This window comes from Budorcas taxicolor, chromosome 15, assembly GCF_023091745.1.
Source record: "Budorcas taxicolor isolate Tak-1 chromosome 15, Takin1.1, whole genome shotgun sequence".
In the NCBI taxonomy this organism is placed as follows: Eukaryota; Metazoa; Chordata; class Mammalia; order Artiodactyla; family Bovidae; genus Budorcas; species Budorcas taxicolor.
In genome coordinates this window covers 45,699,373-45,823,967 of record NC_068924.1, presented here as the reverse complement: position 1 = coordinate 45,823,967, position 124,595 = coordinate 45,699,373, and the positions used below count along the sequence as shown (strand labels likewise).

The 124,595-nt window shown below is 48.2% G+C and overlaps 4 protein-coding genes across 4 annotated transcripts; 2 read left to right on the top strand and 2 right to left on the bottom strand.

Moving 5' to 3' along the window:
* Positions 1 to 4,444: 4,444 nt before the first annotated feature.
* TRIM3 (tripartite motif containing 3) lies at positions 4,445 to 30,892 on the bottom strand. The gene is made up of 12 exons (XM_052652104.1): positions 30,784 to 30,892; positions 20,997 to 21,162; positions 14,268 to 14,499; positions 13,889 to 14,040; positions 13,505 to 13,685; positions 12,490 to 13,222; positions 12,247 to 12,350; positions 6,960 to 7,127; positions 6,607 to 6,775; positions 6,284 to 6,354; positions 5,137 to 5,277; positions 4,445 to 5,013 (listed from the first exon to the last, which is right to left on the bottom strand). The coding sequence occupies exons 2-12, from the start codon at positions 21,125 to 21,127 to the stop codon at positions 4,861 to 4,863; spliced, it is 2,235 nt and encodes a 744-aa protein (XP_052508064.1). The 5' UTR covers positions 21,128 to 21,162; positions 30,784 to 30,892; the 3' UTR covers positions 4,445 to 4,860.
* A 2,250-nt stretch (positions 30,893 to 33,142) lies between these two features.
* On the bottom strand, positions 33,143 to 38,205 carry ARFIP2 (ADP ribosylation factor interacting protein 2). Its single transcript, XM_052652613.1, has 8 exons — positions 38,075 to 38,205; positions 37,135 to 37,275; positions 36,783 to 36,879; positions 35,699 to 35,817; positions 35,316 to 35,537; positions 34,633 to 34,790; positions 34,311 to 34,485; positions 33,143 to 33,864 (listed from the first exon to the last, which is right to left on the bottom strand). The coding sequence occupies exons 2-8, from the start codon at positions 37,231 to 37,233 to the stop codon at positions 33,709 to 33,711; spliced, it is 1,026 nt and encodes a 341-aa protein (XP_052508573.1). The 5' UTR covers positions 37,234 to 37,275; positions 38,075 to 38,205; the 3' UTR covers positions 33,143 to 33,708.
* Positions 38,206 to 38,324: 119 nt separating this feature from the next.
* TIMM10B (translocase of inner mitochondrial membrane 10B) lies at positions 38,325 to 40,723 on the top strand. The gene is made up of 3 exons (XM_052652861.1): positions 38,325 to 38,411; positions 38,606 to 38,701; positions 38,889 to 40,723. The coding sequence occupies exons 1-3, from the start codon at positions 38,373 to 38,375 to the stop codon at positions 39,099 to 39,101; spliced, it is 348 nt and encodes a 115-aa protein (XP_052508821.1). The 5' UTR covers positions 38,325 to 38,372; the 3' UTR covers positions 39,102 to 40,723.
* Positions 40,724 to 46,442: 5,719 nt separating this feature from the next.
* On the top strand, positions 46,443 to 115,296 carry DNHD1 (dynein heavy chain domain 1). The gene is given in 43 exon segments (XM_052652123.1): positions 46,443 to 46,473; positions 51,505 to 52,318; positions 58,578 to 58,751; positions 62,922 to 63,125; positions 63,206 to 63,316; positions 66,246 to 66,402; positions 74,012 to 74,266; positions 74,376 to 74,513; positions 74,659 to 74,710; positions 76,171 to 76,436; positions 76,527 to 76,770; positions 81,341 to 81,498; positions 81,985 to 82,117; positions 82,120 to 82,470; positions 84,415 to 84,542; positions 84,641 to 84,839; positions 85,208 to 85,302; positions 85,844 to 86,051; positions 87,830 to 87,955; positions 88,257 to 88,354; positions 88,458 to 91,353; positions 91,554 to 91,740; positions 91,914 to 92,106; positions 92,348 to 92,636; positions 96,518 to 98,114; positions 98,308 to 98,516; positions 98,716 to 98,920; positions 98,998 to 99,100; positions 102,910 to 103,059; positions 103,303 to 103,485; positions 103,617 to 104,048; positions 104,264 to 104,735; positions 109,596 to 109,868; positions 110,079 to 110,231; positions 110,409 to 110,587; positions 110,708 to 111,670; positions 111,857 to 112,043; positions 112,209 to 112,331; positions 112,420 to 112,621; positions 113,339 to 113,430; positions 113,592 to 113,741; positions 113,965 to 114,752; positions 114,946 to 115,296. Coding segments are annotated over 43 exon segments (14,319 nt in total).
* Positions 115,297 to 124,595: the final 9,299 nt, after the last annotated feature.

Below are 124,595 nucleotides of genomic sequence, written 5' to 3'. Positions count from 1 at the left end.
CCACCAGGGAAGCCTCTATACCTTAATTTAAAAACACTTTATTGCTAAAAATGCTAACCATCATCTTTTGCAATAGTAACATCATAGATTACTGGAACAAATATAATAAAACTGAAAAAGTTTGAAATATTTCAAGAATTACCAAAATGTGCCACAGCAACATGAACTGAGCAAATGCTGTTGGAAAAAATGTGCTAAAAGACTTGCTCAACCCAGCGTTGCAACAAACCTTCAATTTGTTACAAAAAAAAAAGTACTATCTGTGAAGTGCAATAAAGCAAAGTGCAATAAACTAGGTATGCCTGTAATAGACGTTGAATAAATATTTGTTGAATGAAAAACATTAATTTCAAGTATTGATAGTGGTACCAATGTTGCTAAATTTCTGACAGCTTTTCTCCTTCCCAGGTAAGGAGAATATCAGGATTGGGGGTGTTTTATTTTGGAGACATACTGTGATCTAGGGGTCATAGGTCTCCATGACACTGACCGTCTTGTGGTCTTGTTTCTTTCTCCGGTGTCCAGCCCTACACTCCCCTCCTCCTCTCAGCTCTGCCATCCCTAGTATCTGCTATCTTCAGCACTCACTGGGGTCCGCCTGTTTCTACCTGAGACGTAGCTGCAGGAGACAAATATGAACAGTCAGCTCTGGGCCAGGCTGAGGTTCCAGGATCCCTGTTCCCCAGTCCAGCCTGAAGGGCCCCTGATCCCTCTCAGATGCCCTTGACATCCCGTTAAATAACCTCAGCAAAAGCCTCAGATCCCTTGTCTACTCTGCAAAGGTTCCTCCTGACAAGAAGACAGAGATTTCTGGGACCCCTGGAATGTGTTACCAGGCCTCTGCCATCAGGTTTAGCGTCCTCTCCTGACTTACCATGAAAACATGTCACGTTAACACTGTTCCTCCCTTGAGGTTAGTGGACAAAGCTGGACTCCTCAGGCCCTTAGCAGCATGGGTAGCACCTCGACTCCCTCAGCAGATACCTGACACCCATTTCTCCCTCTGCAGGGTATCTCTGACTGGGCCCGCTTCCTCCTAGCTGCTGGGCACTGGGGGTTGCTACTCCCAGACTCCCCTTCTCCTTGTCTTCAGCCTCTAAAATATTATATAACCTTCCTGGGATTAGCCCCCCTTGAGCACCCAGTGACCTTTCATCACCAACCCCTCAACAACCACTTCTAGCTCCAGAACTGTGTCCACGTGTCCTACAGGTTTCACTGAGCCTGCCTGGGGAGTGCTCACACCGAGCAGGAACACCGGCCGGAAAAGCCACTATGAGGGTCTTCAGTAGTACCGGCAGGGCCCTGCATGGACCTTCTGGTCCAGGAGCAGCCTCTCCTGAGGCCTCTCAGGGCTCTCTGCTGGGACAGCACATACACTGGACGGTGGCTTCTCAGCTTGGCCTCTTCTTTCCCACACAGCTCTGGTCCCCATCACAGCACCCCTGGATCTACCTATCACAGAAGACTCATCTGTGGCACTTTCCCACTATTGTTTCCTAATTTGTTTGTCTACTCTAAGGTGTTTTAAATAGCATTATTGGAAGCCCTCCTCTTTGGTCCCGTCCAACCGCGACCCAATCGCCTCGGCGCCCCCGCCCCCCCGCCAACGGCTCAGGGATTAGGCCAACAGAGTCTTCTGCACAGCAGGCAGCTTGCATGAAAGTTCACCTCCTGAGCAGGGGCTGAGAGGCCGTTTGAGAACCCAGGTGGGGATATGTCGGCCATTTCTGCTTGTCCTGAGTTATTCCCAGCGCTGTGTCCTGGGCTGTGTCCAAACTTGGGCCTGAGCGCCCCCTGGAGGCCTCGGGGATCAGTGCATGCCCACCCTGCAACCAGAAGCCACAGCCCGAGATTTCCTCCCTAAAACCGGCTCCCCAGTTTTTCCCTTTCACTCCTCTCAGCCTCGCTGTGGGGCCTTAGTGCCACGTCCCCTCTCTCTGATAATCTCCGCTGCCCCGAGCAGGTGTAGGGACCTTGGTCCCTTGCTTGATTTCTTGGGGATTTCAAGCCCGGAATTATCCAACCATCCCCTTTACCATGTGGTCTTTCTTCCCAACCCTCCTGACCAGCAGCTCTCTGGCTTCCCCCTAAGGGAGTGTGCATTGGGCCTGCAAACATCTTCATGGACGGAGCTTCCTCTGGCATCTCAAGAGCTGCAGTTAAGCTGGACACTGCCCTGCTGTCCCTTGGACTGGCTGTGTGCAGCCCGCTCTGCCACTGAGTTCTCTCATCCCAGTTACTTCTCACTTCCATGAGTGCTGTGTGTGCTGAGCACTCCAGGCAGCAGAGATATTATCTCTTTTCCGGACTTAAAGAATTGGGATGCAGCTCCAGGTACCCAAAGTGCTCGCTGCCCTCAATCAACTCCTTCAAGATTGCCCCTGTCTATAATGGGCCTTCCTGCATAGTCCATTCTTACCTCCCTCTGAATGTGTGTCTGCATGTGTGCTCAGCCACATCCAACTTTTGCTACACAGTGGACTGTAGCCCACCAGGCTCCTCAGTCCATGGGATTTCTCAGGCAGGTATACTGGAGTGGGTTGCCATTTCCTCTTCCAGGGGATCTTTCCCACCAAGGGATCAAACCCAAGTCTCTTGCATTGGCTGGCAGGTTCTTTAGCACTGAGCCACCTCTGGTCCTTCCCTATGAATGATTATAATAATTTGCTTGTATTTATTGGGCACATGTATGTGCCTAGCATTGTGCTTAACACTTAATGTGATGATTTTATCAAATCGTACATAAATGAGACTTCCCTATGGTCCACAAGGTGTCCCTTTGATCTCTGAAAAGCCCCCTATTGTCTTCCAGAGGTGCATGAACAGGCCCTCCCACCCTTGACCCAGGAATTGTGCTCAGTTCAGTTCAGTTCTGTCACTTAGTCATATCTGACTCTTTGCGACCTCATGGACAGCAGCATGCCTGGCTTCCCTGTCCATCACCAGCTCCAGGAGATTGCTCAAACTCATCTCCATCAAGTCGGTGATGCCATTAAACCATATCCTCTGTCATCCCCTTCTCCTCCTGCCTTCCGTCTTTGCCAGTATCAGGGTCTTTTCCAATGAGTCAGTTCTCCGCATCAGGTGGCCAAAGTTTGGGAGCTTCAGCTTCATCATCAGTCCTTCCAATGAATATTCAGTACTGATTTCCTTTAGGATTGAATGATTTGATATCCTTGCAGTCCAAAGGACTCTCAAGAGTCTTCTCTAACACCACAGTGCAAAAACGTCAATTCTTCAGCACTCAGCTTTCTTTACGGTCCAACTCTCACATCCATACGTGACTACTGGAAAAACCATAGCTTTGACTAGATGGACCTTTGTTGGCAAAGTAATGTGTCTGTTTTTTAATACACTAGGTTTCTCATAGCTTCTTCCAAGGAGCAAGCATCTTTTAATTTCATGGCTGGAGCAGTCACCATCTGCAGTGATTTTGGAGCCCAAGAAAATAGTCTGTCACTGTTTTCCATTGTTTCCCCATCTATTTGCCATGAAGTGATGGGACCGGATGCCATGATCTTAGTTTTTTGAATGTTGAGTTTTAAGCCAGCTTCTTCACTCTCCTCTTTGACTTTCATCAAGCGGCTCTTTAGTTCCTCTTCGCTTTCTGCCGTGAGGGTGGTGCTCCACCAAGGTAGTCTTGAGCTTCCCCATGACATCTTATACTCAACCTTCCCAGATCCATCACTCCCCAAGTACTGTTGAGTGCATTCTCTGCCAGTTACCATGCTGGGTGCAAGGGGCCTAAGAATGAATGAGGTGCTACAACTTACCAGTTTGGGGTATGACAGCTCCAGATTCCGGACTGGGCTCTGCTCTTAGCAATAAAGAGTAGTTTCAGCCTTTTGTAGAGAGGGAGAAATCATAGACCATACCTCCCAAATCACTGAGGGCTGCTGGCAATTTATCTTTGGAATTGGCAGCCAAACCTTGACAAATAGAGGTCAGGAGGGGGTGCCAGGACCCTTGTTTCACTGTAGGGAAAGGGCAGCAGTCTTGGCTCAAGAGCAGGAGGATGAAGCAGAGCTCAAAGTCTTCGGGACTGAGTTTTCAAATGCCCCGACTTTCCCATAGCCTCAGCTCGTCCCAGGTCCCTAACCCAGGCCTGCGCCTCAAGGATTGCTGTCTTCTTTACAACTGTTCTCCCCACAGCTGCTGGCTGTGTTTGGGTAAGGGTCCTTTCTCAGCCCTAGAGCAGAGAACCAAAGACCTTCCTATTTCTGCAGGAGACGTGGGCCTGGGGACAGGCATTTAGAGCTAGCTGAGTTCCAGGGGCTCTGCCTCTCTGCTCTCTTCTCCTGAAGCTTCAAAACATCAGGGCACATTTGGAATCTGGGTCCCCTAACCCAGCTGCTTGCCCCTCTTCTCATCAAGAGCTGGTTGTACCCTCATCTCCCCTTCCAAGCCCCATCCCACAAGAAAGCAACAAAACCATCGTGGTGAACACATTTATTTAATATGGGGGGTGGGGTATTGCTGCCTCTGTCAGTGTGTATAGGGTGGTAGGGAGACAACCAGAGGGACTCTCGCCCTGAAGTAAGAGGCTGTTCTGGCCCCAGGCAGGGGGGTGGGGAGCAGACTGAGGAGATGGGGAGGTGCGTAAGGTGGGGAGGGGAGGGTGAAGCTCTGCACACATCCTTGGGACTATGGTCCAGGCCCACCCAGTCACCAAAGCAAGAACCGAATAAATAAAGTGCAACCGTGGGGGGTTGGGAGGGGGGAGGGAGGGCACCGGGCACACCCACGCCCACAGCCCACATTCAGTGCTGCCAGGTCTGGCCCACCTCCCGGCCAGACCATCTTGTCCAATCACCCCTATGTCCGTCCCTCCATGAGCCAGGCAGGGCCCCTGTGCAGCTACTGGAGGTAGCGATAGGCCTTAAAGCAGTGGTTGCCGGCGTCAGCCACCACCACGTGGCCATCCGAGGTCAGTGCCAGGCCCTGGGGGCCATACAGTGGCTCTGCAGATGTGTTGATATAGGACAGGAAGGAGCCAGAGCTGTCAAATACCTGGGGAGGGAGTGGAGATCAGGGGGAGAGGTGAGATCAGGCAGATGAGTGGCATTTGGGGAGGGGGGTGCGCGGGGCCCAGCGGGAAACCTCAGCCTCATGCCACCCCTGGGCCTTCCTCACCTGGATGCGGCTGTTGCCCCAGTCGGCCACGATGATGTTCCCATTGGAGTCCACGGCTACCCCCGTGGGAGCGTTGAACTGCCCGTTGCCCTCGCCATGGGAGCCAAACTTGAAGAGGAATTCCCCGTCGGCACTGTACACCTGGCGGAGGAGAGGTCTGGGGGCTGGGGACCCGGCCTCGGGCAGAAGGCAGGGCCTTGGAGGAGGATGGGGTGAAGCCCCAGGGCGGAGGACCCCCGCATCTGCAGCTGTAAACCAGTTTCTTCTCCCTGGACTTCACGTCCATGCATCCCACTGCCTACTGGACACCCCCGCTGATGTCCCTTGGGCAGCTCATCTTCCCCGGGAAGGCAGTTCATTCTCCTTCCCAGTGACTGGCAACACCCTGGTGGCCACAAGTCACTCTCAACCCCACCTTCTCCTCTGCTTGACCTCCAGTGAACTACCATAAGCCGCTGAGTCTGTGTCAAATCTGTACCCTATGCATACAGTGCCACTGCAATGGTGCTCAGCTGGATTACCGCAAAAGACTGATCTTCCTGCCGCTAGTCTCACCCCAGCCAGAATGCTCTAAGACGCACAAGACTGCATCACGTTCCTGCCTGCAATCCTTCAGTGACTCCCCATAACTCTTAGGAAGAGAGCAAGCCCCTTCAAGGGAGTGAGCAAGCCTCGTTTCTCACCTGGCACTACTCCCCCATCTTCAAACCTCATCTGAACTACCTGAACTACACAGGAAGAGTTTCCGCCTGCTTGGCTTCTCCTGTCTCCCTGTCTTCTGGTTAATTCCCAGTTGTGCTTCAGGTCATTTTCAGTCTCACCTAAATCAAGGGCTCCTGCGACGCCCTCACCTAGTCTGCCTGCATTCCCGCAGCACAGCATCTGCCACGTCAAATTACAATATCCTGGCACCTTTTTCTCAACCCCACTAGACCAAAATCAAGAAGACAGGGAACATATTTGCTTTAACATAGTGATAATTCCCAGCTTCGAGCACAGTTCCTGGGACAATGCAGCCATGTCACAAATGTTTATTGAGCAAAGCAATGATCTCGGGGGAGAAAGCAGGGAGGTGAGGGAGACAGGGGTCTTGTGGAGGAGGAAAGGATGCTGGGACAGTGGCCATGGAGGGAGGGGGGGCACTGACCTTCACTGAATGGTTATGGAAATCCGTCACTACAATCTCATTCTTGTTGTTCACAGCCACAAAATGGGGCCCTGAAAATACAAAGTGGGCTCTCTGGCAGTAAGCCGGGAGACTGAGCGGAGTGGGGAAGAACCTCTGTGATGACAAAGCTGGGCTGTGAGGAGATGGCGGGGTCTCTGGGATGGTGGAGCTAGGGCACAGTGCAGGGACGGGCTCCCCTAGGGCCACAATATAAGAGAAGGGGTCTTTAGAACTGGGGCATAGAGGGGAGTTCTCTGGGGCTGGGGTTTCAGGAACTAGGTCTCCAAATCCTCCTCCAATACCTGCAAAGTGGCGGTCAGTGGCCCCGCGGCCCCCAAAACGGCCCACCAGCTTGCCATTGGGCTGGAAGGTGAAGACGCAGCAGGACTTGTTGTCGACCACAATGATATGTCCGTTCCGGTCTACAGCCACTCCCTTGGGGCCCATGAGGCGGCCAGCTCCTATCTTGGTCTGGAGGAAGGGGTTACCCGTTAGGGGCTGCTTGGTGGGGAGAGCAGTCCCAGCCTGGCGCCAAAACAGAACCTTAGGCTGAGGATGGATCAGGCAGTCCAGGCCTTGACCACCAGGAGGCACTAGAGTGGCCACCGCGGCTGGCCACCGCGGCTGCAGAGTAGAGTGACAGTGGGCCTCTCACCTTGAACTTGCCCTCAGGGGAGAAGATGCTGACCCAACGGTTGTCATAGTCTGCCACGATAATGTCTCCGTTGGTGTCCACGGCCACACCCGTGGGGCGCTGCAGCTGCCCGGGCGAGCGCCCTCGGACCCCGAAGCGGAACTTGAACTGGCCTTCATTGGAGAAAACCTGGAGCAGAGGAGCGAGGGAGGGAGAGGGCAGGAGGGGAGAGACTGTGGGCACAGAGGGAAGGGAGTGGGACCCTGAGGGAGGAGACCCCCCCCATTCATTCATCACTCAACCAGCACTTCCTGACATCCTGCTGGGGGCACAGGGCAGAATCAGACATGGCAGACCGTAGGGGACATGCAGCAGGGGTGTGACTGGGATCGTGAGGATGTGAAAGGGGCGAGAGGTGGTCAGGAAAGGCTCCAAGAGCAGGGCAGTCTGAGTTAACAGCCTCATAAGGATGCCAAGAGATGAGCCAGCGCTGGCGAGTAAAGACAGAGGAGGAAGGTGTTTAAGAGTCAACAGTATGCAAAAGGCACAGAGTTCAATATGTACGCTACTTGAGTCCAGCATGGGCACTACTATTTGTCCAGTGTGGTTGGACTGCAATGGGCATTTCCGTAAAGGACAGAAGAAGGCTTTATTCTGGATATGATGAGGAGTCACTGAAAAGCTCTGGGCCTGAGAACGAAAAGATAAGATCTGACTCTGTGCTATAATATGAAACATATTTGGTCTCTGTCCCCAGTGCCTGGCACAGAGCTCTTCAAACCCTGAAAGAACTTCCTGATCAGTAGCAGTGTCTTTTGTCATTCACAAGGAGCCCCTTGTGAGTTTATGCTAATGAGGGACTTAGAGTGGGACCCCTGGATAGCTTCAGGATGAGGCTGCTCACCAGAAAGACCATCTGATTAAAGGGTCAGAACTTTCAGCTCTGCCCACCAACCTCTGGGAAGGAGAAGGGGTGGGGAGCACACATTAAGCTCTACAGATCCGCTTGAACAACAAGATTCGATGAGCTTCCGGGTTGGTGCCAGGAAGGTGTGTTCCCCAGTTCCTCAGGGACCAAAGCTCCTATACTAGGAGACCTCACCCTATGTATCTCTTTTCTGGCTGTTCACCTGTATCTTTTATAATACCCTTTACACTAATAAAGGATATGATAAACATAATTAAATGTTTCTCTCAATTCTGTGAGCTGCTGTAGCTAATTATTTGCACCCAAGGAGTGGGATGTAGGAACTTTCAATTTACAGCTGGTGGGTCAGAGTATAGGTGACAACCTGAACTCTCAATTAGCCTCTGAAGAGGGCCATCTTATGGGGTTGAGCCTTTAACCTGTGGGGTGTGATGCCACCTTCAGGTAGTATCAGAATTGAGTTAAATTCATAGGATCGCTGGTCAGTGTCCACTGAGAATTGGAGAATTGCTTAGTGGTGCTGGAAAAAAGCCCATGGGAGCTTTTTAAGAAAGAGCACACTAGGGATTTCCCTGACAGTCCAGTGGTTAAGGTGCTGCGCTTCCACTGCAGGGAGTGAGAGTTTGATCCTTGACTGAAGAACAAAGATCTCGCACACCACACGGTATGGCCAAAAAAAAAATTAAGGAGTAAAAAAAAAAAAAAAAAAAAAGAGCACTCTGGCTGCAGGGAGAAGTCAAGACTGGAAATTGCTGACTAGTCAGAGGTGCTGCAGTGATCCAGTGGAGAACTAATGCTGGCTTGGACCAGGGCACTTACTGGAGGGAAGTAGATGGACTCAAGAGACATAAGGAGGAAGACTCAACAGGACTTGGTAGCAGACAAGAAAGGGTTAGGTGAGGGTCAGGGGAAGGGACAAGGATTAGCCCCTCCAGGTGATGAGGCTGATAAAGTAATCTGGATAGAATAAACCTTTCAACCTCTCGCCCCTGCTTCTACCTCCCCCACCTTAGCAACATGGTCAGGTCTCCCCATCCTTAAAACACTACTTTAATGCTCCTCTTCTCTATAGCTAAGCCTTCCTGCTTATTCCTCACAGCCAAAACATCTCTCTCTGCCTAAGCCTTTGTTATAACTCTAGGGACACAAGGTAAATTAGAGCCAAGAGCAGCCTCGCAGAACTCAAGTTATAGGCCTTGGCCTTGCTCTTGATCCAGACTTCTTCCCTCTTTAGTGGACTGAGGTCCCCACGCCTGCGTCATCCCCATTTTTCAGGCCTGCTGGGATGCTTGAATTGGTCCCAACTATGGACATCACTTCTTCCTGAGATGGACCTTCCATCATGCCCTCCCTGTCTGATCAGAACAGCCTCTGGGTTCTGCCCTGGTCCCGTGCTTGGACATCACTTGCCAGCACAAGAAGATAGGCACTACAGGCCAAGAGGGACGAAAAGGTGCAACCAGATTGGCAGTGAAGCATCTGCGTCCTTCACTCCAAGCAGCTTTGTTTCTATCTCAACACTGAGGCTTTATGGCGGGGGCGGGGGGGGGGGGTCTTACTCTTCTCATCCTATCCTATCCCACCCCTTACAACTGGCCAACTCCAATTCATCTTCCAGCTCTCAGAATTCCCAGGTCACTTCTTCAGAGAAGCTTTTAATGATCAATTCTACTACCTGAATCAAAATATACATTTAAAGTTAGGTCTCCATAATACACACTTTTTAGCTCTTTTCATAACAACTGTCACTTTTGTAACTAAATCACTGCTAAGCAGCCTTGTTCCCTTCTAAGGATGTAAGCCCTAGATGGGGCATGGACTGTGTCTGGTTTGTTTGCTGCTGCACTGCACCACTGGTATAGCAACTGGTGCACAGCAGACATTCAACAAATGAATGAATCCATCAGCTCACTCCCAGACCAGAATTGGACACCTCTCCTCAGGTACTGCACAGTTATCTCAAACTCACCACACGTGAAAGTGTGAATTCATCAACTTATTCCCAGGCCCGTTCCTGAAAGGCAACACCACCTGCCCAGGGCACCAAGCGCAGCAATTCTTGATCCCTCCCTCTCCTTTGAGATCTGATGACTCATCAAAACCTGTCACATTTACTTACTTATCTCTAGACTCTACCAGTGCCCTAATTTGACCCTTAACATCTCTCTCTTATGCCACAGTAGCAGTAAGCAACTTTAGGACCTGAGTCTACTTGGGCGAGAGACTAAATAAAATAAAACAAGCAAACCAGTGATTCTAGTAAAGAATGAAAAGGGTCATGGCAAAAGGCTGAGGGAGCTCACAATGTGATTAACATTCTGCCTGAAAGAAATGAGGATGCTTTCACAAAAGAGCTGATAAAATTTCTGGACTCAATTAATTACACAAGGATGTAATATAACCAAATCAAACCCTTCATTCAAAAATCACAAAATGTTTTTTCTCTCCTGTCAGCTGATGCGGATTCAACACAAGGAGATTTGTCTTCGCCGCCACCATAGCCAGCTCCAAAGGAGGAAAAGTTCACGAGGACTCCAGTCCTCATGAACCGAGCGGGGAGTCGCTGTCCATCTGGAAGCCTGGCCCATACCAGACCTGAGGACTCCAGAGTGAAAGCAGCTGAAACCCAGCTTTAGAACTGAGAGCCAGGCTCCTAGCAGCTATGAGGTGGCTGTGTGGGTGCGGGCAGGGGCCAGGAGGATTGCTGCAGGGGAAGTAAGTATTTGGAGCAAGGAGGGGGCTGCACTAGGCCCTCCCTCTTATGTTCCCACCTGGAAACAATGGACAAGCACAGTCCCTTGTTGGGGAGACAAAGTGACATGTATGTCTACCACAGGAGAAGTTTCCCCAACCTCAACTTCTGTGCCAAAAATCACCCTTGGCATATGGAGGAGGAACCGAGTTGGAAGGTGGAGGGTACGACAGCAGGCCTCACCATCAGCCCTACCCATCCACCTTGCTCCACTCCATGCTATGCAGGATGGACCCAAATGCCTCCCTGTGCTGACCTGAGCCTCTCCTTTCCACTGTGCTTAGCAACAGGGTGGGAACAAAGGCAGGCTAGACAGGCTGGGGAACACACTCATGCAAGAGTCCGTGACTCCTTCAGTCTGCTAGGAGGAAAGCAAGGACCAGGTGGAGCTGAACCTAAGGTGACAGACCTTTGGGAGAGTCGTATCTGTGACAGGGGTACCCAGGCAGCGGGTCGGGAAGTTTAAACGTACAGGTGTGAAGTAAGGCTCAAGGACAAGTTTTGCTGTTTGACAAAATGTTTTCAGGAACCAAAAGTTTATAGTAGTTAGAAGCAATCCTGTGTAGTTATCAAAATCAAAATCCCACAGCTTCTGCTCCCAAACCATTTACAGCATGACCTCAGATACTTCACTCTTAATATAGTCTCCCTCCAGCCCCTCTCTCCAGCTCCCCAAACAGCCTCCTCCAGCACCTTCCCACCTCCTGGCTTTTGTTTACAGCCCCCACCTGGACAATGATCTTGTCAACAACAGCTAAGGTTAGAAGGTTCACTCAGTGTCGAGCACAGTACATTATGTCAGGCAGCCCTCTGAGGTATTCTTTTCCTAATTTTACACATGAGTTAACCAAAGCTCAGAGGGGTCACATGACTTGTCAGTAAGTGGCAGAACTAGGATTCAAGCCCAGGTGTCTGGTTTCAGACCTTTGAACTGCGCTGCAGCGTCTAGCACCCTGGTGATTGCCATAGGCTCTGCCCACTCCTAGGCTCACTACAAGGAATAGAGAGAGAAAACCACATTTCCTAGCTTTGTGGAGCCCAGAGTGCAGCAGAGACCACGTCCTCTTGAGTGGTGGATGCTCCACTCAGGTGTGTGAGGCACTAGGACCACCTATGAAATGCATTATGTCCTAGCCACTGGAAGGCACTGCTTTCACAAGCTACCCATGTTTGACCGTCTGTCTAGTTAACTGGACATTTGCAGAGACTAGCACAGACAACACACAGGCATGTTGGAAGATAGCAGGGGAGGTGCGGAGCCTGCATCCTGACAACACGGTGGTGAAAAGGGCAGGATGTAAGCCAGCCAAGTGGAGCCTCAGCTGGAGGCAGAGGGAAAGGAAGAATGAGCCAGATCTTTGGGGTCCAGGAGCTGGTCCAGCCTGACCATAGCCTGGGAGGTAGAGGCTGCCAGCTCAGTAAACCCTGGTGCCTAACTGTGAAGTTACTGGTTACCGTTGTGGCCAGTGAGCTTGGGGTGGCAAGTGGCCGGGTGAGGGGTGGTGCTATGATTCACTGTTCTTTAAGGAAAGGTACTCTGCAGGGTTTCACCTTTCCTTTCAGAGATACTCTGTTTCTGAGTAGGCTACAGCCTGAGAACCTCTATTTGGTGTTAGGGGAGAGCTTACCTGGATACATTGGTTGTTGCTGTCTGCTACCACAATGCGGCCGCTGCTGGCTGCGGACACACCCTGTAAATTGGTGAATTCACCCTTCTCCCTTCCACGACTCCCTGTGGGGAACAGATGGAATGGAAACAGACAAAAATTCACAGAGGTCATTTTGAGCCTCTGGCCCCACCCGTCCTACCCTCTGCCCACCCCGTCCCGCCCCTTCTGGCTCAGCCCTCGGCCCTGCTGGCCCCGCTGTACCAACTCGGAAGACTAGCTCATCCTCGATGGGGTTGTCCTTCCGTTTCCCGCCCGTGCTGTACATGGAGCTGGGCCTTCGCACAGCCTTCTGGCGCACGTGGCTGCCCGGGCCGCCGGGAGACTTGACGCGGCGCTTGACGTCGTCCGGGGAAGGTGGCAGGTCCCCAGGGCGCAGGGCACGCACGCGGAAGGGGCTACCGCGCACCGGCTGTCCGTAGAGCAGCACCGAGAGGAGCAGCTCGCCTTCCGTACGCGCTGTGTACACCAGCTCGTACGTGCCATTCTTGTGGTCCACCACGGGAACCGGCAGGCGCGTGCCATCCGGGCCTGTGATCTCCGCACGCAGCTCGGCGCTGCCTGTGCGCACCAGCCGCCCATCCTTGTCTTTGGTAGTGACGGTGAGCGAGGCGGGCTGGCCCACCAGCGCCTGGCGCAAGCCCTCGCCCGTGGCCACTGTCTCGTGTGCAGTGGCACTGGTAGTGAGCAGTGCGCCCAGATTGAGCACCGATCTCCGCAGCCCGTCGACCTCGAGGACTAGTTCCAGCTGTGCGTTCTCGTGGGGCCGCTCCGGGAAGGCCTGCGCCGCCAAAGCCGCCAGCCGCTCACGCATGTGCTTGCGCACCAGCAGCACCTCCGGGGCCGAGCCCAGGCGCAGTGCCTGCTCCGCGAAGCTGCAGCTACTGCCGATGTGTTCCTGACCCTGACGCAGTGTGTCTAGCTGGGTCTGCAACACCTGAGGAGGGGTTCCGGGAGGTTTGGGTGAGCAGACTGGTGTGGTGGGGGGAAGGTTAAGGAGGGGGTGTTTCTTGTGATTCCTGATGAACTTGTACTATGGCATGAAAGAAATACAAGAGGGTGAGTATGGACAAAGGACACAGATGCCCGCAGCACCTACTGACCACGTGAGGAGGTGGAAACCAGAGGCCAGGGGAAGGTGTGCATAGGTGTGGAAAGGCGGGGAAGGCAGCAGGCCGTCTCAGGACGGACCGCGGTGGGAAAGGGTGAGCAGACGCACCTTCTGCTTGGCCCCACAGATGGCCTCCAGGTCGCTGACCAGAGCCTGCTTGCGCTGCTGCAACGCTTGCTCCAGGTCCTCGAAGGCTGAGCTGATCTGGGCCAGGGCCTCTGCCTTGCGCTCCTGCAGCTGCTGGCTGATGCCCCCGACTAAGGCGATAGCTGCGGACAGCTGCGGCAATCTGGGGAGGGGAAACATCTCATACTGGGGCTGCTTGAGGGTACCCGCGCCAAGCCATTCCTTCTCCCTGGGGACCCTACCGCTGCCTTGGGCGAATTCCCCTCCCTGCCACCTCCCTGTATCTCCATGCCAGGGTCTCTCTTCTGGCCCTGTGAAAACACCACCCCAGATGGCCCCACCAGCCCGCCTCCGCCAGGCGCCTACCGGCCGCGCACCGCCTCGAGCTGGCGCTGCAGGGCTGCCTTGTGCTGCTCCACCACGTCGCGCAGCAGCACGGTGCCATGCTCCCGGTGCTCGCCGGCACGGCACTCCCCGCACATGGCCGTCTCACAGGCCTCACAGTAAAACTCCATCGTCTGGCGGCATAAGGACTCCAGTCAGGCATCCACTAGACACCAGACTTCTTTGTCCCCTCCCCTCCCCCACCTGCCCTCCTTGCCTCTCACCTTCCAGGTGCATCCCCTTACCTGGATCACTTTCCCCAGAGAAATACCCTCTCACCCACAGCCTCTCAGTCCCCTCCCCCGACCTCTCCTGCCCCTCCACCCCAAGTCCTGGCCTCACTGGGCCTGCTTGGGCCCACCTTGCCTTCATGGTTGGGGCAGGAGAGGGGGCGGCCAGCCACTGCGCTGAGGGGGTGGGGGTCCTCAGGGTCGTGGGCCCCATCAGGTGCCTGCTGCATGGCCTCCATGAGGCTGCTGATGAAGAAGTTGTTCTGCAACGCAGAGACGCCCTGCTCGGGGAGGATGGACGTCTGCCGGCACACCGGACAGGACAGTGTCAGGCTCTGGGCAGGGATGTAGTTCTGGAGGCATCTGGCCAGGGAGGAGGGGGCATCAGAGGAGGGGTGAGGTGGCGTCAGCACGCGCCTCCTCTCACCCGCCATGGGTGCCAGTCCCTCTCCTCTCAGGCGCGCTGTTACAGTCATTTGGAAACCGCTCTGGCTGGCACACGCATCCTGTCCTGCCAGCAGGGGTAAGAGGCCTCCTCTCTCACAGCTGAGCGGGAACACACCGCTGACGCCTCTCAGAAGAGCAGACGTATCCGCATTCCTCAGTGTGTACAAACACAGGTTCACCTTTCACAGGTGTTTACAAACCCTTCCCACAGCAAGTGTGCCACTGCCTGTCCCCACTGCCCTGCCACTAACTCATTAAACATTTATTGACTGCCTACTCTTGCCAAATTTGTGCCAAGCTCTGGGAATACAAAGACAAAGCACAGTGCCTACCTCTAAAATACTTCCAGTTTATAGAGGAAAAAAAGTAACAAAATTAGAGTTTGTAGAAGTAAACAGTGTGATGGTTAAAAGCATGGGTCCTGAGGTGAGGCTGCCTGGGTTCAATTCCCAGGTCTGTCACCTATTACGCTATGTGACCCCTGACAAGTTACTTAACTGTTTATGTACTAAGGATCCCTCCTTTGTAAGATGGAGATAGTACAGGCTTCACAAAGTACGGAGGATGAAATGTAAAGTGCTGACAACGCCTCACTCACAGAAAGTGCTATATATTGTAGACTATTAGTATTTGTTGTTGCCCGACTCTTTGTGTCCCCATTGACTGAAGCACACCAGGCTTCTCTGTCCTCCGTTATCTCCCAGAGGTTGCTCAAATTCATGTACAGGTATTAGTATTACGGATCATTAATATAAGGAACACAGGGACTTCCCTGGTGGTCCAGTGGTTAATCCCCGTCACTCTAGGGGGCCAGGGTTTAATCCCGAGTAAGGGAACTAAGACCTCATATACTGCAACTAAACAGGGGCACTACAGCTACTGAGCCTGCATGCTCTAAAGCCTGCATGCCACAACTGGAGAAGCCCATGTGCCAAAGAGCCAGCACAGTCAAAACAAATAAACATAAGGAGCACGGAAGATGTAGTAATAAGGACATTCACAGAAGGGGCATCTGGCCAAGGGTGGGTGGAGTGGGGAGCCAGGAAGGGCAGAAGAGGAGGTGACATAAGCAAAATCTTCAGGGACAAATAATTGTTTGACCAGAGAAAGCAAGGAGAGGAGGAAGGGGGGGTCCAGATACAGAAGGTGACCAGAAGCAGCACAGTATGACTAGGACATTATAAGCAGTTCGAGGTGGCTGGAGAGGACTCCAAGGCAAGGAATGGTAAGGGAAGTCTGGAGAGAGAGGCAGGGGCCAGCTCAGGGAGGGCTCCCGGGCCACACCAAGGAGCTTAGAAGTTATCCCAACAGCAGGAGGGCGTTGCAGGAGCATGGTAGAGCCAGGTTTACACTTTATCAAGCTCCTCTTCATTCTCTCTGTGTGGAAGGTGACTGTGAATCTGATGAGACAGCAGACAAGGGGTGGTAGCATCTTCCTCCTTAGCACCCAGCTACCATTTATTAGGCGCCATGTGCCAGGCACTGTACACTTGATGCTTGTTAACAGACTCAGAAAGGTTAAGTGCTCCAAGATAACAAAGCTAGTGAACACGAGATGCAGATCCAAGGTAATGCATGTGCTTATGCAAGATACTTTTGTAATAGTCTGGGCAAGAGGTGAGGAAGACCTGGATTTACGCACTAGCAATGTAGACCAAAGGACAACAGAGGATGAGATGGTTGGATGGCGTCATTGACTCAATGGACATGAGTTTGAGCAAGCTCCGGGAGATGGTAAGAGACAGAAAGCCTGGTATGCTGCAGTCCATGGGATTGCAAAGAGTCAGAGATGACTGAGCAACAGAACAATAACAATGTAGACCAAAATGAAACTAATTGGAGAAGTGTTTAAGAAGTGCAGCCAGTGGGAGGTGTTGTCCGATTAGATACCAGGAGTGAAAGATGAGCCTGGGTTGACTCCCAAGATCCTAGCTTAGACGACTAAGTGGATGGTGGTGCCATTCACCATGATGAGAAACACAGAAAGAGGACTAGTTTACAGGGAGGTTCAGCCTTGGCCTGGTTGAGTTTACAGTAACACTGGGACATCCAGGCAGAGGAGAAGCTGGGGAGAAGGCAGCTGGGGAGAAGACAGGTTAGAGAGGGAGGGAGGCCACCAACATTCAGATGGCTCCTGTAGCCATGGGAGAGGACGTGATCACCAAGTAGGGGATTACAGTGCCAAGAGCAGGACCCAGCAAATACTGAATGAGAAGAGCAAAGAGGAACGGGCAGAGAGACAGAAGGAGAGATGGTGTCAGGGCAGCCGAGTGGAGCAATTCCAGAAGCAGGGAATGAGTAGTCATCAGTGTCAAAAGCAGCTGAGTCAGGCAAGGCAAGGATGGGAAAATGTTGCCAACTGAAGAGTGAATGGGAGGTTGGAAGTTTGAGTAAAAAGGAGGTTGAGGGGTTGGATGGCAGCTGGGAAGGACAGAGGGACAAAGGAGAGTTCTTATCTGTAATGAGAGGCTTGAGCATGTTTATAAATTGACAAGCCAGCAGAGGAGGGAGGGAAGAGACTAGAAGACATGGGACAAGGTCTGGGGATGGGAAAGTGGCTCAGGTTGGCTTGAAGAGGAGGAGTGGATGGATAGAGGGAGGGGGAAATGGAGGTGGCTGAACTTGAGCACCGGGGGCCAAAATTAGGATGCCTAACTTGCCAGGCAAGGTTAGCGGCTGAGAGCAAATGAGTGGGCAAAGGCAGGTCCAGGAGGACAAGGAGGCTAGGATTCAGCGCTGAAGGGAGGAGGAGAGGTCTTACTAGAAACAGACTGATAGCAGCTGCGTTTGCATGCGTGCTAAGTCGCTTCCGTTGTGACCGACTGCTTGAGACTCTATGGACCATAGCCTGCTGGGCTCCTCTGTCCATAGAATTCTCCAGGCGAGAATACTGGAGTGAGTTGCAGTGCCCTCCTCCAGGGCATCTTCCCAACCCAGGGATTGAACTTGCATCTCTTAAGTCTCCTACATTGGCAGGCAGTCTCTACCACTAGAGCCACCGTGTTTGGAGACCACCAATTTGTGGAGGGAAGATCTGACTGGTGCAAAGTTTCCCATATCCTCAATCTCCCCTCTTAATGTTGTCTACATCTCCTGATCTGAATTAACTATCTTATTTATTTGACAAACACTATGTGCCAGGCACAGTTCTAAGTGCTTCACAAATATTAACTTATTGGTGACCTAGTTTCCCCCTCAGTCTTCTCGAGTTGAGGGTGGTTTTGGTCTCATACTCCACATTCCTCGGGGCCAGAAGGTGGGGTTGAATCCTCCCCACCCCTAACTGGAACACTGCTAAATTCTCCTTCTTCAGCTCCTTGGAAGCTCAGGCCTTCTGTCTACAACACCCCACCTTGCTGTTGTCTCCATGCTTCCCCATTGGCTGAGGTCTTCCTCCTGGCTCACTCTCTTCTTCTATTACTCCCTTCCCACCCTAACACACACTCCTGCCCTTATTCTCAATGACTCTGACATCCACAGAGTAACCCACCCACCATCAAGATTTCTTAGTTCCAGGGACTTCCCTGGTGGTCTACCGGTTATAACTTTGCATTCCCAATGCAGGGAGCATGAGTTCAATCCCTGGTCAGAGAACTAAGATCAAACATTTAGGCAAGATGTGAGGGAAAAAAAAAAAAAAAGATTTCTTAGTTCCTAAGCCTCTTTACCCCCTTACCCCCAGGATTTTTTCCTCTACTTAACCTCAGCTATCTACTCCCATGTTTCTAGTCCCACCTATGTCTCATCAACTCTGAAGTCTGCATTTCAACCATTCCATTTAGTTTCCCCTGTAGCTCTCTTCCAAGTTCACTGAATCTGGGGTTTACCCTGCAGAATACCTTTGAACTCATCAAGAACCCCATCCTATGTGTTGCTTATGCTTGGCTTATGAGGGCTTCCTAACTGGTTTCTGGTTTCCACTCTTGCTTCTGTAGAACCCACTCTTTCACAGCAGCCAGAATGAGCTTTGCAAAACCCAATTTATGTCACATTATTTCCCCGCTAAAGACAATCCTCCAGGGTTTCCCACTGCATTTAGAACAAACTTCAAACACTTTCCTAAAACCGCCAAGCTCCCCCATGAACTGTTCTGACTCTTTCCAACCTCACTTCACCCTACTTTCCTCCTTACTCATGCACGATGGCTTCTCCTCTGGTCTCTGAACATGCCCCAGTTACTCCTTCCTTAAGGCTTTTGCATGAAACAGTGCAAAGATGATCCCCATGCCTGGAACAATCTGCACATGCCTGTTTCCTTCTCATCCTCAGGTCTTAGATCAAACGTCACTTCCTTGGGAAAGCCTTCCCTGATGAATCTCTGTACACTAGCCCCTAGCCCAACCACCCTCACCTGCTCCCTATTTATTTTCTGGAAAACAGTCCAAACTGTGACTCTCTTGTTTATTTGCTCACCTACTGTCCATCACTTCTCACTAGAGCATAAGTCTTTGAGAGCAGGGACCAAGGGATAAGTGAATGAGTGGCAGCTGGGAGAGAAGGCTCTGCAGTCAAATCTGGATTCAGACCTTGACTATTTAACTTGCTGCAGAGCCTTGGAAATATTTCTTAATTACTTAATGACTCTGAACCCTAGTTTCCTCTTCTCTAAAAATGGGGATAATAAAGTATCTGTTGGAAGGATTAAGTAAATCAATACATGTAAATCACTTAGCCAGTCCCTGGCAAATAGTGAGCAATCAATACATGGTAGCTATTGTTATCATTTCTCAGGCACTGATTTTTTTCCAGGAGTGCTCAGTGATCTGGGTGTAGGAGAAGGTGTGGAGACATCTAATTACAGCTCAGATCCAGGATTGAGCTTCTGCCCCATGGGTTTGGAAGAGGACAAAGGTATATGGTCTGCATAGGATTCAGAATCGGTAGAAAAGACAGGGAGTTCAGGAAGGAGCGGGTGATTGGGAGAACAGGGAGCCGTCAAGGGCATTAGACATCTACATCCAGTCAAAGCTGGTATACTGAAAGTGGCATGATGGAGCCCAGAGTGGGATGCTGGAGCTTGTGGCCACAGAAGAAGTGGCATTATTTTGGGTGATGGCAAGATTCAGGGTGTCTTTGGGAGGGTGTCTGACTGAAGTGGTATGGAGGGCATCCCTGGAGAAACAGTCAAGAACTAAGGGGCATAGGTAGGTAGAGAAGTCAGCCAGGTTGATGTAAGAATAGACAGGAAGTCTGAGACTGTTTCCAGCTGATGAAGAGGAGATACAGCAGTAGAGCTGGAACCTGAAAGAGCAGGACAGGAAGGGAAGAGCGTCGCTAGGGCAGAGCCGGGTTCAGGGAAGGGGTTGGTGGGGTGGGGTGGAGGCAATGGTGACAAGACCCAGGGATCTGGTAACTCACTGCAGAGCAATAAGGGATGACTGGAGAGGGAATACTGTCAAAATACAGATGTGATCATGCATGAAACGCTTCAAAGGCTTCACGTGGCTCTCAGGCTAAGAACAAAATTCCCCAAGAGGTCCGCAAAGCCCCTCTTGGTCTGAGCTCCAGCTCTGTCCCAGGCCACTCACAACTGCACTCGCTATGCTCCAGCCTCGCCGGGCTTCCTCTAGAGCCTCTCATCCAATGCAGTTATTCATGCCACGTGGCCTCCTCGTGTTCTGCTTTCTGCCGGAAGGCTGTGACCACTCCCTTCACTCAGTTAACTCCCATCCAGCCTCTGGATCAGACCTCAGGGAAGCCTTCTCTGATGCTCTAAATTCTAACAGATCCCATCTCAGCACTTTATTTGCAGCACTCATTCAGGGTGCAATATTACATTTATCTGTATCAATATTACATTTATCTGCAATATTACATTTATATCTGTAGTCCGGCTGTATGATGATTTGATTACTATCTTCCTCCTTCACTATACTGTCAGCCCTTCAAGAGCAAGGATCATATCTGTTTTTGCTTATCACTGCTTGCCCAGCACCTGGGACAGGTCTGATTCGTAGTAAGTTGTTCGATAAATAAATATTTGTTGAGTGAATGAATAATAGAAGCCCAGAGGCTGGGAGGAGTTGCCTTTCACTCAGTGCCTCAGGACGACAATGAGGATGAGCAGGGAGGATAGACCTAGCTTTGAACACGCTCCCACTGGTCAGAAACTTCTGGTGCCAGAGCTGGTTGAGAGCCTCAGTTCTGTTTGATTTCTCTGGTGATGTCGAAGGCTGCCTCAGGGTTTGGGCAGGGGCACAGAAGGCCCTGTTCTGGGCAGGAGGCGCAGCCCAGTGTTAGGAAACCACTGGTCCTCTCACAGGCCCAAACCTTCATCTCCTGTAGGTCGGGGTTCATCTGCTCCCCTCCACGTGTGCACACATTTCCCTCACCTCTTACAGGTTTACACACGCCATTCCTTTCTCCAGAGGGCCGGCAAGGTCCTCATCCCTCCCCGCTACACACCCCCTCACCTTTCACAGAAGGTGTGCAGACAAGGCAGGACTTTGGGGCACCGGTACCGATCCAGGCAGATGCTGCACACCAGGAACTGCTTGTCCATCGGCTGGACCTCCGGGCCAGGGCTGTCTTCCCTTTTCGCCATGGTGCCCACGGGTGGCTCCTGCCACTCACACCAGCCTGTACCCAGAGAGATGGTCAGCACCAGGGAAGCCAGCACTCCCTTCCTCCAAGTGATCCCCACCACCCACAGTCCCTGAAAAGCACTAGCCCCTGCCAGGAATGGAGCAAGGTGAAGTCGGTGGACTGGGGGCCCTCTGAGCCTGCTGCTCTGGACAAAAGCACAGGCATCAGGTTTGACTGGACTTCAAACCCAGCTCAGCCTCTTCCCAGCTATGTGACCTTGGACAATTCATATATCCTCTTTGTGCTTCAGTTTCCATAATTTGCAGTTATGGGAATACTAATCCCTACCTGAAATGGTTGTTTTGAGGATTCCCACTTGTGTTTGTCAAGTGCAGTCAAGTGCACAGTACAGGGATGTCCACTTTCACTGACACACCCACCCTTTATCTCCTTTGCCTCCCCTAAACCCTCCCTCAGGAGGCTTTTCTGATAGAGTGTCTCTCCTCTGGTGACCTACAGCCCTTCTAGCAGTTCTCTGACCCACCTCCCAGCACAACTGCCCAGGGTCGCATTCTCCTCCACATCCAATCAGTATCCAGGTCTCATGGATTCTGCCTCCCAAATATCTTATCCCCTTTACTCCAAATGCACAGATACCACCCTCAATTCATGCTGCCACCAGTTCTCTCCAACGATACAGCAACAACCTAACTAGTGTCCTTGTCTCCTTGCCTGTTTGTCAATCCCCCTAGCAGCCAGAATGAAGCTTCTAAACACAGATTCCATCTAGCCACTAACTCCCTGTTTAAATTCTTTCAATGGCTCTCCATTGTCCAGAGGACAAAGTCCAAACTCCTTAAATTGGCCAACAAGGCTTAGCTTTGTCTGGCCCATACCTCCCTCTACAACCTCACATCTCATGATTCTGTGAGCAGTCACACTGGTTTCTTTTCAGTTCCTGGAAAACTCCTTGTTCTCTTTTGCTTCTGGGCAGTCACACATTCTGTTCCCTCTGCCTGAGATCCTTTTGTAACCCCTACTTTGTCTAACTAATTTCTCGCTTATCTTTCAGGTCTGCGCGTAAATGTCACTTCCTCCAGAAGGCCTTCCCTGATTTCCTGAGGTCTGGATGAGGTGCTCCACCTTTGCATCATTCTGCACCCTGTATTTCTTCCATCCTGGCCCTTATACACTACACTGTAATTTTCTTGTTGTTTCTTGGTTTCTTCCACTCTATGCAGAGTTCTTGAAGAGAGATATTATATTTTATTCATTTTTAATACTAGCACTTAGCACAGAGTCTGATATAAGGATTGGTTTGTATTTATTGAAGAAATTCAGTAATTCAATAACTATTAAGTGCCTACTTTGTACAGGCACTGGGGATAGAGTGATACACAGAACAGATATGGTCACTGTCCTTGTGGTGGAGAGGTGGTGACAGATATTTAAAAAGTAAATAAATGAATATATATATATATATAATTACAAATTTGGGGAAGGGAGTGCTGTACAGAAGAAAGGGTGCTATGAGAAAGTTATGAGGTTTCAGTTGGGTGATTGAGGAAGGCCTTTCCAAGCAGGTGACTTTTAAGCAGAGCTTTGAGGGGCTAGAAGGTAAATGGCAGGGTTCTGAAAGAGATGGGAATACCAGACCACCTAACCTGCCTCTTGAGAAATCTGTATGCAGATCAGGAAGCAACAGTTAGAACTGGACATGGAACAACAGACTGGTTCCAAATAGGAAAAGCAGTATGTCAAGGCTGTATATTGTCACCCTGCTTATTTAACTTATATGCAGAGTACATCATGAGAAACGCTGGACTGGAAGAAACACAAGCTGGAATCAAGATTGCCAGGAGAAATATCAATCACCTCAGATATGCAGATGACACCACCCTTATGGCAGAAAGTGAAGAGGAGCTAAAAAGCGTCTTGATGAAAGTGAAAGAGGAGAGTGAAAAAGTTGGCCTAAAGCTCAACATTCAGAAAACAAAGATCATGGCTTCTGGTCCCATCACTTCATGGGAAATAGATGGGGAAACAGTGGAAACAGTGTCAGACTTTATTTTTTTGGGCTCCAGAATCACTGCAGATGGTGACTGCAGCCATGAAATTAAAAGACGCTTACTCCTTGGAAGAAAAGTTATGACCAACCTAGATAGCATATTCAAAAGCAGAGACATTACTTTGCCGACTAAGGTCCGTCTAGTCAAGGCTATGGTTTTTCCTGTGGTCACGTATGGATGTGAGAGTTGGACTGTGAAGAAAGCTGAGCGCCAAAGAATTGATGCTTTTGAACTGTGGTGTTGGAGAAGACTCTTGAGAGTCCCTTGGACTGCAAGGAGATCCAACCAGTCCATTCTGAAGGAGATCAACCCTGGGATTTCTTTGGAAGGAATGATGCTAAAGCTGAAACTCCAGTACTCTGGCCACCTCATGAGAAGAGCTGACTCATTGGAAAAGACTCTGATGCTGGGAGGGATTGGGGGCAGGAGGAGAAGGGGACAACAGAGGATGAGATGGCTGGATGGCATCACTGACTTGATGGACGTGAGTCTGAGTGAACTCCGGGCGATGGTGATGGACAGTGAGGCCTGGCGTGCTGCGATTCATGGAGTCGCAAAGAGTCGGACACGACTGAGCAACTGAACTGAACTGAACTGAACTGAACTGAACTGAGGGTAGAGGCATTAGGGAGTGAGGGAGGGGATTTATTCCAGGCTGAAGGAACAACATGAAGGAAAGCTCTTAGGCAAAAAGGTCATTGAGAACCCGAAAGGACCACATGGTTAGAACAAAGGAATAAAAGACTGGAGGTACCTCTGGGAATGAGATGACAAAGGACCTTGATGTTAATAATCTGGGTTTTATCCCAAATTGGGAGGGAAATGATGCAATTTATAAAAATAAAAATAAATTAAAAAGCTATTCTGGTGGCTACAAGGATTGAAGAAGAGCCAGGTGGAAGCAGGAAGACCCCTTGGGAGGCTACCCCAGTTCTTTAGGTAGGCTGATGTTGGGTATTAGCAGTGTGTTAGTTGCTCAATCATGTCTGACTCTTTGTGACCCCATGAACTGTAGCTCTCCAGGCTCCTCCATCCATAGGATCTTCCAGGCAAGAATACTGGAGTGGGTTGCCATTTCCTTCTCTAGGGGATCTTCCTGACCCAGGGATCGAACCCAGGTCTCCCAGTTTGCAGGCAGACTTTTCACCATCTGAGCCACCAGCCTATAAGGAAAAAGGTGGACTGAGCTGAGAAATAACCGTAAAGGTTGAGTTAAAAGGATATCATGACTGACCAGATGTGGAGGGAAAAGGAATAAGGCAATAAGGACTCACAGGTTTCTCCCCTGAACAGATGGTGGACTGTGCCCAGAGACAGTGAAGCTGAGGAACTGATTTGGGCTGTTCCATTTTAGCCACGTTATGTCTGAGATGTGATAACTGAGGTAGAGTTGTCAAGTAAGGAACAGAATATAGGCGCTCAAGGGAGAGGTCTGGACTGGTTTTGGACTTGGAAGCACTGGCATATTAATGATACTTAAGGCAATGGTGGGGCTTCCCAGGTGGCTCAGTGGGCATAGAATCTGCCTGCAACTCAGGAAATGCCAGAGACTCAGGTTTGATCCCTGGGTTGGGAAGATCCCCTGGGGAAGGGCATGGCAACCCACTCCAGTGTTCTTTCCTGGAGAATCCCATGGAGAGAGGAGCCTGGTGGGCTACAGTCCACAGGGTCGCAGAGAGTCAGACGCGACTGAGCGACTGAGCATGCACGCACGCACGGCAATGATAATGGACGGGACCGTCTAGAGACAGAGAGTGAAGAGTGAAGGAGAACCCAGAGGGATGGGAGGAAGACCAAGAGTGTATGCTGCTGCTGCTGCTGCTGCTAAGTCACTTCAGTCAAGTCTGACTCTGTGCAGCCCCATAGACGGCAGCCCACCAGGCTCTTCCGTCCATGGGATTTTCCAGGCAAGAGTACTGGAGTGGGTTGCAAGAGTGTATGGGATCAAGGAAATCCAGCAAAGAGACTGACTCAAGAAAAGAAGGAGCAGTGAAAGAAGATAAAGACTGAGGATATCTTACAGATTTGGATGTGGTGGAACGGAAGGGGCAGAAGCCAAGTCAGAGTGATGGAAGAATGACTGGAGATGAAGAAAGTAACACAGTGGATGTAAACCATTTAAGAGAGAAACGTGGCCATGAAAGGAGGCAGAAAGATAATCAGACTACTTCAAAACAGGCAGAGACGAGGAGCAGGCCATCCCTCTCTGTGCCCAGCTCAATGTAGCATGGGCCTCTCAAAGACAATGAGTGAATGCAGAATGAAGGAATGCAATGGGCCAGTCCAGAGCCCTCTCCAGGTTTGTGGAGGGGCAGGAGAGAGGCTTGGCTGCATGTGTCTCAGTTTATGTGAGGGTGGGCATGGGCAGGGTGGAAGGCATCCCTGTGAGCATCCTCCCCTGATGTGGGCACTGGGATTCTGAGGTTCCTTCTTCAGAAATGATGGGTTCTGAATCTGGAGACTTAATACAAAGACAGCAACCCAGCAGGAAGAGGACAGATTGAGGGTTGGCGGAAGGAACAGGAGGCCAGGGCCAAGCTGATGCTTCTGTTTGGCAAAGGGGAGGGCTGGGAGGAAGAGTAGGAGTGGTCCACCCAGCCCCTCTCGGGCAGCTGGAAGTCAGGCTCCACCTCCCTCCAAGCCCAAGGGGCTCTCCCAGCCTGTCACACAGGGGCGGGGATTGGGCTCCATCCAGGCACTGTCAGCTCCTCCCTCCCTTCCCCTTCCTGCTTCAGTTCCCCACCCAGACGTGCTGGGCACGCAGCCGCTTAGGTCACACCCACTCCCCAGCCCCCCCATCCCCCGCCCTGGCCTAAATCACTAGGCTCCCTTCCTCTCCTGGGCTTCTGCTCCCACCACTCCCATCTCACTGCCCCCAAGGTCCTATAGGCCATGGTTTAAATGAACTGTTTATCACAGCAGACACTCGGAAGATCTTGAACTCAGAGCTGAGATTTCACCCTGCTTCCTCAGGCTGCCTACTGCCATCTCTGCATCCCTTATCCTTCCCATCTTTTAACTGAGGTTCTAAAGGTTTCCTCTTTCAGCATTCATTCAGCACCTCTGCTAGGTCTGGGGATACAAAGATAAATAGTCACAGCTTAGCCTTCATGGATTCCACAATCTAATAAATAAGAGTAGGTAGACATTCCTTTCTCCAGGGGATCTTCCCAACCCAGGGATGGAACCCAGGTCTCCAGCATTGCAGGTGGATTCTTTACCGTCTGAACCTCCAGGGAAACCCAATAAATAGATTACTGCAGTGCAATATGGTGGGGGCTATGATGGGGAAGGACAGATTGCTAAGAGTCACCTAACCTAGATCCTGGGCAGGGGAAGAGGGTACTAAAGGTTGGAGGTCAAGGGAATTCTCCAGAAGAAAAGGCCATTCAAGAGCTCCAGGATGGGTAAGAGTTACAGAGAGCATGCCTTTTGCAACAGGAGACTGAATCAAACACTGTGACAGGGGAGGGCTAAGAAATGAGATGGAGTGGTTAGCAGCAGTTAGATCACAATGTTTTCTTGGTCTTATTAAAGAATTTAGACTTTACCCTACACTGGTAGGGGGGTAAGCCTTTATCCAAAACCTTTTAGGGGCAGGGTGGGAAGGTGGAGAGGGTTTAAGTGCAGGGTGAGGGAGAGAATAGAGTAAATTTTTGACTGCAGTGTGGAAAAAAGATGAAGGGTGTCACAAGTAGAACATTAAGAGACTGCCATGATATTCTAGAGGAGACATGAGAGTGACCTTGGTTAGTAGAGCAGCAAAGGGGAGGGGACAGAAGTGGATTTCCTAGCAAGAAATCACAAAACTTGGTGACCAGTTATTAGATATGAAGAGTAGAGGGAGAATAAAGAATTAGAGATGATTCATAGTTTTCTAGCTTGAAAAATCTGAAAGACAAGCAGTTTGAATGGGAGGGTGACAGGCTCAGTGTTTAGTAAAAGGAATCTGAGGTGCCTACAGGACTTTCGAGTGGAGAGATCCAGCTGGCAATTGGAAAGATAAGCTGGAGCCTAGGAGAGAGGTCTGGTCTGGAGATAATGAATTTGGAGTCCTTGGTGTACACATGGTGCCTGAAGCCATCGAAGTGGATGACATCATCCAGAGAGGTATAAGATGAGAAAGGAGAGCCTGTGACTGTGCCCCTAGGAACTTCAACATTTAAGGAAGCAAAGCCTACAAACAAGCTGAAAAGATGTAGCCAAGGAGGCAGGAAAATCAGGAAAGATACCCTGAAAGCAAAGGGAGAAGACAGCTTCATGGATAAGAGAACAGTCTTCACTGTGAAATGCTGCAAAGAGTTCCCATGATCTAAAGCTCTAAAAGAGCTGATATTAGCCCCAGGGAGTGTGGTTTCTAAGGGCTGAGGAAAGGAAGCCAGATCCAGGGGGCTGAAGAGGAAGCTGATTGTGAGCAAATGAAGACAGCCAGTGCTGATTCCACTAGATCTCTGACATCTGCAAAGGATCTATTTCAAGGCTTTTCAGTTTCCCCAAATTCTCAAGCAGCATCTAACTTCCTCCAGGACTTCCCCCTACAACCTCACGGGAGTCCCAGTATACATTACTTACACAGCTGTGAGTAAAGGTGGGTGACCAAGGCATTGTTAAACAGTGGTTGCAAGAAGCCAGTTAGGTTCACTCACTTCTGAAAATGACTTTCTCCTGTTCACTAGCCTCCAAGTGTACTCAATCATTTGAAGCCTCAGCAAAAGGACAAATGCTGCAGGTTACTGTCTCTGGGGTTTCTCTGGAACAGCTGAAACCTCGGAGGAGGTAAAATCCTCAAAGCCAAGGAACCCTTGCAGTAAGACTGGCAAGGAAGGAAAGTGATGAAATTTGCAGTACCACTCTTCTCGCCCCCTACTGCTAGACTGAGTAGGTGAATGAACCATTCAATCACCTGATCAACCTATCAAGCAATCAAATTTCCTGGGCACTCTGGACAAGGCCCTTAAAACAGTTACTGGAGACGCAATGCTGAAACAGACACACTCCCTGTAGACTGGCAAGGAAGGAAAGTGATGAAATTTCCAGTACCACTCTTCTCGCCCCCTACTGCTAGACTGAGTAGGTGAATGAACCATTCAATCACCTGATCAACCTATCAAGCAATCAAATTTCCTGGGCACTCTGGACAAGGCCCTTAAAACAGTTACTGGAGACGCAATGCTGAAACAGACACATTCCCTGTCCTTTACAAGTTCTCAGACTAGGGTGGGAATCAGACTCCTAAATATATAGCCTACAATGTGATAAGTGTCATGATATTAACATATTCAAACTACAGTGGCAGCAAAGAGGAGGAAGTATCTAACTCTGAAGGTAGAGGAAGAGAATAAAGAAAACTTGCAGAAGAAGGGATAATATGAACTGGATCTTGGGGGACAAACAGGATAAGTACATTGGGAAAACAGTGGGTCAAGGAACAGAAGCATGAAAAATTAAGAAACATGGACCAGTTGGGCAAGAGAGCAAGACTCAAAAAGGCAGTGGCTGTACTTGATGTTATCATGACCCACTTGATGTCAGTTCTCTACTTGCCTCTCTGGCTGCTCCTTCACTGTCCATTCTTTATCTGTCTAGTTCCTCAGGGCTTTGTTCTAGGGCCTTTTCTCCCCTCACTTTCATACTCTGGGAGATCTCACCATCTCCCATGGTTTCAGTTACCGTCCACTTGCTAATGACTCCCAAAGTCTTATCTCCTATGCAGAAAACTTTCTTGAACCCAGACCTAAATATCTAGCTGTATCTAGGACATCTGAACAGGGATGATGCTAGAGACTAGTCTAAAACTGACTTCACTTTCCCCTAACCTATTCATCTTGCTGCATCTCTCATCTCAATAAAAGCCACCACCATCCATCTAGCTCCGTCAGCCAGAATCCTGGGAGTCTTCTCAATTCCTTCTCATCCTTCAATTTTCAGATATAGGCTATGACTATATCCTTGCTTCTGTTCCTAAAATGTGTCTTGGTTAAAGGTCAGGAGATTCAGGAGCTAGTCCTGACTCTCACTAACCTCACTAATGCAAGGTAAGACTCTGGACAAGTTCCTATTCCATCCCCTTACTTGCAAATTGTGTGTGTGTGGCATATCTTTCTCTTCCCCAGATCTGAGATTCCCAAGGTTCTCTGTCCAGCCAAAGGTCTCTACAGATTGTAATATGTGTCCATGATCAAATTCAACCTTGTACAACCTTGAGTATTTGATTTCTGGCTTTCACAGCAAGGCTAGGTGTGTTAGACAGTGGTTGTAGTTGTCTATCTCTCTTGCTGAGTTGAGGGCACCAATGACCCTCCTTCTGAACACCCTCTACCCTAGCCTAGCAAAATGATTTTGCTCTGTTTTCCTGAACACAAATACTATACAAACTATGGGCCTTTGCTCAGGCTCTTCTCTCAGCAAGAATGCCATTGTCCCCTGAGTGGCTGAGGCAGCACCTGGCACACAGAGGTGCTCAGTATATGTTGGTGACAAGAGAGCCATGTTTAAATCACTGCAGTTCCCTCTCACCAGACAGAATCAAAGGCAATAACAAGACAAGGGAACAAAGTTCCAAGGAAAAAGACCTTCACTCAACATAAAGAAGCTTCCCATAGCAGAAGGTAGTAAGTGCTCTGTCACTGGAGGCATGCAAGCCAAGCGAGGCAGGGCACCTGTCAGGCCTGCAGCTGATTCCAATTCTGCACCAAATCACAGCCCTGCTTAGGGGATGAATGGGCACTGATGAACTGGACAGACAGGCAGGGAGAGACCTGTGAAAAAGACATCTGCACCTGCTCCAACCTCCCAGATCTCATCTTCCTCCAGGGGCCAGTCCTCATTTATGCTTTCCACATCAGAGACCCTCGCACAGCAACAAGCCCAGGACCGGCCTTTAGCGGACTGACCTCCCTGGGGTGCAGCCTGCCCCTCCAACCTGCAACCATCTGTCCCTGCAGGATTGCAGCCCATGATCTGAAGCCAAGTCCAGAAGGGAGGAGGCCAGAACCAGGGAGGAGCCTGGGGTCCTCCAGGCGGGGCCCTGGCTGCATGGGAAACAGAAGAGTCCTTTCCTACAAGAAACAGCCTCCGGATGAGGCTGCCCGTCCTGAGGCCAGGGCTAGAGGAGGAAAGGGTGTCCTCTATACCCGCCGATGGGCCTCTAGGTGCCTGAGGACGGAGAGGGTAGCAAGGGGTGGAAGTGTCTGCACCAGGGAGAAAGGAACCCTCAGACAAGCTGGGCCACTAGATTCCAGAGTCCCACTCAGCAACCCCACCCGCGCCCCCACCCCCCATCATCCTCGGCCGCACTGTTCGACACCCTCCGCCAACATACACAAGCTCCCAAACCCTGCGCTCTTCCAAGGAACCATCACCCATCCACCCGCGCCTCCCCCCTCAAACATGGACCTCACGTGAGCAGCCACAGCCCGAAGAATCCCCCCACGGCTCTCACGGACAGGGACACGCCTCACGTGGACAGAGACAAGCACAGCTTTTGAAAAGCATCTATGCCCCCACCCACAGCCACTCGGACAGACACATCGCCGCTCCGACCCAGACCGGGACCCAGGCAGACAGGAACACAAACGCACCCCTGGGGGCCGCCAGTCGCACTCACCGCGGCCAGGCAGGATGGGAGGGCCGAGACCAGGACTGCGGCCACTCCGAGGGGCCCGCGGCGCTGCCCCTGCTGCCAGCGCCCGTCCGCCCGGCCGTGCCCGCGGCGCCGCCCCACGTCCCGCGCCTCCGCCTGTCCCCGCGCCGGCGCCGCCGCCGGACCCGCCGCACAGGCCGGAGGGAGGGGCCGGGGCGGGGCTGCGGACCAGCCGGGGGAGGGGTCGGCTGGGAGACCGAAGACCCACCCACGCCCCGCCCGCCGCCGCGGAGGCCCCGCCCGCCCCTATCCCACCCGCTCAGATCCTCCGACTCCCCTGAGGCTCTTGCAGGAGGTGCCTCTGCGGTCGGGCTGGGCAACCCTTGAGCCAGATCCCGGATCCCGGATCCCGGATCCTCCATCCCCGCCAGCTGCCTCTGACTCCCGACGGTTCCAGGAAAGGGCAGCGTAGTCGGTCTCAGGGACTGAGCGGACGCTTCATTACGAAAAGGCGTCTGGGCAGCAGGGTTTTCGGACTCTGGAAAGCGGGTAAGGGCTACCTCCTGGAGGTGCCCATCCAGGCTGTCTTGGGGGGCTCCTACGGACTATGCTCGTGTGGTCTCTGCTGAGCGGGGGGAGACAGGGATCGCCTGTGCCTCGGTGCGGATCTCTCGGCGACGGAAGAGCCCCAGAGTGGAAGGGCAGTACGCAGAGCTCTGGCAGAAGGGGCTGACGGCCAAGAAAGATGGGGCTTGATTTGGCTCTAGGTGCCTGGCTCTCCCTCAGGAGCCCCCTCGCGAGGGAATTATGGTTCAGACCATCTAGCGACTCCCTTCCACCATCCAAGACCAGAGCGATTCTCAGAATCATCACATTGTGGAAAACCAGTCCCGGTGGAAAATAATAAAGTGTTAACTGTTAGCAGGGACAGCTTATGTGCCAGACACATAACGCATCACCTTAAATATATGATCTTCTTTAATACTTATCATCTTAATAGGTAGCTTCTTTCATTAGACGTGTTTTGCAACGGAAAGAACTGAGGGCCCTCGGCTCCCCAGACAGTAACCCTGTTCACTCAGGTAGAAAGGGCTGGAAACAGGGTTTGAGTTCTGCTTGTAGGTCTTGGCTCCAGTCACTTGGAGCCTCAGAACGTTTCATGTTGAAGTATCCCAGTGACCCATCAACTGGGGGTCCTGTGTGTGGACCACCCCTCAATAATCAAACTTGTCAGATAACTGCACCTTTCGAGGTAGAGGACAATGCTGAATTCTGGAGCATTCCTTGGCCAAGGGATCTAGGGCAATGGCACCTGGACCCTCACTAAACGAAAATGCTGTTAGGGAGCTTTCTTGCAACACACAAGGTTCAGGTTTGGGCTCAACATCTGGGTGCAGCAGGGACCCTGGGAAGTGCCTTGACTTTTCACCTGCCTCAGTCCTGGCACAGGTGCTCTGGTGTCTGTGAATGAGCCTCAGGGTTCACGATTGCTCTGTAATTTGGGGCCAGGGCTAGGAGACTACCCAATATGAGATGACTTGGGTCTGTAGAACACTATTTTAAGCCTCACAGACTTCTTTCCTCAACCCTAAATGTCCCTCATGCCATCAAATTTCTGCTGATAAGGCTTCAACAGCTCTCTGGACAAAGGGCAAGTCTTTAAGCAGCCTGAAAACGCTCAGCATGACCTGCTAGCTTGCCTCTGTAGTCATCCTCTAGCCATTCCCCCTTCATTTCTGCCAAGCTAATTCCTCCCAATTCCTACTCAGGGCCTTCACATCCACTGATGCCTTTGCCTAAGATGCTCTTCCCCTTACTCTTTACCTGGTCATTTAGTTACCCTCAGTTCTCAGCTTTCAAGTTGACATCCCCACCTCCATCCATCTAGGCTCCATCCAGCACCCATCCTCGTTGCTCCCATAGCTCCCCGCACTTCTGTATCCTAGTATTTATCACTGTATTGTAGTTGCCTGGTTACTTGCCTCTATCCCCCACTAGGCCGTAAGCACTGTGGGCAGGGACCATGTTTTATTCCCTGATGTCTCCCCAGGGTCTAGCAGCAGCAAATAAAAGCATTCAGTACAGTAAATATTTGCTGTATGAATGAACAGATGATGGAGGTTGGTAGGCCCAACCCCCTCTGGGCCCTGTGTTTTAAGATACATTGCTCTCCTGGCACAAGCCTAAAGGGCAAATAAAGCTTTGGCTCCTTCTGGGGCTGGGGGAGGGGACTAGACTCTCCAGAAACCTGTGACTTCAGCTATCTGGCCCCAGCTCTCCTGAAATGGCAGGATTTTGATGTATTAGACTGACCATTTATCCACCCAGACCACCCTCCTAGAATCCCCCACAAATTGACCTCACTGGGCCTGCTTTTATGAAAGGTTTATTCCTAGTGCTAGGCCCCAATCTTCCAGGGCTCTAAGCACAATTAAACTGGGTGGGCAGGTGAGGGGAGACCCATTCAGATGCACGGCCAAAAATGGGGCTCCCCATATCCCCACCCTTTTGGTCCCAGTCCCCTTCTCTGCAATGGGCACGCATTGAGGAGGGACAAAGGGTACTGGAGACAACATCATTGGCCCAGGGGAGCCCAAGAAGAGCTGCCATTGGCTGACAGGGCCTTTTGAGGCTCTGCCATTGGTCAGGGGGCACACCCCAGAAACGGGATAGGCCTGAGGAGTGATGCCATTGGCCAGGGAGTGGTTTTGTCATAGCCTTTGGCTGTGGAGTGAAAGGAAAAGATCTGGGAATGAAGCCCAGTGGCCAGGAAGATAAAGGACAGGGCTGCAGCTGCTGGGCCTGCAGGCCCCCTGTCAGGCCCCAGCCAGGGAAAGGGAACCCAAACCAGAGTGCAGGTGGCAAGGAATGTCCCATGTCCAAATCTCCCCCACCCTGGGACTACCCCTCCCGATGTCCTTCTTGATAGCCAGGTTGGGCTGGAGTGGCTCACTGCTCCTCTAGCCAGGAGGGCTTCTCTGCTCCTGGAGGCCGCAGCTTGATGTTGAACTGCTGCAGGGTCTGCTCCAGTTGTTTCTGGTTCCCAGCAAAGTAGGCGGACACGGCATTGTGGAAGAGCAGCAGCTGCTTGTGCATCACCTTGATCTGGGGGTCCAGCAGGGTCAGCTGAGACTGGACTCAGACACCCTTTCTGAGGGGCTATGATCCTGAACCCAGATCAGGGGCACATGGACTCTGCTCTGATGGTGCTTTTGGAGTGGGGGCTGAACTCCACCAAGAGAGTCAAGGGATAAAAGCCTTGTAATAGAAGAAACCTAACTTGACTGGCTGGGCCAGGGGTTCTGGCACCTAAGCTCAAGGGGTGGTTTTTTCCCAGTTGTGTTCTTGGGATCAGCAGCCAAATCCTCTAATAGAAAAGGGCCACGGATCAGAGGGAGGGTGATAGGGAAAGGTCCAGGGATTGAGTGGGCTGGGGGATGTTCCCAGTCCTTAGCCAGGTTGCATTTCCCCCTTCAGTGATGGGGAGTTTGAGGGGAAGGTCAGTGGTACAGATGGAAAGGTGGGCTGGGTCAAAGGGGTGGGGTTAGCACCTTGTTTTCTTCCAGGAACTTGAGCTTGATGGCCACATCTCCCCGCAGCTTCTCATATTTGTCCCGATGGGCCTGGAAAGTGGCCTGGGCACTCTCGAGTCGACCACGCGTCCCTGCATCCCGGGGGCCTAGGCTCAGCTCCTCTAAGTCTGTCCGGTAGGCATCATATTCCAGCCTGGGGAGGGGGTGATATGGGCTGGTCTCCACCCCTTTACCCTCCACACATACTCTCCTACTTTTCTCAATTCTTTTGCCCCTAAAGCTCAAACTTTCACCCATGCCAGCCAACTCCCAAAACCCTAGGCCCTGCCAGTGCCCACACCTGGCAGCCTCATACTGTTTGACAGTCATGAGAGTGTCTTCCATGGTCTTGGTTACCAACGTGTTGATGCTAGAGACAAAGAAGTTCACAGCCCCTAGCAATGTCTCTCCGTTCTTGCACAGCAGCTTCTGCGTCTCTGCATTGTAGCCAAATTCCTCCTGGCAGAAGGAAGGGACAGGCCTTGAGTAATAGTCACCACCTGACTGGAGCTAAAGGGCCCTTCCTCCCCCTCCTCTCCCAGGAGGAAACAGCCAATGACACCGGAACAACTCAGGACTGTCTCCAGCAAGGCTCTCTTAGCCAGAAAGTTAGTGGGGCCACCCTGGGGCTGGAATGTGGGAGTACGGGGTCTGTTCACAGGACTGGAATAGGGAAAGCTAGTGCAGCAGGCAAGGGAGGGGCTCTGATTAGGCTGAGCACAGAAGGCATTCTCGTCAGTGCAGAGAAGGGTTACTCGTGAGGCACCTAGTGTGCCACCTCCCCCACCACCTCCCACTTCTGGGCCTCTGTACAAACCCTTAGGCTGCCTCCACAGGTGAGTGCTGCTGGGGGCGGGGCTGGGCCCACCCTGGAGGGGTTCTCCCTCTGGGCTGCAGGAGGGAGGGAGGGAGGGAGGCTGAGGGGTGACTGCCTGGGAGGGCCCGGGCCCAGTCCCCCCACCCTCTTTGGCCTGGCCGAGGCACCTGGAGCTCTGGGGACTTCTGGCTGAGGTCAGCAAAGGCGTCCCCCAGTGCATGCTGGGTCTGCAGCAGGCTGTAGAGGTGGGCTGTCAGTGCCCGGCCCAGCTGCAGGACACTCTCATACTTGCGCTTCGTCTCACGCAGCAGCTCAATCTGCAGCTCCAGCTCCAGGTCCACAGTCCGGGAGCCTCGGCCAAATCGCTCTGATAACAGCTGCTTTGTGCACTAATGGGAAGTGGGGGAGCAGGTCAGAGACCCTAGTACCCTGCCCCCGCAAAAGGCACCTACCCCAGCATCCTCAGCCATAGCTGGGATATTAGGATCTAGAAGATGGGGAAAAGGTACCAAGGCCAGTTTGGGGAAAGGGAGAGGTGCTTGAATCCCACCTTATATGTATTGATGCCCCATTTCTTGACGATGTCGAACTTCTCTCCAGCGATGCCCCGAGCCACCTCATCTCCAGGGCCAGAAGGAGTAGCATTGTGAGATGGATGGCGGCCAGACCCTAAAGGACCAAGTTCTCTGACACCAGTCTCTCAGATACAATCAGACACCTCTGTGGTTCCCCCACCACTCCCCTCCCAGCACATGAAAATGACTTCCCTGAAGGAGCAGAAGCTAGAGACAATTAGATTCTCTTACTCACTAGGAGAAACTTATACATTGTGCCCTGAGACCCAAATCCCAATACACAGTGGCCTCTTCTTAAAGTGAGGGTTGGAAAAGGGGGGAAGAGGGAGTGGCATGTGTACAGGGGTAGAGGAAACAGCAGGAAGTAGGCCCAGTATGGGGTGACTGATCATGGATGGTGAGTCCAGCAAACAGAAAACCTGGTTGACAATTCCCATGTTGATTCTAGTCAGTGTGAGATTCACAACTGTTCTTCTAAATGTTAAGAGTCAAATTAAAACTCTGAGAAGCCTCACAAAGTTCCAAATCAGTTTCAGGCTCTAGAGCAGGTTTGGGGAAGGAGAGCTGTGAAACAGAGTTCTTGGCTTGTCTTAGGCAGTGACAGCAGGGAAAGGTACAAGTGGGGCTAAACTGCAAGTGGGAGCAGAAGGACAACTCTGGGAGCTGGCTTTGGGCTGAGATTCCATAAGGCTCATACTAGCAGAGGTTCCAAGGATCTCCAAACAAAATGCAAGCCTTCTTAGACATAGTCTATGCTTCCATAGTCTAGGGCTTCCCTAGTGGCTCAGACAGTAAAGAGTCTGCCTGCAGTGTGGGAGACCTGGGTTCAATCCCTGGGTCAGGAAGATCCCCTGGAGAAGGAAATGGCAACCCACTCCAGTATTCAAGCTTGGAAAATCCCATGGACAGAGGAGCCTGGCAGGCTACAATTCATGGGGTCTCAAAGAGTCAGACATGACTTAGTGACTTCACTTTGAACTTTGAACTTTTGATGCTCCCTGGAACCATCCATCTCCCCATCTCCACTCAAGCACCCTGTCCTGTTCTGATCATTCATACCTGTGGGGATGAGTCCATCACCAGAGCCCCCATAGCCACCAGACACAATGCTGGTTTCATTGAGGTTGGGTCCTGACACCATCACCTGCTGGAGGTCCTATAGGCCAGAGAAGAGGAGGCTTCAGGAACATAGGGGCAGCTGAAGCATTTTGGGGGTGAAAACAAGCTTGGATTGAAGCATCATAGAGAGAGCACACAAGGGAAGTCTGCACAGAATCAGAACAAAAATTTGTAAAAAGATTGAAGGGAGTTAGGTAAGTTAGGGGAAGGCTACTGGAACGGAGGTGAGAGTTGAGGGTTTATGAGCTGGGATTCCTCAACTGAAACAATATGAAGAATCAAACAGAAGCACCTGCTCCAGCCCATCATCCTCAGGAAGCTGCCCAGCTTCACCATTCCCATGGATGGGGATCTCCATTGTGGCTGCCTTTCCTAGGATCCCGTCCGTCATGGCGAGCGAAGGGACTGGAGTCAAGGTCTTCACCCCAGCGCCCTGCAAAGCCCAACACAGACAGCTCTGGAAACTGGCCAGTACTCCAAAGAGGAAAGTCTCCCCTACCATTTCAGAGGTTGTCCCAGGGCTTCAGAGTTCTGGGGTTTGGCCACCACTCTCCCCTGAACTCTGTGTATTTCTCCCGTCCAAGGTGCATATTTGTACACAGGCAAACCCAGGCCTCAGGTGTGCCTGACCTGAGGTCATGTCCCCATGAACCCCTCACCCTACCATAACTCCGCGGATTATTCACGTACTCAATCACTCCACAGACATTTAATGAGTGCCTACTGTGTCACACACTATCTCAGACAATGGAGATACAGCAGCGAACAAGAGAGATAAAGTCTGTGTTCTCAAGAAGCTCATCCCCATGCAGGTGTTTCTCCCCATCAGGAGATTAACCCCTTTCCCCGAGCTCCGGTGTCTACTCCCATTCAGGTATGTTCACCACTGTTTGGCTATTCACACTCCTTTCGTGTTTCTTCCCCTTTCCAGCAGGTGGTCTCCCCCTCCTCCATCCCATGCACCTCCTCTTCCTCGGGCCCTGCCCCCCAGGCCTTAGTTATATCAGTTGGTCTAAGTTCTCGACCTCTGGAAAAAACCTCTTTTTTCCCAGGACATAGGTAGGTGATCCCTTCCAAAGTCAGTTTAGTTTCCCCAGGTGTGTGAGTCTCCGCCCTCCCCCCCATGCACCTGGGCATCAGGTGTGTCCTCATCCTTCCCCAGGGCTCAGAGGCATCTTGCCCTCTCAGGTTCGTGCATTCAACTTGCCCTCGCCCATGCATGTCCCTCTCACCTCGGGCCGGGCCGCTCTTCCCCTCAGGGCGCCAGGCCCGGGCCGCGCGGGGACCTCCGGCTCCAGTTCCCGTCGCGATCCTAGCAGCAGGTCAGGGACTCGGCGGAAGTGACGTCCCCACCCGGGCAGAAGAAGCCGGCCACGTCGCAGATTATGAGGGCGGAAGTGATGTTGACATCTGGGGCGGGGCGATCCTGGAGCCAACCCTTCTGTCCCTGGGGAGCTACGATACGTCACTTCCGGGGCGTTACCGAGAAGCTGAAAAGGAAATGACCTAGAGCTCACGCTGGTTGGCGTGATGGAGCAGCAACAGCAGCAGCAGCAGCAATTGAGAAACGTGAGTGGGAGCTAAGTCGCTTTAGGGCCATGCGTTCAACTAGCATCCTTGTCTGCATAGCGGGAACCCCAAATAGCCAAGCATCTGAGGGCTGGGAACGTCGGGCCGTGGGGCGCGATCCTGGGAAAGCTCGGGCGGCTCGGCCTTAAGATGTGGCTCCTCTTCGCTGAGTTCCTTGTCCCCCTTCCTCTCAGCTGCGGGACTTCCTTTTGGTCTACAATCGGATGACGGAACTCTGCTTCCAGCGCTGCGTGCCCAGCCTGCACCACCGAGCTCTGGATGCTGAGGAGGTTAGGTGGGGAACTGAGTAGGGGAATTACCCTCTATCCTCAGAGTTAACAGTAGACTGCTTCTCTCTTCCGCCACTTCCCCTACCTCTGGCCCCGGCCTTTCTATGACCCTCGCCCCTAGGCAGGAGTTGCGGCAGGACCTGACAGGACTCCTTTGACTTCTGCTTCCATCCTGTCTTCCTTCCAGGAGTCATGTCTGCACAGCTGTGCCGGGAAGCTGATCCATTCTAATCACCGCCTCATGGCCACTTACGTGCAGCTCATGCCTGCCCTGGTACAGCGCCGCATGGCAGACTACGAGGCTGCCTCAGCTGTGCCACGTGCTGCTGCTGAACAACTGGAAACCTCACCCTCCGGCAGCTCGCCATCCGCAAACCTCGGGAAAGGAGGCGCTGGATGAACCCTCAAATTAAAGGAGCCAGTGGACCTAGGGCTGGGTGCAGCCTGTGTATAGCAAGTGAGGAGTTGTCCGAGAGCTGGGTACTGTTGCTCCTTTTCCTGGAGCTAATAAACCCACTTTTCCTCTGTTTGGTTTATATTCTGGGCAAGGAAGTTTTGCCCACATTGTTGGCACCATCTTTATTATTCTGTCAGTTAGTGCTTCAGCCCTGGAAGCATAGAAATTGCTTTCTGTATGTAGAAGGAAAGCCTATAACCAGGCATCTGGTTAAAGCAAGGTCTGAGGGTAAAATTTTAAGATTGGTAATAGCAACAAGTTGGTTGCCCCGATGAAAGAAAATGGGAACTATCTAGCTGTCCTTAAATCTGTCTGACTGAATGGCTCACTTGGAGATATCTTGGAAAACAGATTAAGAATCCACAGGGCTTTTAGGCATTACCTCCTGGGAAGTCAGAAGCGTCAGACAGAGGTGAAACCTTGTAAGAATTCAGGGGTGTTCTGGAACATCGACCTCAAGATGTTACTCCCTTAATTAATATTTTCTGTCTTCTTAGGATGAGCAGTTAAATCTTTAAATAAAGAAAATCTGTGTTCTTGTCTTCAGGAGCAGTCAGAAAGGGGAAAACTTGTGGAACCGTACTCTGCAATACACTCAGACTTGAGGGATAAAAACCTAAGGGAGAAGTAGGTGGTGATGGTTATGAAAAGAAAAGGGAAGAAAGTCAAATCTTCAGGACTTCTTAAATGTTACCTTATGTCTCACTTCTTGCCTATAATCTCCTAGATCTATCTCTTCCTCTACCCCTAGGTATTGCCACTGTGCCTGTTCTGTGATTTCTAATTCCAGCCCCTCTGTTCTCTCCTTATTATTGCCCTCCATGGAATTTAGTTCTGTATTCAACAATCTGAATGGCGTATCTCTCCATCACTGAGTTTTCTTGCCATTCTTGTGTCCTTTTTGTGTCATTCTGGCTGTTTTAACTTTTCTTCTGTTTCTCCGTATCAAGTGACCATGTTTTATTTTTTAAATGGAAGTAGTTCTTAGACACTGGCTCCCATGGTAACCTTTTTTTTTCTTTTTTTTTTTAAGTACAACCACCCACAAAGCAGATATTTTCACCCCTGTACATATCAGGATGTTAAAAATGCAGATCTGACTTTATTTATTTATTTATTTATTTATTTTTCAGATCTGACTTTAAAATCCATGTTTTCTTTACTCCACCAGGCTGCCTTTCAGAATATCTTTTGAGTACCCATTTTGTATAGGTTCTGATGTAGGTATTACCCTCACTCAACAGGTGAGGAAGCAAGAATTCAGTATGTACCAGAAGCCCATCTTATACACAGTTACCTGTGGAGAAAAGTAGCTCTCTTTATCGGAACAAATCTTGTACAGGTTTATTAAGAACCTTTCTTAACAAAAAAGTTGTTGACCAGGAACTTTCCTATTGAGTGGCCTCATGTTTGCCCAGTAAAGTCTCTTGGAAGTATAAATGCAGATGAAACCGCTTGTGAATTTCCCAAGTCCCAAAGACGGGAACAGGGACCTGGAATACTGTGGTAATGGTCAAAAGATTCTTCCACATCAACATTTCTGTATATCCTTGCAATAAACTTCTGATGTGAATTATCTGTGTTCCCATGTCACATAATTGAGTAATTGCTGGAGAAGGGTTAACAACACAGATCTGACTCTTAACGCCTGTGTTCTTTTTTTGCCCTTCCCTGGGTTCTTAGTTCCCTAACCAAGCAGTGAACCCCTGACCATAACTACTAGACAACCAAGGAATTACGAAATCTATATTCTTCAAACTTCCGAAGTTTGTATTTGTTTGCTCATCTGCAGTCATCCTTTCCCTAGGCATGGAAAAATAAGTGTTTCTCAATCTGATCCGCCAATTAGTTCCTTAACTTTTCAGTCTCTTCTGTGTATAAATATGTTCAGTACTTATGAAAAGAACCTTATTCCTACTATCCATCTTCTATTGTCACTGAAGTCTCCCTCAGGTTTTGGCATAAAAAGTGTTAGCCATTGGCATAATGAGAGCAATGTGACATTTCAAGCACAACACATTGATAAACATTGATCAAGCTTTATCATTTTATCACAAACATACTTGAGACAGGGTTATTCTTGCCATTGTGGCTTTAGAACTTAACTGCCCGCTCACTTGTCAAGTCTGATTCCTTTGGGCCTATTCAACTGTACCACCCTCTATTAGAACTTATCCTTAATAACTGCCACTCTCCTACTTTCCTCTAGTTAGACCTTCATTTCCTATCCGTCCCTTGATACTTTTAAATGTTACACAGACAGTCCATTCGGTGTTTCTGTCTCAGTTCCTTGGCCCAATCTCCAGTGATTTCTGCTCTTAGCCACCCTTAGTTATATGCTGGCCATTGTCACCACCCTAAACTGCTCCATCTCAAAACAATATTGTGTCTTATTCACTGACTATTCCTTCCACTTTGTTTAATGAACTATTCCTTTACCATTTTTTTTTCCCATTCTAGTCATTCTTTTGGAATAGGCTGAATTTCCTTTCATCTCTTTGTTGGACTTTGATAAAAATGAAACATTTGTGCCTGCCTTTGGACATCTAAAAACTGACCGGGGGGACTTCTCTGGTGGTCTGGTGGCTAGGACTTGATGTTCCTGATTCAGGGAGCCCGGGTTCAATCCCTGGTTGGAGAGCTGGATCCCACATGCCTCAACTGAAAAATCCCACATAGTGCAGTGAAGATCCAAGATTCTGCGGGCCGCAACTGGGACCCAGCTCAGCCAAATGAAAAGCTGTGGGAAGGGGCTACCCCTCCCCACCCCCTGCCTATAAACACCAACCCCAGCTGTGCTACCTACCACCTATAGGGGATTCTGTCTTCATACTAAAGAGCAGACACAGAGACTGGGAACAAACTGCAGAGATAATGTTCATGTCAAAAGAATGAGTCTTAAAAACTGCCCAAGGAAATCACTATAGAGCAAATTTTTATCACTATGAATCCATGTGTGCTGCGTGTACTTAGTCGCTCAGTCGCATCCAACCCTTTGTGACTTCATGGACGGTGGCCCGCCAGACTCCTCTGTTCATGGGGATTCTCCAGGCAAGAATACTGGTGTGGGTTGCCATACCCTCCTCCAGGGCATCTTTCCAACCCAGGGATTGAACCCAGGTCTCCCACATTGCAGGTGGATTCTTTACTGTCTGAGCCACCAGGGAAGCCCATGGCTAACTTCAAATGGAACCTCTGCCCCTGTAATCCCACTAGATTTTTCTAGTCATTTCTCCTGTTCCCTGCAGTGACTATTTCAAACCAATATTCTTAAGCCTCTTATCCTCACCATTCTGTTCCCTTTCTGCAAGTAACCTTATATATTTACTTCACAGGCAAAAATGGAAGCTATCAATTAGGAGCTCTGATAACAACTCGCAACTCAACTTGGTCACCCATCTCCATCTGCACCATTCTCTTCCTTCCCTCCCATCTAAACAGGACAGGCATCCCTCTCAAAGGCCAGTGCCAATGCCTGGGCCCTGAATCCTAGTCCTTCCTTCTTTGGAGACCTCTGACTTCTCCCCACTTTACTAAATTCTTATCATAAGCGTCTAAATATGCTGAAGGCTCCCGTTAAACAGACCCCTCTTTCTCCTAGGTACCATGTACTTTTTTCCACTTTACAGCTGAACTTCTCAGAACAGTTGGATATTAATACTTAGGTCCTCTCCATTCCCACTCCTCTTCCCACTCTATTTTGACTTCTGTAACCTTTATTGAGGAGAAGAAAATGGCAACCCACTCCAGTATTCTTGCCTGGGAAACCCCATAGACAGAGGAGCCTGGTGGCCTATAATCCATGGGGTTGCAAAGAGTAGGACACGACTGAGCACAGCATAGCAACCTTTGTTGAAACAGTTGGTGAGCTCACCCGAGCTCACCAAGTGACGTTCATATCCCTGAATCCAGTGGCTATTTCCCCAGCTTACTTCATTTCTCAGTGGCATCTGGTACTATTGACTAGTTCCTCATCAACACTCCACTGGTGTCTGTGATTCCACTCATGGTTTTACTACTACCTCAGGCCAGTTTCTTAGCCTCCTTTGTAGGATTACCTGCCTCCAACCATTAAATCTAAAAGTTTCTCTAGGTCCTGTTCTTTCTCATTCTAGTTTTTCTGGGATTGTTTCATCCTCATGCTGAGCCCTAGTTACTGGTGACTCAGATCTCTCCTCTGAGCTACTTGATTGATGTCTCCACTTAGGTGTTTCAAAAACATCCCAATTCAACATGGTGTCTGATAAATTTTTCCTCCTAGGCCTAGTACTCAACCAGTTGCAGAAACTAGAAACTTCACTCATCCCTTCACTCAACTGCCAAAATCCTATCTGATTAAATTTCTAAAAATCCCTTGATTCTGTCTGCTTCTCTTCATCATCACAATCTCTCACCAGTATTATTGCAATTCCTGCTTCTCATACTCACTTTTGCAGCCCTCCAATCTATTCTCCATGCACTAGCCAGAAGACACAAACTGATGCTTAAGACCTTGCAATAGCTCCCCATTTTTAGACTAAACACACATTCTGTACGTGACCTACAAGGCCCTGCATGCTCCAGCCCCTGCCTATCTCAGCTTAATCTTGTCAGTAACTGTCAAACACTGGGCAGTTAATACTGTTCGCCGAATTGAATTGAAATGAACCACACACCTCACTCTCTGGGTGTCCTAACCACTCTGGCCTTTCATTCCTCTAACCTGTTATACCTGACTCCTCTGTACCTGTTGTTTCCTGACTTGCAGTGCTTTCCCCCTTTACCCACCTCATTTCTACTCATTCTTGAGTACTTAGTTCAAATACTTTCCTCAAATAACTCATCCCAGACTTCAGCTCCCATAAATGCTTCTGCTTTTGGCTTGTAGTGCTTGTACACTTGGTAATTATTAACCCCATGAGGTCAGAGTCCTTGTCTGTATTGCTCACCATTGTATCCTTATCACCATGCCTGGCACAGAAAAGTGCTTGATAAATATTTGTTGAATGAGTATCTTTCAGTCTCTTCCTAGCTCAATCAACTATATAATAAGAGAAAGGCTTTTAATCAAAAGGGACAGCAATGAATCTGCATTTGACATTTTGCCAATGATTTTGAAGTTTTTTTCATTCAAAATTTCACTTTTTGAATCTTCCTTCCTTAATGAGATAAGTCAACACCCAAAAACCTCTGTCTGCAGCAAACTATTCATAGCTTATTATGTGGGAGGCTGGGAAATGTTATCTTTAATCTTACTAGTCATTTACCCAGTTAAAAGTGGGAGGTTCTGGGGCTTCCCTGGTGGCTCAGTGATGAAGAATCTGCCTGGCAATGCAGGGGATAAGAGTTTGACCCCTGGTCTGGGGATATGCCACATGCCACAGGATAACTAAGCCTGCATGCCACAACTACTGAAGCCTGGGCACCTGGAGCCCATGCTCCACAACAAGAGAAATCACTGCAATGAGAGGCCTGTGTACTGCAACTAGAGAGTAGCTCCAGCCCACCCCAACTACAGAAGACCTGAGTGCAGCAACAAAGACCCAGTGCAGCCATAAAAATACATAAATAAATAAAGGTTTTTTTTTTTTTTAACTTTGAGGTTCTGTTACTAAGAAAGAAAAGAATGGCTACTGGGAGGTACTGCCAATCCACTTTCCATACTAAACAAGAGTGATTCTTGTAAAATAGAAATTTAACCATGGTTCATCTACTTACACCTTCCATGACCTTCAGACTCCTCCTCACAACTGAAGCTTACTCTGATGGGCTCTGGCCTCATCTTCAGCCAGCTTTTGACTCTCTTATCCTTGGTTATAAAAGAATCAATTTACTTGTAGTGTTCAGACACATCCTGCTAACTCTGGACTCTGTTTTTCTGGGTATGCCCCACATTCTTCCATATATTTATAATAATTCACAAATACTTGAGTAACTGCTTTTACCAACATTGTTAAGCCCTGAAGATTCAGAGGTGAATGAGAAAGATGCAGTCATTTTCTTGGGACTTAATGTGGGTATGGTGAAAGTCAATATAGAACAAGTAATCACAACTGTGATGTATGTCATGAAGAAGAAATATGCATTGCAGTGAGAACAGACAGTAGTACTAACTTAACTGTGTGTGGGGTGAAGAACTTCCCTGGGAAAGTGATTCTGAAGCTGAGACTTGAAAGATAAATTAGAACTAACCAGGCAATAGACAGGGGCAAGTGCTGCCCTGTTTTCCACCTTTCCTGTTTAGATGCCACCTTTTACTAATTACCCTATTTAAAATTGCAACCCATCCTCTCCTCATATGGCCTTTACTGAACCTTTTTGTGTCTCATTCACCATTATGTCCACAGCAGTTGGTAGAGTGCCATAAACAACGACAAAAATACATAGTTTGCACAACTCAGTTATATCACATGCTTATTATCTACCGGGCTGTGCTGCTGCTGCTAAGTCACTACAGTCGTGTCCGACTGTGCGACCCCATAGACGGCAGCCCACCAGGCTCCCCCGTCCCTGGGATTCTCCAGGCAAGAACACTGGAGTGGGTTGCCATTTCCTTCAATGCATGAAAGTGAAAAGTGAAAGTGAAGTCGCTCAGTCGTGTCCGACTCTTAGTGACCCCATGGACTGCAAGCATTTTATGTAACAACTCATTTAATTCTCACAACAACACTGTAAAGTAAGTACTATTATTATCTTCATTTTACACATAGAAAAATGAAACTGCAGAAAAATTTCTCACAACTAGTCATTGGTGGAGTCAAGTTTTCAGTCCAGTTTGACTTCCAGAGTCTGACCTCTTTCTCACTAATGAAGATTGCTGTACATTTATGCATTCGTTCCACAAATATTTTCTGGTCACCTACTCATGGTGCCTAGCGCTAGACAGACCAGAGAGCAATCAGAATCTGTCACCATGGAGCTTAGACTTCTAGTCAGGGGAAACAGACAATAAGCAACTAAGTATGTACTGATATGAGATGGTAATAAGTACTATGGAGAAAATTAATGCATAGTAAGAAGGACAAGGATGATGGGGATACTGTTGCTATTTTATGCTAGGTTGTCAGAGAAGAACTCACTAATGAGGTCTCTTGAAGCCAAAACTTGAAATGAGGGAGCAGGCCTTGGGGACATCTGGAAGAAGAGTGTTCACTGTGCTACAGCCTTTAGTTGTCCCCAGCATCCATTGTCCACTTCTTCTTTTATTAATTGAACCCCTGACTTTAACCCAGCTAGATGGTTGCTGAAACTAAAGATCAAATTCTGTAGCTTTCCTTGCAGTTAGGAGTGTCTGTGTGACGAATGATGTGTGCAGTGGTAGATTGTGCTCTTAAGGGTAAGGGCATGCCTTCTCCTGCTCTTTCCCCCATCTCACTACTTGGGATGGGGCTCAACACACATGCTGGTGAACTCTCCTGGACTTTGAAGACAAGGACCACTTCCTTGAAGAAGGCAGAACAACTCAAAGGCTGCCATTTAAGCCCTGGAGTACTTATACTTGGACAGTTCTATGAGATAAAAATAAACTTCTATCCTGTTTAAGCCCTTGTATTTGGGGGGGGGTCTTTTTATTATTACAGCATACGTGTAGTAAACAGAATGTTAACACGGTGCCCAAGATTTCCCACCCCACGGTGTACACACCATGTATAAGCCCCAGGACTGAATATGACAGATTTTGCTTCTCTGATTAGGTATATGACATACTTGACTGTAAGAAAAGGAGATTATCCGGATAGGCCAGGCCTAACCACATTTAAAAGCAGGGAGTTTTCAGGACTTTTCTGGTGGTTCAGTGACTAAGACCACGCTCCCAATGCAAAGGGGCCCAGGTTTGATCCCTGCTCAGGGAACCAGACCCCACATGCTACAACAAAGACCTGGCACAGCCAGATAAATAAATATTAAAAAGGCAGGCAGAGGAGAATGTCAGAGAGATTTGAAACATGAGAGGGGTTTGAGGCACTGTGCCTGATTTGAAGATGAAGATACCATATGGCAAGAAAGATCAGTGGCCTCTTGGATGGAGCAGAGAGTGGCCCCTGATGCCCACGAGGAATCAGGGACCCCATCCCATAACCACAAGAAACTGAAAAGTGCCAACAACAAGAATGAGCTTGGGGACTTCTGGCCATCCAATGGTTAAGACTCTGCACTTCCACACACACACGCATGAAAAAACAGAATGTGCTTGGAGGAGGATTTTCCCCCAGAGCCTCCAGACAAGAACTCAGTCCAACCAACAGCTAGATTTCAGGCTTATGATATCTTGAGCAGAGAACCCAGTCAAGCCATGATGAGGGCACTGACATACAGAACTGTGAGATACTAAATAGGTGTTGTTTTCAAGCTGCTTAGTTTGTGGCACAGAAAACTTGTCTGTCTCTTAAACGATCAGTAGGCAGAGATGCACTGTACTAAGGCTCTGTGGTGGGAGCATGCTGGGTGTGATTCTGTGAATGGGGAGAGAAGGAAAGAGTCCACAGTGGTAGTAGCCAGCTGAGCAGCAGCAACTTGTAGGCCTTGTAGGACTTCCTGAGGGAACGAGATGATACAACATTAGTAAGTTTGAGCAGAGTAGTGATACGATCTGCCCGTATTTGAAAAAGGCCACAGGCTGGTCTAAAAAGAGCAGATTGTATGGGCAAGGGTGGAAGCCAAGAGATCAGTTAGAAGGTGATGGAATAATCCAGGTGAGAGGTGATATTGGCCTAGACCAAGGTTTAGCTCTTTGGTGATGTTCAGTCGCTCAGCTGTGTCTGACTCTTTGGGACTCCATGGACTGCAGCACACCAGGCTTCCCTTTCCTTCACCATCTTAGTGACTTAGTGGGTTTAGCTCTTATTGGTGAGAAATACTTGGATTTCGGATATATTTTGAAATTACAGCTTCACAGAATTTTTGCTGAATGATTAGACATGCGATGTGAGCAGGGGTGGGGGTGGGGAACTATCAAGGAGACATTTCATGCAAAGATGGGCACAATACAGGACAGAAAGTATGGACCTAACAGAAGCAGAAGATATTAAGATATTAAGAAGAGGTGGCAAGAATACACAGAAGAACTATACAACGAAGATCTTCATGACCCAGATAACCACAATGGTGTGATCACTCACCTAGAGCCACAAATCCTGGAATTCAAAGTCAAGTGAGCCTTAGGAAGCATCACTACAAACAAAGCTAGTGGAGGTGATGGAATCCAGCTGAGCTATTTCAAGTCTTAAAAGATGATGCTATTAAAGTGCTGCACTCAATATGCCAGCAAATTTGGAAAACTCAGCAGTGGCCACAGGACTGGAAAAGGTCAGTTTTTCCAATCCCAAAGAAAGGCAATGCCAAAGAATGTTCAAACTACCACACAATTGCACTCATCTCACGCACTAGTAAAGTAATGCTCAAAATTCTCCAAGTTAAACCTCACTTGGATGAAGGAGTTTGTCTTACTTGGAATTTTTGCTAAGAGTGTGGTAGTCTAGATGGATACATGCAAGTGTGTGTTGGGTGGGGTGGGGTGTCCCAAACACCCCTGTTGTAAGTGCCCATAGCAACTTACAGGCTCAGTATTAGATAAACAAGCATATGGGCTACACCTTTCCATGATACCCTCAGGACTGCTACTTACCCAAATCTCCCAGGTTCAGTACCTGAGAACTTCCAGATGTTCAAGCTGGATCTAGAAAACACAGAGGAACAAAGATCAAATTGCCAGCATCTACTGGATCATAGAAAAAGCAAGAGAGTTTCAGAAAAACATCTAATTCTGCTTTATTGACTGTGCCAAAACCTTTGACTGTGTGGATTACAACAAACTGGAAAATTCTTCAAGAGATGGCAATACCAGGCCACCTTACTTGCCTCCTGAGAAATCTGTATTCAGGTCAAGAAGCAACAGTTAGAACTGGACATGGAACAACAGACTGGTTCCAAATTGGGAAAGGAGTATATCAAGGCTGTATATTGCCAACCTGCTTATTTAACTTATGCATAGAGTACATCATGCGAAATGCCAGGCTGGATGAAGCACAAGTGGAATCAAGATTGCTGGGAGAAATATCAATAACCTCAGATACACAAATGATACCACCCTTATGAAAGGAAGTGAAGAGCCTCTTGATGAAAGTGAAAGAGCAGAGTGAAAAAGCTGGCTTAAACTCAATGTTCAAAAAATGAAGATCATGATATCTGGTCCTATTCCTTCATGGCAAATAGATGGGGAAACAATGGAAACAGAAACAGAGTTTATTTTCTTGGGCTCCCAAATTACTGCAGATGGTGACTACGGCCAAGAAATTAAGACGCTTGCTCCTTGGAAGAAAAGCTATGGCCAACCTAGGCAGCATATTAAAAAGCAGAGACAGTACTTTGCTGACAAAGGTCCATCTAGTCAAAGCTATGGTTTTTCCAGTAGTCATGTAAGGGATGTGAGAGTTGGACCATTAAGAAGGGTGAGCGCTGAAGAATTGATGCTTTCGAAATGTGTTGGAGAAGACTCTTCGGAGTCCCTTGGACTGCAAGATCAAACTAGTCAATCCTAAGGGAAATAAGCCCTGAATGTTCATTGGAAGGACTGATGCTAAAGCTGAAACTCCAATACTTTGGCTACCTGACGTGAAGAACTGACTCATTGGAAAAGACTGATGCTGGCAAAGATTGAAGACAGGAGAAGGGGATGACAGAGGATGAGATGGTTGGATGGCATCACTACACTAACTCTATAGACATGAGTTTGAGCAAGCTCCGGGAGTTGGTGATGGACAGGGAGGGCTGGCGTGCTGCAGTCCATGGGGTCGAAAAAAGTCAGACACGACTGTACAACTGAACTGACTGAACCTTTGACCCAAGCAACTGGAAAAACGGACTTGCTATTTACTGAGATGCGGAAGAAAACGAAAGAAACAGGCTTATTTGGGGGAGGAGACAGTTAGGACTCAGGTTTTGGACCTTTTAAGTTTTTAAGTTTGGGATTCTTATCAGATATCCAACGTGGAGGTGGGATTCTGTCACATGCTGAATTTCTATTTATTTTAATCATTCAGGCGTTTCCCCCTGCCCTCACTACCCCAAAACCCCCAGATTTTGAGCTCCTCTGTGATCAAGGAGTTTGTCTTGCTTGAATTTTTTGCTAGGTGTGGTGGTCTAGGTGGGGTGGTTTGTGGTGTCCCAGTGACCCCTGTTGTGGGGGACCATAGCAACTTACAGGCTCAGTAATAGATAAACAGGCAATATGGACTACACCCGCTCACGACGCCAGCAGGATTGCTAGTTTCCCAAACCAAACAAGTCGTTCTTTCCAGACCCAACCAGCCAGACTGCCTATTTCCAAAGGCGGCGGGCAGAGGGAAGACGGCAGATTTGGCCTGGGCCCGCCCCCTCCCCCGGGGCCCCGCCTGGGCCCGCCCCCTCCCCCAGGGCCCCGCCCCGGGCCCCGCCCCTTCCTGTCCCCACAGGGGCTCTCACCGGAGGCTCGGGCCTCAGGCGACGTGCTAACTGTTCTAACAGTTGGCAGGGGTGGGGTCGCGGTTGAGTCCGCTGCTGGGGATCCCTTCCTTTCGCAGCACTGCTCCCAGACACACAGACACACACACATTCTCACCACTGCCCCGCCCCCCCCCCCGCGCAGTGTCCCTTTCTCGCACACCCCTCCCTTCCTCTCCTCTTCCACCTCTTCTTCCTCCCGCTCCCAGCCCAGCCCTCCCCGCTCTTCCCCCGCCCCGGCCTCTATCCCCCCTAGTAGTCCTTTGTACCCACTCCTCTGCTTTCTGTCCTCAACACGTTCTCTTAGTCCACGGGCGAGGGCAAACGGGACCGGGACTTTGCTGCCTGTCTGTAACGACCTGTTCCCCTTCAGGCGATCTCCAGGCTCCAGTCCCAGTGACAGTTCCCTGCTATTCTGAGGTCCTCTGAGAGAGCCCTTTCAGGTGCGTGAGCCACGTTGCCTCTACCAGTGATCATACGTGTGCGTGCCAGTCTCTGTATGGGGGTGGCTGTGAATAGAGCGAGCCTGTGCCCGAGACCCAAGTCTAAGTTCATCCATTTCTCCTACAGGCACCTCCCCATGAAACCTCACCAGCACGTCCCGCTCTCTTCCTTTCCCTTGCCTTCTGTGCCCCATTGTCCAGGTGAGAGGATGGTGTTAGGGGCAGTGGGAAGGGACTCCTGTGCAGGGAGGGGCCTACCTCCATCCTGGGTCTACTTTTCACCGGTCTTAAGGGGAAGCTGTGGGGTTGGTTGAGGGTCTCAGGAAACTGCAGCTCTATCCATCTCATTGTCCTAAGTCCCTCCCTTCCCCATTCTGCCAATCCTCTTGACACTGCCCAGAGCCTAAGCCTCCTTCTCTTGCCCTGTCTTGCGTTGCGCCAAGCAGGTGAGATCCATCAACCAGGAGCCTGGAACTGGCAGTTGGATCCTGAGCAGTGGGCAGGAGCAGTTCGACGGCAGTTGAATGCCTGGCTCCTCTTGGTCTCAGATGAAGAGGCATCATCTAAAGCCCTTGAATCTCGGCACTCCGTAGGTGTCCTGGACAAAGCAGAGCAGCGCCAAGCCTGTCAGGGAAAAAAGAGGCAGTCCCTGAAGGCAGTGACTTGGTCCAAGCGGCCCACAGTGCTGGAGCTCCTGGTAGCTGAGCTCCAAACCCTGTTCTCGAAAGTGCTACAGGATGGCAGTCCTGCGGCGTGGAACTACGTGCATGCCGTGCTGGGTCTGCTGCCCCCATATCGAGCGCTGCTGGTCGGTCGCCTTGACTTGCTGCCTTTCCTAGAGCGGCTGTACCGCTGGGCACCCTGGGTTCAGGCCCAGCTCCACCTGGATCTGCTGGATGCCATAGACCAGGCCTTTCCCCGAGATACCTCGTTGTTAGAGGGCACCTCCCATGTTGACTGCTATCCCCAGAAGAAGCGGTTCCATCATGGGACCCCACGCCCAGCATGCCCTTTTGTGCAGGCCCAGTGGGAAGGGCAGCAAGTCGAGGACAATTTGGCCACATGGCTGCGACCACTGACCCTGCCCGAGCTACAGCACAGCCTGGGTATTGTCGGTGCGGAAGTGGCCGTGGAAGAGACCCAGTGGCTACATGGCCTCAGGCTTGTGCCCTTGGCACTGGCGACTGACATCCCAGTACAGTATGAAAGCAGTGACACTGACAACGCAGAGGAAGAGCCTGTTGGAAGAACAGAGACTAAGTAAGTGAGGAACCTAGTCCAGGGCTCTGAGCAAAGGAAAGGAAAAAAACCTCTGTCTTTCTGTCTGCTAATAATCCCAGTGGCCTCAGTGTTAATCCCCTTAGGAAAATGCAGAAATTAATGAAAATCACAAGTCAGCCTCGAGGAAGCCAAAGCTTCAGAAAACAGCCTGAGTTTCCAGAGTTTCTAGACTTCTTTCTCATGTAGTGCTTAGTTTTTTTTCTCACTTGTTCCGTAATCCCTGAGTCTTGCCTCTGGGCCTACCTACTGCAGGATACTCAATCTGGGTCTCTCCCTCCAGATGCTCCTAGGTGAGTGCCTGCCTGGGGCCCCCTCCCACTCATGTCTATGTGAGCTAAACCAGCTCCAAGGCAGACTAGAGTTGGCTGCACTGCCAGCTAGGACTTTTCATTCTGATCCTTCCAGAGTCTTCTTGCTGTACGAGTGTGGGACTCTTGGCCCTTGGAGTGATGATTTTCTCCCCAGTCTAGCTCTTAAACTGCTCTCTAAGGATTTCAGAATGCCTACAGAGACGCCCTCTTCTCAGAGTTCTCTAACCCTAGTCTTGGAATTTCTCCCTGTCCCCTGGCCAGCTTCTCTGTGACACATTCTAGAAACTCAAGCTGTTTTCTATTTCATATTCTCTAGGACTGGCTTGCAGGCATTCATATGTTCACTGTCTGGGAAGAAGGCTAGTTTTACCTTCAATCAACCTTGGCGTTCTCAATTTTAGCTCTGTTTATGGCTGGGTCAGACTTCCCTGGTGGCTCAGATGGTAAAGTGTCTGTCTCCTGTCTATAATGCAGGAGACCCGGGTTCAATCCCTGGGTTGGGAAGATCCCCTGGAGAGGGAAAGGGCAATCCACTCCAGGACTATTGCCTGGAAAATCCCATAGACAGAGGAGCCTGGTAGGCTACAGTCCATGGGGTCGCAAAGAATCGGACAGGACTGAGGGACTTCACTATATCACTATATATGGCTGGGTCAGTTTTTCCTGAAGCCTTAGAGCCTTAATGGTGGGCAGATAGGCAGGCTTTTGGGGCCCTGATGGAAGGTGGCCAGTGCTTTCATTGTGTATGCCTTCAATTGACCCACCAGATGCTTTTTTTTCAATGATCTGCCCTGTGTCCTGAGCATAAGTCTCCTTTCCTGGGGGAGCAATCTAGATTGAGTGAGAATGGGCTGAGTTGCTGGCACAAAGAAGTCAAGTTCTTGGTCCTCTTTTGGGAGCTGGCAGTAAACCTCTGAGGCCTAGCTCAGTTCAGTTCAGTTCAGTCGCTCAGTCGTGTCCGACTCTTTGCGACCCCATGAATCACAGCACGCCAGGCCTCCCTGTCCATCACCATCGCCCGGAGTTCACTCAGACTCACGTCCATCGAGTCAGTGATGCCATCCAGCCATCTCATCCTCGGTCGTCCCCTTCTCCTGCCCCCAGTCTCTCCCAGCATCAGGGTCTTTTCCAATGAGTCAACTCTTCTCATGAGGTGGCCAAAGTACTGGAGTTTCAGCTTTAGCGTCATTCCTTCCAAAGAAATCCCAGGGTTGATCTCCTTCAGAATGGACTGGTTGGATCTCCTTGCAGTCCAAGGGACTCTCAAGAGTCTTCTCCAACACCACAGTTCAAAAGCATCAATTCTTTGGTGCTCAGCCTTCTTCACAGTCCAACTCTCACATCCATACATGACCACAGGAAAAACCATAGCCTTGACTAGACGGACCTTAGTTGGCAAAGTAATGTCTCTGCTTTTGAATATGCTATCTAGGTTGGTCATAACTTTTCTTCCAAGGAGTAAGCGTTTTTTAATTTCATGGCTGCAGTCACCATCTGCAGTGATTCTGGAGCCCAAAAAAATAGTCTGACACTGTTTCTACTGTTTCCCCATCTATTTCCCATGAAGTGATGGGACCAGAAGCCATGATCTTCGTTTTCTGAATGTTGAGCTTTAAGCCAACTTTTTCGCTCTCCTCTTTCACTTTCATCAAGAGGCTTTTTAAAAAGCTCCTCGTCACTTTCTGCCATAAGGGTGGTGTCATCTGCATATCTGAGGTGATTCATATTTCTCCTGGCAATCTTGATTCCAGCTTGTGTTTCTTCCAGTCCAGCGTTTCTCATGATGTACTCTGCATATAAGTTAAATAAGCAGGGTGACAATATACAGCCTTGACATACTGCTTTTCCTATTTGGAACCAGTCTGTTGTTCCATGTCCAGTTCTAACTGTTGCTTCCTGATCTGCATACAGATTTCTCAAGAGGCAGGTTAGGCGGTCTGGTATTCCCATCTCTTTCAGAATTTTCCACAGTTTATTGTGATCCACACAGTCAAAGGCTTTGAAATAGTCGACAAAGCAGAAGTAGATGTTTTTCTGGAACTCCCTTGCTTTTTCCATGATCCAGCGGATGTTGGCAATTTGATCTTTGGTTCCTCTGCCTTTTCTAAAACCAGCTTAAACATCAGGGAGTTCACGGTTCACATATTGCTGAAGTCTGGCTTGGAGAATTTTGAGCATTACTTTACTAGCATGTGAGATGAGTGCAATTGTGCGGTAGTTTGAGCATTCTTTGGCATTGCCTTTCTTTGGGATTGGAATGAAAACTGACCTTTTCCACTCCAGTGGCCACTGCTGAGTTTTCCCAATTTGCTGGCATATTGAGTGCAGCACTTTCACAGCATCATCTTTCAGGATTTGAAACAGCTCAACTGGAATTCTATCACCTCCACTAGCTTTGTTCGTAGTGATGCTTTCTAAGGCCCACTTGACTTCACATTCCAAGATGTCTGGCTCTAGACTAGTGATCACATCATCATGATTATCTGGGTCGTGAATATCTTTTTTGTACAGTTCTTCTGTGTATTCTTGCCACCTCTTCTTAATATCTTCTGCTTCTGTTAGGTCCATACCATTTCTGACCTTTATCGAGCCCATCTTTGCATGAAATGTTCCCTTGGTATCTCTAACTTTCTTGAAGAGATCTCTAGTCTTTCCCATTCTGTTCTTTCCCTCTATTTCTTTGCATTGATCGCTGAAGAAGGCTTTCTTATCTCTTCTTGCTATTCTTTGGAACTCTGCATTCAGATGCTTATATCTTTCCTTTTCTCCTTTGCTTTTCACCTCTCTTCTTGTCACAGCTATTTGTAAGGCCTCCTCAGACAGCCATTTTGCTTTATTGCATTTCTTTTCCATGGGGATGGTCTTGATCCCTGTCTCCCGTATAATGTCACAAACCTCATTCCATAGTTCATCAGGCACTCTATCTATCAGATCTAGGCCCTTAAATCTATTTCTCACTTCCACTGTATAATCATAAGGGATTTGATTGAGGTCATACCTGAATGGTCTAGCGGTTTTCCCTACTTTCTTCAATTTGAGTCTGAATTTGGTAATAAGGAGTTCATGATCTGAGCCACAGTCAGCTCCTGGTCTTGTTTTTGTTGACTGTATAGAGCTTTTCCATCTTTGGCTGCATAGAATATAATCAATCTGATTTCGTTGTTGACCATCTGGTGATGTCCATATGTAGAGTCTTCTCTTGTGTTGTTGGAAGAGGGTGTTTGCTATGACCAGTGCATTTTCTTGGCAAAACTCTATTATTCTTTGCCCTGCTTCACTCCGTACTCCAAGGCCAAATTTGCCTGTTACTCCAGGTGTTTCTTGACTTCCTACTTTTGCATTCCAGTCCCCTATAATGAAAAGGACATCTTTTTTGGGCCTAGTTAATATGGCTTAATTTCACCATATTCCCCAGAACTGGTCTTGCAGGCATTCATACATCAAGAAGTATTACTGGATAAACAATATATATCAGGAACTGCTAGATGCCGAGGATAGAGAAGTGAAAAGAGAGATTCAATCTCTTCCCTTGGGTTTTGCTGCTGCTGCTAAGTTGCTTCGGTTGTGTCCGACTCTGTGCGACCCCACAAAGGGCAGCCCACCGGCTCCTCTGTCCTTGGGATTCTCCAGGCAAGAGTACTGGAGTGGGTTGCCATTTCCTTCTCCACCCTGCGGTTTTACAGCTTAGTTAAGGGAGATAGATGTTAAATTAGTTGATTTAAGTAAAATAGCTTTACAGTTTGTGTTAAATGCTACAAAATCAAAGAACACTGCCTTTTCCCTGGCTCTTCCTCTGGGGGGGTGTGTGTGTGTGAGTGTGTGTGCATACACATCAGAATTAGGAGAAAGCACATCAGAGGAGTTTGGGTTAACAAAATACCTTGAAGGTCAGGAAGTGAAATAAAGTGGAAAGTTTCAAAGAGGAGGAAGCAGTCAGTGCTAAACTCTACCAAGACAATTAAGAAAACTCTGAAAAAATATTCACTGGATTTAGCAACAAGGAAGAGGTTGGTGAGAGCAATTTCAGTGTAGTTTTGTGATGAGACAGTCATACGGTAGTGCATTCAGAAGTGAATGGAAGGGGAGGACGTGGAAATCATGTTTCATTCTTTCATGAAGCTTAGCTTGAAAGAGAGAGATTAGGACAGCAGATTGAAAAACAGTGGTGTCTGAGTAGGACTTTCAAAGAATTGAGAGGTATTTATAGCCCTCAAGACAGTCTGAGAAGTTGGTGCTCAATAAATATTTGTAGAGTGAATGAATAAGTATAGGCTAACAATGGAAGAAGAGGAGATTAAAAATACATCATGAAGAGGGGTGAAGGGGTCCAGAGCACAAATGGAGGAATTAGTCTTGCGGAGAAGAAGGTCACTCCTTCCACTCAAATTTGGAGGCAAAAGTAGAATGGGAATATGTACAGATAAATGTGTGGGAAGGCAGCAGAACTTGAGGGAGTTATTTCATGGCTGAGAGCCTCAGTTTTCGCTGGGCAGGGACAGAGGCAAAGAAGGGGACTGGGAGCTCGGCGGTGCTGGGTGTGGGAGTGGGGAGGTGGAAGCCTGCAATAGCAGTCAAGGAGACTGCAAGGGGTAGCTGCCTGAGGACTTGTACTAAGACATCGAGCAGAGTGAGCCACAGATGAGACTGGACTCCAGGAATCTATATAGGAGATGATATTTCTGTTCTGAGATCTTCTGAACCTGCTTAGTACAAGTAGGGCTTTAATTATTGAGGAAATGAAACTTTAGTGCAGTTACACCATTAAGATGTCCTGATCTAATGTCAAAATCACAAACCCTGTTGTTGATGTGAACTTCATTTAATTTTATTAATTCATTTGTTTGTTTTTGGCTGTTCTGGGTTTTCATTGCTGCCAGTGGGATCTCTCTAGTTGCGGAAACCTGGGGCCACTCCCTGGTTTTTGTGCTAGGGCTTCTCGTTGCGGTGGGTTCTTTTGTTGCAGAACACAGGCTCAGCAGTTGTGGTGCGGGGGCATGGCTGCTCTGCGGCATGTGGAATCTTCCAGGACCAAGGATTGAACCCGTGTCCCCTGCATTGGCAGGTGGATTCTCAACCACTAGACCACCAGGGAAGTCCCGATGTGAACTTTAGGATGGCATTGTAGCCCTGGGGTAACTCGTTCTGTTGATCTAGATTTGGGTTAATTAATGGCATGAATACACTTGGACTGATTAAGTCTAAACTGGATTATTCAGAGGGTTTTTGGTTTGTTTTATTTTTGTGCTCCGAGTTTGCTCTAACCAAATTTGTTAGTCCAGGTAATTGACTTTTGGCTTCTCTAATAATTAATTTTAATACCAATTTTTAATCAGCTGGTATGGTAGAAGGGTAGGAAGACTGATGGTATTGGTGCAGGCTTGAGGGTGCTGAAGGATGTATAGTTGGATCCCAGCTGGGAAGAGATGGATGTGAAGGTGGAGTTTGGGTGATGATGGAGAAAAAGCAAGAAAGAACCCCCAGGCATGGAGATCATGAAGAATTGGAAAGCAGGTATAATGGGGATAAAGATAGGAGATCTAGAAGGCTAGGAACGTTGCCAGAGAGGAGATATCTAGGACTGTGGGCTTGCCAAGTCATGAGTTGGGACAGCAAAGTATTCCCATGACTTTTACTGAGTATTATGTAACACTGATGTCATAGTAATCACAATCAATCCAGAACGATTACTCATTTATCAGAAAGGGAAGGGTTCTTCACACACAGATCTGAATGACTGCAGCTGCCTGACTGGGTCACCTCTTGGACTGTATTTGCTCAGCATGTAAACCTTTGGGTGTAGATGGTTGACAGGCTCTAACAAGGCCACATCCTCTCAGGCACCTAATCTAGCTCCTTTGTTCACTGGCAGAGAGTGGCTGCCTGACCGCTTTGCTCTGCGTCTTCTTTCCTGACTTTGTGTCCTACAGGTCTCAGCTGGAGTTGGAAGTTCCTGAGGAGAAGACCCTCCAAAAAAGAAGCACTGGCTTCTTACCACAGATTTCCCTCCTGGGTAGCCAGATAATGGCCGTTATGAAGACAGAGAGATACCTGAAGAAGATCCACTTCCTTTATCTCAACGTGGCTCCCAGCCGCTACTTTACGTGAGAGCCCCTGCCCAGAGCCCTGACCTGCTCCTCCCGCTCCCTGACTTCCCCCACACTGTCTTCCTGTCCTCTCCAGACCCGCTACTTTCCTGTCCTTCTCTCTCCCCTCTCATTCCTTCTGTCTCCCAGGTTCCCTCTTCTTCCCTCCCCGGCTTCTCCCCGCTCTTCACTTCCTCTTGCTCCCCTTTGCTCTCACAGCTTTTCGTGTTAGTCACTCTTTTCTGGTTTTTGGTCTGTCTTCTTTATTTTGTCCTAGAATGACAGAAACATTTGGTCATCACTTCAGAAGGGAATTTGATGGTGAAGTCTTCTAACTCCAGTGCAAGAATCAGGTGTTCATTTAAACCTTTGTGTCCCACAAGGCATCATTTTCCATAGACTACTTTCCTTTAACTTTTACCTTTTGGTCCTCATGTTATCTCTGTGCTATGAAAACAAGTCTTCTTCCATATGACTCGAGAGTCATTCATTCACTTTCTTCCATTAGATCAAAATCTTTAGTATTTTTAAAAGCCCTGTTCAAGTCTCTTCTCTTCCCAGAAATATCAGTAGTAATTACCGTTAATCAACCTTTTTAAAAATACCTGTGTCATTTAATCCCACCTGCCAGGTAGGTGCCATTATTATTCCATATATGAGATGAGTAGACTGATGCATAGACAGGTTACGTGACTTGTCCAAGACCACATAGTAAGTGGTAGAAACAAGGCTGAAAGCTGGCACTGTCTTAACTCAAAAGTCCATCCTCTTGAGCAGTATCTGATATCTACTCCCAGGAATCTATATATCCTGCAAACACTGACCTCTTTCTCCTGAACTTCAGTAGAACTAATGATCTGTACCATCCACTGATTTACTGATCAATTCATTTAACAAGAGCTCACTGAGAGCACTGTGCTCGTTATTAGGCAATTGTCTCTTGGCTCTAGTTCTGCTCTTTTCTCTCTGCTTTGTAATGCTGGGGCTGGGACTCTGTAAACTTCATTTCTCTTTTTTCAGCTAGCTTCCTGTTAGGTTTGATTCACAGGGGGTGCTAGAAGGAGACCGGATAGCAGGATAGAAGGAGAAGGGACTTTGTCCTTCCTCTGCTTTCCCTTCGTATCATTGCCCCAGGAATGGTCGTTCACTGTGCCAGCAGCAGGCCCTTTCTGAAGTAGCCTCTTCCTGATCCTGGCACTGCAAGAGGGATCAACGCCAACCAAGGGGTAGCCCTGCCCATCAGAGTTCCGAATCATAGCTCTACAAGGCCCCTCCTCCGAACTCCTTATTTACTAGCAGCAGCCAGGTGGCATTCCTTAGAAATCCAAGTTCCTGTGCTACAAGCCCCTCCTCCTAACGCATGGCTTCTGAGAACCCAAACCTCTCTCCTTTGTTCCTCTAGTCTCAGGGCTGGCATCCATTTCGCGTAGTTATTGTCTCTGCTCTACCTTAGTTTTTCCCTTTTTGCTTTTCAGGTGTCCTCTGACACCTTTTCTGAAACACATTTTCTTTGTTAAATTCACTTTGTTGAAATGCTGAATGCCATTTCTGTTTTCCTGACTGGACTCTGATATAGTACTTGGCATCATGAGCGGTCTCAGGAAACGATCCTCAAATATGGGATTCTGATATTGGTTTGGTAATGTCCTTGGCCTTGGACAGTACTAGGCTTCTTGCTAATGGGAAATAGCATGCTAGTAATCCATGACTTGTGGTGACGTCACAACTGACTGAATTGTCACTGTAGTTGAAGATGATGAACTACCTACTGACACCTAGTGGCTGCTACACTTGACTGTCCAGCCGTAGTGATAGTAATGGTAGTGATGTGGGATGGGAGCCCTGTTGACAATGGTGGAGAGCCTACAGAAGGAAAGTGACAAGCTTAGGGCTTTCAACTATCAGCTCAGTCATAATCAGAGAAGCAACATATTCAAAGATAATTAGGCACAGAGAGAAACAAGAAACCATGAGCAAGAGAACTAAAAAAGCAGTGAATAATTACAGGGCCCACATCTGCCCAAAAAGGAACACAGTGAAGTGAGTTTTGCACTTGTTGCTGCTTTTCTCCAAACAGAGATTCCAGGAGAGGCAATGGTGTGTCAGTTTTACTATATGCTCCAGAAAGATAGAGAAGAGGAGGTGACCTTTCATCAGACTCAGAAAACTAAAGAGCAGAAGTGGGTTTGAAGCAGATTTGGTTTTAAAACAAAAGAGCTGGGGGCCCACACCAAGGAGGGAGATGTTTTCTGGTTCAATCTGTGTTGTAACCAGAGTCCCATCTGGAAGCCCAGGGGATTTAATTTGTGGGTTCTCTAATGATTTTCATGTTTTATCTAGATACTTTGCCCAGTTTTTCTAGTTGTTCTCAAGGGAAGTGTTGGTCCATATTGCCAGTGCACCTTCAGTAAAAGTGGAAACCTGGCATTTTTTGTTTCACTTTGAGGTTTTCTTTCAGTGTATTTGCAGTTCTCAAAATTTTCTTATATTTGTCTTAGATTGCCACACTTGCAAGGATCTCAGTCCCCAGGCCAGGGATTGAACCTGGGCCACAGCAGTGAAAGCCAGAAATCCTAATCTCTAGGCCACCAGGGAACCCCCTGTCCTAGATTTTGATTTATACTTAGGGAAGACTACATTCCTTCACTTCCTTAGGGTCTTTGCTCAGCTCTCCCTGACTCCTGCCCTGTGCAGGAAGAATAGCCTCCATTAAGAAGGCCACAGGGGAAGGAGCATCCCCTTGGGAAGTCAGGCCTCAGTTAGGATAGGTAGCTATCCTGCGGGATGCTGCATAGTCCAGTGGTTAAGAGAGGGGGACTTCAGTCAGGTAGATTTGGTTTTTGAATCCTGGTTTCCCTGGTGGCTCAGTGGTAAAGAGTCTGCCTGCCAGTGCAGGAGATGCAGGTTCAGTCCCTGGGTGAGGAAGATCCCCTGGAGAAGGAAATAGCAAACCACTCCAGTAGTCTTGCCTGGGAAATCCCACTGACAGGGGAGCTTGGTGGGCTACAGTCCATGGTGTCGCAAAAGAGTTGGACACAACTTAGCAGCTAAACAACAAAAATTCTTTCCTTAACTGCCTTGTGCAAACTTATGACTTCTCTTTGTTCAGTTTTCTCATCTGTAATTTGGGGATAATAGTATACTTGAGAAGATCTAGTCACTTTGTCAAAAATGAAATAAAGTTTTTATATGATTTGACTTACTGAGTTTATTTTGGTATCTATGTATATGCCCTTGAGTCATTTGCTTGGAGTGATGGGGGAGAGAGAGAGAGAGAGAGAGAGAGAGAGAGAGAGAGGAGGGCGGTTTACCTTTTAGGCATTGTATGCATAAGACTTGGGACACACAGTTTTTAAAAGGCTAAAAAATATTTTTAGTGCTTAAAAATATTACTGACTCCAAGTTATGAAAAGAAAACTGCAGGATAAAAATTAATAAATGCTTTATTAAATGTGCCCAAGCATGGCATTATGGCAACTAGTTTACCTCAACTAGATATAGCACATAATTTATATGTTATATACTTACATATAGAGTGTATTTAATGTGAGATATGGGAGCATTTTCCTGAAATAAAACAACTTACTAGGATTATAAGATGGCTCTGGAGGAATTTATCTGGTTCACTAGATGGCAGTTTTCCTCTTTATTGGCCTGTGTCTAGTGTTCTAGTTACCCTTGCTTTCCCCCATCCTCAGTTACTCCAAAGAGCCTTCCCTGATTATCTCTGCATGTTATTTCAGCATGTAGGATATACATATTTTATTATTTCTAAGATGTACATTTTTTTCACATTTAAACATTTCTGAAATTGTCATGCACCTTACAAATTGGTGGCATATCATATTGATAGCATTTTTTCTTTTAGTGTTTCATAAAAGAATGTTGCAGCTTACAGTTGATAGCATCTTAGATTTGATGGGATGTAAGTTCTCTGCATCTGGAGATATGAACTGCTTGGAACTGGCTAGTAGCCTTTTTCTTTCTTCCCACCTGTTTTTGGCTTCCTTTTTCTTCTTAATATCACATCTTTCTGGTTTGAAGAGCATTCTGCTCTCTTTCCCCTCCTCCCACTGTCTTCCGCCTTCCTTTCTGCCTCCTGGTTTCCCCTTTCTGTCCTTCTTTTGTCCCTCCCTGGAGTCTGCACAAGTTCCCAAGGCCCTCACTGATCTGTACTCTGGTTCAAAGGCCTTACAGCCTGATGGTGGTGCCAGCCAACAAGGTGAATCCCGAGCACTACATCTTCTCTCCCTTTGGGATCCTGCACGTACACCCTGTGGAGGGCAGTGAGGCGATGACACTGGGTACCTGGCACCGCCACTCTGTCCTCTGGCAACAGCTCCAGCTTATTCCATTCTTCAAGTATTGCCTCTTACGCAAGGCCTTAGCCAGGTAGGTGATGTTGGCTATGGGCTTTGGGAAGAGGCATCACAAAGAGCCACAGTACACTGTCACTTCCCTCTGGTTTGTAGCTGGAAGAAGAGTGTGAAGTTGCAGAGGCTGCACCAGCATCGGTCTTTCCTAGAGAAACACCTTCTCCTGGCTGTCCCCCACTTTGGAGCTGGGCTGCTCCATATCAGCAGGTGAGTCTTCAAGTCACAACTTCTATGGACTTTTAAAAAAATATTTATTTATTTGGCTGCACTTGGTCTTAGTTGAGGCATATGGGATCTAGTTCCCTGACCAGGGATTGAATCCAACCCCACTGCATTAGGAACACAGAGTTCTTAGCCGCTGGACCACCAGGGAAGTCCCTGCAATGGACTTCTGAAAATTATTTTACAAGCAGTAATATACACGATCATTTTAGAAGATTTGGAAAATACAAAAACAGCACAAATGAAAAACCTTTCAGTCTCACCATCTACAGATAACCATGACATTTCGTCACATATTCTTACAGTCTTTTTCCCATCATATATACAAATGCAATCATACTTTACATAATTGTTCTGTAACCATTTTTTCCCTCTGAAAAATATATTCTGAACGTATCTATGTATTAATAAATTTCTATATCAACTTTCTCCAGATTGTCCAGTTATTAAATATCAAATCTGAGGATGTAATGTAGGTATTTGAAACTGCTCTTACCATGGTATTACTTGAATTCTTTTTTTTTTTTTTAAGAAAAACTTAGTTTCTCCTGTTTTCAGTTCTTTATTACTTTCTCTGCACAACTCCTCACCATTGCAGTTATCTTCTGTGATCGGAGTTGCAAGCTCAGATGCCTTCAGGGCCCAAGGAAGAGCTGTGAAAGAAACACAGTGGGCTGGATTCAAGACATTAGGAGGCATGGGACTGCAGTCAGCTTGGGGATTGCACCTGAAGAGGACAGTCACTACCTAGTTCCGATTGATTCTTACCGTTAGGAATATGGATCCAGCATGCCAGCCACATTATTTTTTCAGGATGACCTAGGAATCCACATTTTGATGTAAAATCTCTTAATTTTATCTGGTTATCTTTTAATTTTTATTAAAACACCAAAAAGTTTTATTAAAACACTGTGCTGGCCAACTCTTAGTGGTACATACAAAAACCCTTCATTCTGAATTTGACCCATGTGCTACCAGTTCACAACCTCAGCTCTAGATTTTCTCCAGTCTAGCTTAGTTATCATGGCATAATTGGATGCACAGATCTGAATTTAAGTCCTAAACACTAGCAAGAGACCTTACTCTTTGAGCCCCAGTTTCCTGATCTGAAAACAAAAGAAGATTTTTTCTACTCAGTTCAGTTCAGTTCAGTCACTCAGTCATGTCCGACTCTTTGTGACCCAATGAATTGCAGCACGCCAGGCCTCCCTGTCCATCATCAACTCCCGGAGTTCACTCAAACTCATGTCCATTGAGTTGGTGATGCCATCCAGCCATCTCATCCTCTGTCGTCCCCTTCTCCTCCTGCCCCCAATCCCTCCCAGAATCAGAGTCTTTTCCAATGAGTCAACTCTTTGCATGAGGTGGCCAAAGTATTGGAGTTTCAGCTCTAGCATCATTCCTTCCAAAGAACACCCAGGACTGATCTCCTTTAGAATGGACTGGTTGGATCTCCTTGCAGTCCAAGGGACTCTCGAGAGTCTTCTCCAACACCACAGTTCAAAAGCATCAATTCTTCGGCGTTCAGCTTTCTTCCCAGTCCAACTTTCACATCCATACATAACCAATGGAAAAACCATAGCCTTGACTAGATGGACCTTTGTTGGCAAAGCAATGTCTCTGCTTTTGAATATGCTATCTAGGTTGGTCATAACTTTCCTTCCAAGGAGTAATCGTCTTTTAATTTCATGGCTGCAGTCACCATCTGCAGTGATTTTGGAGCTCCAAAAAATAAAGTCTGACATTGTTTCCATAGCTGTTTAAAAAAAAAAAGTCACAGTCATAACCAACTCTTTGCAACCCTTTGGACTGTAGCCTGCCAGGCTCCTCTGTCCATGGGATTTTCCAGGTAAGAATACTAGATTAAGTTTCCATCTCCTTCTCCAGGGGAGCTTCCTGACCCAGGGATCGAACCAGCATCTCCCAAGTCTCCTGCTTTGCAGGCGGTTTCTTTACTTGATGGCTTCCCTGATAGCTCAGTTGGTAAAGAATCTGCCTGCAATGTAGGAGACCCTGGTTCTATACCTGGGTCAAGAAGATCTGCTAGAGAAGGGATAGGCTACCCACTCCAGTATTCTTGGGCTTCCCTTGTGGCTCAGCTGGTAAGGAATCTGCCTGCAATAAGGCAGACCTGGGTTCAATTCCTAGGTTGGGAAGATCCCCTGGAGAAGGGAAAGGCTGCCCACTCCAGTATTCTGGTCTGGAGAATTCCGTGGACTGTATAGTCCATGGGGTCGCAAAGAGTCGGACATTACTGAGTGACTTTCACTTTAACTTACTTTCACTTTCTTTACTCAGTGAACCAGCAGTGAGAATTAAATGAGATAGTGAATATAGAGTACTATGTTCAGTGCCTCAGTAGGAACTGAGTCAATGATACCCATATGATCATACTCTGTTTATCAGGGAGTCAGTTTTTTCAAGGATATTTTGAGATGTAGATTTTTCAGGGTGGTTGTAGGGGGAATAGATAACAGAAGTGGGTTTCTTCAGGGATGGTCAGTCCATAGAGAAGCTGGAGATTCCTCACCTTTGATTCTAAAACCTGCCTGTCCATCTAGACTGTAAAGACCTGAAGCTTTCCTTATTCCAAGAAGAAGCCTCTGCAGTCTCTCCTTCTAAGTCAGACCCTAGGATCTCTTTGACCTTCTTTCCTGGCAGAAAGTGTTACCCAATGTAAACATTTGTGCATACCCCAAACTTTTGCCAAAGAATTCCGCAGTCAGGAACACCCTGGGCTTAAACTCTTCCAAAGAACCCTCAAGAGGAGGCTGTCACTGTCAGTCACTGGGAACGTTATGTTCTCTCTAAACCTTTGCTCATTCTGGGGTGAGCTGGTCTAGGAATAAGTCAAAAGAGTCCAAGGAACGAGGGGAGAGTTGCCAGCTCTGACCAGTTTAGCCCTTGATTCCAGACTTCTGCAGGAGCTTCACTCTGTGTCCTGGCTCCCACATGAAGCAGATCAGTGCTATGAGCTGCTGGACCTGCGGCGGGCTCTAGCCAAGGAGAACCACAAGGCTCTGCGGCTGCTCTATCGCTGCCTGCGTCTCTGCACATCCATCCTTCATCTGGTAAGAGGCTCCCATTTATGGTGAGGTTTCTCTCCAAGCTGTCACGCCAGGGTTTCAGCTATCTCTTGGCAAGCTTCCCAGTGTGCTCTGGACTCTGCAGTGGGCTCAGAGTCTTTGTCCTGTTTACCAACAGCAGCCTGTACCCTAGGTGGATGGATTAATAACAGATAGGCAGAGGCTTAGAGTCAATCTTTTCCTAAAGGCTTGAGAGGAGTCGAGAAGGAACACAACAATGTCTGATTTTCAGTCACTCGTGCCAGGAGCAGTAGAGAATTTGAAAGTTGGGATCCTGATCTTACGTGTTTCTGGGCTTATCTTGGAACCTCTGTTGAAATTTTGTCAGGTCACCGTGGCTGATAGAAGCATCCAGTCATGGAGTCCTCCCTTCTTGTGCCTACCTTACGTCTGTGGTACACATCCCCTGTGCGTGCGTGCTCAGTCTCTCGGTCGTGTCCGACCCTTTGCGATTCTTATGAGCTGTAGCCCACCAGGCTCCTCTGTCCAGGGGATTTTCTAGGCAAGAATACTGAAGGAGGCTGACATTTCCTACTCCAGGGGATCTTCCTGACCCAGGGACTGAACCCATATCTCCTGCTTTGCAGGCGGATTCTGTACTGCTGAGCCACTGGGGAAACCCTTTCTTATGTCTGTTGCTGCTAAGTCGCTCAGTCGTGTCTGACTCTGCGCGACCCCACAGTCGGCAGCCCACTGGGCTCCCCCATCCCTGGGATTCTCCAGGCAAGAACACTGGAGTGGGTTGCCATTTCCTTCTCCAGTGCATGAAAGTGAAAAGTGAAAGTGAAGTCGCTCAGTCGTGTCCGACTCTTAGCGACCCCATGGACTGCAGCCTACCAGGCTCCTCCCCCCATGGGATTTCCCAGGCAAGAGTACTGGAGTGGGGTGCCATTGCCTTCTCCGTTCCTTATGTATACACCCATATAATAACTACCAGCAGATCAAGATAGACAATTTCTATAGAACCTCGGCAAGTTCCCTGGTACTTTCTCATCAGTGCTTCCACAAAGGTAACCACGTTATGACCTCTGTCACCACAGATTAATTTTGTCTGATTTGAAATTTCATGTGCTCTTTTTTTGTTTGGCCTTTTTTCACTTCACATTATGTTAGTGAGATTTATCCCTAGCACTATAGGTGGTAGCAGTTTACTCTTTGGTATTGCTGTGTAGTGTTTTACTATACAAATGTGCCACAATGTATTTGTTAATTCTCCTGTTGATGGATATTTGTGTTAGTTCCAGTTTTTTACTATTGTGAATAATCTTATGAAGTTTGTGTGTGTTTTGATCGACATAAACCCTCATTTCTTTGGGATATATATTCCAGGAGTGGAATTGCTAGAATAGGGTTTAGGTATGTTTAACAGTGCCAAACAGTTTTCTAGAGTAGTTGTACCAGTTTATATTCCCATCAGATTTCTAGTTGTCCTGTGATCTCATCAGCACTTGAGAGTGTTGAGGATTTTAATTTTAACCAGATTGGTGAGTGTACGATTTTAGTTTGTGTTTCTAGGATCACCAGTGATGTTGAGCATCCTTTCAAATGTTTATTGGCCATTTTGGTACTCTCTTCTGTGACGTATTTAACTCTTGTTCAGTTTTGATTGGGTTGTCTATTAATTTGTAAGAGTTCTTTTATATATTCTGCATGTAAGTCTGGTATCAAATATATACATATTGTGAACATTTATCCTAGTCTGTGGTTTGCCTTTTTACTGTTTTAATAGTGTCTTTTGATGAGCACAAGTTCTTATTTTCTTGAAGTTCATTTTATGATTATTTTTTGGTTAGTGTCCTTTGGGTTCTGGCTTAAGAAATCTTTGCCTATCCCGTATTCTCCTATATTTTCTTCTAGAAATTTTATTACCTTATCATTTACATTTAGTTGTATGATCCATTTCAAATTAATTTTTCTGTATGGTGTGAGGTAAGAGTCAAAAATTTTCTCATTTATGGAAAAGACTGTCCTTTCCCTACTAAATTACATTGGTGTCTTTTTCTTAAATCAGATGATTGTGTATGTGTGGGCCTGTTTCTGGACTCTCTTCTGCTCCATTAATCTATTTGTCAATTTTAATTATTGTAGCTTCATAATAATTCTTAATATCTGGTATTGTAAGACCTACAGCCTTTTGTTATTCAAGATTTCCCTAGCTATTCTAGGTTCTTTTAATTTCTATATACATTTTCAGATCAGCTTGTTAAGTTCCACCAAATACCTTACTGGATTTTTTTTTTTTCAATTCACTTGCTTTAAATCTATAGATCAATTTGGGGGAGAATTAATATCCTAACAATATTTAGTTTCCTAATCTATGACATGGATCTATTGATTTATTTTGATTTCTTTAATTACTTTTGACAAGATTTTGCAGGTTTCCTGTAGAGGTCTTGAACATATTTGTATTCATTAGATTTATTGCTAGATACTAGACATTTTTTGTTGCTATTATAAATGGTATTTTAAAATATTAGTGTTTTCTGATAGTTGCTATACCATACACAAAAATTAATTCATGGTGGGTAAAAGACAGTAAGTACAAAAAGAAAATTTAAAAAGCTTTCTGAAGGTAACATGAGATAATATTTTTTATCATCTCAGGGTTTCTTAAAACAGAAAAATTAAAAGCCATAAAAAACAATGTGTCTATATTAAAATTAACTTTTAAAAAATCACCACTGAAAAAATGAAAGGACAAGCGAATGCAGCACTTGCCACTTCCTGTGCTGCTGTGTGGAGTGGAATGGAGCCAGCCCCTGTTGGCAGTCACCCCCGGGGTGGCGTTCAAGGGCAGTAAGGCAGCATCAGCGGTCAGCACAGCTGGCAACGGAACTGTTACAGAACCCAGCTTATAATCTGTGCTACATAAAAACATGCTGCTGTCCATCAAAATGTAGCATTATTGAATAACTCAGATAGATTAGAAACAAATTATGATATTATATGTGAGTGTTTTAGATACTCATCAATTTTTAAGGAAGTTTCCATCAACTCCTAGTTTGTTAAGAGGTTTTTTTCAAGAATGGGTATTGAATTTTGTCCAGTGATTTTTTTTTTCTTCTTCTTCTATTTAGATGATCGTGTAATTTTTCTCCTTGAGTCTGTTAATATGGTGAATTGTCAGTGTTAAACCACCTTTGCATTACTGGTATAAACCCATTTCCTTCCCTCTTTCCTTTTTCCCTCCTTCAGTAGTTGAGGCGTGGGCTCAACTGTTGCTTGGCGTGTGAGATCTTACTTCCTTGACCAGGGCCCGAGCCTGCGTCCCTGAATTGTAAGGCAGATTCTTAATCACTGGATCTCCAGGGAAGTCCCCTAACCAGCACTCCTGATTCCTTGTTTTCTGCTTTTTTTTTTTTTCACAGCTCTCGTAATTTTTTCATACAATATAAATTTATATGTTTATTGTGTATTGTTTACTATGTTTATTGTATGTACTCCAACAAGATGGTAGGAATTTTTTTCTGTTTCATTAACTAGTATGTTTCTATTACTTATTGTAGTGTATGACATACAGTAGGTGCTCAGTGAATATTTGTTGACTGAATGAATGCCAAGTTGACTTTGTATCTATATCTTTCTCCCAAGCAGAATAAAATCTTGGCATTCTTCTAATTTTCTTTTTCTCCTCTCTCTACCTTCCACCCTTCTCATTATGCTTTTTTTTGATATCTCCTGGAATTTTAGTCCTACATTGTTACAAACATTTTTGTTTTATTGCTTTCATTTAGAATTAATAATATATTTCACAATTTTTTTTTTCTCAGTACAACTTCTTGTAGACCACTTTATCTTCTTGTATTCATTTTCTTCTGTCAGAAATATACTCCTTTTTTTTCCAGAGAGAATCTGTGGATGGTAAATTTTTAGAGTCTTTGTATATCTAAGAATGTCTTTATTCATCTTCAAACTTCAGTGATACTGTGGCTAGATATGGAATTCTAGGTTTTTAAAATCTCCTTAGAACTTTAAAGATATTGGCCCTAGTGGTAAGGTTTTTAAAATGTATACTGATTATGTTCTGTTGTAATTATTATTGTTGTTGTTACTTTGTTTTTTTTAAGAATCCCCATTTTCTCTCTATTTTTATTATTATTTTTTTGAAGTATAGTTGATTTACAATGTTTCTTTACCAACTGAGCTCTCAGAGAAGCCCCATGAGAAATCTCTTTAGAACTTTAAGATAATGCCCCTCAGTTCAGTTTGGTCGCTCAGTCGTGTCTTGACTCTTTGTGACCCCATGGACTGCAGCACACCAGGCTTCCCTGTCCATCACCAATTCCCGGAGCTTACACAAACATGTCCATCAAGTCAGTGATGCCATCCAACCATCTCATCCTCTGTTGTCCCCTTCTCTTTCTGCCTTCAATCTTTCCCTGCATCAGGGTCTTTTCTAGTGAATCAGTTCTTCGTATCAGATGGTCAAAGTATTAGAGTTTTAGTTTCAGCATCAGTCCTTCCAATGAATGTTCAGGACTGATTTCCTTTAGGATTGACTGGTTTGATTTCCTTGCAGTCCAAAGGACTCTCAAGAGTCTTCTCCAACACCACAGTTCAAAAGTATCAATTCTTCGGCGCTCAGCTTTCTTTAATGGTCCAACTCTCATATCCATACATGACTACTGGAAAAACCATGGCTTTGACTAGACAGGCCTTCATTGGCAAAGTAATGTCTCTGCTTTTTAATATTCTGTCTGGGTTGATCATAGCTTTTCTTCCAAAGAGCAAGTGTCTTTTAATTTCATGGCTGCAATCACCATCTGCAGTGATTTTGGAGCCCCGAAAAATAAAGTCTGTCACTGTTTTCATTGTTTCCCCATCTATTTGCCATGAAGTGATTGGACCAGATGCCATGATCTTGGTTTTCTAAATGTTGATTTTTAAGCCAACTTTTCCACTCTCCTCTTTCACTTTCATCAAGAGGCTCTTTAGTTCTTCACTTTCTGCCATAAGGGTGGTGTCTTATCTGAGGTTATTGACATTTCTCCTGGCAATCTTGATTCCAACTTGTGTTTCATCCAGCCTGGCATTTCACATGATGTACTCTGTGCATAAGTTAAATAAGCAGGATGGAAATATGCAGCCTTGATGTACTTCTTTCCCGACTTGGAACCAGTCTGTTGTTCCATGTCCAGTTCTAACTGTTGCTTCTTGACCTGCATACAGATTTCTCAGGAGGCAAGTAAGGTGGTGTGGTATTCCCATCTCTTGAAGAATTTTCCACAGTTTGTTGTGATCCACAGAGTCAAAGGCTTTGGCATAGTCAATAAAGCAGAAGTAGATTTTTTTCTGGAACTCTGTTGCTTTTTTGATGATACAACAGATGATGGCAATTTGATCTCTGGTTCCTCTGCCTTTTCTAAAACCAGCTTGAACATCTGGATGTTCACACTTCACATACTATTGAAGCCTGGCTTGGAGAATTTTGAGCACTACTTTGCTAGCTAGAGTGAGATGAGTCCTATTGTGTGGTAGTTTGAACATTCTTTGGCATTGCCTTTCTTTGGGATTGGAATGAAAACTGACCTTTTCCAGTCCTGTGGCCACTGCTGAGTTTTCCAAATTTGCTGGCATATTGCGTGAAGCACTTTCACAGAATCATCTTTTAGGATATGAAATAGCTCAACTGGAATTCCATCACCTCCACTAGCTTTGTTCGTGGTGATATTTCCTAAGGCCCACTTGACTTCACATTCCAGGATGTCTGGCTGTAGGTGAGTGATCACACCATCATGGTTATCTGGGTCATGAAGATCTTTGTTGTATAGTTCTTCTGTGTATTCTTGCCACCTCTTCTTCGTATCTTATGCTTGCATTAGGTCCATACGTTTCAGTCCTTTATTGTGCCCATCTTTGCATGAAATATTCCTTTGGTATTTCTAATTTTTTTGAAGAGATCTCTAGTCCTTCCCATTCTATTGTTTTCTTCTATTTCTTTGCATTGATATAATGTCCCTAGTGGTAAGGTTTTAAACAGATTATCCTCTATTGTAGTAATTATTGTTGTTGTTAGTGTTTTGTTTTTTTTTGGAATCTCCATTTTCTCTCTATTTTTATTATTTATTTAATTTTTATTGATGTATAGCTGATTCCCAATGTTGTGCCAATCTCTGCTGTACAGCAAAGTGACTCTATTTTACACACACACAAACATATATATACACATTCTTTTTAAAATATTATTTTCCATTATAGTTTATCCCAGGATATTGAATATAGTTCCCTGTGCTATACAGTAGGACCTTGTTGTTCATGGTTTTATCCTAGGTGTCACTCAGTAACTTCTCTCAATGTGAGATGATATCTTCTTTTTGCGAACATTTACAATGGAACTAACCATGCCAGATTCTGTGTTAAGCAGTTAGGGTTAAGTGTGACAGAAGCAAATAAGGAGTAAATTCCTCGGAGAATTTACAGTGTAGTGGACGAGTCACACGAATTGATAATGGCGTGCTGGACTAAGGACTATGGTATAGGAACCACTGGATATTGAGGGCGTTGCTAGAACATGGAAGAGGACACCCTGCCAAGTATCCAAGGCAAGTTTGTATATGACATGCCTAGCTTAGGTTTCAACTGACTTATGTCTGGGTCTCGGAAGACTAGGATCTGAGCTCAGTGTGAGCAGAATACAATTCGTAGCTACCTCATAGTTCTCACCACAAGCTCTGCTGAGCATCAGAAAGGATAGGAGAGCAGCAGGGACCAAAGGGTCCGTCTAGCCAAACATACCTTCCTGGTGTGTCTCCTCTGTTCCTCATCAGGACAGGCCAGAGAGGTGGCAACTGTCAGCACTCTTGTAGGCTGAGGAACTTCCCAGCTGTGAGATGAACCCACAAAGAGGCTCCCAGGCTTTTATCCCACATTTCCCATCCCCTACTGGAAAGTCTTTGTCAGTAGCCAGAGAGAGCTTCTGCTCTCACAGAAGGCTATGTTATGCTGGTCAGCATGCCATATCACCCAGGCCTAGTGACTTGACACCATAACCTGGAATAATTACTGGGCCTTATTTGTTGAATATCTTTTTTTTTCTTTGTCTAATCTATGCATGGCAAATCTCTCTATTTACACATGCACACACTTTCTATTTGAGTTCCCCCCTGGGGGCATTGGAGGAGACCCTGGTTTGATTCCTGAGTTGGGAAGATCAGCTCGAGAAGGGATAGGCTACCCACTCCAGCATTCTTGGGCCTCCCTGGTGGCTCAGATGGTAATGAATCCTCCAGCAATGCAGAAGACCTGGGTTCCATCCCTGGTTTGGGAAGATCCCCTGGAGAAGGGAACAGCTACCCACTCTGGCTTACAGAATTCCAAGACTGAGCAACTTTCACTTCACTGGGGGCATTTGGCAGACAGGCCTGGCCTATCAAATCAACTCATTGTAGCCTCTCAATATATGTTCTCCATTTCACATCTTCTCTGGTCACTTAAAGATTTCCAGGGCCAGTCTCTACTAAGAAGCAGCCCTCCATCTGCATATCTAGGGTCGAGGTTTTAGACTCTGAGACCCAAAAGCTTTGCAACAGACCAGTTGGTGGCCAGTTTGGTCTCCATCCCCCTTTCTCCAGTGAACTTTCCACTCTCCTGACAGATCCATGAGGATACATACCAAATGCAACAGGGCCTGCAGCAGCGACTGAAAAACTGCAAGAAGATCAGGACAGACCAGACCTCCGTGTACCTTCAGAAGGCGCAGTGCCAGCAGCTGGAGCAGAGGCTGAAGCAGGCGGAGGCGTGGCTGCTGCAGATGGGACAGCTGGCCCGCTTGGTAGACTATATGATCTGCCAGAACCTCGTGTCCATCATAGAGGAGGAGATAACCTCTTTTGTGGCCAACATCCTGCAAGTGAGGTGGTGGGTAGCATGTGGGAAGGTGGACAGGCAGTCAAGGGCCAACTGGCAGGGAGCAAGTACTGACCTCTGGCCCCACAACTTCTCCTGACCTTTCTTTACAGGCCCCAAGGCAGAAACCCTTTCTCTCAGCACAGCTGGTCTTTGACAGTAGTGGTCAGCTGTCTCAGGAGCCCTGTATTGAAAATATGATCCAGACTTTAACTGTGGGCCTAAGGTCAACGAAGGCCTCTGCCCTGAAGGTATTTTGGTTCGGGCAGGGGTCTGGCTGGAGGAATTCCCTACAGAGAATAGCCTGTTCCTATCATTTAGAATCAGAAGCTCTCAGCCTGGTCTGAACCCTCATTGTTTGCTCTTTCTGCCCCTTCTTTGCACCTTGGCATGAAGGTAATGCAGTCTACAGACCTGAAGACCTTCTGGGAGTCCCTGTATATTGAAGGTATTTAAGGAGCCCTAGGCAGTAGGGAGGAAGGGTGGAAGGAGGGAGAAGGGCACGTGCAATGTCCTCATGGCCATAGAGTCGGGCATTGGACATGGATGGAGCAGCTCTAACCTGGGTCTGAACATGTGCTGAAGAGGGTAGGAGGGTAGAGGCATGGTTTTGCTCCTCGTGCGTGTGCCAATGGGGTTTTGTGCTGGGTGGGTGCATTGTATGTGAGAGAAGAGAGTCAAAGATAACTTCAAAGTTTTTGACTGGACAACCTGGAAGAATGGAGTTCCTGTTTACTGAGGTTGGAAGACTGCATGAGGAGCAATTTGGAGGGGAGTGGGTGGAGATCAGAGCCCATTTGAGGCTGTTAAAAGTTTGAGGTTCAAGGTCAGCATCTAGGTAGAGATGTGGACTAGGCAGTTGTTTAAATGGGATTGGGATTCAGGGAGAGATCTGCATTAGACACAAATTCCAGAGAAAATAGATGGTATTTAAAACCATGAAACTTGGTTAGTTCTAGAAAGTGAGTCCTGATGGGGAAGGGAAGAGATCTGAGGATGGACCCTTGGGAGGGGGCAGCGTGGTCTTTATGTGTTTGCTGTATGAATTTAATTTATAAACATTTTGATGCCTCTTCTCCCTTTTTGTGCAAATCTTAACACAAATACCAAAGTTGGCAATTAACCAGTTTCTAAGAATTAAGGCGAAGGCCGGGTTCAAGGGTATTCCTTAAGACAGGTGCTGAGGACTGGCTTGCTCAGCTTCCTTCCGCACCTCCTCCTCTGTTCTGCATTTCTGAAACTGCGTTTCTCAGACCTCCTCGAGGCTGGGAGTCATAGGTTATTTAGAGCTATATGTGACTTCAGTTCAGAACTGAGGTAAGTAGGGGAGAGAGGCAGGACGCATGCCATCTGTTCTGCTGGTGGGGCTCGTAATTGTTTATGATCATGTGTTTATGTAGCTGGTGGTATGGCGATGACATCCCAATTTGCCAGGCAGCACAAATCCCTAAACACTTGGCCTAGAGTATTTTTGATTTTCAGTTCTTGCAGTTACTCACAACTCATGTGATTTTATAAAATAATTGCTTATACTGGGCTACTTATACTGGGCTTCCCTGCATTGGGAAGATCCCCTGGAGAAGGGAGTGGCTACCCAATCCAGTATTCTTGCCTGGAGAATCCATGGACAGAGGTGCCTGGCAGGCTACAGTCAATGGAAGAGTCGGAAACGACTGAGCAACTAACGCTTTCGCTGCATATGCTAGCTAGAGTAAATTTTGCCGTCTGCATCTAAACCCTAACAGATTCCCTGGCACTATGCTTATGATATAGATGTATGTGTAAACTCACTCATGAACAGAGAATGTGTAAGGTGTGTAATGTGGTGTCCACACCCAGGGTAGAGGGAGAAGTTGTATGTGGTCCCTGGAGGGCACTCATGGGCAATCATGGTATGTCCCCCACTAGACGAAGATGAAGAGGACTACTCAGACTCAGACTTCATGATGCCCAAGTTCCAGGGCCAGCCCAGCGATGCTGTGGACGTCTTCTGTGGCCCGAATATAGGATTGGTGTGGCCCTGGAAGTCTCGCACAGTTACTGAAGCCCTGGAGGTCCATGGGCACCGGCTTCGGGGCCAGTACTCGCCCCTCGATTATAAGCAGCTGCAGGAGGACCTGGACAACAGCCCCCAAATCCAGCAGGCGCTGGCTGTCCAACAGGCCCTGCTGGAGGTGAGGACAGAGGCTCAAGGAATGGGATGGTGGCCACCGGTTCCTGTCACCGCCGCCCACCTCTGCCCTAAGCCCCTCATCTGCCTCTAGGACATGCTGCAGGAGGTGCAGGAATTCTGCAGGGATTACCATTGGATGACAGGCATTTATGAGTTCCTGCAAGCCTGGGGGTGTCAAAAGCTGGAGTCTATGAGAGGTTATCCTATCAAGAACTATGTGATGCTGGTGACCCGCCTGAACGCTTGGCAGGCCCAAGTCTCCAGGATACCCATGGAGTTGATCACAAGAGGCAGGCTGCTGCTGCTGAGCTGCCGCAACATACAGGCGGAGATGGGTGAGTGCCGCTTAGTCTCCGTTCTCGGTTTTTTAAAATTCTATGTATTTATTTATTTGTGGCTGCACTGGGCCTTCGTTGCTGCACGCTGCGGCCTTTCTCTGCTTGCAGCGAATGGGGGCTGCTCTCGAGTTACGGTAGCCCTCTTGAGTAGGGGCTTCTCACTGCAGTGGTTTCTCTTGTGGAGCACAGGTTCTAGCCATGCGTGCTTCAGTAGTTGCAGCGTGCGTGTGTGCTTAGGTGCTAAGTCATGTCTGACTCTTTGCGACCCTTGTGAACTGTATTCTGCCAACCTCCTCTATCCACAGGGTTTCCCAGGCAGGCATACTGGAGTGGGTTGCCATTTCCTCCTCCAGGGGATCTTCCTTAGCCAGGGATCGAACCTGCATCTCCTGTCTCCTGGGTTGTCAGGAGGCTTCTTTAACTACCTGCGAAGTTCGGTAGTTGCATCCTCACTAGTTGTGGCACCTGGGTACAGTTGCCCCATGGCATGTGGAGTCCAGGGATGGAGCCTGTGTCCCCTGCCCTGGCAAGCGGTTTCCTAACCATTGGACCACCAACGAAGCCCTGTCCTCCCTTCTCTCCTTCGCCTTCTGTACCTTATCCACACGGCTCTCCCTGGGCCCTCAGCGTCCCCCAGAGACCTTTGGTGCAGGAACTAGAAGAACCTCCCAAAGCCCCAGTCCCATCCTTCCCTTTGCCAACTGTCCACTACAGGGCACGGCCTCTCCATCTGTTTTGGCCCAGCTCGTCCCCCATACTTCTCAGGAAAGGTGTCTCTGTCACCTGACATTTTCTGTTCTTATGGTATGCAAGGAGTCAGACCAAATGTGGCTGAGGAAAATCTTTGCTTGCTTCTTAGGCTAGGAGAACTCAGTTTCTTTACTGAGATTCTCAGGAATCAAGGGTGCCCTCTCTCCACATGTAGCAGTCAAAATTGACACCACGATTTGTATGTATAAAAGTTACTCTCTTTAACTGATCTTGGCTTGTTCTGTAGCCTTAAATTCTGCTGATGGTGAAAGAACAGACAGTTGGCCCTCCATATCTGTATGTTCTATGTCTGTGGGTAAAATTCCAGACAGTCCCCAAAAAGCAAAACTCGAACCGACAACAGTTTATGCAGCATTTACACTGTATTTACAACTATTTACATAGCATTTACATCGTTTTAGGTGTTATAAGTAAGCTAGAGATGATTTAAGGGGCTTCGCACGTAGCGCTAGTGGGAAAGAATCTGCCTATCAATGCAGAAGATGTAAGAGATGCAGGCTCAGTCCCTGGGCTGGGAAGATCTCCTGGGGGAGGGCATGACAACCCAATCCAGTATTCTTGTCTGGAGAGTCCCAAGGACAGAGGAGCATGATGGGCTACAGTCCATAGGGTCGCACAGAGTCAGACATGACTGAAGTGACTTAACTTAGCACACAGCACAGACATGATTTAAAGTACACAGGGGGACATGTATAGGTTATATGCAAATACTGTGCCATTTCATAAGGGAACTGAGCATGTGTGGATTTTGGTATCCTCAGGAGTCCTAGAACCAATTCCCCTAAGGACAACTGTATTCCAATTGAAAGTGAACACTTTTTTTTTTTTTTTTTTTCATTTAAAGTAGGACTTTTGGTTTAATTCAGTCTATTTGGAGTAATTGGTCAATTCAAAATTCATACTACGGTTCTGGGTTGTTCTGTTTCTCAAGCGTCCTCAGCTTATTTTCCTCCCCAGGGTGGCACCTGGCATTGGAGAGGGCTTCAGGGCCATGTGCTCTTCTTGGCTGGCTTCTGTTGACTTCCCTGAGGTCTCTGCCCTCCTGACCTTGCTGCTTCCGGTGCAGCTGTGTCCTGAGCTGGAGTAACTGGCCTGTGTTCTCTCAGCTGGTAGGAGCCCAGAGTGTCTGCCCTTGCTGGCCTGGCCCTGCATTGTCTCCTGCTGACACCACACGTCCTTGGGGTTTTAGGGAACCCTTCATCCAGTCTTTGTCCTAGGCTGGCCACCCCCATAGCTTCTGCTGTAGGGCCCCTCGCCCCTCAACCCAGGAACACCATCCGGGCCTGCTGGCTATCAACTCGTCACTGTCTCCTGTGTCCACTGCCGTCTGGGAGCTGTGGGGTCTTGGGAACATTGTCTTTGATCCTCTTTCTCACACCCTGTTTTCTGCTCTGCTGTGACTGTCTCATGTCACACGAGTATAAGGGCACCCTGCAAGAGGGTCATCTCCCCAGAGTGACTCCATGCAAAGTGGAGCTCAGGCTCACTTGCTATCTATTCGCCCCTCAGCCCATCTCAGTTTCCCACTTCAGGTGCCTACCTACCCACACGAGGCCAAGGCCCAGTTGTTGGTCTCCCTGGATCTCTGAGAAGTCTGGTTTAAGAAGTAGCCTCGTTCCTCTTTCCCCTTCTTCCCTTCCTATGGGAAGTGTGTCTCACACTACCATTTGCTGGCTAAGTGCCTCCACCCAGGAGATGGCTGTGGAGAGACACAGAGCACAGTAGATTGGGAAGCTGGTTTCCTCTAGGAAATTGAGAGGTTCTATTTTGTGACCTAACACCCCCAGATGGCAATGTCTGCTTCCTGCAGAGACTAGGTACTTTCAGACCCATGCCCTCTAGGCCTGCTTGGTTTATGAAGGTGAGAGGCTTTGGAGCTTGGCCTCAAAGTGCTTGCATGCCTAGCTCTCCCTGCCTTTGCCCCTCCACAGATGAAAGCACAGGCTTCCTTAGGTATCTCCTAGGTGACAGAATTCCCTACACCTATCCCCGCCCTCCCTCCTAAATGTACAGAGGGTTCAGGCTAGCCAGGCAGAAGCAGGAGGGCCTGTGATTGACCTGCTTTCTTTCTGACCCTGGTTGCAGTGGGCTTTGCTCCACTCTTGCTCAGGAAGTCGGTGTTCTTTCTAATTTGTTGACTTCTTTGTCCTTAATCCAAGGTCAACTGACCTCTTTAAGGGGAACAGATGGAGAGAGAAAAGTGCTGGGTTCAGGACTGTGACTCTGTTTTTACCGGTTTGCATGACTTCATATCACTGAGCTTCAGTTTATTTGTAACGTGGACATAATAATGTAGCCACTCACTGGGTTATGGGAAGGAGGATTAAATGAGATACTATTTGCAATATTCCTAGCATTGACTATGGCATGTAGCAAATGCTTAATTTTTCTTTCATTTCACCTTGTTCCCTTCTGTTCACTTTCATCCTTCTTTCATCCTTCTAGTTTTATCTATTTATCCTGCGAATTTGCTCCTCCTCTATCTGGGCTCCATTTAATAGAGAATGATAATGAGTTGGCCTCAACAGAATCTTGAGTTCATACTTTTCTCACCCATCTCCCTAATTGCACCACATCCAACCTGTCACCAAATCCTTTCCATTCTTCTGCCTCCTAAGTATCTCTCAAATGTCTTTTCCCATCCATCTCCAACTTGCAACCCGGAGGAATCCTGGTATTTTATCAGTCCACTGCTCCCTCTTACCACATGGTGTCACTGTTGAGCTCTTGGTCTTCACCAACCTGGTGCTGCTGTTCAGAGAGCAGCACCATTGCGATGGTCTAGCTACTGTCAGAGGCCAGTGGGACAGTTTGGAAAAGGATAAGTTCATATCTTGGTGTTCTGTTCAAACTTGAGTACACCTTGGAGGTTTTCTCGTCTTGGTTTTCTCAGTTTCAGCTCTTGGTGCCAATTCCTCTCAGTTACTTTCTTCAAAACCCCATCGGATCCATTCCTTGTATGTCTCAATTATATGCATCTTGTATATCTCAAAGATGCTCATGAAAGATGAGTCAGTTTACTTTTAACCCTTCAAAGCAGAAAATATAACAAGTTGGAAACAGGCTGCCAGAGTCTGAATCCTTGCTCTACCATATAAGCCATCATACTGGTATTATTCCTGTCCTTGGCCACAGTGGAGTTGTTCATATTGCCAAAGCCAGCTTCCAAGATTATCTTCTGGTCGCAAATCCACCTGACAGCTTCTTTCCTTTAATCCTTAAAAAATAAAAGGCAAAGTGCACACTCTTCTTGGTCCTTCTGCTACAGCAGATGCAGTAAGACTCCTCAGATGCAAACTGTGGTGGGCATTCTGCTTATCATGGACATGGTGTTCCCTTGCCTTTGCACATGCTTTCATCCACTGGGTGTGCACCTGGGAGCGCCCCTGGGAGCCTTAACCACTTTAGTACAGTCAGCTCCAGTGCCCCCTGGGGATGCCTTCCCCAGTCTCCTCAGGCTTCCTTCCTCTTCACTGAGCCAGGTTGAGGGCTGGCTGAAGAGCATTTATTGCACTGATACGTGATTGTCCATTTATATGTTTGTCTCTACTGCCATATTGTGAGCTTCTCTGGGTGAGAACCTTTCTGTCTCTCTCATCACCCTTGTCTGCTGGTGCCCAGCATGGGCCCCAGTGAACGGCAGCTAATGACACCAGGCAGGGGTCCAGTATGTGTTCAGTGACTGAGGGAACCAGTTCATGCTCTGGCTTCCCCTTCAACCTGCTCTCACTCCAGCCTCCCCTGGATGCTCCCTGGGCACTACAGCCCCTCACGCCTCACTCTCTCCTGTCTTCAGAATCCAAGTTGGTAAACATCAGGAAGGACATTCTTGAACAGGTACAGAATGAGTGCCAGAGCCGCAGTCAGCAGCTAATAACAGAGCTCACAGGTTTCATGAAGGCCTTCCAAACCATCAACTCAGACATCCACTCCATCGCATGGTGCTCCCAGAAGGTGGGCGCTCCCCATCCTTCCTCCCCAGCTTATCCAGGGCCATCCCGCTCATGTGCTAAGCACACTCCCTTCCGGTCTCTGCTGAGCTCCCAGTGGGGCTCTATGCCCTTAAACTGCATTCACCTCTGTGACCTGCCCTGGCCAGTTCTCACCCTGTTCACATGGTCCTCAGTATCCTCATGAAATGGGGAGGCCCTGATGTGATGAGAGACAGTCCTGCTTTCAGAGAGAGAGTTCTGCTCTCTGTATGCTTAAGTAGAGATCCATTGCCCTGTCCTCAGGGCAATGACTTGATGGGGGAGGAGCTGTGCTGTCTTCAGGGAGACCTTGGTCAGATGGGGATCTGCTCTTGGACTGCCCTGATCTCGGCGGGTTAAAAGGCAACTGCTAGGACCTGGAGCCTCTAGGAGGGAGTGCCCCTCAGGATGGGTGCACAGAGGTGCACAGGGCTGTGTGGGCGCTGGTCTCATGCTGTCATCCCTGCAGCTGAATGAGGCCAACGAGCGGTACGCTGAGCTGGAGGAGCAAATGGAATACACGCGGTCACTCTACGAGCTCATCCGCAACCACTTTGGCCTCTTCAGTGCTGAGAATGAGGCACTGGACATCTCGGTGAGAAGGCATCTCCTCTGCCCCTCCCGCTGCTCCTCCCCCCGCCCCCAGCTCTGCTTGACCGCTCTCTGCCTGCCCCTCAGCTTATGGACACGTGGGAGTCATTCCAGTATGAGAAAAGCCAGGCCTCAGAGTTCCTGCTCAGCAAGCGGCATGCCATCGTGCCCAAGCTGCAGCAGCTGATGGCCACGGCACTGGCGGAGCTGGAGGGCATGATTGAGAAGGCCCTGTCTGGTCCGTTCATGGACCCTGCCCAAGAGCAGAGGAGCACGGAGCGCCAGCTCATCTCCCTGGAGCGTCAGTACCAGAACACAGTCAGCAGCCTCTCTGACCTGCACCATGCCTACATGGCCTTCACTGGTACCCAGGGCCCCGCACCCTCCACCACCACCACCCTTGGGTGGCGTGATCCTGGGTGGTGTGATCCTGGGTTGTGTCCTGGGTGATCCTAAGCAAGTCTTAGGAATCACATACCTTCATTTTAGTCTCTTTCAATGCAAAGATTGCAGGACAAAATCTAAACCCATTGGCTATGTCAAGTGTTGTCCTTAGGGTGGGGATAAGCATTGTGCCTAGACGGGAGCTCATGGTCTGGAGGAGAAGGCAACTAGGTGAGTGTTCCATCCGAATGTGATGGGATCAGAGGGCTAAAAGCCTGTGCAGAGAAATGTAAATGTGTTCCTGTTGTAGTCCTTAGCCTTTGTGTAGCCCTGTTCAACTCAGGCCTCCAGCAGGCAGCAGGTCCCAGATGAAAACAGGTGTGGGTGCTCCGTGGCCACTGCTTCCAGCCAGTGTGGTGGAGAGAGGTGGCTGCTGAGGGCTTCCCTGGCCCTGAGGGGAGACCCGGACCGAACTCCTGGTCTTGGCCCTTCTGTGCAGTGTGTGGTTGGGCTGGTTCCCTTCTGCACGGGAAGGACTTTGTGGGCTGCAGATTCTTTCCTCAGGTGCAGCCACTTCTGTCGCTCACTTGTATCCCTTGCAAGGGATATTGCTTCTGAGTTGACTCTTAGCCAGCTGCCAACTGTTACCATCTCTGACTGTGAGGTCCCCAATCCCAGGGAGGAGACACTCTGGGACCATCCTAAAACAAGGGACTTTTCCTTTGGTCAAGTACTGGGGGACCCTCATCCCATGCAAGACAATGGCACTCCATGCCAGTACTCTTGCCTGGGAAATCCCATGGACGGAGGAGCCTCGTAAGCTACAGTCCATGGGGTCGCACAGAGTCAGACATGACTGACGCGACTTAGCAGCAGCAGCATCCCATGCTCTAGCTGATGTAGACCACAGACCTTGGCCTTTCCTGCTAGTGGTTGGGATGTTTGTGGAAAAGTAGAATAGGGGACTCTGGCCTTGTGGGGTTTCACCTGGAAAACCACACAGCATTGATTTTATTTCCTTTTTCCACCCCTGTCTCTTCACCAAACTCCCAGTTTTTATTATTAATACAACACTCTAGGATCTTAGATCTAGACCATTAATGCTACTGTTTATTTTCCGTTCTGTGTCTTTTATTTTACTTGCTATCTTTGACATTTGCTTTGTTCTATAACCATGTTAACAACTATTTTGACATCTAAGGTTGAATGGTTTTGTTTACCCACTTCCAGTTTTAAAAATACCACATCTTTTTAGTTTTTTTCACTTCTTTCTTGGATGGCTGCAGTAAATCTTTGAGTTGTTTTTTTTCTAAGAAGGGAGTTGGAGGTGTTAGAATTTCTAAGCTATTTATGACTAAGAATGACTGTATAATGTCCTTATATCACAGCTTGGCTAAATATTGGATTCTGAAGTCAAAAAATTGGCTCCTCTGTCCTTGGGATTAAGAGGAGTCAAGAATGTCAGGGAGGGTGGGTAGCAGTTCTTAATGCGGGGGTGGGGGGCACTGCCTAGGTCTCATTCAGAAACTGACGTCTGATCAAGGACTCGAATGTGGTAAGGGAGTGAGCCGTATAGTTCTCTAGAGGAGAGTGTTCCTGAAAGAATGAGCTGCCAGTCAAAGGCCCTCAGCAAGAGGGAGCAGGGCTGATGTATCTGAGCAATAGTGAAGGGTGGTGTGGCTGAAGTGGCCTAAGAGAGACGGACTCTAATCAATAGAAGAGAATGCCTTCCCTTTCATCCCTATCACGTTTTCCTAGAGTTTCTTTTCCTGGACTAACTCTCCCTTGGTTTATTGTACTGAACAGTTTTGGACACTGCCCCCCACCGCCAGCCTCATCTCCTGCACTTTCAGGACCCTCCCTTCTGTCATTATGGGATCTTGACTGATCATGCCCCCACCTGACCCCCGGGCCTGTCCCACAGGGGACGAGAGTCCTGTGCCCTTGCCAGTCTGTGGGACCCGCCCCATCGTGCAGCAGCAGCACATCTGGCACCTGTACCGAGTCATCTCTGAAAACATCAGTGAATGGAAGTGCATGGCTTTTGCCAAGGTGCCGACGCCCTCCTTGGCGCCCCTGCCCGGGTGTGAAGCATTTTCGGGGGTGGGGGTGGGAGGGTCTCCAGCTGCTGGTGTGCCTCTCCCCCACAGTTCAATCTGGCTCTGGCCCAGGAGAAGACAGACGGCTGGCTGACAGAGGCGGCCCGGGTGAGCGCGACCCTGGGGCTGCACAGCCCGGTGCTGCAGCGCTGCATGCGCATGCTGGAGGAGTTTCGCAGCCTCCTTCCCCTGCTGACCAAGCTGGGCAGCCTCCAGGTGCAGAACCTCAACTGCCAAGCTCTCCTGCGAGGTGGGTTTGGATAGAGTCAGAGGGTGGGGGGAGGGAAGGACACAGGGTTAGAACAATGGGACAACTCACTTCTCTGTGGCTTTTTTTGGGAAGCATCTTTCCTCCCTGGGCTGCCCTGTACTTTCCCCATGGACTGCAGCCTCCTTCCCCTCACAGAGACCTCACACACTACCACGTGGATCCTCTCTGCTGCCCAGGGCTGGACTTAGGCTGGAGTCTTAGTTCTGGACTCTGAACTGTGCTCTGGACCTTGGGTTCCGGGCCCCCTGCCTCTATGTCATGCTTTGAGACGTGCTGTCTGGGCTGGACTAGGCTGGGCTCTGCCAAAGACCGAGTATCACTCTGACTTGCTGTCCCTCCACCTCCAGCCTTAGGACTAAGCAGTTTCTACAGCATAGAGCTACTAACAGTGGGCCAGCTGCTCTCTTGTCCGCTGCTGGAGTTTACAGATCGAATCAATCAGGTGGGCCCTCCCCAACAACCCCACTGAGGAGGGGTAGCTCAAACCCAAGGCCTGTTTGCTAAGCTCTAATAAAGGCAGTTAAGACCCAGCAGCCCCTTGAGACAAGGGGAACAGCAGATATTGGTCTGTGGGGAGGGGGTTGAGATTGCTAGCCTCCCTGGGGAGTATGGGGATCTGATGGGTGGTTCCAGACTCTCTGTGACTGAGAGTATGTCCCTCCTCTACAGGGGAAGGAAGTGGGTGGCAGCCCCAAAGTGGTGGGCACACAGGGTGGCAGATGTCCCCCAATACTTACCCTGTCCCCAAAGAGCATGAGTTGATTGATGTATTGTCTCCTCGGCCAGAGCTTTGCAAAAGAGTGGGTTTCAGGGCAGCAGCCCTAGGTCACAGTGTGATGCTGGCGGCTTGCCTTTGAAGCCAGTGACCCCACTCTTCCTCTCTGAGACCCGCACTCTGCTGAGCCCTGGCCCTTGAGTCCAAGCTCCAGGGCTATCCCCTGAGCCATCCCCCAGTCCCGGCTCCTAAGTCCCGGTTCTTCCAGATCTGGAGGACTGAAAACATACGGAATCATGCCCACGAGGCGCTCCTGCGGCTGCGGCGGGCCTGGGAAGCACGCCAGCTGCGACTGCTCAACTTCATCCTGCATGTGCCCTACGAGTCCCCAGTCTCTGAGCGCTCCAAGAGGCAAGCATCCCGCAGCCCTCAGTGGCAGGTAGTGGGCAAGGACAGCGGTACCTTCATCCTCTCAGGTGAGGCCCCGCCCTTAGGGCCCAGTGACAGCCAGACAGGGTGAGGGGCATATTCATCCACCAAGTTCTGCCGGATCTGGCTTCTCTAGCCTGGGCCCCTGCCCTCCTGGACAGCCTGAGCCATCCGTCTTTTCTGAGACAGCATCTTCCATGCAGCTCCCACACAGTCTTAATCTTCTTGGGAGCCCCTCACTCCCTCTTTCCTGCCCAATGTCTGGCCTCTTAAGCAAAGGTCTCCCCTTTATGGTCACATCTCCCCAATGTTCAATGCTCTGTCCTCTAGGCTGCACCACCTCATTCATTCCTTTGTCCTTCCCTCATCAAACTCACCTGCCTCCTCTGAGCCAAATTCAGGAGACTCTTGAGATTATCAGACCAAAGTCCTGTCTCTTGTGAACTCCCAGACAAGGACAAGAGAACAGAGATGAGTGTGCGATGGAGCAGTGAAAAAGTGGAAGTGAAAGTTGCTCAGTCGTGTCTGACTCTTTGCAGCCCCGTGGAGTGTACAGTCCCTGGAATTCTCCAGGCCAGAATTCTGGAGTGGGTAGCTGGTCCCTTCTCCAGGGAATCTTCCCAACCCAGGGATTGAACCTAGGTCTCCTGCTTGGCAGGCAGAGTCTTTACCACTGAGCCATCAGAAAGAGGAACAACTTGAAACGGGCAGGAGACAGAGATCTTCCGTTTCCTTAGGAAAAGGCCTCACGCTGACTTCTGAAGGAGTATGAGTTTGCTAAACATGCAAGGGCAGAAGGGCTTGCCGGACAGAGGGCGCAGTGTATGTCCAGGCACCGAAAATGGTATAATTAGGGAACTGCCAGTAAAGGAGAAATCCTCTTATCTGGTCTAATTAAAACCAGCCAGCGGATTCAAAAAGTTAGTTAAATAGGGCAATCAGTCATAATATAGGCATACATGGCTTAAGATTTTTATTTTAGCTTGAATCATGTAATGTACATTTATTTACTCACCTTTTAGCCTGAGGACAAGAGCTTTTCTTTGATTCGCAGTCAACTGATAGAGGTTCCTCACTGCCTTTTGTAGTATTAATACATTGTCTGCTATTTCCACTTTCCATTTCTGAAAGTTGAGAAGTGACACGAGGACACTTATGACGCTGAGTCCAGAATTTTTCTAGAGTTTTATTATAATTTCACAGTTTTAAAAAATTGACTTGCCTATACCTAATTTGGGCTTCCCAGGTGGTGCTAGTGGTAAAAAAAAAATCTGCCTGCAGTGTAGGAGACGTAAGGAGACGTGGGTTCAGTCCTTGAGTTGGGAAGATCTTCTAGAGGAGGGCATGGGAACCCACTCCAGTATTCTTGCCTGGAGAATCCCCTGGACAGAGGAGCCTGGCGGGCTACAGTCCATAGGGTAGCAAAGAGCTGGACACGACTAAAGCAACAGCATGCATACCTAATTTAATATCATGCCTTTATTTTTTTAACAGTTTACCTTTACTTCTGAAGGCTTCCATAGTTTTTATAGAACCAGCAACTCTTTCTCCACCTGTATTTCAGAGATTAACATAATACTAGATTAAATTCTGTAATTAAAATATAACTCACATAATAAACAGAACTCACATAAACAGTTTTGCAAACACATTCTGACTCTTTGTGAGCATATGGTTCAACTAGTGGAGGAAAAAATGTTTGTATCTTCCAGAGAATAGTTTGAGATCTGTGCGTATCAGTGTGTATTGGGTATCAGTCGCCTGCGCCCTTGCCCCATCTGACTGCTAGCTCAGCTCAGCTCAGCTCAAGTCCACTCTTCCTTAGATTACAGCAGCCTGCAGGACTCTATCCATGAAAGCCTTCAGGTGTTGTTCAAGATCCTGGCCATCCAGAAGTCAGGAGACTTAAACAGAATTGCTCTGGAGTGGGTGACCATCATGCATGGCCTGAGTGAGTGCAGGCCTCTAGCTGGGCTCATAGGTGGGACCTGACGGGAGATGACCTAGAAGGCTGGGGAGAGAGGTGCGGGTGGGGGAAGACAGAGTGAGCACCACCTTCAGAGCCATTTCTTAGGCTAAAGTGACCAGATCTTTATTCACGTTGCAGGTTTTCTCTCCATGCAAGGTCCCGGGGTCCTACTAAGCAGTTTTTTTGGGGGTAGGGCATCCCAAGAGGACAGGAAGAGGCTGGTCCCTCTTGCAGAAGCTAGAACCCTCGTCTCCCTCCATTGTTCCCCTGACTGCCCTCACAGGTGCCCTGCTGCAGGTGTGGGTGACTTTCCAGCAGAAGTGGATCTTCCTAAATAAAGTTCTGCATGAGATGAAGATCCAGTTTCCCAGTCCTGAGCTGGTAGGGAAGTGGGTGTGGCAGGATGGACCAGTGCTGCTGAACAGCAGGGCTCTGGGTCGGAGTGGGGGCGCTGCCCTCACCCTCGCCTTCTCTGTCACCACAGAGCACCCGTTTCGAGGCCATGGATGCGCAGTATCGGACCCTGATGCAGATCTCTGTAGCTGACCCCCTGGTTCTGTCACTCATAGTGCCCAGTGCCAAGCGGAACCCTCTTTTCCAAGGCCAACAGCTGCAACAACTGCTGCAGGAGGGTTCCATGGACCTGGAGGGCATCATCATGGCACTGGAGAGCGTGCTCTATGCCGTGCGTGCCCACTTCCCCCGCCTCTTCTTCCTCAGCGACAGTGAGCTCGTGGCCCTGCTGGCTGCCCCACTGGAGTCCTGTGAGGCCCAGCTGTGGGCACGACGCTGCTTTCCTCATGTGCATGCTGTGAGCTTCGAGTCCAGTGAAACTGCAAAAGACACGGATGACCCGGAGTCAAGCCCAAGCATACAGACTCAGGTGGAGGTGCTCGCGGTGTTCGGGGCGGGTGGGGAGGAGGTGAAGCTGCGGGGGTCCCTTCTTCTGCATCCCGATCTCCCCAAGTGGCTGGCTTCCCTGGAGGAGAGTCTCCGTTTGGCACTGGTGCACAATCTGCAGGACTGCGTGGCTGCCCGTCTTGCTCTGGGCCCGTCCCTAGACAAGGCCTTCAAGCAGGAAAACCACTTGCCCCAGGAAAGCCAGTTGCCCCCGAAGATGTATGTCCAGCACTGGCTGGACTTAGTCCAGGCCTTCCCGTGGCAGTGTGTGTTGGTGGCGGAGGAGGTGGCATGGCGGGCCGGCATGGAGGAGGCTCTGCTTGAAGGGAGGACCCTGGCCATGGTCCCCATGCATGTGCGCAAGCTAGAGGTACTGGTGCATTTTCTCCGGGCCCAGAGGGCCTCTCAGGGTGAGCAGCCCCTGCCCTCTGTCCGCCAGACCAGCCTGCTCAGTGCCCTGCTGGTCATGGCGGTGACCCACCGGGACATAGCCCAGCTGCTGCAAGAGCACCAGGTCAGTGGACTGACGGACTTCCACTGGGTCCGCCAACTCAAGTATCACCTGGGTTCCCCTCACACCGCTCCCCAAAGCCCCCTCAAGGGTCTGAAGACTGTTGTGTCTACTGAGACCTTTCTGTCCCCAGCTGCATGCTGGATAGATGTGCTGGGTCGATCTTTCCTGTACAATTATGAGTACCTGGGTCCCAGACTGGGGTCCCTACCCAGCCTGCTGCCTGAGCGGCCAGCCCTCGTGCTGTTATTAGCCCTGGAAGAGGTGGCCTGCGGGACCCTACTGGGCCCCAGTGGTGTGGGCAAGGGAGCCATAGTAAAGAGCCTGGCCCAGGCCCTGGGGCGCCAGCTGGTGGTGATGCCCTGCTTGCCCCAGATGGAGGCCCGCAGCCTGAGCAACTACCTGAACGGTGCCCTGCAGGGAGGTGCCTGGCTGCTGTTAGAAGCAGCTCAGCACTTGCCCCTTGGCTTGCTCTCTTCCCTGGGCCAGCGCTTGGCCAAACTGCGCCACCTCTATGCCCCACTGTACCAGGAAGCTTCCCAAAGTACCAGCACCATCGACCCCACCCACCCCTGGCTCCTCGGCAGCAGCTTCTTTGAGAGACATCACGTGGACATGCGCCTTGGCTATGGCTGTCTCCTGACACTGCGGGCCCTGAGCCCTGCCATGCCCGCCAACCTGCGCCAACTGCTGCGGCCCGTGGCGCTGACCCTGCCCGACCTGCAGCAAGTGGCAGAGCTGACCCTGCTGGGCGCAGGGATCCGGGATGCCTCCCGCACCGCGACCCGCCTATCCAAGTTCTTCTCTCTAGAGTGTGAGCTGGTGTCTGGGCCCCTGCCCTGCCGCCTGCCCCTCCTCAGGAAGGTGCTGGAAGACACGATACAGGCTCTGAACTTGACCAAGGGGGACCCCGAGTCTGAGCAGCCCCGCAGCCTAGCCACCGTGGAGGAGGCCACCCTGCTGCGCACCCTGCTGCGCTCCCCACTGTTCAGCCTCTTGGAGGGGCCCCACCTTCAGGACCTCCAGAAGCTGCTCTGTGGGCTCTTTCCCACCGCCTCCCAGGTGCTGGCAGAGCCTGCAACCCCCAGGCTGAGGAAGTCACTGCTGGTGGAGGAGCTACGGCAGGGAGGCCTGCATCCCAGCCCTGATATTTTGGGGTCCCTGGATCAACTGAGTCAGGCCCTGGGCCAGGCCTCAGGCATTTTGCTCCTGGGCCCGGCAGGCAGTGGCAAGACCACATGTTGGCACAGCTTATTTAAGATCCAGAATCGGTTGGCGGCCATGGAGGACCCCACAACCCAGAGCTGCCAGCCTGTGGAAATTACTCACCTGTATCCAGGCGTCCTCAGCCTTCAGGAGTTCCTGGGATGGCTGGAAGGCCCCTGCTGGCACAATGGTGTCTTCCCCAGGCTGCTGCGTGAAGCTAGTCGGTGTAGGACTGTGGGCCCAAGGGGGCAGGTACAGGAACCAGTGGGGATTCATCACTGGATAATATGTGATGGAGCTTCCAGTTCTTCCTGGCTGGACTCTATCACTTGCCTCCTAGGTGACCCCCCACAGCTTAGCCTCCCCAATGGTCAGCAAATAGCACGACCCTCAGGTACTTCTCTTTTGATGGAAGTGGGAGATACCACAGGCATGTCCCCCACAGTAGTGGGCCGTTGTGCCCTGGTGTGGTGTCGGGGGGAGCAGACTTGGCAGGGTATACTGAGCGTCTTGATGGCAGCCTTGCCCCGTGAGTACCGCCTGCAGCCCCAGACTGTCGCTGAGCTCAGCCACCTGGCTGAAGGGCTGGTGCCCGCAACGTTCCAGTTTCTCACCTGCCAGGGTGTTAGCTCTCTGCTGCAGGTACACGGACAGCGGGCCATTTGCCCAGGTGTGGCTGAAGTCACCAGCCTGGCCCGCATCTTGCGTTGTCTGCTCAACCCATACCTGCGCATAGATGAGGAGGAGAAGGCACATATCCCAGGTGAAGGCAAGGACTGATTTGAGAGCTATGTGGCCTTGAGGATAGTGGGGATATAAGCTGGAGCTTGTGGCCCAGGTTCTTAGGTGGACTCGGGTCTTGGGACTGAAAATGAGAAGCAGTAGCCAACCTCTACTCTCTTTCCCACCCCCTCCTCTTTTTTTCTACTGGGGCTCCTTTCCTGGCCATGGTGACCTTCACAGAGGACCTCAGCTATAGTGATTCAAAGTGTATAGTGGCTCGAAGCATCAAGGCCTCAAAAACCAGCTCTCTGCACCAGAACCAGATTGACAGTGATGCCGTGCCTAGTAAGCGCAGGGAGCACCTGCTGGCCATCAGCAGCTTTCTTTTTGCTGTGATCTGGGGCTTTGGAGCCCACCTTCCCTCCAGGTATCTACAGGGGTGGAGGGGGGAGATGGAGAGGGCGGAAATGGAATGACCCATGGGTCTCCAAACCCTGGCACCATTGTTGGAGAAGGGTGGGGTGTGTGAGTGTATGGAACTGAGTGTAATGGAACTGTTGTAACCATATGACACTCTCACCTGTATGTTCATTTGAGCAGGCTCTGGCCCCTCTATGACACCTTCCTGAGGGATTCTATTAGTTGCCTCTCCAACTACTCTGAGCTGCCAACCTCAGACTCGGTGTTTGATCTACATGTATGCCCTGAAGATGGGACACTGGCCCCCTTCACTGGCCAATACCTGGGCAGCCGCATCAAGGGAATTCAGGGCACCTTCTACCCTTCTCCCCAGGTGTGAGGACAGTGGGGCCGAAGCTGGGGTTGGGGCTCAAAGAGATACTCTGGGGTGTACATGTCCTCGGCATAGCTGAGGGCTGTCTGCTCCCATTCCTTGACACGTTTTTAAAATCACAAGAATACATGAAGTGTTCTGCAAATACAGCTTTAATATAAGCCTCCTAAGACCTTTACTTTCAGCTAGATTACTGTGCTAACCAGGAGCTGCCACAGTAAGCCCTGCTCCTGTCCTGCAGACTGAACGGCTCTTGTACGTGGTGGACCTGCTTCTGTCAGAGGGACACCCAGTGCTGCTGGCTGGAGAGGCAGCAACAGGGAAGACAACCTTTGTGGAAGTGCTGGTGGAGCCACAGCACCCTTACATAAACAGCCCCATTCACCCCGCTGTCAGCACCACCCACCTTCGCCTCCTGTTGAGCCGGGAGATCCAGGGCCAATCACAAGCCAGCCCATGGACTGGGCGGCACCAGGATTCTAAAGGTTTTCTCCTCTTCCTGCTGGAGGATCTGCACCTGGCTGCTTCCGGTGAGGAGTCGGGAGGGAAGAAGTCATCGTCCTTTCTCTTGACTGTAAAGTCCTTAGCTATATTTATCGACTTTCAGACCTATACCTACAGACCAGACTTGAGTGTTCCATTCTTAATGTCTTCTCTTAATATCTTCAGTCTACATTTGCTCTCTGAATGTCCTTGTCCCTTGCATCCCTTGCACTATTGACCATATTGACATCTAGAGAACATTATATCCACTGACTGCAAAATGTACTTTTTTTTCAAGTGCACATGGAACATCCACCAAGATAGACCTTATGCATAAAATTAGTCTAAACAAATTTCAAAGGATTAACTTTTACAGAATATTTTCTCTGACTGTAGCAATAAAAACCAGTAAGATACTAGAAATCTCCCAATTTTTGAAATTAAACAGCGGACTTCTAGATAACTCATGCATAAAAGAAGAAACTCAAAGGGAAATTAGAAACTATTTTGAACTGAATAATAATGAAAACACAACACATCAAAATTTGTGGAATGTAGCTAAAGCAGTGCTCAGAGAGTTTACAGCTTTAAATGCCTAATTAGAAAATAAGAAAAATTTGAAATCAGTGATCTATATTTTCAGCTTAAGAATCTAGGAAAAGAAGAGCAAGTTAAAACAATAGAAGGAGATAAATAATAAAGATCAGACCAGCAATCAATGAAATAGAATGAAAAGCACAAACTATAGAAAATATCAGCAAAGCAAAACTTTAAAAAGATAAATGAATCCCCAAGTAACACAAATCAAGAAATAAAATAGGAAATATAAATTATCAATATCAGGAATGAAAGAGGTTTTATTTTAAAGATATTAAAAAGAATAACAAGGGAATATTGTAGAAAAACTTATAGTAATAAATTTAGTAATTCAGATTAAATGGATAGATGCCTTGAAAAACACACCTTATCAAAATCTGACTCAAGAAGAAAAAGAATAGAAAAAGAATAGCCCTATAGATCTATTAAAATTTTGAATTCATAATAATAAACATTCCAAGTCCTGGATGGTTATTAGACAGTTCAATTATATCCAATATTTAAGGAAAAAATGGAAACCTACAGTTTTTCAGAAAATGGAGTAAATACTTTTCAACTCATTTGATAAGGCCACCAAACCCCAATGCCAAGTTCTGAAAGATATTTCAAGAAAATAAATTATAGGCCATGATCTTTCATAAATGTAAATGCAAAACAAATCCTCATGAGATATTAAGTAAAATTCAGCAACACATTATCATCAAGTAGGGGTATATCTCAAGAATGCAAGTTGACTCAACATTCAAAAATCAATCGGTGTAATGCATGACTTAGAATAACAGAGAAAAGTATAAGATCATCCTAATAGATAAAGAAAAAGCATTTGATAAAATTCAACACTATTTATGGTAACTCTCAGCAAACTAGGAATAGAAAGGAATTTTCTCAGTTTGATGAAGGGCATCTATTGGAATCTATAGCTAATTACATACTTAACTGTGAAATAGTGAACATTTTTTCCATAAGATCAGTCACAAAGCAAGAGTGTCCACGCTCAGTGCTTCTTTTCAATAGTGAACAGAGACTGCTATCAGTACAATAAGAGAAAGAAAGAAAAGCCTTTAAAGTTAGAAAAGACGAAGTAATACTATCTCTACTAGAATATAACATGATTTACTGCGTGGAGAGTCCTAAGGATTTACCAAAAGCAAAAACAAAACTACAAAACTATTAGAACAAATAAGTGAATTTAGCAGGCTCACAGCATACAAAGTCAATCTATTGAAATCATTATTATTTCTATATCCTAATGACAATCAGAAATAAAAAATTTAAGTATCATTTAAAATATCATGTAAAAGCTTAAAGTATTTAGGAATAAACTTAGTCAAAGATACACACTGAAAACTGCTAAATACTGCCGAGATAAAAGAGAATTAAGTAAATGTAGAAATATATCATGTTCTTAGATCAGATGAGTCACCAGTGTTAAGGTGCTCATTCTGCCCAAATTGATCTACAGATTCAGTGCAGTCCCAGTCTAAACTAGGAAGTCTGTTTTTTTCTTATTTTTTAGAAACTGACAGACTCTTTCTGAGACTTCCATGGAAATGCGAAAGACCTAGAAGGGCCAAAAAAACTTTGAAAAATAAGAAAGTTGGAGGGCTTAAACTAGTGATTTTAAGACTTACTGTACACAGTTACAGTAATCAAGTAATAAATACCAATATTGGTATAAGGACATGGATACAGCCTAATGGAACAGAATCATGAATCTGATATATGGTCATTTATGGTCATTTGATTTTCAACAAGTGTTCCAAGATAATTCACTGGGGGGAAGTATAATTCTTGGGGTAGAAACAGCTGTATGTACGTGTGAGGGAAAAAAAAAGAATCTTGAATCCTACCTCACAACATTCACAAAAATCAATTATAAATAGATTATAGACAAGTATAAAAATTAAAACTATAAATCTTAAAAAATATTGACAAAAAATCTATGTGAACTTGGCTAGAAGCAATGATTTCTTAAGATACAACTATATTTCACCAAAATTTAAAGCCTATGCCCTTCAAGAGACACTTATGAAAATGAAAAAAAAATCCATAGAAAAATTCAAGATACATATACCTAACAAAGCTCTTGTACCTTGAAAACATAAAAAAGCTCTTACAACTCAGTAAGAAAAATTCCATTTAAAAAATGGACAAAACACTTCGAATAGACACTTTACAAAAGAAAAATAATGAATGACGAAAAGCACATGAAAATGTGTTTGATACGGTTATGCATCAGTGAATTCCAAATGTAAAACCTGTGAGACAGTACTTCACACCTACTAGAAAGATTCCAAGTAGAAAGACTGATAGTAATTGTGAAATGTGGAGCAACTGAGACCCTCACACTTTGCTGGTAGGAGCAAATGATACAACTGTAGGGAAAAAGAAAAGTGTGACAGTTTCTTCCCTGTTAAATGTATGTTTACTATATGACCCAGCAGTTCTGCTCACAGGTATTTACCGAAGTGAAATGAAAGCACGTGTATGTTCTCAAATAAACTTGCACATGTATGTTCATAGCAGCATTATTCTGAATAGTCAAAACCTCAAAACAGCATAAAAGTCCATCGGTGTCAGTGGATCTACAAACTGTGATATTTTCATAATGGAATATCACTCAGCAATGAAACAGAACAAATTACTGATACACGCAAAATATGGATGAATCTCAGAATCATGCTGAGTGAAAGAGGCCAGACGTGGTAAACCACATACTGTATGATCCCCTTTGTATGAAGTTCTAGAATAGGCAAAGCTAATCCATAATGATAGATGTCAGAGTAGACAGAAATTCCTGGGATGGTGTGATAGGGGACTGACTGCAGCGGGCCAGGAGGAAACTTTCTGGGGTGATGAAAGTGTCCTAAATATCACTGGGGTGGTGGTTACACGGACATATACATTTGTCAGAGCTCATTGAGCTATCTACAATGTGTGCATTTTATTTTATAGAAATAATTTCTCAATAAAGTTGGCTTTATAAAAGCCTGCGTGAGATTTAACTCCATTATCTTTGACTGTGGTGACTGCACTTTTCCCTCTACTGTGGTCAGTCAGGTTTCCAAACCTTTCTGTTCACTAACCTTCAGTTAATGAATATGTAATTGGTCTTAGAGGTAGGATTCGGGGAAGAAGGAAAAAAAAATCACTCGCTTCTAGGGAGAGAGAACAATGTACTCAGACATGACCCAGTCCCAACACCCCAGGTGCATAAACTTCCTCAGAACCCCATGTGTGCCAGGAGCAGACCCATAGAGGCAGGGAGAGGAGGAGCAGGGTGACACTGTCGTTCGGCCTCACGCAGATTTTCTCTGTTCACGGCCCCCAGACCCAGAGAAGAGCTGTCAGCCACTGTTGGAGACTCTGCGTCAGGCCATAGATGGCACTGTGTATACCCACAGCACCTTGGAGCTGCAGACGCTGCAGCCTGGAGTCAACTTCCTGGCCACTGCCACAGTGCCAGGCTTCTGCGAGCGGCCGCTGTGCCCACGCCTCTCTCGGCTCTTCACGGTGCTGGCCCTGGGCAGCGTGACCCAGGCCACGCTGCTGAGCAGGCACATGCCCAGCATGCAGGCCTGGCTTGAGCGCTTCCCCTCTGTGGAACGGGAGAGTGTTCTAGCAAGAGCCCTGGTTCGGGCCTCATTGGAGGCCTGGGAGGCAGTGGGTAAGTGCTTTATGCCCTCACCCCTTCGCCCACACTACCGCTTCTCCATGCACTCTGTGAGCCAGCTTCTGGGAAGCCTGCAGCTGCTGCCCGTCAGGGTGGGCTCCCGGGGTTTTGTGGACTGTCTCAACCATCAAGAGCACCTGCGCCGGGTGTCCGGCTTACGCGGCACGCGCCTCATGATCATGATGGCCACGCGCAACATCGTGCGCCTCTGGTTGCATGAGGCACAGAGAACATTTTGTGATCGGCTGGACAGCCCCAGGGAACGCTCCTTCTGTGCCAGACTGCTCCTAGAGGTAGCTCAGAATGTCTTCTGCTGTGGGCCGGCACCCCAGAGCCTGGGCAAGGGTTATGAGGAGGAGGAGGAGGAAGAGAAGGTGCCCGAAGTGGAATCCGAAGGGGAGCTGGCTCAGTGGGAGGACCTGAGCAACAGCGGGAGTGAGACGGAGGAGGAGGAGGCCCCGTACGACCTTCCGGTCACCACAGGCTCACCGAGCAATGATTCAGCACCACCCGCAGCACCAGCAAGGAAGATGACCATGGGAAACATGAGTCAGAAGACAACCCAGGAGGAAGGCACAAGGACCTCCAGCTACAAACTCCAGCCGAATAAATCTAAGAACTTGTATCAGAAGGCGGCCCAAGAAGACATGGTCTCACCCTTGTTGCTCCCAATGCTGCTACTCCGGCCCCAGGAGAGGCCCTCGGACCTGGTTTTCAGTCAGGAACTGATACTAGAGTCCAACTCTGAGAGCTCCAACTTGTACCTGGAACGCCAGTGGGTGAGCCTGGAGGAGCAGCTGGCCGCCTCAGCCGCTCAGCTGCGGCTGAGCCCCCACCTTGCCCGGTGCCACTCGATGGCCCAGCATGTGGCCCGCCTGGTCCGGGTGTTGGCCAGGCCCCAGCAGCATGGCCTCCTGCTCGCAGGGGCTCAGGGGACGGGGCGCTGTACTGCCATCACTCTGGCTGCGGGCATTTGTCAGACCCGCCTCTTCCGTCTGCCGTGTGGATCAGAGGAGGCCGTTCTCCGGTGTCTAAGGGAGGTCAGCTGGCATGCTGGCACCTTAGGCCAGCCGGTGGCCCTGCTGGTGCCCAAGGGTGCGGATCTTACTACCTTTCATCGCCTGCTGGCCCTGGCAACCTCAGGCAGTTTTCCTGACCTGTACACAGAGGCAGATCTGGAAAACATTGAAGGACATCTCCCCAGGGACAGTGTTAGTGTCAAGCAGAACATCAAGAAGGAAATTCTGTGGCAGAGGTAAGGCCAAGACCCCCAAGCCAGGGGTCGATCTGCTCTGGCTCCACCCTGGCTGAAGGCCAAAAGCCCCCACAAAACTTAAGGGTACTGAGGGGGCACAGAAGAGCAGGGTTGAGGGGTCAGGTTGGGAAGGGGACCAGAGTAGGCAGACAGGGATGAAGGAGAGGATGGCGTCAGAGCTCTGGCCCCACAGGTTCTGCCAGCAGGTGCGGAGCCATCTGCACATGTTCATCCTGATCGGAGATGACCAGGCCCACAAACAGCTACCCTCCACCCTTTTCCTGAGGCTCCTTCAACTGGCCATTGCCTGCACTGACCGCTATGAAACCTGGGACCAAGATTCCCTGGTCGCTGTGGCCCAGCATCACCTGAAGGGTGCTCAGAGCCCACCCCTTGGTAATGGTGAGCCCGCCTTACCTGTCCTCACCCCTCCTCTAGACCAGGTTCTAAAGAGGACTGTTACTTGGGTCAGTCTCTCTCTAGAACCTGATTGAGCCTCCCTTCACCTTTTCTGCCCTCCTTCCTGAGCGAGGAGAGAGGGTCCCTTTCCTTTCTTCCCCTACAAGCTCACAAGTCCAGGCTAAAGCCATGCTTGTTGCAGACTTCTTGAGGTTCCCAGACATCCAGGCCTCAGTTCCCAGCGTGGCCAAAGCCATGGCTCTCATCCACCTTTCGGCTGCTAGCTACCAAGGGCACCTGTGTCCTGAATTGCCACTCATCACCCCCAAGACCTTCCTGGACTTCCTGGACACCTTTGTACTGCAGCGGCAATGGATGACCCTGCACATTAAGAAAAGGGCCCAGCGGTGAGTGACCCCCCGTTCCCTCCCCTGTATCTCCTTCCACTCCCTCAGGTCCACTCACTGGCACACGGTGTCTTCAGGATACAGAATGCCCTGGAAAATCTGAAGATGCTGATTGAGAAGCACAGTGCCCACACCACCCTGGTCTTCAATTTGGAGGAGCAGCTGAAAGGCTCCCACAAGGTAAGGCGGAGAGGAGTTTGAGGCATGAACAGTAGGTCAAAGCAGGAGCCCAAATAATGACTTTGCAGAAACCAACCAGACTGAACCTTAGTTCTGGTCTCCTGAGAGCTCCCCTTCCCTCAGGGGCTGTCTATAATCCCTGCTGCCTCTTCCTCTAGAGCTCAGGCTCAAAGTTCCCTGTGGCACATCTGAAATCAGGCTGATTCCTCTAAATGCATGAAACCCAAGTGTCTGCTTCTGGTCATCCCTAGTACCTTGACTGTGTGAAGTTCAGTATGCTCCCCAAGCTCTGCAGAGATTCCCACTGGGGATGGGGCAGGATTACATCCTCATGGTCCCCTCTCACTTTAATCCTTTTCTCCTGGATTCTCTATTGCTCACTGCTGGTTGGCACACCTCTTATAGCTGCCCTCTCTTCCCATACCCCTTTGTTCCTGCAGTGTGTCCTTCCACAATACACCAAATATACAAATTTATACACTCTATATACAAAAATGTACACTGTTAGGTACGGTGGGAAATGCAGATGGGTGATGGCAGTGGGGGCAATTTACATTCTAGAACAGAACCAGAAATAGGTTTAAATTGTTCACTAGATCTTAGTGTCTTGTTTTCCTGTCACCTTCCTCTACAGGGCATTTCCTAGTGGCAGTTTTCTCTCCCTGTCCCATCTCCCCAGCACTGCTCCCAATGCTGTTCAGTCATCCTAGTTTTCCTTTAGAGCTTCCCAAAGGCAATGCTCATGTAACAAGAGATTTTTTTCCCAGTCCTTACTCTAAATCCTGTTGCTTTCTTATACAGAGCAATTTTCTTCTTTGAATAAACAAACCACTCATATCTAGCTAAAATTGGTAGCAGTGGCATCATTACATGTTCTGTAGTCAAACACTCTTAGTTAAAAATGCTTTCCTAAAATAGACATTTTTTTGGTGTTGTTTCATTTTTAAAAAGAGGAATTCTGATATTGCATTTTTTCCCCCTTTCCTGCTTACACAAAACTTTGATGAAGGTTCAGGAGTAACTACAGTGAGATAGTTACTAGTGATCAGTCCACAAGCAGATACTATGACTTGCTTTCTCCTGGGGTTTCAGGTCTTGCAGCTCCCCATACCTAACCCTCCTCTTCTGATGGGTTAGGGCTATCCTTTGGCGTTGCACAGCCCCAGGGGCATGGCTTACATAGTATCTACATATGTGGTTTTCACTGTGTCCTGTGGAGTCATCATAGTACTGTTGCCCTCCTACCATTCACCATGGAGGATCACTAGCTTAAATTAAAAATTAAGACTCAGTTGAGATGGAAAAAATTAAGAAGCTCATTGATGAACGGGAGTCCTCTTTCCCATGATTCCCAAATTCCAGTGTTCTGTCTTGGGTCTTGCTTTTTTCCCAAATGATTAATACCAGGGATTTTTGATATCATTTAGGGGAGCTATTATTCTCTGATCCTTGGATCAGAACATAAGAAGCCCAAAAGCTGGATGAGAGATGTTCATAGTCTCAGGGGCATTCACTTAACAACCATAACTGTGTGTACTTGTTTCAGAGTTGCCCACCACAGGAGATGGCACCGCCCTCCACTTAGTCACTTAAGCTGAACCCCAGGTCATCTTGGACCCCTCCATCTCTTTTCCTTTTCATGTTCAGTTGGTTCATTGATTTATGACTGTGCTCAGCAAGGCTTAATTGAATTCCGTATGTTTTGTGTGAGTACTCCTCAATACTTTCGTGCATGTCTACATCTATGCTGGCTTCTTCCCTCGTGGCTCAGTTGGTAAAGAATCTGCCTGCAATGCAGGAGATGTTTATGTTTACATCTAGGTAGATAGAATTCTCACCTCCACTTTTCTAAGGAGGCCATTCTTTCTTCCATTTTACAGATGAAAAAACTCAGATCCAGAGAGGTTAGGATGAGGATTAAATGAGGCCTTTACATGTAAAGTACTTCAGAGTGCTGGCACATAGCAAAAGCCCAATACATGTCATCATGTATTGATAGTAGATGGCCTCTTAATAAAGATAAGGCACTCTCTTTGTCCTTCATGGTGCCTAGTTTGCTGGAAGATATAGGCTTGTGCAAGTCATTATAAAACAATGCATTATGACAGAGCAAGTCCAGGATGCTCTGAAGTATCACGAAAGACTTCCTAAAATTGTATAAGTCTTATGTTGAATTGGTTCATAGTGCTTTTCAGGTATACTGTATCCTTATACTTCTCTGTATATTTATTCTATTAATTTTTGAGAGCTTGATGTTGAACTCCAACTAAAAATCTTTATTTATCTACTTGAAAAATAATTGAAATATATAGTAGAACTATATGTACCATTGGTCTGTATTTTCCAAGTTTCTGGTAAATGTGTTATCATCTTTTCATAATTTAAAAAAATAAAAAAGAAGTGAAAAAAAAAAGAAAACTTCCTAGAGCGAGCATAGTATCACACTGTGTAGCACGGAGGCATTGGTAAGCACCAAAAGCATTCCTTAAATATGTAAACACAGGAATGAAGTACATCAAGGTTGATACCTGAAGGTCAGGTGAGATTTGGTATGAAAGAGGGGGTGGGAAGAATGTCGCAGGCTGAAGTAACAGCAAGTGCAAAGGCCCAGAGGCAAGAGTGTGTGTGTCAGGTTGGAGGAACTGAAAGTCAGGAATGGCTGGAGAGCACATTGCTGGGAGAGCAAAAGCAAATGAGGTTGGAAGGATGAACAGAAGCCTCCTGGTCACGGAGGTATTGTAAACCAAATGCAACAGTAGCGATTGTTAAGAGAGATGATGATTTGATATTTGCCTTTGAGAGAACCAAATAGGCTTGCAGCATGAAAAGCAGATTAGAGGAGGGGGAGTAGGAGTTAGGAAGCCAGTGCAAAAGGTCAGGAGTGAGAGAGCATGGGTGTGAGTCATGGTTTTGGGGATGGAAGTAGACATGAGAGATGTATTGGAGATAAAACAGAAAAGCCTTGCTTGAAGATGGGCTTGATTTTGGGGACTAGAAGAGGTGGAGTCAGGGTAACCATCAGGTTTCTTCCTTGGGAAACTTGGATGTATTGTGCCACAGATCTCTGAGAAAAGAATGCATGAAGAGATGAATAGGATTGTAAGAGATCTGAGGAGCCATAGTCAATACATTCATTTCTGGACATGTGGAGTCTGAGGGGTCTGAGAGACACTGAAGAGGAAATTCCCACTAAGCAGATGGATATGGAGGTGTGGGTCTTGGGGAAGAATCTGGCTAGATATAAGGATTTGGAGTTGTTAAAATAGAAGTGATAATCAGAGCCATGAGTTTAGGGAGATACACAGAAAGATGGTAAGATAAGGGGGCCCTGAAAACTTTTTGAGACATATTTAAGGGATAGCAGGGGAAGAGAATGAGGAAGAGCAGCCGCAGAAGCCAAAGAAGAGCATGGTCTCATGAAAGTCAAGGGAGGAGAACGTTGCAACAGGGAGGAGCTTCTTCTGTGACAAACGCCACTAGCAGGTCAAGTAAGATAGAGTGTCACCCTGTGGTTAAGCATGCAGGCTTTGGATTCAGATCGCCTAGGCCTGTATGGTAGGTCAGAAGCACCCCAGCCACTCAGTGAGGCTGCCTGACTGGATGTATAACTCACAGACTGGGGAATGACAGTTTCAGAGCTCAGCACATATCTGTAGCCTACTTGGAGTTCAGCTTGGTCACCTTAACAGTCAACTTGGTCATACAACTGTCAAGAGGATGCCTGAGTCCAAGCCCATGTGGGGTCTTCCCTTGGAGTAGTCCCACCTGGCCCAAGATCTGGAGCTGCAGAGCCTAAACTCTGTTCTCAGAGCCTTGGCAGACTGAATCACCAGATAGACCAAAGCAAGATTCTGTACAAGCGGCAGCTGATAGAGTGTCGGCAGCAGGAGAACCTCATTGAGAACCTGACCAAGCAGCGGGATGCCCTGCGGGCTCAGTATGAGGCTTTCCTAGAGCAGGTGCGCTCTTCCCACCACCTGCCCTGCACTGGTCCCCTCTCAGAAGGGGACAACCTCTCCTAGAATGCCCAGAGGAGAGGATGGGTTGGCTTGTCATGGAGTCTCCTGGGGCAAAGGTAATAGGTTGGCTTGGGGTGTGGTCCCTTGGAGACCCTAGGAGAAGATGGTCCCTCCTGGAAATACCTTGAAGGAAGAGAGGACATTCTGGGAGCTCACTTCAACTGCACGTCTCTCCTTGTTTAGATGGGCAAGGCGTTTCTGGGGCCCCTGAGCCAGCTGCAGGTGGCTGACTTTGAGGAGATACGAAGCTATCGAGCACCACCAGAGTCTGTGGTCCAGGTAACCGATGCTCTGTGTGACCTCTTCCACCGTGAAACAGGCTGGGCCAGTGCCAAGCAGCTGCTATGCTCTGAGGATTTTTATCAGGTAAGAAATGTGGGGCTCTATGGAGGAGGAGAAATGCAGGCATGAAGTGGCAACTTGGCAGAGCGAGGCTGTTGGGGCAAGGTCAGAGCATCCATGTCTTCCCCCACCCCTCTTAACACACACTCCCCCAGGAGCTGGTGTTCTTCCCCAAGGAGAAGATGACAGACGCAGAGATGATCAAGTTAAACCTGGCTCTGAAAGCTCCAGGCATGAGCGATGCAGACTTGCGGGCAGTGAGCATACCTATAGCAAGCCTGGCAGCCTGGCTCTGGGCCGTTCTGTGCTACGGGCTGGCACAGCGCCGAGGACTGCCCACGGGCCTGCTGCTGCGGCAGGTGGAGGCGACACTGGCTCGGGAGCAGGCCCGCCTGGGCCAGTACCAGTTCCAGGCCCAGGAGCTTCTAGAGCACAGTTTGGCTCTGTCCAAGAATCTGGAAAATGCCCAAACTTCCCACAAGCGTGTGGTCGAGAATCTGGGACAGGCTCAGTGTGGCAAACATCACAAGTGGCCGGTTGAGGCTGCCCTGCTCACGCCTATGCATTCCTGGACTACGGAGCTCCAGGTAACCAGCTCCTTCTAGACTGCTCCCTAAAGCTCATTTCTGCACTGCAGACCACTCCTCTGCCCCTCCCCGTGCCCCCACCTCCTCCCTCTGTCCCACTCTGCCCTCCTTGCTGTGCTTTCCCCCACACCCTGCCTCGCTCCCTCTCCACCAGACCTTCCACCTGTACCCTCCCCGCCGGCCTACACACTGTCTGGTCTTCCCTTCCACACCAGAAGTTGAAGGGTCACTCCTCCACGGTGCTCGGAGATGCCCTCTTGTGTTCAGCTGCCATCAACTACCTGGGTCCCTTCCCACCAGTGCGACGCCAGGAGCTGTTGGACAAGTGGCTGGCTCTCTGCAGGGGCTGTCAGGAGCCGCTGGGCCCAGATGACGTGGCACAGGCCCTGAAGCAGATGCAGAAATCTGTCGCCACGTTGCCAAAGAACCCCTTGCTCTCCACACGCTCTCCCTTCAGCCTTGTGTCCTTGCTGAGCTCCGACTCTGAACAGTTCCAGTGGGACCGAGACATGAAGCCCCAGGCAAAGTCAGCCCGCCTGGCAGCGCTGCTTTTGCGAAGCCGCACTCACTACTTCAGTTGCCGTTGGCCCCTGCTGCTTGACCCCGGCAACGAGGCCCTCATCTGGCTGAAGCCGCTGCCTCTGGAAGAGGCTGGATACTTGGCCACCGGTCCCACCAATGGCACAGGTAAATCCAGGGATAATAAACACAACACTTCTTGGTATCTGAGCTGCTCAACACTCTCAGCCACATGCACTCTTCCCCTTCACAATGAAGACACTAAATATTCATGGCCAAGGTATCCCAGATTTCTTCAGCCAATATGATATTAATAAATCGGGTCACATGTATATTTTTGGGCCCATACTGCAATGATTGTGAATCTATGTGGCTGACCATAATCTTCCACTTCCTGGTCTGCTCAGCACTGTTACAACCTTGGACTATGACTCAGAACTTTCCTATTCAAATTTATTAGGAATTCTGGTAAATATTTCTATTGGTTCTGCTTGGATCAGGGACCCATCTGGATAGAGCATCAGAAGGAGCATTTTCTAGGGGAAGGAAGGAAGAGTGTTTATTTCCCAGAAGAAGGGGCTGAGGGTTGTACTGGTAAAAATAATAGATTTCTAGAACAGAAAGTATATAATAAAGTGGTCTGTAACCAGGGCTCTATAAGCAGACTGCTGCTACTGTTGCTGCTGCTAAGTCGCTTCAGTCATGTCCGACTCTGTGCAACCCCATAGACAGCAGCCCGCCAGGCTTCCCCATCCCTGGGATTCTGCAGGCAAGAACAGTGGAGTGGGTTGCCATTTCCTTCTCCAATGCATGAAACTAAAAACTACCTGGGTCAAATATTTGCACTTTGTCAGCTGTGTGACCTAAGGTAAGGTATTTAATCTCTCTAAAGCCTAAGTTTAAAAAATATTAAAAAGCCGAGACATTACTTTGCCAACAAAGGTCAATCTAGTCAAGGCTATGATTTTTCCAGTAGTCATGTATGGATGTGAGAGCTGGACTATAAAGAAAGCTGAGTGCCGAAGAATCGATGCTTTTGAACTGTGGTGTTGGAAAAGATTCTTGAGAGCCCCTTGGACTTTAAGGAGATCCAGCCAGTCCATGCTAAAGGAGATCAGTCCTGAGTGCTCATTGGAAGGACTGATGTTGAAGCTGAAACTCCAATACTTTGGCCACCTGATGCGGAGAGCTGACCCCTGATGTTAGGAAAGGTTGAAGGCAGGAAGAGAAGGGGATGACAGAGGATGAGATGGTTGGATGGCATCACTGACTCAATGGAGATGAGTTTGGGTAAACTCTGGGAGTTGGTGATGGACAGGGAGGCCTGGCATGCTGCAGTCCATGGGGTCGCAAAGGGTTGGACATGACTTGAGCGACTGAACTGAACTGAAAGCCTAAGTTTGCCAATAAAATCAGGGTCTTATAGCCATCTCATAAAGTGTTGTAAGAATTAAGATAATTCACGAAAAAAGAGTTCACACAGTGCCTACTGTATAATAAGTTCTCAGAAACATTAGTCATTATTTGCTGTTGTTGCTATTTAGTCGCTGAGTCATGTCCGACTCTTGGTGACCCCATGGACTACAGCATGCCAGGCTTCCCTGTTCTTCACTATCTCCCAGAGTTGGCTCAAATGCATGTCCATTGAGTCAGCAGTCATTACTACCACGTGTCTTACTGCTGTCAACATTACAGTCCATCCCTTGGCTGTCCAGTATATGACTTTCTGTTGTGACCATACACCATTACAAAACATCCACTATACAGCTAGCACACGTGTAGCTATAAATTAATTTACCCCCTCTCTAATAAGAGACACCCTAGCTGCTATATCCAATGCTGAGTCCTGAAACTCTGAATAATCTCTTGATCAGATCTGGATATGGCTTTTCATGGTGGTTCTGTAAACTATCCTAGATTAAGTGAATCTCACCTTAAGAATACACCTGATAAGCAAAGAGAAGCAAAATCAAATCAAGATAACTATAATAAACTTCTGTTTAGAAACTTGGAAAGGGCAAGAAACACACATTATATTGGTCTCTAGCAGATACTGTGCAATGCCAGACAGAAGGTAAAAGATTAGCATCATTTCACTGGCTAATTGAATTCACTGGAGTGAGTTCCTGGACAACCGGTTCAGCTGCCCTAAGTTCTGATAAATAGTATAATTTTCCTTGCCCATTGTCCCCCAGAAGTATCTGTGAGAGGAAGGTCAGGCAAGAGTACCCTGTTGGTAGCCGTTATACCATAAATGTCCACTTCCTATTGGAATGGGTATGGGGGCTTAGGATGTATTGTAAAATTAAGCAAACACTTATTACCAGATGGGGGAATTTCTGGCTAATCTCCTAAAATCTCTTAGCTTTTCTCCTCCAGATTTCATTTGTAAAGACTCTATTAACTGATGCCAGAACTCTTGATATATTCTCGTTGTTGAATTTAAGCCCCAACTTCTGGCTTCTGTCTCTTAACATTGGTTCTGGGGACTCCAATTCCACTCCACCAGTTCCACTAAGCCTTAGTGTAACTGTCATCCATCTAAGCCTTGGCCCTCACCTCAGGGCTGTATTAAGAAAATAGTACTGGGGGGAGCTTAGGCTGACTGGCCATGCAATGCAGCCCCTACTTGGAAGTATGTGGATCAAAAGGGGGAGAGAGACTACTCTTGACAGGCAGGGAATGCAGGGAGAGAAGTGCTTGTGATGAACCTGGAGGCATCCCTGATTATCCAATAGCCTGTGATTTCCTATTCCATGTGATATGATGTACAGAATCATTTTTTAGAAGTCAGCAAGGTGCATGAGTACCTGATCATGTGTGATCTAACACTGCTTGATATGAGAAGGAAGGAATTCCCTTTAAGTTCTTTCTGGAGATTGTTTCACTAAGAAGAGGTGCAGCCAGCTTGCTCCAGCATCTACTACTAAGTCCACTAAAGTTCAGTGAGCACAGGGGAGAAGTCCCATGAGATAAGCCAGCTTTTTAGCTACACATAGCCTAGCCACCTTACCAGTAAGGAAAAGAAAAATCCTCACTGCTGCTTACTACCTGTAACAAAAATCCCACTCACCATGGCTTAAACAAATGGACTTATTTTATTGGATAAGTCCTTCTTATCCAATAAAAAGGACTGGGATAAGCAGGTATAGGGCTTCAGTGTTGCCTCCAAGCACTCAGAATCTTCCAGCTTTCTGACCTATGACCCTTGGTATAGTCATTTATCACATTGTAGTGGGTTGGATGGTGTCCACCCAAAGATATATCCTCATCCTAACCTCCAGAACCTATGAATATGATCTTTTTTGGAAAAGGAGTCTTTGTAGATATAATTAAGTTAAGGGTTTGCAATGAGACCATCCTAGATTTTGAGGGCTGGCCTAAATCCAGTGATAAGTGTCCTTATAAGAGATAGAAGATAAGGCATAGGTGCACAGAGGAAGGCCACGTGAAGGGAAAGACAGTGGAGTTATGTAGCCACAAGCCAAGGAACTCCTAGAACCACCAAAAGCTGAAAGAGGCAAGAAAGAAATCTTCCTTAAAGCCTTCAGAAGGAGTGCATTCTTGCCAACACCTTGATTTTGGATTTCTGGTCTCAAGGCCACTAAGAGAATACATTTCTATTGTTTTAAAGCCACCATATTTGTTATCAAATGCTACTATCCCTCCAAGCATCATGTCAGAGATGCTCGTAGCCAGTATGTGTCCCTTTCATCAGAAAAATAAAAAATCTTCCAGAAATCTGGATAGCCAGATGCACAAATAGCACATATCACTTATATGTGGAATCTAAAAAAAAAATGATACAAATGAATATATTTATAAAATAGACATACTTATGAGAAAATAAAGTTATGGTTACTAAAGGGAAAGGAGAGGTAGGATAAATTAGGAGTTTGGAATTAGCAGATATTAAAGTATGCTACTACAGATACAATAGATAAACAACAAGGACTACTTATAGCATAGGGAACTATATTCAATATTTTGTAATAACCCATAATGGAGAAAATCTGAAAAAGAATACACATATATATATTTGAATCATTTTACTGTATACCTGAAACTAACGGCACTATAAACCAACTGTACTTCAATAAAACAAACAAACAAACAAACAAACAAAACCCATAAAATGGTAAGCTTGGAAGAACACCCAAGTCCCAGTTGAGCAGTGCAACCCATGATTTTAGTCTCAATTTTAGCCCAGTAATAACTCTGAGCAGAGCGTCTGGTCAGATTTCTAACCTACTAAACTGAGAGATAATAAATGTGTGTTGTTTTCTGCTGTTAAGTTTGTGATAATTTGTTAAGCAATAGGAAACAAACACATCAAATTGTGGGTCTGGCAACCTCTATTTGCCCATCTCTTAAACACTTAATTTTTTGAAAAAGTTATGCTTAAATTTCCCAACATAAAACAAAACACTATTTATCTTTTCCAGCTCCTGCAGTAGAGGAGGCAAAGAGAAGGGGATTGCAGATAGCTGTTGGTTAACCAACAACCCGGGTCCACAGCACTGCCCATGCGGTGGCCAAGGCCACGGTTTATGGGCTTTCTTTCACAAATCGATACTTCCAGGCACTGATCTCTATGCTCGTGGTGACTCGTATAGTTGTTAGTGACAGAATTAGCTCAGGCAAAAAGGGAAATGCACTGACTGTTCTAGCCAACCTACAGAAAGACAGAGATGGAGCTAGTTTCAGGGGTGACGAGAACCCCTCCCTGGAATTTTATAGTTACCGGGAGCTGCCCTCTACCGGGTGCTTGCCAGGTGCCAGCGGAGTGCTTTCTGTGCATTGTTTCACGTCATCTTCACAGGAACGCTATGTGGTGTTAGTAATGCACTAATATCAACCCATTTTGCAGATGAGGAAACTGAGTCTTAGAGAGCTTAAGTGACTTTCCTAAGGTGTCTTCCTGCAGACCAGACCTTCCTTCATGAGCTGGAGTCCTTGGGTGAATAGGGCTCCCCAGGAGCCCGATTCCCTCCCTGAGAAGAGCACCTCTTCATCTTCCTGCCACAGGGAAGGGCTTTAAGAGAAATAAAAAAGAGTCTAAAGAGGAGAACATGGAAGATGAAGATGATGATAGTGATGAGTGTGATAAAACAAAGGAGCAGAAGGCAGAAGAAAAGAGAATCAAGGAGACGAAGGAGAAAAAGGAAGGGCAGCAGGAGCAAGAGGAGAAAGAACGGCAGGATGAGGAGGGAACTCAGTCCCCACCCCCTCCGGACCTCCAAGTCTTCTCAGGCGCCAGCCCAGAGCTGGGGCCTCAGCTCCAGGAGGCAGCTGCCCGTGGTGAGAACGCATGCTCTCCGCCCAAGGTCTCCTGTGTACTCCCCTACTCAGTGGCCCCCCAGGCCTCTCAACCCCTAGTCTGACCTCCACCCTTACCTTCATCCCAGGCACTAATCCTCTGGCAGAACCCTGGGTTGGAGCCAGACGTAGTGCATGGGGGCACCCAGGTGCTGACATGGCGGGTAAGGTGTCCTTGTCTCCCCTGCACAGGCCTGCCCGTGCTACTGACCAACATGGAGCTGGGCCTAGACTGCCCGGAACTGCAATGGCTACTTCAGCGGGAACAGCTGAGCCCACCCCAGGTGCAGCCTGGCTTCTGCCTCTATCTGAGCACTACTGTCCCCCTCAATGCCTTGGAAAAAGGTGAGGCCCAGTGGGTGAGTTGCCAGCACAGCTTTGTGGACACACCAGGGCCTGAGCTTCACTCATTCTGACCTAGAGCGGGCTCAGGACCATAGCCAGTAGCCACGCTCCCTGGGCCCCTCACCCCTGGCTCTGCCAAAGGGAAGGGGTTAAGCATTTCTCCTGTGTGACTCCAAGTGTTAGGCTGTGAATTGCTGAAGGGGCTGAATGTGCTGGACCTGGGTGTGAACACGGAAATCCTAGAAGAACGGATGCTGCGGGAAATCTTGTGCACAGAGCGTCCTGAGCTCGAGACCCACTGGTGGGACCTGACTGTCAGATTCCTGGACTCCTGGGAAGCTGCAGTGGTTGTTGAGGTGCCTGGAGATTCAGTCTGTGGGTTGGGATGGGCTTCGGTATGGGGGTGGAGATGAATGTCACCGAGCGGGGAACTACATGGAGAAGGACCAGATTATGCAATAAGTGACTGTTTGTAGGAGCGGCTGCTGCTGATGCTACTGCTCCAGGGCCCACGGCGTCAGAGACCAGCCAAGTTCCTACGAGACGTGGTGAGGGCCCAGGGGGAGCTGTGTCGGCTGCATGCCCATTTAGAGGACCTAGAAGAGCTGAGGCTGAAGGAGGTGGCAGTGTGGGCACCCTATCGGCGTGTGGTCTGGCATGGCATGACCATCATAAAGGCTCTTAGCTCACTGCAGAACCTACTACCACTTTTCCATATGAGTCCAGAGGATTGTCTGGCTGCCACCAAGCGGGCTCTGAACAGCATAAAGGGTGAGATTCACCGGCGGGAGGAAGTAACCTGCCGTCTGCTGCAGCTGAAGAGACAGCTGACCCACCAGCTACTAGGCAGCACTGTGGCTACACTGGGCCTGACCCGAGTACCCTTGGTGGGTGTCTTGGGTGCTTTGGCTCTGTTGCGAGTGGCAAGGAAGGCGCCGGAGCTGGAGAGGCTGGCCCTCTGGCCTGGACTGGCAGTCTCTCCCAGCACAGGCTGTGAAAAACCAGTCCCAGGTGTGGCTCGACCAGCCTGGCTAGGGCTGAGAACCTGGCATGAATGTGAGATGTTAGAGGTGCTGCCCCCATTTGCTGGGCTATGTGCATCCCTGGCGGGCCATGCCAGTGTTTGGCAGGCTTACCTCTCTCTATCATCCAGTGTGCTGGGCCCTGCACCAGGGCCGGGGGCTCACCCACTGAGCCTGCTCCAGAAGCTGATCCTGTGGCGTGTGCTGCGACCTGAGTGCCTGGTCAGCACCCTGGCAACCTTCACCACCAGCCTCCTGGGCCGGCCCCTGGATGAAAACCTGAGTGCCCACACCATCCCCTTTGAACACACTCAGGCTACTCAGCCCATACTGATCTTGTTGCCACCACCCAGTCATCCCACTGCCACCCTGCATCACCTGACCGTTATCCGGAAGCTGGCTGCCAGACATAAGCAGGTTTGAGCCTAGCCTCTGGGCCACTAGGGCTGGGGTGGGTGGTAGGCCCACCCCACCCCCAACATTCTCATGGATCTTTCTGGATTACTCAGGGACTTTCTGGGTTATCTGTGGCATTACTCTGGGTCCTTTGGGTCATCCTAGGATCTCTTTGAGTTACTCTGCCATTTTATTGTTTGTTTCCAGGGGAAGAAGCATCTGAAGGTGATAGCTCTGGGCTCTGAAACCTGGGACCCAGTCTCCATCGTGATCAGCTCTCTCCGCAAGGCTATGCTCAGGGGGGAATGGCTGGTGCTGGAGAACTGTCATCTTATGCCTCACTGGCCAAAAGAGCTGCTGCAGCCCTTGCTGGGACTGTTGGATGGAGCCAAGGGTGGGTTTGCTATCTAGAGATGGCTTCTAGGACTTTATCCTGCACTTGGGCCTGAGCTTGAACTTGGGTCTCATGGTCTATCCCCTCATCCTCTTTGTATGACCCCTTAGCCTCAAGTCTGATCCCTATCCAGCAATTGATCTCAGCCCTATGTCTGACCCCTAGAGGTCTCGGACCTGGACTTAGAACTGCTTTTTGCTCAACAAGCAAACGGGAATGTGGCTGCTGTCCACAGGGATTTCCGTCTTTGGCTTACTGTGTCTGCAGAAGCTACTGCTTCCTTACCAGGTGAGGAAGGAGCTTCCCCATAGGCTCTTGGATTGGAGCCCAGAGGGCAACTGCACTGTGCTGACTCAGCACTTTCCTTCCTCCCCAGCCGTGCTCACTCAGCACTCCATGCCTGTTTTCTGGGACCAGTCCCTGGAGCTGGGCCATGTCCTGGTCGACAGCGTGGAGCTAGTCCAGCAAGGACTCTCTGTGCAACCCCCAAGCAGGGTGCTGCCTCTGCTTCTCCTACATGGCCTCCTGCTACACCGGCAGCTCTACGGAATGAAGCTGCAGGCTCACAGGGGGCACTGGTGAGGGACCCCCACCCATCCTGCTCTGTCAGTCGCTCAGCAAACACTGAATATTTTCCCCATGCTGGGATTCATCTCTGGGGAGCTCCAAAATATGAGGGCAAGGAGAAGTCAAGGAAGGCTTCTCCAAGGACTTTGGAATCTTGCTTTGAGTTGAGTCCTGACAGCAGAGCAGATCAGGAGGAGATGAGGCCTTTCTGAGCAGAGGGAACTAAACTTAGCAGGAGAGAGAAGGCTTCAGTGTGGCTGAGGTAGACATGCTGGGGGGCAGCGGGGAGAGGAAAGGCTTGTGGGACTGATTGGATCCTGAGGACAGTGGGAAGCCACTAAAGGGCTTTAAATAGAAGAAACATGATCCCATTCGTTTGTTGGAAAGGTCAGTCTGGCAGCAGTGTGGAGAACGGACCAGATGGGGTGGGCTGAAGGCAAGCAGAATAGTTTTGGGAGGCTCTGGCAGTATCGAGAAATGAGATCATGGGGTGAGGAAGAAGGAAGAGTCAAGGATGAGTCTCAGATTTCAGCGCTGGACAACTGGGTGGCTGGTGTGGGGGAAAATGATGATTTCAGTTGAAAGGAAATTTGAGGTGCCAAGTGGCAGTGACTAGTAAGCCTCATGGGTCTGGAGCTCAGGAGAGAAGTTTGGGCTGGAGAGAAAGATGTGAAAATCCTCAGCATATAAACAGTTTTGAAACCCAACTTCCTGCTCTCCATCCTCAGGAGTCAAGCAACCCTGACCCACGTCCTGCAGATCCAAGACCAGCTGTGGGCCAGCCTTAGCAATCCTAGTGTTGCCATGAGGGAGCTGGCCGGTGAGACTCCTCCTGTCCCCCATGTAGTCACCAGCCCCCAGGAGAACCCAGAAGGGAGTGGGCCGGGGGAGCACTGAGATGGGACATAATCTACTACTTCGGTTTGGGAGGTGGTGGAAATGGGAGGCACTGAAGCTGAGGGGCTCTGACCTCACCCTCAGCTTCGGTTTTCTATGGGGGTCCTGTGGGAGATGACAAGGACAGGGAGGTCCTGATTAGCCTCACCCGAGCCTGCTTGAGCTCCAGCAGCGGGAATGGAGCCCAGCCACACACACCTCAGTATCTGCTGGCCACTCTGATGCCCAGCCCAGGTGAGCTGCGGTCAGGTACCTGTGTTGGGGCGGGAAGCAGCACAGTAATGCCACCTTGCTCAAGGGAATATAACAAAGGTACCAATAAAGGTATAGAAAGGAGGATATTGACATAGTTATGGGATAATGATGGGTTCAAGTTTCAGAGGAAGGTCTACTACTCCTTGGGTCTGGGGTGGAAAGAGATGGTCTTATCTCTCACCCCTCCTCTCCAACCCCTAAGAACTAAAGGAGCTGGATGCTCTGGAGGAGTGCAAGGCTCAGATGCACCTACTGCCCACACCGCCTGAACCCCGGATCTGCGGACTGAGTGCTGGCTCCCAGACCTGGCTGTTGCGACGCCAGAGCCGCGCCATCCTGAGTGCGCTGCAGCGGTGTTCACCTACTTGGGTGCCCGCGGCCCGCGGGACCTCGCGGCGTGCCGAAAGGCGGCTGCGGCAACGCCTAGCGCAAGCCAAGCGGAGACTGGAGTCACTGCAGGCTCAGCTGACCGAGATCACGCGCCAAGAGGAGTCTGGCGTGGGGTTCGGGGAGCTGGGGCTGAGTGCGCCGCTGCCGCTGGAGGGCTTCCTCAAGACGGAGGTGCTGGAACTGAGCCAGCTGGTGGGCGCGCTGCAGAGGGACCTGGACTGCCTGCTGCAGCAGCTGAAGGGCGCGCCCCCGTGTGCCGCCCGGCGCTGTGCCGCGGTGGCTCAGGCTCTCTGGACTGGCCGCCTACCCGCGCCTTGGCGACCCCACGCGCCTGCCGGGCCGCAGCCGCCCTGGCACTGGCTGCGACAGCTGTCGCGCCGTGGGCAGCTGTTGCTTCGCTACCTGGGTGTGGGGACCCAAGTACCAGAGCGCATCTTTCACCTGTCAGCCTTTTGCCACCCGCGCCGCCTGCTGCTGTCCCTGCGTTGGGAAGCTACCTTTGCTGTGGTCGCCCCGACCAATTTCCTAGCTTGCCAAACCTCCAGCTCCTGTCAACTCCCCCACAAACGTCAGGAGCTGATCAGTCCTCTGCACTTCCAGGTATCTTCGTGCTACCCCTTCCTTTCCAGTTCCGCCCCTTCATATCCCTGGTTACACCTCGCAGTGTAGCTAAGCCCCTCACCTTAGCTCCTCTTGGTTCTACTTCCTCAGTAGCTCACCTGCTTCTCTGATCCGACTCCACCGGGACCCCTTAGTTTCTTAGCCTTGCCTGACCAGTTTCTGGCGCCCCCAGGTGGCGAACGGCCCACATCCCACGGTTCCAGAGATGGGGCTGCTGCTGATTGGACTGCAGCTTCACAATGCCAAGTGGGACCCGGTAGCAGGGGCCTTGCAAGACAGCTCCTCCAGTCAACCCAGCCCTCTGCCTCCCGTCAGCGTCAGTGCCCAGGCCCCAGCGGCCAACGACTTGCCACCCCGAGGCGGCCTGGCAGTGTATTCCTGCCCTGTGTACTTGGAAGGGCCCCTGGGCACCACTAGGCTACACAGGAGGAAGGTCCTGATGCACCTGCCCCTGCCCACCAAGCTCAGCCCCGCCACCTGCATCCAAAGGAGAGTCCACGTGTGCAGCCCTCCGTTGTCCTGAGCCCTCAGCCAAAATAAAGTTGGACTGATTTGATGAAATGTTTCTGAGACTTATAAGGGAGGTAGATGTGTGCACACAGACAAAGTGACACACCGAGGGGAAAACAGTGTGTACATCTGAGAAAGAGGAGGTCTATTCACACTGAAGGTAGAAGAGGGTGTGTGCCTGGCACTTGGGGAGAGGCAAGTGTGGGGACACTGTGGGGAGATGGACCTGGGATTAGTCCTGTCTCCAAGGGGCTAGGCAGATCTCAGGATGGCTAACGCGTAGCACTTTGAATCCCTGCCCAGCTCACAACTGTGCTCTCAGCTCTGTGCTAAACCCACAAGGGGTATTTTTAAAGGGAGAACATTAGAACTCAAGATCATTTTTTCAGGCACTTAGTAGTACTACTGGGAATGCCCCAATTCTGCCCAGCTAGTCATCCCCACAAGATGTATTCTCAGCACACATACGAAGAAACAAAAGCGAAATAAGACACAAGGTCCTATGTTCATTCAATGGTCATATAAATGAGTTAAATTTGATGATTTTTAAGTGCTATAAAGAAAACAAAACAGGCTGATGTGTTGGAGTGTGACTGGAGGGGAGCAGTTAACCTAGTTTGGGTGGTCAAGGAAGGCTTGCTGAATATTTGAAAGGGAGCTATTTGAAGATCTAGGAGTAGATCTGCTAGGTCTAGGAGGAGAAAATCTAGGAGTACCTATCTTTCAGATAGAGCCTTCAGGAGATGCAAAGAGCTTGAGGCAAGAACAACCTGGGGTGTTCAAGGGACAGAACACGCAGCGGTAACACTGTGAGTGAGGGGCAAAGTGAGCCGAAAGTATGGAAAGGTATAAACCGGAGCAGATCGTGATGATGAGCTTGTCTTTTTAAAAGTGTAAGAAGGAATCTACTGGAGAGTACTAGATGGGAAATTATCTTTTTCAAAGATCATTCTGGGTGTTCTGTGGTGGGTGGATGTGTATGTGTGCCCAGTTGTGTCTGACTCTTTGCAACCCATGGACTATAGCCCACAAGGCGCCTCTGTCCATGGAATTTTCCAGGCAAGAATACTGGAGTGGGTTGCCCTTTTCTACTCCAGGGGATCTTCCTGACCCAGGGACCAAATCCTGTGTCTCTTGTGTCTCCTGCAGTGGCAGGTGGATTCTTTACCGTTGTGCCACCTGGGAAACCCATGGTGGGTGGATGGATGGATGGAAGGAAATCCAGAGTAACAAGGGGGAAGATTTGTTTGGAGGTTATTGAAGTAAATCAAGTGCGAGATGATGGAGTTTGGACTAAGATCATAACCATGGAGATGGAGAATTTTAGGAAATATTCTGGAGGCAAAGCCAGCAGAACCTACCGACGGATTGAATGTGAGGTAAAAGGGTAAATCTAGGATGACTTGAGCAACTGGGTGGATCATGGTGTCATTAAGTGAGATGAGAAATTTGAGAGGGAGAGAGACAGGTTGGAGGTAGGGAATCAGGTATTCTGCTTTGATATGTTCCGTTATTATTAGTTTCGTGATTGCTTCCTACACCAGCGCAAACCTCTTGGATAAAAGTTGGGTTAGAATGTAGCAGACAATACCAGTTAAAAGCCAACACCAGCTCCTCTCCCTGCCCCCAGGCTCCAGACTTTACTAGGTACAAATTAATTCCCTTGCTGTATGATTAGGTACGAGCTACGTGGTGGGAGGAAATGCAAACAGAGATGTATGCTGAGCATCAGTGCACAAGCCCTTCAGTTACCCCTCTTGCTAGTGACTGCAGTGCAACTGATATCCTAACAAAGGCTGAGCAAAGAGGCAAAAGCTCCCTCTTTCTTCAGAAACTCTTCCCTTTTCTTTTCTATAACCAGGGGCGTGGCTATTCCTGCAGGTGAGGAGACTAGCAGAGTATTAAAGAAGTCCTTTTGGATACATGAACCCTCTGTCCATATGTACCATCAATACTATTTTCCCCATTGGGAACAGGGAACAATAGTGATACACAAGTAAAACCATCTGCAATTGGTTAGACCAGAATATTTTCTATAAATCCACATCATTCTCTAGACCAAAATGTATTCTTTTTTAAACCTAGAATTTTTTTTAAATTAATCTTTACTGATGCATAACTGACTGAAATTCATTCTTGAATTATGCACAGCAAATTGTTATTAAACTTTGACAATCAGAGGTTATAAGTACCAACTTAGACAAGTAGAGGTTATAAGTAGCAAGTGACAGTGTAGCCCAAATACAATGACTGAGTGTAAAAATATTCCAGATTCAACAATTTCACAGTTGAAATTGTCTATCAGATAAATTAAAATCTCAGGGGGAATTCCCTGGTGGTCCAGTGAATAGGACTGTGTTTTCACTGATGGGGCCCAGGTTTGAGCCTTGGTCAGGGAACTAAGATCCCACATGTCCTGTGGTGTGGCAAAAAAAAAAAAAAAAAAAAAACCACCCAAATTTAAACATTAAAAAAAAAAAAAATCTAATTAGGGAAGTAAAGTCTCAAACAATGAAAGGAAGGAAGAAGTAAGACACGTGACAAAGGGAAGAGATATGTCCCATCCTGTCCTGAAAGATCAGGTGGCGGGGTGAGGGGTGGAGGATGAAGAAGTGGAGTCAAGGCAGGGAGGAATATGATAAAATAAACATGATCTGGGACTTTAGAAGTAAACTGAGGGCAAAGAGGCTTTTCCTCCTTTCCCTACCTGTGATTTTAGAAGGGAACTGCTCTGCAACACTGACTGACTGTGGCCACAAGAGCAATAAGAAGGCAGAGTGGCACGGACAGGAAGAAGTGTCCCTTGATCCCCGAGTAGTGCAGAAACTGAATAGAGATCTGTTAAGCTCAAAGGAATATGAGGCAGAGAATCACTGGGGTCTGCAGCAGCAAACAAGAATTGTTGAGAGAAGGCCAAGTTGGCAGGGAGGGGCAAAAGGCTCCGACAGCTGAAAAAGACAAGACCACGAATTCATGAGCTTTAGAAGCAAATGCTGGCAGGATGCCCAGGTGTGGAACTAGGCCAACCCTACCCAGAGGATTCCAGCGTGTACATGCCCAAGAGCCAGTATTAGGCCAGGGACCCATTTCTTCTGACATCAAAATGCCACACAAGCCCTCCTCGCAACACCCAGCTGCCACTTTGGAGAGGAACAAAGGTAGAATGCTCAGAATTTTAGAATGTATTTCAAAGCAAACAAATGAAACTTTAAGAGACAGAACAAAATTTATTTCTAGCCATCTTCTGGGAGGATGGGAGTGAGACGTGTGAGGAAAATCAGATCAGTAATTGAGAAAGGAGCTAAATTTTATCTGTGTATCCAAATTTGTGAGGAAATTTGTGATCTGGCTCTGTACTCTATATCCATTAATAATCCAAAGACCAAAAATTTCCTTGACTAGTGCTCTGCAGCTCACCTGAAACATAATTTTTTCAGCTTTTCAATTTGAAAATCCTTATTCAGAAATAGCATATATATGGGAAATGTTTGAAACAGAAAAAAAGAAAGTGCCAGTTTCTCCACTGATGCCTAAGAAGCCCTGGTAGCTTTAAGTTAGGTACTATAATATTATTATTCCATACCACAGGTCAGGAAACTGAGATACAGATTCAGCCAGTTATTCAACGTCACAAAGTCAGAGCCAGTTTGCTTTTTTTTACCTTTATTGTTTATATATATTTCTTTCTTTAAGAAGATTTAGTCTGTAGTATTACAACCAAATAATATCTGGGTCTTATTTTGGGTAAAGTGTACCCTTACTTAGTTTTCAAGTTCTCACTCTACTTGACATACTTGTCTCACTTTGTGAGAGAAAACTGGACCCATTTGAGACCATATGACTATCAGCCTGTGCTTGAGAGCCACGCAAGGAATGTCATTTTGAATAAGAGTACTTTTAAAAACTTCAAGATGACAAATCCTCTTGCATGAAACCTAAGGCAGCATTACCTTACACTGAAATTTTTTCTGCATGGAAGAATAGAGTAAGCATCCAGCACAGTCACCATCAGTTGCCATCAGTCACCATCAGTATCAGTACTGAATATTCATTGGAAGGACTGATGAATACAAAGTCCAATACTCTGGCCACCTGATACGAAGAACTGACTCACTGGAAAAGACCCTGATGCTGGAAAAGATTGAGGGCAGGAGAAGAAGGAGACAACAGAGGATGGATGAGATGGTTGGATGGCATCACCGACTCAACGGACATGAGTTTGAGTAGGCTCCAGGAGTTGGTGACAGACAGGGAAGCCTGGTGTGCTGCAGTCCACGGGGTCACAAAGAGTCGGACATGATTGAGCGACTGAACTGAACTGAAGTGACCATCAACCCTGAGGATCTGAGCCATTGATTAGAAGGGGATTCGAGTGTCCCCACTGAATATAGCTTTCTCCAGATGTATGTGAATCGGGTGAAGGAGGCCCCTCTTTGGTTGTGGATGAACGGTTAGCCCATCCCTGGGCAGTATGAGTCTGATGGAAGACTGGTTGGTGCCAGCACTGGATGTAGAGACATGGGTCTTTTGAGTGTTTAGTCCTTTTAGACTGAACAGATTAACCCATTCTGGGGAGCAGATCCTACATGCCTTATGCGAGGTACTGGAATAGTCACTTTCAAATTGCTTATCTCTTAATCTTTTTAACAATCCTGCAAGTCAACCTCTCTACCAACAACTTTTTTTGCACTTTTATAAACTGAAATATTGCTGATGTACAATATTATGTAAATTACAGGTATATAATATAGTGACACAGTTTTTAAAGGTTATACTCCCTTTATAGATTATAAAATATTCAGAGCCAGTTTTGGAATCCAGGCATTTGTCTCCAGAATCCATTCTCTCTGTGGCACTCTTATTGCTTTTAATGTAAGAAATGTTGAGAGTGGAAAATTAAGAGTCCTTATGTATTGTTGGTAGATGGGTATATTGGTGTATTCTGGGGAGCAATTTGGCAGCACTTGGTGGAATTAATTAAATATAGTATGTCCTAGTAATTTTGCTTCTGGGTTTGCCTTAGGCTCACACAAAAGGAATTGGGAAGTGTTCTGTCCTACTCTGCTTACTAAAAGAGTTTGTGTCAGATGGATATTATTTAAGTGGTTGAAATAATTTAACATTAAAGCCATCTGGGCCTGGAGATTTTGTTTTGTTTTGCTGAGGAAGTTTTTAATAACAAAGTCAATTTCTTTACTAAATATAAGGCTATCAGGCTTTTGACTCCTGAGTTTTCAGAGTTATTTACATATTCTTAGATACTTCTTTGTCAGATATGTGGTTTACAAATATTTTCTCTCAGTCTATAGCTTCCTATCTTAATATGGTCTTCCACAGAGTGAAGATTTTAAATTTTGGTGAAATCTCAGTCTATCAGTTTTTTTTTTCCTGAATTATGCTTTTGATACCAAGTGTAAAACTCTTTGCCTCACCTTAGATATCAGAGACTTTCTTCTGTGTTTCCTTTCTAAGAGTTTTATACTATACATCATTTTACACTTAAGTCCGTGATCCATTTTGAGATAATTTTTGTACAAGGTGTGAGACTAGGTCAAGACAGAGCCTCACCTTAGATATCAGAGACTTTCTTCTGTGTTTCCTTTCTAAGAGTTTTATACTATACATCATTTTACACTTAAGTCCGTGATCCATTTTGAGATAATTTTTGTACAAGGTGTGAGACTAGGTCAAGACAGATTACAATTTATGTATCTATGTATATATTTATTTTTGCCTGTGGATGTTCAAGTTCTCCAGCTCCATTTGATGAAAAGACTATCTTTCCCCCATTGACCTGTGTTTGCACTTATGTCAAAATCAGCTGGGCATGGTTGTATCGGTTTGTTTCTGGGTTCTCTGTTCTATTGATTTTGTATCTATACTCCCCTCCACCAATACCACACAGTCTTGATTGCTGTACCTATGTAGTAAGTCTTGAAATTGGGTAAACTGATTCCTCCTACTTTGTTCTTCTTTTTGAAAACTGTACCTATTCTAGTTCCTTTGCCTTTCCATACAAACTTTAGAATCATCTTATCGACGGCAAAAAAGTCATGCTGGGATTTTGATAGGAATTTTGTTTAAACAATGAACAGGATGAAAAGGCAAAATGATAGGATACTGAAAGGGGAACTCCCTAGGTCGGTAGGTGCCCAAATTGCTACTGGAGATCAGTGGAGAAATAACTCCAGAAAGAATGAAGGGATGAAGCCAAAGCAAAAACAATACCCAGCTGTGGATGTGACTGGTGATAGAAGCAAGGTCCGATGCTGTAAAGGGAAATATTGCATAGGAACCTGGAATGTTAGGCCCATGAATCAAGGCAAACTGGAAGTGGTCAAACAGGAGATGGCAAGAGTGAACGTAGACATTCTAGGAATCAGCGAACTAAAATGGACTGGAGTGGGTGAATTTAACTCAGATGACAATTATATCTACTACTGTGGGCAGGAATCCCTCAGAAGAAATGGAGTAGCCATCATGGTCAACAGAAGAGTCCAAGATGCAGTACTCAGATGCAATCTCAAAAATGACAGAATGATCTCTGTTTGTTTCCAAGGCAAACCATTCAATATCACGGTAATCCAAGTCTATGCCCCAACCAGTAACGCTGAAGAAGCTGAAGTTGAACGGTTCTACGAAGACCTACAAGACCTTTTAGAACTAACACCCAAAAAAGATGTCCTTTTCATTATAGGGGACTGGAATGCAAAAGTAGGAAGTCAAGAAACACCTGGGGTAACAAGCTAATTTGGCCTTGGAGTACGGAATGAAGCAGGGCAAAGGCTAATAGAGTTTTGCCAAGAGAACGCACTGGTCATAGCAAACACCCTCTTCCAATAACACAAGAGAAGACTCTACACATGGACATCACTAGATGGCCAACACCGAAATCAGATTGATTATATTCTTTGTAGCCAAAGATGGAGAAGCTCTATACAGTCAGCAAAAACAAGACCGGGAGCTGACTGTGGCTCAGATCATGAGCTCCTTATTGCCAAATTCAGACTTAAATTGAATAAAGTAGGGAAAACCACTAGACCATTCAGGTATGACCTAAATCAAATCCCTTATGATTATACAGTGGAAGTGAGAACTATATTTAAGGGACTAGATCTGATAGATAGCGTGCCTGATGAACTATGGCCGGAGGTTCATGACATTGTACAGGAGACAGGGATCAAGACCATCCCCGTAGAAAAGAAATCCAAAAAAGCAAAATGGGGTCTGGGGAGGCCTTCCAAATAGCTGTGAAAAGAAGAAAAGCGAAAAGCAAAGGAGAAAAGGAAAGATATAAGCATCTCAATGCAGAGTTCCAAAGAATAGCAAGGAGAGATAAGAAAGTCTTCCTCAGCGAGCAATGCAAAGAAATAGAGGAAAACAACAGAATGGGAAAGACTAGCGATCTCCTCAAGAAAATCAGAGATACCAAGGGAACATTTCATGCAAAGATGGGCTCGATAAAGAACAGAAATGGTATGGACCTAATAGAAGCAGAAGATATTAAGAAGAGGTGGCAAGAATACACAGAAGAACTGTGCAAAAAAGAACTTCATGACCAAAATAATTACAATGGCGTGATCACTCACCTAGAGCCAGACATCCTGGAATGTGAAGTCAAGTGGGCCTTAGAAAGCATCACTACAAACAAAGCTAGTGGAGGTGATGGAATTCCAGTTGAGCTATTTCAAATCCTGGAAGATGATGCTGTGAAAGTGCTGCACTCAGTATGCCAGCAAATTTGGAAAACTCAGCAGTGGCCACTGGACTGGAAAAGGTCAGTTTTCATTCCAATCCCAAAGAAAGGCAATGCCAAAGAATGCTCAAATTACTGCACAATTGCACTCATCTCATACGCTAGTAATGCTCAAAATTCTCCAAGCCAGGCTTCAGCAATATGTGAACTGTGAACTTCTTGATGTTCAGCTGGTTTTAAAAAAGGCAGAGGAACCAGAGATCAAATTGCCAACATCTGCTGGATCATTGAAAAAGCAAGAGAGTTCCAGAAAAACATCTACTTCTGCTTGATTGACTATGCCAAAGGCCTTGACTGTGTGGATCACAATAAACTGTGGGAAGTTCTGAAAGAGATGGGAATACCAGACCACCTGACCTGCCTCTTGAGAAACTTATATGTAGGTCAGGAAGCAACAGTTAGAACTGGACATGGAAAAACAGACTGGTTCCAAGTCAGGAAAAGAATATGTCAAGGCTGTATACTGTCACCTTGCTTATTTAACTTATATGCAGTGTACATCACGAGAAACGCTGGCCTGGAAGAAGCACAAGTTGGAATCAAGATTGCCAGGAGAAATCTCAATAACCTCAGATATGCAGATGACACCACCTTTATGGCAGAAAGTGAAGAGGAGCTAAAAAGCCTCTTGATGAAAGTGAAAGAGGAGAGTGAAAAAGTTGGCTTAAAGCTCAACATTCAGAAAACTAAGATCATGGCATCCGGTCCCATCACTTCATGGGAAATAGATGGGGAAACAGTGGAAACAATGTCAGACTTTTATTTTTTTGGGCTCCAAAATCACTGGAGATGGTGACTGCAGCCATGAAACTAAAAGACGCTTACTATGACCAACCCAGATATCATATTCAAAAACAGTGACATTACTTTGCCAACAAAGGTCCGTTCAGTCAAGGCTATGGTTTTTCCAGTAGTCATGTATGGATGTGAGAGTTGGACTGTCAAGAAAGCTGAGTGCCAAAGAACTGATGTTTTTGAACTGTGGTGTTGGAGAAGACTCTTGAGAGTCCCTTGGACTGCAAGGACACCAACCAGTCCATTCTAAAGGAGATCAGTCCCAGGTGTTCATTGGAAGGACTGATGCTAAAGATCAAACTCCAATACTTTGGCCACCTCATGAGAAGAGCTGACTCATTGGAAAAGACCCTGATGCTGGGAGGGATTGGGGGCAGGAGAAGGGGATGACAGAGGATGAGATGGCTGGATGGCATCACTGACTCGATGGACATGAGTTTGGGTGAACTCTGGGAGTTGGTGATGGACAGGGAGGTCTGGCGTGCTGCAATTCATGGGGTCGCAAAGAGTCGGACACGACTGAGTGACTGAACTGAACTGTGTTAAACCTCTATACCCATGTGGGTACACAACTGACGTCTTTACTGCTTTTGCAATCCAAGAACATGGTATGTCTTTCTGTTTATTTGCTTGCATGCATAAAGTTGCTTTGGTCGTGTCCAACACGTTGCAGCACCATGGATTGTCCTCTGTCCATGGGATTTCCCAGGCAAGAATACTGAAGTGGGTTGGCATGCCCTCCTTCTGGGGATTTTCTCCAC

Bases quoted from the DNA above. Each gene is read 5' to 3' on its own strand.
- TRIM3 (XM_052652104.1), bottom strand. From the start codon at position 21,127: ATGGCGAAAAGGGAAGACAGCCCTGGCCCGGAGGTCCAGCCGATGGAC. The intron at 7,128-12,246 runs GTAAGCTCTCCC...CCTCTGCTCCAG, and splicing joins GCAACAACCAATGTATCCAG to GTTTTCTCCAATGAAGGCCA. The intron at 5,278-6,283 runs GTCAGTGCCCCC...CTCCTCCGCCAG, and splicing joins TCCATAACCATTCAGTGAAG to GTGTACAGTGCCGACGGGGA.
- ARFIP2 (XM_052652613.1), bottom strand. From the start codon at position 37,233: ATGACGGACGGGATCCTAGGAAAGGCAGCCACAATGGAGATCCCCATC. The intron at 36,880-37,134 runs GTGCTTCTGTTT...TCTGGCCTATAG, and splicing joins AGGATGATGGGCTGGAGCAG to GACCTCCAGCAGGTGATGGT. The intron at 35,818-36,782 runs GTATGAATGATC...TTGGTCCTTTAG, and splicing joins TGATGGACTCATCCCCACAG to GGTCTGGCCGCCATCCATCT.
- TIMM10B (XM_052652861.1), top strand. From the start codon at position 38,373: ATGGAGCAGCAACAGCAGCAGCAGCAGCAATTGAGAAAC. The intron at 38,412-38,605 runs GTGAGTGGGAGC...CCTTCCTCTCAG, and splicing joins AGCAGCAGCAATTGAGAAAC to CTGCGGGACTTCCTTTTGGT. The intron at 38,702-38,888 runs GTTAGGTGGGGA...TCTTCCTTCCAG, and splicing joins GAGCTCTGGATGCTGAGGAG to GAGTCATGTCTGCACAGCTG.